Source organism: Tinamus guttatus, unplaced genomic scaffold (assembly GCF_059628265.1).
Source record: "Tinamus guttatus ecotype Peru unplaced genomic scaffold, ASM5962826v1 Tinamus_guttatus_pri_ptg000027l, whole genome shotgun sequence".
NCBI classification, from domain to species: Eukaryota; Metazoa; Chordata; class Aves; order Tinamiformes; family Tinamidae; genus Tinamus; species Tinamus guttatus.
In genome coordinates this window covers 3,168,067-3,283,848 of record NW_028288561.1, presented here as the reverse complement: position 1 = coordinate 3,283,848, position 115,782 = coordinate 3,168,067, and the positions used below count along the sequence as shown (strand labels likewise).

Below are 115,782 nucleotides of genomic sequence, written 5' to 3'. Positions count from 1 at the left end.
CCCCGCACGCAGGAGGGACAGCCGCGGGGGGATGGAAGGCGGGCGCCCCGTTTTCCTGGTCGCTCCAGCGCTGCCTCGAGCGCACAGGCCACGAAGCCGCTGCCTCTCACAGGCCCCGGTGGGGGCAGCACCACCAGGCCCCGGCAGCAGCGACCGCGGCCCTCGTGGCTCTCGTAGCCACCGAGGCCAAGGATGAGACGAGCGGCGGGTGAAGCTTGGCCACGCTCCCTTTATTCTTGCTAAGAGCCTCTTTGCAACACGGCGCCTGCTTCAGCGCCGGTAAAGCCAGCGCGGCCTCACCCCTGGTTTTGAGACGAAGGACAGAGGACACACGCACGTCAGGAACTGAAACGTTTTCTACACGTGGACCCAGAGCGCAGCGCGTGCGATAAGCGCTCAGTCGACCTACCCTTTGTTGTGTGCCAGTTTATCGACATAATTATTGATGCAACAGGTTTTCAAAACGACACAGCAAGGTGTGTACTTAACGCAATTAGCGCACGCCCAAGTGGCCTGGGATCCCAAGCTGGGTGTTAGACCACTGCCACCCACGCTTGTTGCTGCTTTATCTACCACGGTTGTGTTGGCGTAGCAAAAAGAAAACCAAAGGCAAAGGGCTGCTTATTAAGATGGAGCAACTCCAGCAAGGGCTGCAAGGTGCTCCCTGCTGCAGACCTGCTCGCAAAGCAGGCTGCTCTGACAAGGCTGTTGGGCCCCTCACCTAAGTATAGGGGATATCTCATTGCCAGAGCCAACAGCTGGGTCATCCTTCCCAGGAGGGGACAATATCAAAGCAAATACTTCTGCAGAGAGACCTTTCACTTGGAAGGTGCTTGGCATCAGAATAATAGGCTAAAATACGAAACACTGCACTTTTCAAAGGTTAAATTGATTTCTCTGGCTCTCTTTGAGTCAGCCCATCTCTAAATGTTGATGATCTGTCTACATCAAAGACAGCTTCAGTGACCTGAGGATACATAAAATGCCTTGGAGATTTAAATATTTTGGCTGGGGAACGCATCAGATGGTACTTTCCAAAATTTCCCAAGGAAGGAAACTTCAGCAGGCAACAGATAAAAGTATTGTATAATTTGGTGCAAGTACAATTTATCCGGATTTTAAAACATCACTTGACAAACTCTCCCTCAAAAACCTATGACGACAGCCAGGCTAATGCACTGCCAGGAAAACAAAACCATTTGAGAATCAGAAAATAAAGAGGTCATTTGCATCATGCCACTGTGTTAAGCTGGGGATCCCTGGCAACTCTGTTATAGAGCCAGTCTTGTCTGACTTGAAGTGGAGGAGCGGCACGTCTCCAGTCGGGATGTGATTACAAGGAAGTCTGGCAGCGCTGGATGAAAGGGCAGTGCCGCAGGTGAACCCAGGTTCAGCTCCAGGAAGCTGACACAGGTGGAAAAGAAAGATTTGGAATGTTCCCACGCACACAGAGAAGAATGTGGGATGAAATTGTGCCTCCCTGTAGATGTGCTCTTGACTTCAGGATTTGGCACTATATGGAGGTGTCGCTGCCCTCCAGAAAACTGAGGACAAGGACAACCAGGAACAAATTTCAGAGGAAACTGCTTTCCATTAACTCCTTTAATTACATAATGCAGAATTAACTTATGAAGGCCAACACCTTCGCTGGGTTCCCAAAACAGGAAGTCATTTGGTTGGTAAATAAGAAACTTCCATAGCTACATTAAATGAGGTGTTTCAACTACGGACTATAAATTCTTCTGCTGAGTAGCACAAATGAAACATCAGCTTCCACAGCTATAACTGAGGGGATTTTACTTGTTTCTTCTCAAGCACTCACTAGTGACAGACTGGTCAAAAGGGTGGCCATAGAGAAGTGCCAGGACTCCGGGAGCCTCCTTTTGCCTCCAGCCAAGCAGACAAATCCTGCTTAATTCCCATAGCACAGCCAGGTATTTTCACTGGGGGCTCCTAGAAACAGCAGCAGCAAGGCTGGGGATGCTCCAGGAATGTGCGTGTGAGCAGGGATGCGGGCAGGGATGGGGACAGGGATGGAGCGAGCAGCACCAAGAGCTCAGGGAAGAGCAAAGGGCCGGCAGACGTGAGCGCCCAGGACAGGGTTATCCCGAAGGCATCGCCAAGACGAGGGCTGCAAGGCCAGGGCACTCACGGGGGTCTGAAGTTCTGCCGGCACTGCCAGGCCCCGCCAGGGCAGGGGACAATGGGGACACTCGAGGCCCTGTGCTGGGCACGCTGGGGCAATGAGCGCGGTGGGACAACATGGCCGCCCAGCACGCTGGGGCGATGAGCGCAGTGGGACAACATGGCTGCCCGGCACGCTGGGGCGATGAGCGCGGTGGGACAACATGGCCGCCCGGCACGCTCGGGCGATGAGCGCGGTGGGACAACATGGCCTCCCGGCACGCTGGGGCGATGAGCGCGGTGGGACAACATGGCCGCCTGGCACGCTCGGGTGATGAGCGCGGTGGGACAACATGGCCTCCCGGCACGCTGGGGCGATGAGCGCGGTGGGACAACATGGCTGCCCAGCACGCTGGGGCGATGAGCGCGGTAGGACAACGTGGCCTCCCGGCACGCTGGGGCGATGAGCGCGGTAGGACAACATGGCCTCCCGGCACGCTGGGGCAATGAGCGCGGTGGGACAACATGGCCTCCCGGCACGCTCGGGCGATGAGCGCGGTGGGACAACATGGCCGCCCAAGCCGCAGCGAGGCCGAGCACCCGGCGCAGGCCGTGGCGCCGCCATCCGCGGCGGGGACAGGACTCCCGGCGTTCTCCACACGCGCTCACGGGAGCAGGGGGACACGGACCTGCCGCAGCCGCACGTGGCCGGGCACGGGGCTGCAGGCCGGGCAGGCCAGTGCTCCCGCTCCCTTCCAAGAGCAGCGCTCCCGCTTCTCCCGCAGGAGCCTGCGGCGCGGCAGAGCGCGCGGACACGTGCGGGGAGGCCATGGCCCGCAGCAGGGCTTCGGCACGCGCTGCAGGGAGGTCTCGGAAGCGGCTCTCCTGGGGAGAGGGCTCTGCTAGAGCCATCAGCACCGGCCTTCTGGGCCCTCGCCCTCCTAGGCTTAATTACTACCCGCTTTTGGCACCAACGCCATTTGTGTCGCGTGCTTTTATTTTTCCCCAAGGAGCATTTGCAGCGTTGCTGTATTTATTTTATTCTGAGGAAATCCTAATGATTTCCTTTGATGCTTGATTTTGTTCCTGTTTGCAGTGGGATCCCTGCTGTCATTCTATAAATACCAGTTCTGAAGCGTCTGCATGAACAAGCCTGCCGGAGAGCAGGGAAGGTGAAGCCAAGCTGAAGAGACCTTTACAGCTCTAAAAACAGCTGCTGCTATTGCTGCTGCAAATGATTTATACCTCATCTGGAGCACAACGGTTCGGAGCTCAGAGTTGCTGCCTCTGATGGTTTATTCAGCCGTGCTTGAGTTTGGCGACGTGCCGTATAATGCTTTTTTTGCATGGAAGTGTCACTCTGAGGGAGGTTTAATTGCTTTCAACGTGGATGGTGATGAGGACGCCTCGGAAAAGCTATTTGCATGCAATTTCTAGAACACCTAGAAATGTGTAACTTCCTCCGAGCTCTGGCAGCCTGCGACTGCTTCAGTGCATTGCTCAGCTTTGCTGGGCGCCTCTGAAAAATTAACAACCAGAAATTCCCCAATATGGAGCAGAAAGTAAAACTCGGGGCCAATTGCTTTGAATGTAGGATTGTTTGTAACAGATAAAACAGTAGGATTCCGAGTATGTGGCTGCAAAGCATAAACACATGACCGCTCCAGGCCCCGCAGCATTTAAGGCTGGACGGCTGACACCGCGTGCAGCTTTGCCAAACTCCCCGGCAAAGCCCGGGAAAGGACCGGGAAATGCCCGTTCCCAAGGCATTGGCTTGGCTGCCGAGTGCAAGAAAGTCAATCAGCTATTTAGCCAGTGCCAAACAGCTGCTTCACCGGGCCGGGCAGCCCTGCCCCGGGCAACGGCTCCAAGTGGGGACGGAGCCTGCCGAGCGGGACACGCATCCCTTTGCTTCCCTTTGCTTCCCTCTGCACAGAACTCCAGGGCAGAGCGTCTCTCGAGCGGCCTGGGAGATTCCCGCAGCACCAGCCACAACCATCTGCTTGAAACGTTTCTCGCTCCATCAGAGGTGCCGCTCTGCAGGGCCGCTCGGTTTTGTAACTGCGACAGGTTTTGAAGCATCAGATGATGACAGAGGCAGGAGCCTCCCTAGGAGCAGGGCAGGTACTGAGTCGGTGTCTATGAGGGCGAGGGATCCTTCGGCACCCTGGAAGTGACTTATTTCTGAACTGCAGCCATCTCTCCAGGAGAGTTTACTGCACGTCTGCATTTCCCCAGATAGCTGCTCTTTTTCTGCCTAGGATTTTCACCTGGGGAGAACAGGAGAGTTATTTACAGCAGCTGGGGACTTCCAGGCGTGTCACAGTCTGGTTGGCAGCACTGCACAGCAGTCCCTGTCAGCTGCCGATCACAATACGAGCGACAAAGAACAAGAACAGCAGTTACTTTCTGTCCATCACACAGTGAAGGCTCTGCAAGACCAACGCCTTGCGTCAGATGAGTCATGGCGGTGCCGTGCAGTCGCACGCAGAGCTGTCATCAGCCCCTCTCGAGCTCGGTGGCTTTTCTGGGCACGTACAAGCCACGTGCCAAGGACACCCACGCAGAAAGGTGCCCGTCTTTCCGGCCAGCTGGGCCTGGCGAGAGCAGCTGGAGGTGGAAGCTGCTACGTTTGGTTTCAGGGGCTCACACCAACAACATGAACAGGGGTGGCAGCCCCTGCTCAGACCAAGTGTGCTCAGATATGTCCCCTACGCGCATGCCAGCAGGCAGGCTGTAGCTAGCGGGACAGAAACAACCCAGCACTGCACAGTACAGCACAGCAAGAAAGGCTGAGCACCACCAAGAACCCTTAAAAACTGCAGCAGAGCAGAACAAGATCACCTACACTGGAATTTAGCCAAGAGAGCAGGTCCACCGTTTTCTTTTATGAACAACCTGAGTGACTACCAGATGTAAGCACAGTGTGCAGAAACTGCACCTAGGAATATTCTTGTTGGAAACCCAGCAGAATGCTGTGATACTGAAAGTAGAAGAGATAACCAAAGAACGTGGTAGTTTCTCTGTTTCCTGATATCACCCAGCTAAAATAGGATAATTCTCTGGAAGTTATTTCTCAGCCACGCATTTTACCTTTCTCAAACACAAACAACAGGATTTAATGCGAGGTGTTAGAGATGATACAACCACACTTACATATTCAGAGGGAAGAGAAGTATCCCCTGCATTACAGGCATGACCGCCTGTCTCATCCCAGTTCACAGGGTTTCTGTTCTTATGCAACCTCCATTTTTACTTTGCAACAGCCAAATGCGGCTAAGAAGTGAGTTTGCTAAGAGCAGTGCCTAGTTACAGCAACAGACCGGGCTTTGCTTTGCCATGGGCATACTCTTCTCAGATAAATGAAGAATAAAGCTTTATAGCTTGCGACCTGTTGTATATAACCTGGATTTAAGCTGTTTAGTTCATAAGGATATTTTAAACTAAACAAACAGCTTTCTGTTAACATTTCACACTGGCACTGCAGATTTCTATGCCTAAAACAGCTCCAATCACTTCGAGCCAGCACTGCTTGCTTGGGACAGAGGGAAGGACTGTTACACAAAGCAGTCCAAACCCAGAGACCCTGCAAGTGCTTTTCTGGCAATGTCCTTGAAATTAATTGGAGACAGTGAAAGACAAAGGCCTGACCCTCAGGCTTTCCAGTTCTTGCACCCCAGCTCAGCATACCGGCTGGGACAGAGAAAAGGAGGAGCTGGATCCGCTGCAAGAGTCATTGCAGAGGTATAAACGAGGCAATCAGAGCCAAAATCTTCTTGGAAAGAGAAGGAACCAAGGACTTTGGCCTCGCCAAAGGAGGAAATTATTCCCTTTCCCTGGGCTTGCTCCTTTTTTTCACCAAACGCTGCTCCTCATACAAGGACATACGAAGCATACGGAGTGCTCTTCTGTATCAGTTTTCTTCCATTCACCCTACGTGTTTCTCTTGTTATATATCCCATCTTTCCTGTGAGATAGTTACTGTTCTAGCTGGTGCTGAATCTTCATTATTGTTGCTTTTTTTACTTTAACTCCTTTAAAGTTATTGTTACTTTAATTCCTTTAACTCTGCTGCTTCTCGGCTTATCTCTGCCGCAGGCTGCAGTGCTCCCCTATCTAGGACAGGAACGGACATACGGCTACGGGAGGTGATGGCCCTCGGTATCAAATGGGGACAGCGTGTTGCGTGTCCAAACTGATTTCTGGAGGAGGTGTGAACAGAGCTGTGTTGTATCAGCACAAGAACTGCTGTCCTGATGATGGATTGCAGGGGAGGGAAGAAGGTGCCTCAGAGGCAGGCCTGTAAAAACAGCCCCCAACTTCCTCCAGTGCAAGGAGACAGGAAAGGAAGCATGTGAAGTGGTCAGAGCAGAAGTCAGTGTATTTGGTGTAACGTTTTTTTTCTTTGCAGCATTTCAGAGGAATGCTGCATCATTTCACCTGTGAAACCTCTTCCTCAGCAGAGGCATCGTGGCGCAACAGGCAGTGCACCAGAGTACTCCCAAGCTCCAGCTCCTTGGTTTCCCTCTGATCCGCTAAATGGCATGGAGCAAAGTCCTCCCTTTCCTGCCCGCATCCGTGTAGCTGAGCAGAAGCGCCTGGAGGCCAATCCATGGCCACATCCAGAGACCCCCAGGGCCAGTTTGGGAAGAACCAGCTGGTGGGACACCTGGGAGCTCACTGCCATCGAACCGCACGCAGCGGAGCCTTCCTGGTGGCCTCCCAGCGTCCCAGCCACCTCTGCCATGTCCCCATGTTACCAAGGGACACGCAACACGGGCGTCCTTCCTGGAAGGGCCCGTCCACAGGCAAGGGCTTGAGGCCTCGAGAGAAGGCTGTGAATGAGGCAACGAGTCCTGGGAGTCCCCAGATGCTTCCAGGCTACCTCCATGAGCGGGAAAAGCCCTTGTTTGTACAGCTGGACTCTTTTCTCGTTGCTGTTTTGTTGTAGACATGTCACGGCAGGTGTTTTTAACCCGTACAGCAAATTCCTGGACTCGTTTGGGCTGGCACCAGTAACTATAATGGAGCTGACAAGATACTCTGATTAGAGTTGTCACAAGAATTGGCTAATTCCCATTGACAAGAGGGCTTATTTTTTTAACAAGGAATGAGGAAAAACTTTAAAGTTGTATGCCAGGAAGAATGTAACCCACAGAATACCTCAACATCGTCTTCAACAACACAATATTGAGTAGTAAAAATACTAGCACCAACAGGGCAAACAGGAAAGGATTAGTGTAGAGGGAAGGGAGGAGGGCACAGGCAAGGCCCAACTTCCTACAGCTGCTCTTTGGGTTTTGCTGCCTGGATGATGAGTGACTTCTACACGGGGCACAGCTGCCGCGTGGCTGCCGAGGGCAAGCGGTGTTAGTGGTGTTGGTGGGGTTAGCGAGAGCTGTCTGCACTGGTGAACAAAAATCTAATAGGAAATGAGGCTTTCCCCAGTCTTTGGCAGGAGCTGTGGGTCTCAAGACATAGAGTTGTTCGGAGGTAGCTGATAGGAGATGCTGTGACACTGGATTCCTACCTCACCCGTTGACTTGCTGTGGGCTTCAGGGCAGCTTCTCCAGCTGCTCTGTGCCTCAGTTTAGCCTTCTGTGAAGCAGCAACAGTCTCCTGCCAAAGCCTGTCGCTGCATAACCCATTCCCTTCGAGAGGGCCGCATCTTGAGAAAGAAAGCACAGCAAATACTGCTGCTAAAATGGACTCGAGTGAGTCACAGCACACACAGCACAGCACCAGCTCTAGGAACGTATGAAAAGCCTGAATTCTCAGGGAAAAAAAAAATGTTTAAAAGCAAAATTGAGTGAGGACAATTCCACTATGCCCTGTCTCTCCCAGCACTACTTGACATAGTTTGAAGCACTCACCCAGCACAGCTTGTCTCTTGCAAGGACGGTGGGCGAGCTCGGTGTCCTTGGTGCCTGGATCAAGGTCCTTGATGGATGGCAGGGGACAGGTCGGCATGAACAAGCAGCTGGTGCCTGCAGCAGGAGGGGACGGGAGGGCTCGAGGGCTTCCCAGGCGCTTCCCAACAAGCCCTTCCCCAGCCTGTCCCCACATCCAAGGGCAGCAGGAGCTCAGCATCCCTGGCCTTGCCCTCAGCCCCTGACTGACATTACCAGCAGGCGCCTTGGCCATGTCCTTGAGAATATTCCCTCCCTTTGGCTCTCTTTTTCCAAGGCGGGGGGTCCCATTTGTTCACATTTCAGGCTGCTCACAACCTCTGGCGACTGCAGCGCATCGCGGGTGCCGGTCCCGGACACACGATGCTCTTCCCTTCATTACTGCTTCCTCCGGCGTAAACCCCAGCTTAGCATTTCAAAAACAGACAAAACACGAAATGAAAAGCAACCAACACACTGGGCTCTAGCATAAAATAATTTCAAGTAAAAAATACCACAGCAACAGGAGAGACATTAGCTGCTGAGAAATAGTGCCTGGAATTTACCTACATGTATTTATTTATACTTACAGATATAAGTACCTATATATACACATACACGCACAGATCCATAGGCCTGCTACAAATACCTAGAGACCAAGAGAGTAAGACACTACATACATGGATTAAGACACATTAAGAAGATATAAAACCAAATCTATATAGTGAAGGGTTTAAAACAATTTTCAGCATTTCATCAGTCAGCCCAAGAGAATCCTTCCCATCTGCCCAAAAGCAATAAAGCAAGTAAATTACACGGCTGTATCTTTCCCTACCTTCTTAGCGGCGTGCTTAGCCTTTGCCTGTATAAATAAATGTCCTCGCTTTGATAACAGAGATTGCTCATTGCTCCTCTTGAAGTACAATCAGCTTTCTCTTCCTCAATCTCGACTGGAGTGCAGGAATCGAGCGAGAAGGCCGTGGGAGGAGAGGGTATCTCTGCACAGAGGATGTTCTCAGGACGGTGCAGCTCGCCGGGGGAGCCGCGGGGGCTGATCCCGGCCATGCCGGAGCCTCCGGAGAGGCAGCTCCTTTGCAACCAGCACTTTGCTGCCAGGGCCACGGGCATTTCCTCACATGCACATTAGGAATGCTGATTCGTTAAACTTTTGGTATTGCTGTTGATTTTACCAGCGCCTTTGAAATCCCAAACTCCCCTTATTGTTTGGCTCAGGCCATACTCCATGCCAGAAGCAGAACTAAATGCCCTCCACACCTTGCAAAATGTTTTATTTTTACTACAAAGCAATGAAGAATAAGAAGGAGAGCAAGTGTGACTACTTGACCTCCTGCAAGCAGAGTTTGTGGATAATCTGAGAGGCAAACTTAGCTCTCCCCAAGGCCAAAGACTGCGCTAGCTACTAAACCAGCTTTCCTAGAGCAACCTGACATACTCTGCTCTTTAGCATCAGCAGCCTGCACGCACACAAGCGGGTAAGGGAGACACAACTCCCTCGTCTGCAAATCAGCACCTTCGCCTCGAACTTTCCAGGTTACAGATGGCCACTTACTCATCTGTGTCTGCCCTCTGTTCCACAGACTGATCTACTTAGGCTACTCTCATTTAAGAACTAAAACTAAACATTTTATTACCTACAGCCACATCGTCTTAGATGAGCTTAAGTAGCTGCAAAATTTCTGAGATATATTAAAAGAAACATAGAGTGTGCACATTAATTAACAGATGCTCACCAGCCATGCATCAGAAAACCACAAATGAGAAGCAACTGCAAGGTCTCCTGCCAAAAGGATTACTTTCTTTTGTGACCAAGCTCTCACTCCATCAAAAATTATCAGTACAATAGTGCTAAACTGGGGTTTGGCTCAACAGCTGGCTCAGTGTCTGTAAATTTGACTTATCCCTTTCTATTGGAAACAACAGGTCAAGCAACCAGTGATATTTCCTGCTGATGAGTCACAGCGGAGAAATGAAATCACCGTCTTCTAATACCAAACATTTTATACGTTATAATTTGATGAGGTTGGTTTGATAACTGGAAAGAGACACTCCTGAGATCACCTGTGGTTGTTCCACTCGCTGTGTGTGACTTTAAAGGATGACACTTGATCTCAAAGGACATGTGACAGCAGCTGAGCACCCGCATCTCCCTGTGCCTCTCAACAGCGGCCCGAGCCCACCCGGTCTGCTTTGATGCATCTCCCTGCCATGGTGGTGCCTGGCTCCCTTGTCCTCCTTCCAGCTTTTCTATGTTTCCTTCAGATCCTGTTTTTTTTTTTTTTTTAGTCTCAGTCCCAGGCTGGTGTTTCTCTAGGCTCTCATTGCTCTAATTTGATCATTCTCCCTTCCACTTCCCATCCTGAATCCTTCACGTAGCCACCAGCCCTCATCTGTGTTTGACCTCAGCCAGCAAGCAAAGTGAGAGGAAGGGCAGTTTACATCCCAGAGAATTACATTTGCAGCCATCCTCTTTCTACATTAATCTCTCATTATTAAAAGCACATGACAGCTACAAGGCCAGTGAAACAAAAACAAGTATGCAGCTCCCAGACCATGGCAGCTGAAAGATTTAAGGAACAACAACAACAACAGCAGAGAAAGACAGACAGAAAGACAGACAGAAAGAGAGAAAGAGAGAGAGAGAAAGAGAGAGAGAGAAAGAGAGAAAGAGAAAAAGAGAGAGAAAGAAAGAGAGAGAGAGAGAAAGAAAGAGAGAAAGAAGAAAAGAAAACCCAAGGCCAAAATCAAAAAATCCCACACCTAAATAAAAGCAAAGAGAAAGAAAACAGAGCTAAAATTTTTGGCCTTTATTGTTAGGCCAGATGATCTACTCTTCATGCCAAACAAAACTCCAGTGGATGACTAGGAAAGATAGTTTTAAGATTTCTTTATTCTCCACCACCCTCATACGGAGTTGAACACAGCTTTGTTTTGTGACAACTGCTGTCAGTTCACATGAGACTCCAGCCCTGCCCTTTTCCCTGATCTGTGATGACTCTTCCACCATTTTTTGATTTTGCTTTGAAGAAACTTTGCCCTTGGGGACTGATGCTGCTATTCATTTTAACTGAGAGGAGCCCAGGCATTTATAAGCTACAGAAGAAGGGGGCTACACAGGGGGAAGACACTGAGCTGTGCAATGAAAGGATGAGAGGCAAGTTATGAAGTGCAACAAGGAAGCTTCCATGAGGCAAAAAGGGAAAAAGACCCTCAAAGTGGTGCAGCACAGGGACGGGTCTCCCAGGGCCACTGCAGTCTCTTTCCAACCTTGAAAATCATCAAAAAATAACAAGCTCTGAGCAACCAGCTCTGACCTTGAAGTTGGCTCTTCTTTGAGCAGGATGTTGGAGTGGGTTCCACAGAGGTCTCTTCCAAACAAAATTCTTCTCTGTTTGTTCTGTGGATAGGATAAGGGCTGAGAGGGATGGACTGGGCCTCGTAGCAGTGGACCCAGAGCATGAGTCACAAGGTTCCTTCTCTGCTACATTCCCATCTGTTACCCCTCAATACCTCATGATTTTCTTTCTTACATTTTCACTGAATTTCCCAGAAAAGCAAAAAGAAAAACCCTCAAGATCTACACGACCTGGAAAACATGAGAATCTGCAGAAGATCAATTCTTTTTTAGAGATGTTGTCAAAGGAAATGCTGAGAAATTTCCTTTCAGCGAACGACTAGTTTCACCACCTACACAGAGTGACTTGCACCAGTCTCTGCTACTACTGATGCAACACTGGGCGTCTCTGTCGTGTTCGAGCACCCTTTGAACACATTAGGAGCACTTCACAAATACTGTGCTTAGCCAAGAACTGGCAAATTTTGAAATTTATTTCTTATATACATGAAAAGAAAAAGGAAAAAAAGGCCCATGTTTCATCAGCTCAACTGTAATACATTCTGGATCGAGTGTCATTATTTTTGGATAAAGTGGTTTACAGAGTCTCCACCCTGGAACATCCTGGAAACTCGGATGATAATGTCCCTGAGCTTCTGATGTGCTGGAGACACACGCCCTAATTTACAGCAGAAGTAAAATGTAAAAGGATCACATACACATCAGCGTGTCTGTTAAATGAATCCGCCATTATATTTGGATGAGAGTAGGGCCCAGTATCCTACAGGGCCTTCAGAAGGTATTTCCGATTCCTGGTAAATGTTGATTTCACACTGCTTCTTTTTGCTGTAAAGTCACAGTTCTCAGTCTCCGGCTGAGTATGAGTAAGCTGTGCACCTGCTACCAGGCATTTGGTGCAGGTCTGCAGCTACAAGGGGAAACATTTATGGGAGCAATAAACTTAAAAAGGCTGAAAGCGCCTTATTTCAAAATTCTACATCCATCTACTGCATTCGGGCACTACCACGAGTTTGCCATGAGGTGTCTGCACACATTGATGGTCACCACGGCCAGACTCTCAGCTCCCCTTCTGGAGCGATAACCCTCAGGATAGACAAGGTGAATCTGTGTCAGAAGAGGGGGCTCCACATGGGCTGTGGTGGTGGCAGGTGAGGGACAAGGAGCCACTGAGTGACACAAAGCTGCTGGGCAGCGGTGGCCGAGGGAAGAGAAGCCACCAGGTGATGGTGGCAGAGAGACAAGGAGCCGGGGTGACTGGTGGTGGCTGAGGAGAGCAGAGCTAATGGTGACTGGAGGCACAGGGGCTGCGGGGTGACACCGGCTGGGGGACACGGAGCGTGTGGCAGTGCCCACGAGGGGACCGGGCGCCACGGGGCGACGCTGGCTGATGGACACGGAGCGTGTGGAGCTGCCCACGAGGGCACAGGGCCCGCGGGGCGACACCGACTGACGGACACGGAGCGTGGGGAGCTGCCCACGAGGGGACTGGGCCCGTGGGGCGACACCGACTGACGGACACGGAGCGCGGGGAGCTGCCCACGAGGGGACCGGGCGCCGCGGGGTCGCCGCCCGCCCGCGCGCTCCCGTCCGCAGACATGGCGCCGCACCGCGCGGCCGTGACGTCAGAGCCGTCGCTAGGCAACCGCGGGGCAGCTCGCGGCCCGGCACGCGCGCACCCGCCCACGCGGTCACGTGCCACTCCGCATCACGCGGTGCGGCCCGCAGCGCGGCGCGCATGCGCACTCCGCCCCCCCAGGGGCGGCCGCTTATTTATTTATTTGTATTTATTTATTTATAACTCCCGATCATAGAGCTGCCGGGGGAGGTGCAGAGCGCCGCGGGCAGCCCCGGAAGTGCCCGGCGCGAGCGCGGCGGCGGCAAGATGGCGGAGTGAGTGCGGCGGCGGCGCTGAGGGGGGAGGCGGCGACCGGGCCCGGGCCGCGCGGAGGCGGGGAGCGAACCGGCCTGTGGGGCGGAACCGGCCGTGCCGTGCCGTGCCGTGCCGTGCCGTGCCGTGTCCTGCCCTCGGGGCCGTGCCGGGGGTCTGCGGCGCAGCCCGGAGCAGCTCCCCGAGCCTGAGCCCCAGGGCTCCCCAGGCGCTTCCCACCACCCTGAGCAAGGGCCTCTTGTCCTCAAACACCGGGCACGGCTTGGCTGCCCGCTGGTAGCCCCGCTGCTCCTCTCGCCCATCGCCGTGTGTTGCCTTGTCCTGACAGGTCTGCGAACGCCACCCTGGAGGCCGTCAATGCCACCCTCCGCACAACGCTCGCTGCCACTACCAAGCTGGTGCTGCCCACCCCGGCCAAGCCCATCCTGCCGGTGCAGACCGGAGTCCAGGCACAGCAAGAGGAGCAGTCTAGTGGCATGACTATTTTCTTTAGTCTTCTTGTATTAGGTGAACGATGAACTGAAATGTCCTTTGAACGCTGTTAAGTATACTCTGTAACTGAATATATGGGTATTTTATTTCTCCTCAGTTTCTCTGTCTTTGTGGAACAGAGTGTTTCACAGATGCAGGGAGAAGAGTTGGGTATATAACTACCTAAATGCTTCGTGTGGAAAGCTGAGGACTGCTGGAGATCTTACCTTGGTAAGATCCACAAACCACACATTAAACTGGCTTTGCATTCCTTATGTACTGGACAGAACTGCTGGATGTAATGTATTCACTTATGAAAAAGACATTGTTGCAAAACTCCACGATGCTTGCAGCTGTCTTTAGGGTGAATGCCCTAGAGAGAGGTCCTTGCAGCACTTCTGCACTCCAGCATTCAGACTTTTTATTAAAAGAAACTAGAAGAGATTTACGTGCACAATACATAAGTTCGGCATTAGTTCTAACCATTCTATTTACCTAAGAACAATAATAACATGCAGGTTGCCATAATAACACCTATTGTACGTAAATAGATGTTTAAATGGCAGTTATACACCCAACTTTTCTGTAAGTTTATCTCTTGCCATTTACTTTGAACAATTTTATAGTCAAAACTGTACCAATAACAAAAAAAAATAGTCTTTTTTTTCTGGTATGTATATGTGTGCTTGGTTCCTCTAAAGCAAGCTGCACTCAGAGAGCATCTCCTTTGATGTTCTCTCCTTCTAAATGGTTGCTCTTTCCAGTATCATTTGGAGAAAACAATAGGAATGGAGTTGACAGCAATGCAGAAACTTTTGTAAGTCTGTCTGGGTAAGGAAAAAAGATTTAAGTAAGAATTTAATGTCCTGTAAATAACTGTTATTAAATGCAGCAAAAAGTAGAAAGCTTCTGCATATTTCTCAAATAACCATTTGTCTTCAAAGAGAATTGATGTTTTGCCAAGGGTTAATGACATATTCGAATTTGCACTGATGTAAAAGAAAGATCAAAGCAAGATGCAGTAGATCAGAAGACTGAGATTAAAATAAAAATGTTGATTTGAATATGCCTCAGGGTTTTTAAATGGGCAGTTCACGGTAAAGTTGTATTTGTAGGACTTAAGAGCAGGACTAAGATTTCAGGCTGCATTCCAGGTGCTGGTTTTAGCCAGAGTATATGTCAGTCTAATAACTTGATGCAGTTTGAAAGGATCTCTCAGGGAACTGGATTTTTTTTTTTTTTTGTACAAAGTAAAACCAGCATAAAAATGTTAGAAATGTACCCATTCGTAATTCCTGTTTTAAGGCTGCAGGAGGGATGAAAAGTGCTCTGTCTATAATGCTTTTTAATTTGAATGTTTTGAGCTGTAAAATGGCTGCACTAGAATGAGCCCAAAAGCTGATCTGTCCTGAGCTGGGTGTGTCCAAGTCAGGCCTCTATTTTATAATGCCTAAAATATCATGTGTTCTGCAGCCTGTTAAACTATTCAAGCTCTGCTTGAATATATGCACCATTGGGCCAAAAGGGCATGCCTTTATTTTGTTAAATTCATGTGATCCACAATTTCCGTAGTGTTGTGTTGCATGCTTTTAATCTGCCCCCTTATTTATTTTTTTTTTCCCTGTCTGGTTGGTGTGCTTCTGACACATGGCACAGGGATCTGAAATTGATGATATGTTGCCAGATACAAACTGACTGCCCTTACAGGGAAGTATGTTACAAATTAGCTAAAGAGCCTAGTGGGCTCTTATAATGTTTCCTTTGGTGGGAGTTAGTGCTTGGGCTTAAAAAAAAAAAAATAGTGGAAAGGAGCTAGTGTTCAGAAGTGCTGGACAAAAAGCCCATTTGTGGTTGCCTCTGGAGTTCATTTGTTGGATATCTGTAGTGTCCAGGTGCCTTTAGGTATCTCAAAGCACATGAATGCTGTTACCACAGTAATCCTAGATTTCTTGTTGGATTAGTGTTATTTGGGTTTTGCAGGCAGGAAATTGATGCAAAACTTAATGGTACTGGCTGATAAGTAAATAAAAACTTTGCTTGCAATAACGTGAGAAGGCTGTTGTTCCAATAGTCTGTTTGGTGTTGACAGCCTAAAGTCCAAGTCATTTATTAGGAGCTTGTGAGCCACTTCAGGCTCTAATGTGGCATATAAAAGTAATCACCAGTTTATGCACAATACATTAATGCAAACCCAAACGTTGGTGCTTTGAGAACTGAATGCTCAACATCATAAAGACCAGGGGAGTGGAAACGGGCTGAATGTGATGGGGAGGGAGCCCTGCCAGCCTCCCTGAACTGAACTCTCCCTGCTCATCCCTAAGAATGCGTAGTTTTGGCCTTGAGCAAATGACATGCATGTAATTGAGCAGATACTACTGTGTATTTTATGAGTTTTTGCTCTGTTCATAAGTCTTATCATGCCTTTCATGTGTACATAAATGCTAAGTGTATGAGCTGGGTGTATTAGATAACCACGTGGGTGAATGTAGGCACCTTATGGGACAGTAGCATAACAAGAAGTCATATTTGTATTACGAGGCTTGTACTTTGTTTCTGTTAATGCAGATCATGCTGTAGTAATGAACCAAAAAAAAAAAGGTTAATGCTTAGAATTACTTGTGGATCATTTTACACCCTTCGAATTGTAAGTTTAAGGTGCTGCTCTGGATCAGCTACAAAGTAGGTTGTTTGTTTTAGTAATTAGAAGGAACTGCTAAACTAAATCATTTAAGAGCAGTCAGAGAAGCTTGTTCATTCAGAGGTTCAAAGTATGTGCTGCTGCAGTTTAGGTCTGGCACTGCAATGCTCGCCATGTGAACTGGATGAAAGCTGCAGGCACTCTGTTTACACATGGTCTAAAGAGAATGAAGATTCCTGTTGCAACTATGACTAGGTTTGTCAAACGCGCAGTTTAGAACAGTCTGAGTTTAAGAGGCCATAATTTGATTCCCCTCTATAAAATGCTGTAGATGATTCTTGGGCTTCAGTTGCTCTTGGAATAAATATGAGCAGTAATACTATTACTATTCCAGGCCACTGTCAGATGATTTCCTACCACACTGAGTCACACCTATGTGTTACAGGCATTCCAGGCCAGTGTTGTGCCATCCTTCACTTTCCTTGTTCAAGCCTTTGTTGAGCTAGATCAAAATGGAATTTAAATCCAATCTTCTAAACTTCAGCTAAATCTGTTCTGCGTTTTTCTAGAGCAACAGTGCTCCTTTGCCCTTACTGGTTTAATTTTCAGTGATGCAGAGCAATAAAAGTTTCTGCTGATTTGTATAATAATTTGGCTGATCTTTGTTCTGAAAATCTGGATATTTAAAACTTTACCCATTCTGCAAGCTCTTAGTACACTGAATAGGAGTTATAGAGAATATGGAGCAAAACTTTTCTCAGAGGTGCACAAAAGGAACGAGCAGCAGCAGTCGAGTTGCAGCAAGGGAAATGCACTTTGTATAAAGGGAGAAAAATCTTTACCGTTAGGAAACCATTAGGAAAAACTTTGCTATATATACTTTGGAAACACTACTTAGAAAATTTTTATACTCTTCTCACACCCATCTTCTACTGTTGTCTTATTTTCCTTCACAGCTATCTGCATCATATTGGTGCATTTACTGATAAAATACAGACTTCATTTTCTACCAGAGAGTGTGGCAGTTGTTTCCTTAGGTGAGTAACCATGACATATTTATATTGAATTTGTGTATTAATCAACGGGCTGTCAGTAGTCTATTTTTTGCATGAATTTAATGTTCTGTTGTTTGTTAGACATCACTAGAAAGATATATATATATAAACTGAATACAGTTTAAAGAGAAGAAAATAATTGACATTATTTTAATGTAAAATAATGGGGATATAAGTGTATATAATCTGTCATTTAAACTACAGCAGTATGTTGCTTAGTCCTGTTGGCATAAAAACCTGCAAATTATGCTATTATTCTCTTGATTCTGCCCCGAGCCAGGCAGTGCTGACCAGAGGGGCTAGGGCGGCCTGCGTCACTGCCCCTGCTGAGGGTTGCAGAGAGCAGCTCAGGCACAAACACTCTTCTCTTTCTGTTTCTTGTTCTTGGCACCTCAGCAGCAGGGCAAGGATTTTAGCTGGGCCACTGAGGTCTGTGCTTCTGTCCCAACAAAAGACTATTCATGAAATTGCTGAGTTTTCTTGCTGGGGCTGTCTCTGATGTGAAAGTTTGCAGTAAGCAGCAGCAAGGCATATCTGGGATTTTTGCATAGAGGGCATGTAACAGACCTGTTTGGTTCAATTTTCAGTGTGAACCATGGCATAGGTGAAGTTTGTTTCCTTAGCTGAACTGAATGTTATCAGTAAATGCAATTCCAATAAAGTCAAGAGAGTGTTATACCTACTAACAACAGGACCGACAGATGTCTTGTGTCACTTAAGCCTTATTTGTTTAGCTTATTGGCTGAGTCATATTTAAACTACTGTCAGCTCTGTTGGCAGGACGTGGCATCTGTATAATCACTGGAATTGCCAGCTAATTGCTGGTCAGTGAACCTCTGTTACTGGTAATGATGTACACAGCTGCAAGAGCACAGCTTGAGTTTCAGCTATCCAGTTTTGCCAGCAATGCCAGATGAGGTGTGTTCTATTTTGACTTGTCAGCTCAGCAAATGTTCTTAGGAGTTACTGAGGACTAATAAACATGAAAACAGAGCAGATAAGTATGATACTATGACAGTTTCTCCTCCCATTTTCTAAGCTACATGTAAGCCCGTGTTTTACAGTATCTGTGGTATGTCATTTTACTGGCGGAAAGTGCATTCTGTAAAGCTGTATTTTGATCTTAGTCCTTAAGGTTTCTAGAATTCGATTGATGTAAAATATTTCTCAAAAAAAAAAAAAAAAACCTAAGGAAAAATAGAGACTTTATTAGTAAACTTGCTATAAAGTTTTCAAAGGAAAGATGTTTAGATTAACTGTTCCAAACTTAACTTTCCAATTAGTCCCTTGGTAAAAAAAGACTAAACAGATCTTACTGATTTAACAGATGGAAGCAGCTGAAAAGAAATTGCTTTCATTAATCTAGTAATTAAAGGAGAGTAGTTTGCAAAGCCACACAGGAGCGGTTGTACAACTAGGCATCCAGGTTTCACCCTGCTCCCCTGAAGCCCTCTCAGTGATATGTTCTTTAGTGCAGCTCTCCTTCACGGCTGCCCCTAGTCGTGTTGAGCACAGGATGCAGCTGCAGGTAACTTGTGCTGTTGGAAGGAGTGAGTTGTATAACTCTGGCTCATCCTTTCACCCTCTGCTGTTGCTTTGCAAACGTTTATATCATTATTCATTTGACTTTTAATATTGAAAGTAAATTCCTTCTATCAGTCAGATGTAGGCTCATTAAAAGACGCATTCCATCACATTATTTTTTCTTCCTTCACTGCACCGTTAGTGAGTCCCTATTCTGTCCCTGTGTGTGGACTGAATTTTGTATACGTTCTTGGAACCTAACAGTAATGCAGGAATAACTTACTAAATAACTAATTAATTAGTTATCTCATAATAACTAGTGATCTTCGCTCCAGTGAATGATATCAAAAACATTTTCCTAGCAAGCAGTGTGTACCAAGTGGTAGACCTCTGTAAACACACTGCTGTTATCAGTGAAAATGCAAGCATCTTAAAGGATTAGGTATGTTTTCTCTCTATAAAGTTTTCCTATGCTCTATTATTCACTTTTATGCCCTGGAGAGAAGATTGCCTTGACGTAGTGTCACACACATCTGTCTGTGACAGATTCATGTTAGCTCTGTGCATAGTCTAGCCCTCTTGCCTGCAGCTGCCTATATGTGCTGTTTGTTTGTACATATGCCCAATTATATAGTGTCTTTCCTACACAGGTTACAAGCCTTCCTGTATTAATAATGTTAAGAAAAAAATAATACAATGTTTATGCAGAATTACAGCATTTGTAGTTACAGAACAGCTAAGGAAAAAAAAAGTGTCTGAGGCAGAATTCTTAGAGCGAGAACATGAGGGTTTCTCATGTTCTTCCCACTTTGAGTTCCCTTCCAGTAATTGATCATAAATGAGATCCACAAGGTGACTCAGATACCCAGTTCCTAAAGTGTGTAACGTGTGTGTGTTAGTGTTATCTAGGTGCTTGGGCACTTCTGTTAAAGAGAGTTTAGGGGTACTCTCTTCTTTCAAATCCTCCCTAAACATGGTTTTCTGTGAGGTTTCTCAGTACTGATTTATCAGCTACTGAATGTTTGTTTGAAAAGGACAGTATTGGAAGTTTGTGCCTTCAGATGTATGTGCTGCACTTTTTTCCCCCACATAAACCTGTTAGTGATACAAATAGTGTTTGTAACAGTGGAAGATGGTGTTGCTGCTCTTCAGAAATAGGGCTGTTCTGGTCCTTGATTTGGGACGTTGCTTCCATTGCAAAATGGGGAGCCTCTGTGCTCCTACTGAGAGCTGGATTTATCTGGCATGTGAGCGGCTGTCCCTGGATTCCATCCTACATCAAAGAACAGCAGACCTTTGATGTTCCTTCTCTAACGTTTTGTTTTTCTTTTCCCTGTTAACCATTTCACAGGGCAATTATTTCTATCCTCTGGTACCGATGCGTTTGCATAGTTCTGTATGAAAGAAGGCTTAGGCCTCATGCAACACTGTGTGTATGACACATCCATCAGGAGTAATCCATGTGATGCCACTGTAAGACTCTCTTCATGGCCACAGTATGACTGAGTAAAAAATACATGAGTTGCAAGAAAGCAAGATTTAAGCTTCTCAGACACTACTTATCATTCATTCAGTGTATTTTCACTTCTGCATCCCAGCATTTGACTAGTTTTCATTCTGTAAATGATAAAAAGCAGCCATAGAGAAACACAAGATTTGCAATCTGACGTATGCTAAATCCTCATAACTCCTTGAAAGCAGTTAGTGACCAGCTATGAATTTTATTTCTGACTTGCAGAAAAAATCATTAATTTTGAGTTTGCTGTCTTATCTCCTTGAAGATGGATGGAAGGAAAGAGCATTAGGACTTCTAGCCATTGCATTTGCAACACCTTTGATAAATATACTTTATACTCAAATTACTATTTCTAAATGACTTAAAATATATGTAATCCAATTGGGAAATAGTTATGTCATTGTCTTCACCCTGATTGGAATTTATCCTCTACTTCATTGCTGGTGTTATGATTTCATTGAGACAAAATTCACTGCTGTGCAGGAAGTCTGGACCCACTTTAACACACAGTTGCAACACTAACACACTTAAGCTGTGCTAATGTTGCAGATGGCCCCGACATGACGCAAGGGTTTGGCACTGTCACGGGTATCTCCAGCTCATGCTTCTTCAGAAGGAAAGGCAGAAATTAATTTGAATGCAGCCTGGGTGAAGGGCCTTTCTGAGCAGTGAGCAGAGCACTCTCAATACATGTGTTTCAGTGTTTAGATAACCCAAATGACTTTATTGTTGTTGTTTGGCGAAGCTTTTAAATTTTGAAATGTACTGGAAAGTGTCTTCAACACAAAACCACTTCTGTTTTATGGTGATTCAGGAATAGAAAACTTACAACTTCATGTTTTGCCTTTAAAAAAAAAAAAAAAACTTTTGAGAATCTATTGACTGATAGTCTGTAACAGTTTATGGAAAAACTTTAAAAATGTTATCTCATTTTCTCCTAGGTATCCTCATGGGAGCTTTTATAAAAATCATAGAGGCTCAAAAGCTGGCCAACTGGAAGGTATAATTAAAGCAATTCATTGTTCATTGTAGAGCAATCCCTATTTGTTTAAATCCAGACTGTTTATAATATTAAGTTATTTTGACGTCATTTCCAATAGCATATGTACTGTTAGCCAAAGTTTGGAGAGTTTTAATAGTAATGCAACCTGATATTTGGGATCCTAATCCTGCTGAATCTTTTTTATATACTATTTTCCCCCCCAAATCCTTTGGATGGTACTAAATCTGTTCCTGTTAGATTTATGATAGAAGAAGCTACTGGGCATTTTGCATTGTGGGACCAGATACACTAAAAAATGGCATTTCAGTTCTTTGTCTTGTGTACTTCCTGATTATATTAATGTATTTTTTCTTGCTCCTCCTTAGAGAGTTAATTCTATAGGTGTTTTCGTTAGATGTGTTTTGATACAGTTCTAGATTCATGTCTTATCTGGAGATGTTAGCAGAGGTTTCACAGAAGAAAAGAGGAACACTTCTTCAGAATGACTCTGTTAAATACCAAAAGGTTTTTTCTTTTTTTAAATTTTACTTACCATTTTCAGCACAGCTTTAAAACTGTAACAAATTATAGTGCTAAGAACAGATGGTTCACAGACCAATCCATTCAGCCTGGCTTGCTGCTTGGGTACCCCTGATTTTCTTCTGCAAATACTGCAGAAAGGAGTCTGCTTAAAGCAGCCACTGTTTTTTTCACTCTGGCTTGTGCCTCACAGCAAGACACGAGCTTTATATCCATCAGAAGTATCTGTGCAGAAGGTTGTTCTTGTCCAAGTGCCCAGAGCTTTACAGATTTAGATACTTGAAGGAAAAAGTACAGAGTAGGGATGAACATAAACATGGCAACAAGGGCCTCATCCATGAAGATGTTCAAAAATTGGCTGGACAAGATCTCGGACAACCTAAAGTGCACCACATTGTCCCTGCTGTGAACAGGGAATTGGATCAGGGACCTCCAGAGGTTCCTTCCAACCCGAATTACTCTGTGAAGCTGTGAGGTCTCTTGTCTGTAGAAGCTTCGCTGGAGAGGGAGAGTTCTGGCAGAAATGTCTCCAGGAGGTGAACTGTACAATGAAGCAAGGGCTTTGCCTCCTGTAGTTTTATATATAGCACAAAAGCAGTGAACTCTTTGCTATTTCTTCTTTAATTAAAAATCATACAATATTTAAATTGTGTTATTTCATAGAATCAAACAGTATTTACAATTAAATCAGTGAACTGACCAATCACAGTGATTTGAATCACTGTTTTTAAACAAGGTTTGTATTAACAAGCTTAAAATCTTTATCCAAGTAGTGAATTTTAATCCTAGCTTGCAGTTTGCTTCTTCTTGGCAGTTATTTCTATAAAGGAGTTTTTTTTTTTTTTTTTTTTTTTTTTTTTTTTTCATTAGTTGAAATACATTGAAGTGCACAGATTTTCAACAAAACGTAGCTTTTAAATTAAAATTGGGCTATTCTGGTCAAGTAATTCAGTGTGCATTCATTTAAGCCATCGCCTACTTCAGGACACAAGTTGGGCTATTTAGTTTGTACATACACAAACGGGAGAGGGTGGGGCCTGAGTTACTGTTAGATGATGTTTTTGCATTCCTGACCTTTGTGGGCTGGATTTGACTTAGAATTGGAAGTCAGTTAAAAATCCACAAAATTAGCATTTTGGAATAGCTTCTTACTGGTTAAATAACCTGAAGTGGATCAAGTTTGTAGGAAGAAAAGGTTTGTGATATGCTTTGTATTGAGCAGTGATCTTGTAAACGTGGGAAATACTGACACACTGAATTGCCTAATTATTTCTGGCCAGTTATTCAAACCTTGAAAGGCACTGGGTATGATGCCTAGAGTTGCTCATATTATCAGCTTAGATAAAAGGTTCCAGATAAGACATTCTTATTTGATTACTTAAGTTTCTTTTACTGTATTAAAGTTTAGACAGCTACAATTTTAGGTGAAATATTATAATTAACAATGACAATTATGTACTTTCTAAATTGAAACTTGAATCATTTTAAATGTTTTTAAATTTGCCAGAGAGTTTGTATATATCTGATGCAGGAAAAAGAGTATTTGACTGCAGGTTTTATCTATGTGAAAAGCAATTCTTAGATCACATTCCTGCCCTAAGAACTTTGTAACATAATTTCTTGCTGTCCTGTTTTCATAGGTGGTCACTGGACCTTGTACTTGCTGGAGATTCTTGTCGGCTGATATTGCAGGCTTCATATTTTGCTTTTCCAGTGTTTGCTTCTACGTAGCATAAATTCACTCCTTCCTTTTCCTTATTTCCCTTCTGCTTGTCCAAAACCCTGCTTTTCAGATGTAATCAATTAAGAATTTTTTTTTGTCTAATGCAGTTACTGAAATGCCAGGAACTGGGCAGTGCTATCCATGCACTGAATAAGGGCTTATATTGCACTGCTGGGGAAAGCACCTCAGCGTAAGGGATGGGTTTTATTTTCTGAAGCCCCTGAATCCTTTAAGATGATTACCACTGTTGCAGATATGAGCGAGTCTTTGAAGATTAGTGTTTCTGTTTTTGAGTGATGTTTTAACAGAACAGTCTATCAGCTGCTGAACCTCAGTTTCAACAAATTCATCACTGCATGTTCAGGTGACAAGTCCTGCCGTGTCCAGCCCCGTGCGGTGGGAGGGAACGTGGCTGGTAACGGGAGACACTTTGGGCCTGAATTTGCCAACCACGTTGGGTTGCTGAATTTGCCTCCTGGGCAGCAGCAGCAGTAAGAAGGGGGCCAGTTTGGTGGTATGACTTTATAAAGCACTAATGGCCCAGCGATGAGGTAAACACTGGAGAGGAAGATTCCTCCCCCCAGAAATGCAATCTTGCTTTACATTAGGCCTCGTTTATATCTCTCTGCTGGTAAAAAAGGAACCATCAGAAGAATCACACTAAGTTACAGTCATAAATTACATTTGCCAAGAAGAATCAAGCCTCTGAGCCTTATAGTATTATATATGTTGAGCCTGTTCACTTGCAAGTATACTAAGGCGGTGATCTGATTTCTTCTAGTCCACTGATTAGCTGAAACTAATCTTAGTGAAACTGTATTTGATCGCAGTTAAGCTAGATTATATTCAGATCAGTTGCCAGGAGGTCACCTTTCCTTGACAATCCTTATAGGTTTGAGAGTGTGCGGTAAAATGGGAATACCTTTTGTAGGGAAATAAGCTGCACAGAAGTGTTTTTATTTGAGAATAGCAATTTAAAATAAGTAACATTTGGTTTTCTATCACTGAATAAAAAAAAAAGTCTTGAAATGGTTTGCTATTCTGCAGTCTTTTACCATAAAAAGAGAAATATTAATGTAATTTTCATTTTACAATGTAGTTTGTTTTTTTTTTAAAAAAAAAGAAAAAAATTCTCCTTGGGAAGGTTTGATGCTGTCATGATATCCTTCAAATTATACTTTATTTTTGTTTTGCAGGAAGAAGAAATGTTTCGTCCAAATATGTTTTTTCTGCTTTTACTTCCACCTATTATATTTGAATCTGGATATTCATTGCACAAGGTTAGTCTTTGCTATACACTCATTTAACGCGCTGAGGTTTTGTTTGAAACAGAATCTGCTTTCAGTTAGCAGTACTGCAGCTAGCTCACGTGCTGCGGCAGAGGTTATTTTCCCTGGTCAAGCAGTTTGTCACCTCAGCAGAGCTGCATGAGGGCTGATGTGAAACAGGCAAAATGGGAAGGAGCTGGCACACATGGGAAAGTTGGGGTCATTCTGTGCCTAAAGAAGCGGCACGGTGACAATGTGTGCCAGGATTTTCACCTTTTGCCTGAGCAGCTGTGCATACATGGGCTTTTCTTGCAGTGGTAGTCCTGGCTGAAGGGGTTTTGGTCCTCACTAAGCGAGGCCTTTTCATTTGCTGTCCTCAAAAGAGCAATCTCTCTAGGCAGGTGGTGCAGCTATACATATGGGAATACCTGGAACCAAACTAAGGTTTAATTATTTCTGAAACCCAGTTGCGAATCAGAATCTAATTTGGATGGAATTGTACAGATGCAGAGTCTAAACACTGTTCCTCCGTCCATTTGTTTTTACTAATTTACTTTATTTTTGTGTTCCAGGGTAATTTTTTTCAGAACATAGGTTCCATCACTCTATTTTCTGTATTTGGCACAGCAATATCAGCTTTCATTGTAGGTGGAGGAATTTATTTTCTTGGCCAGGTAAGGAAAAACTGCTTAGAAGCACATATGTGTATCCAGCTTGTCCTTGAAAGTCAATTGTTGTTTTAAAGTCCAAGTAGGCAAAACCAGTGAAAATGAGTCCCTGAGTCCTCAAATCCAATTTTCTGCTATTATAGAGGTACCATCGTATAAAGCCCTCCATGGATATATCTTATTCCATGTTAAAAGCAAGTAAAGCTTGAGCTGAATTTGACATTTTTAATTCCCTGGTCTTTCAATCAGAAGGCTGTTCCAGAAGTTGATTTCTCTAAGTGTTAAAAGCCATAATCAGATTCCTAGTATTAAGCTTATTTGTTATTATGCCAGCAGTTTGCTGTAGCACGGTGGTATCCTCTTTGGTATTTCCCCTTTGATTAGTTATAGACTCAGATAATCGTGTCTTCTAGTAGATATCACCTAGGCAGAACAATCCGTGCTTTCCTATTTCCCTGTTTTTCCAGATGTCCATTCCTGTGAAAACCTCTGTTACTCTATTCACCTGTATCTGTTCCAGTTTCATCTGGACTCTCCTGAATCTGGTGACCAGAGTTGTAACAGATCACTGCTAGAGGACAATGTTACATAGGATATACTAAAGCCACTTTTATGATTTTTTCCCCTCACAATAGACCTAGATTTGGTGAAGTATTTAAAAAAAAAAAAAAAGAAGAAGAAGAGAGAGAGAAACACATAGCTGATTTTAATTTATGTTTTGCCTATTCTTTCAGGCTGATGTAATTTATAAACTTAACATGACAGACAGGTAAGCTTCTGGTGAAATGGTGTGGTCTATATCAAATGAAGCACACATCAAAAAGCACTGTAGGTGGGATGTGCACTGCAGCTGGCCAGCTGTTCTGGGTAGTGCTCGAATTGCTTAGGTTTGACGTGGCAGATGAAACTATTAAATGGACCTGACGTTTCTGAGCCTGACACTGACAATCTTACTACCAAGTAGTGTTCTGTGCTAAGTGATTCTCTTCCAGAACGTAAACATGCTTGGTTTTTAATTAACCTCAAAGTTAAAATATGCTAGCTTTAATTAATTGGAATTATTAGACTGTATCATAAAGGGATGACTCACAAATCCAAATCTTCTATGAAAAGATGGACTGTATTTTTAAAACAAACGGTGTAATTTTTCAAGAACTTTGCAAAGTATCTAATCAGTTTTCTAGAAGTACACCAACCTATAGGGAATTGTTTTGTCTGTTTATTGCACAGCCGAGTACAGTGTTTTTCTGTTAAAATTCATAAATAATTTGGGTAACAAGCAAGGAACAGAATAAGTAAAGCATGCGTGAACAGCGAAAGTCTTCATTGCTTGGCTCCAACATTTGGCTTTATGCAGCAGAGAGGTCCCATTGCTTCTGTATTGTCTGTCATAGGATTCCAGAGTAATGAAATTTTAACCGTTTCGTGTAGGTGAAACACTCTAATACTCCTCAGCAGGTGACACTGTGCATGTGTGATACATTGTTTAGGCTTTGTCTATAAAGTTGTTTTTTCTTATTCAGTTGTAACAAGACATTGGTACTGCTGTCGAGAGTTAAGAGATAAATATTTCTCAAACTACTATCCCACTTGGACAATATTTTTTTGATATATCTGTAAATTAAAAAAAAAAAAGTTTGTCACTTCAAGTTCTTAAGAGTGGGAAGAGAACAGAACTTTCAACTAATGTTTATGAACTCAATAATACATACTCTGTGTTAGTAGTTGTTCATGTTGATAATGTAAATTTATTAGGTGCATATTTTTCTGTCCTCTAGTTTTGTGTTTTGTTTTGTGTTCTCCCAGTTTTGCATTCGGCTCTTTAATATCTGCAGTTGATCCAGTGGCTACTATTGCCATTTTCAATGCCCTCAATGTGGATCCAGTACTTAACATGTTGGTTTTTGGAGAAAGCATTCTCAATGATGCAGTCTCTATCGTCTTGACCAAGTAAGTTCATTTAAATACACATGTAGTTCAGATTTTGTCTGCAAAGACACTCTTTTCTGTTAGTTACATTATTCAAATGTTTTTTCAATCTGCAGTTGCAACAAATCATGGGCTTCTGGCTTAAAGCTGAGCTTTGATATTGATCCTTCTTAGTTACAAGCAGAACATTCCTTTCTAACATAAATGGAATAGGCAGAAGACAGTGAATAACTGTCTCTCTGAAACTTTCTCAGTGCCCTATCTTATTGATCCCAAGTTGGAATTGGTTGCTTTGCAGGTTAATAAGTTTGTTAGCTCTTCTTCCATCTGAATAGCCTGACAAGTGAAAACCAAGAAGGTCACTTCAAACTCGCAGAAAAATATTTTCCTAAACAAATAAGCAGGTGTAGTTCCTTCATCATTGCCTTATCCCTAGAATCACACTTCAGTTTGGGGGGATACATTGAAATCTATATGCAATAGGAACTTTCTTAAATATTTATGTTGAGGCCACAGGGAAGAACAACATCCCATATCCTCATCCCTTACCTGTGATAATTCCTCGGGGCTGAAAGAGTGGAAAAAAATGCAGATGTATCTTCATGTTCTTAATGAAGTCTAGACATGTTACTATGTATGTTTACAAGGAGCAGAGCTACTGAATAAGAAGGTAGTGAGGTTGCAGAGTCATTTTTCAAGGAGCCATTTGTTTCTTAAGTAATACAATTTTAGGTCTTTCTATGGAAGACCATGGACAATTTCCCCTTTCCCCTCCAGATCATCTTTCGTTTTATCTAGTGACCTTCCATTCTCTTACCCATACTTAAATATTTGAAGAGAGGTCTTCCTATATGTTTGTCCTGTAAGGATCTCTCTACATTTTCTTGGGCTGACTTTTCATCACCGCAAAACATTCTTTTTTTTTCCTTTTTGAAAGCTTTAAAATGGTTTTGTAATATTGAGAGTTATCATAGCCTGCCTTCACCACTGGAGGTTTCTTCAAATGAGCAATATTTTGGGCAGAATTGGGTTTCCCTTTGGGGATTACACCAGGACTTGATTAACATCATCTGACATTCCTCTCCTGATACGTTTCACAGTAAAACCCATTTAGGATTGTCAGCAACACAGAAATGGGAGTCCTTCTATTTCTCTCGTGAAGGGTATTTGGCTTATATCCAGACTTAGAATTCATAAGTGTTTCTTTTTATTTTTTAAACATTTCCAGCACAGCAGAAGGTTTGACAAGAGAAAATATGTCAGATGTAAGCGGATGGCAAACCTTTCTACAGGCGCTGGGATACTTTCTTAAGATGTTCTTTGGCTCTGCAGCACTTGGCACACTTACTGGCCTTATTTCTGCATTAATATCCTTTTTTAAAATTTTGGTAATGTGGTACACACAAATTGGCAAACTTTGATGTTCTAATAGTGTTTTTTGTTCCCACATTCTCCAGTGTTTCTTAGAGGTTGACTGAGTGTTTTGTCATGCTCATTTTGTTTTTATGTTAGTGCACATGGGTGTATGAACATAATTCAAGTCTGAAATGCTGTACAGCAGTTCCTATTCCTAGAGAAGTTGTTTTCTGAATATGTTAATTTCTTTTCAATATGCTGATCTTAAGTGTGTGGCTCTTCTTTCACATATAGAACACTTTAAAAAAATAAAAATAAAATAAAAATAAAAAAATGCAGTCCTTTGAATCAAGCCTGTATATTTCTGCATATCTGCATACAGATACCACTGATTTGGATTTACAATGAGTTATATCTTTTTGCTTCTGCTTGCATAAATTGGTTGCTAAACAACCCAAAAAGCTTCTGTAATGCGTTAAGGAAGGATATTCAAGTCAGATACCTTTGTTACTCTTGAAAGCTTGCGTTAATGTTAGCACAGAATTCTTTCTAGGTATTTTTTATGCTAGGCTTGTGTAACAGATATTCAAGTGATCTGGAACTTGCTGTTAAGCACGATGTTTGTAAATAAGAGCAACAGTTTATTTAGATAAATGCAGACATGTTCACCCTCTTGGTTCTTTAGAATGAACTTTAGAACTTCTAAACTCTCAACAAGAGAGTGAGTCACTGATATCTGAGTAATATAAAACCAAAGAGAAAGGCAGTTTATTTGCCTTGATTATATATGTTTATTATTTGTGCCTTAGAGTATTAGACTTACCACAACGATGCTAAATTTCTATGAAGAAGAAGAAATCTATAGTAGTTGCAGGCAGATAAATATGATTGAAGTTTGCTGGCTCATGACCAGGTGGAATCTGAACTTCCATGTCACTGGCATCTAATCCTTACAGAGATGTTAGGTTAAGTAGATTAAGAGTTGACATAAGGATGTGATTCAAGGAATATGTGAATGTGCTTCCTCACTGTGAATATTATTGCAGATATGTCTTATCCATTGGAAGTACCTAAAATGTAGTGACTGAAGAGAATAGATTATTTGCATGGTTAGTGTGGCAAATATTTGTCTGAGGCAAAGTTGCCTCCTCCTATTTGGCAGCTGTGCTGCAGTGGCCTGCATAAGATGCAAAGTAATAGAATTTGCAAACCTTGACAAGTGTCTGCACTTGTGAGTACGAACATAAACAGAGTGGATTTAGCTCAGCTCATGGCTGGTATCAAAAGGAAGGTCTGTTGAAGCAGAGGTGAGAGTTATTTCATTTTCAAGTTGCTGTTCCGTAGCTCTCACCTATTTTTAAAAAAGTCTTTGCCATTTAATGACTCTCTGTGGTTTCTCTGCAGCATTCTTTGGTGCAATCAGTTCACTTCTTTATGGACATGGATCCTTATTTGGTCATCTGGCCATTTCAAAGACTGAAAGTATAGGGAAGTGGCCCTTCTAGATGCAAACAAACTTTGGCCTGCTGTTACCAGCATCATATACGTATGCTGGTAACAGAACTCTTCTGTGTCTAGGTCTGCCCTTGCTGATGGACTTCTACCAGAAAAAACATTAATATTAATAAAATATGAATGTTGCCACACCTGATTCATAGGTGAATTTGTAAACTTTTTCAGCTATTCACTAGATAAGTACGTTAAACCTAATGAGAGGTTCATAATAGAATTGTACATATATGTATTTTATATATATATCAAAATATCATATATTTAAATTTTTCTTTGGATGCTTTTTGCTTATATTTTCCATAACGTTTTCGTATGTACGTGCTAAAGCACATTGATTTAAGGAAGACCCCCTCTCTGGAGTTTGGCATGATGATTATCTTTGCTTACCTCCCTTATGGGCTTGCAGAAGGTATCTCACTGTCAGGTGAGTAGCAAAATGAATAGAAAGCTCCTCTCCCCAGCTACCTCTGCCTTTCACAGAAGAAGAATCACAGTTGCACACTGCAGGCCTTGCCACATCTTGGCTAGGTTAGGTAAAACCTGGCCTACTTTCTAGCAGACATTTTTCCGGCCATCCTTCAATGCCACTGGAAAAATTTCATTGAGGCCACGAGGATTTGTAATTATCTCTCTGTACAAGGTAGAAGTTTTGCTGCAGAGGCAGGAGAAGAGGCTTAGGGGTGATTTTTGTCTGACAAATTGTAAAATCAAGTCCAAAAACAGGATCCAGTTCTGCCGGATGCTCATCTCTGACCTCTCTTGACTTAATTGGTTTTTGAAGGCAGTCTACTTCCTGTCTCCTTCCACAGCTGTTCATAAAGGGAAACGGGAAACAATGCAACACTTAGCATGATTTAAACACCTCAGACATCTCTTTGGATCCAGTTTAGGGGGAGGAGGGCTTTTTTAAGTGCATTAAAAGATATTTGCTCTGCAAGTTTATATAATGTTACTGGTTTCTGAGGCATAGTAGCAGAATTAGATTTCTTGTAAATGATCTGCAGGTATGAAATCAACGTTCTAAAATGTGCATGTGCACTAGCAGGGATATTTTGAAATGGATTCTGTAGTTGGGATTATCTATAGTTTGAAGAGTAGGAAGTATCAGCATTCCTCCACTGAAGCCAGTGGAGTCGTATTTTTTTGTATGTATAAAGATGTGTCTTGTAATTACAGTCGTTACCCAATCAGGATGTATAATGCTAATGCAAGCATTCCTTTCTGCCCACCTGCACCCAAGCTATTCCGTTTATGTGTGTAGGCCAACACATATACTGGAAGTGGCAATAATACCTGAAATTGGAGCAAATAGCTTGATGTGTTTTTATATTTGTACATTTACAAAAATGGATTTTGCCTGTAAGAAGATTATTCTAGAGTTGTCAGCATAATACCTGAATGCCTTAGAACATGGCTTTTTTATTTATAGTTTGTATTTCTTGTAAATCTAAAATTATAATGTTATACAATTGCCATGCCATTATACTATACAAGCAACATACTTGCATTTTGATACATAACCAACAAGAATTTGTGGTAAGTTCCCTACCTGGTTACTCTTAGGTAATTCAGGGTCCTTTGTTTTTTAATTTGTAAAGACAAGCTCCCTAATTTGCTCAAATGCCCTCAAGAATGAGTTCTTAAGGAATACAAGCTTTAAAGAACTTTTGTCAAATTACCACTTTATTTTAGAAAAAGGATTTTTCTGAGCGCATCTCAGTTATTTATTCTAATCCTTCTAGCAATTCTCTGGTTGCTTTTAGTCCTCTTTTGATCTCACCTTCCTATCTTGTTAGGAGAATGAAAGACAGAAAGAAACACTCAAGATTTTAGATTATTTTGCCCATTTTTGTGGGAAAACATGACATAACGGGGATTTATTGTAGTATGCACGTGATCTATTTTGGATCTCCTGGTATTTACATGACCAGGAAGATGAGACCAGTACATGGTAAGAAGCCTCACTCAGCTCTTCATAAACTTCTGTGTTGGTAGGGGTTATTAACACCAGGAGTGTTTGCAGGATACAAGGTATTCTTTTGCTGATTACCATGTTGCTTCTACAGGTATCATGGCAATCCTGTTCTCTGGCATCGTGATGTCCCACTACACACATCATAATCTGTCCCCAGTTACACAGATTTTAATGCAGCAGACACTGAGAACTGTTGCTTTCATGTGTGGTAAGTGCTTTGTTTAGCTTTTGTTTAATAGTAGTTTAAAAACAGTTTGCATGAAGTGGTGGTTCTGGTGGCAGCAAGGGAAGTGAATTTTCCTCTAGCAGTTTTTGTCAGTGGTTCATGTCTTCAGCAGAAGACTCCCTGGTGAGGAGCCTGGGAGGCAGTCAGGAGTCACCTTTCCTGCCACACAACATCGAACATACAGTAAATCTTCTCCCTCTTCCATCCTGCAGGCTCCTGCTAAGATTTGCCACAAGATTGATAATCAAATAGATCTCTCTGACTCCTTTCTCCCTCTGGCCTATTTTTAGTGGTAGGAGATGGGATATAGCCATGGTTTTAACTGAGCTGGGATATTAAAATGCCACTTGCAAAAATAATATCTTCAGAAAATGAGAAGATTTTTGTAGAAGTAGTGATAGAAACAGCTCAGGGCCATATAGCTTTTCCACTTCCTTTTATGAACCAAACTTTTAAAAGAAATGACATGAGTTTGTGTTACAAATATATCCTTATTTTCTTAGTGAGTGCCATAAAAGTATTCCACTTTTACAAAAAAAAAAAAAAAAAAAAAAAAAAAAAAAAAGTTGCTTGGGTTTGAAGCGTGGAAAAGAAGTAGCACTGCTGCAGACTAAATTTAACCACTCCTCTGAGCACCAGTAGCTCATCAGGTTTTTACTTTTATGTGTTACAAATACTAAAAAGGCATATTCATTCAAATCACTGTAAAAGAGTTACTCTGTAATTTTTTGTATATCTGCATCAGGCTTTGAGCATGCAAATGTAAGTTAACTAGCACCCAAACCAAGAGCAATAAAGTGTTAAGATGGGGTAACTTGGTTATTCAGTTGTTTGCTACTGTCTATCCAAAAGCTTCCTCTCTGTAACAGTCTTTATAATAAGGAATCTAGCTTGCTAGGACAGCTACCAGTGCGATGGTTTTAGGAAGCATCATCACTGGAAGATTCTGTAATGGCAATAGTAGGTACTCAGTCCTTCAGCTCAAGTGTATTCTGGAGCTTGGCCTATATTCTTCAAGCAAAAAAAAATCCTGTGTATCCAGAACAAGGTTTTGCTTTCTCTGCTCTTACTCATTAGCAATTTAAAACTTAGAAAAAAAAAAAAAAAAAGCCTACATATAAGGTGATGTCCACTGACAGTGAGTATGGGAGAATCTGGCCTGTTGTAAAATACCACTGCTGCTTATTTTGTACATCCAAAAATGAGAAAATATATTTTTTATGCAGTATATTTAGTAATTTATTATAGGAGTAGAAATGGTTTCATTAAATTGCTTATTTAAAATGCTCTCTATTTTTCAGAAACGTGTGTTTTTGCTTTTCTTGGCCTGTCAATTTTTAGTTTTCCTCACAAGTTTGAAATGTCCTTCGTCATCTGGTGCATAGTGAGTATTTACTTCCCTCCAAACTTGTTTAGATACTTTTTTTTTTTTTTTTTTTTTTTGGTATTCATGGGGTAAAAAAATTCTCACACTTAAAATATTTCAGGATGTTTTATAGCGTTGTATGAAAATATTTTTATACTGCTATGAGAAAATACTGAATCTTTCTCACTGAATACTGAACCGATCTTAGTTCATCCTCACTAATAGCAGGAAATCATTGTTCTCTTCTTATTCTCAGCACTTTGGTGTACATATATAGCAGCATTCTTTAAGAAATCAGTGTGCTGTTATTCTGAAGCCTGTGCATAAGATTATTAAAAATAAGAAGACGACCCTTCTTAATTTTGAGCTTATTAGATCTACTACAGTATGAGACCACTTCCAGGCACCTACAGGAACATATAGTTAGCACGTTTCAGTCCATGGTTCAAGAGAAGAATTGTTCCCTACCATTCACAGATTAGTGGTATCAGCATATCAGCATGGGGAACTGCTCTTATTGCATTGCACATATGTACCCAACATCCTTATCTAATATATAGCTAAGGTGTGACACTTCCTTCTATGTAGCATTGCCATTGCAGCCATAATGCAAACAGAATAATTTGGGGGTGATTCCTAGATGAAAATGACACAGCCCTACAAGGATGCTGGTAACCTGTTCTAGGATATTTACCTTTTCAAGGTCTGTTTGTGGTGGAGTTTACAAAGCAATGTCACTGTAAAGAACTCTACCTGCCTGAGTTAGCTTTTGCTGTGCTTGTTATTTTCCTTCCATCAAATCGATAATATTTGACCCAGCCAGAGTTACCTGCATGTTTTGGTGTATTTTATAACCATACCCAGGTACTCATGAGGAGGGACTGCATTCCACATTCCTTGTTTGGCTTCTGGCCTTCTTCTCTGAGGAACTGGTCCATAGGGAGACAATACAAATTCCCTTGGCCACGATGCCAAGAGAATGATTAAAGGAGCTGAACTGAGTAAAACTTGTACCCAGGGTAATTCTTTGTCTCCTTAGAATGCCTCTTGGGTTTTGTTTACTGGTTATAAGTAAAACAGTGTCTGCTCTCTGCCAGTAACATGTCTGGTTTCATTTCAGTTAAGCAGACTAAATGTTTATAACATTCAATTCTACACTGACCTATACTGGGGGATTTATTTGTGTGACTTAGCAGCATGTCTGTGCATGAGGCTTTGTGTGATAAGGGCGTATCCACTTTGCTCTGCACAAGCCAGATGCAGCTGGGGCCTGAATGAAGGTAATGCGTCAAATAACCTTTGCCTTTGGTTTTTGTTTTTCAGGTACTTGTTCTCTTTGGTAGAGCTGTGAACATTTTCCCACTTTCCTACCTACTCAACTTTTTCCGTGATCATAAAATCACTCCCAAGATGATGTTTATTATGTGGTTTAGTGGTGAGTTAAACCTCAAAAGGTTCGTTAAAATGTTTCGTCTTTTTCATTGTGTCAGCTACACTGACAGAGTATAATTTTCCATCTGTGGAGCAAAACTCAGTTCAACATTTGTGCCATTCTCAAACCCAAATGCGACAGATCAGTATTATTTCCCCTTTGCGCTGGAGGGCCATATCATATAGATTCTAATTACAGCTTTTCTGCAACTAAGCTAATTTCTTTATAGATCTAAACACACTGTGGTTTGAAAAGATTAATATTTGAAGAGCTGTGATTCATTTTAGGGTGGTGACCAAACAACACAGAAATGGTTACGGTATAGGACCCTAAATATCCTTAAAGTTAGAGGAATCCTGGTGAGGTAATGGGGTGTGCAGGATCAATGTGGATGTTGCCTGGCTCTTCACTGATTTATTATTCTCCCTGATAAGGTTTACGTGGCGCAATTCCTTATGCCCTCAGCCTCCATTTGGGCTTGGAACCAATAGAGAAGAGGCAGCTCATTGGCACTACAACCATCATCATTGTGTTGTTCACAATCCTGCTGCTGGGGGGAGGAACCATGCCCCTCATCAGACTGATTGACATCGAGGACTCCAAAGCACGCAGGAGGAACAAGAAGGACATTAATCTTAGCAAGACAGAGAAGATGGTTTGTTTCTCTTCTATTCAGTGGATTATTGATGTTATTTCTTTACCTTTTCAAAGAAAAGACCAGTTCATAGTAAAAACTTAGGGTTGTTTCCTACTGGAAAGTAAAGTGAAAGCAGTGGGACCAGAGCAGAGAGAAAATTAAGGGCTGTCATTTTAAAAATCTGCAAAGACAGAGCTTAGTTAGTATTTACACAAGTAGTTGTGTTTAGAACTAAGTGAATGACTCTAAATCAATATATTTATAAATTGATCAGTAGGAATTAGTGTAACTCCTGCAAAAACATAGAGCAGATGATACAGGATAGGTTGAGTCACACATAGAGGGAAGATAGCTCATACATTATGAGTCATGCATTTTTCATAAAGGGCAGGGAAAAAATATTTTGAAAAAGTCAAAAGCCGCAAGGAGGTTTTAACAGCATCCCTCTGAGTTAGACTTTAGTTTAAAGTGGTTCTTGGCTAAGCAGAAGTACTGCAGAAAACAGCCAGTCTGAAACCTCCTGTGCTAAAGGCAGGAGTGCACTCAGAATCCCACCTTCTTTGTCTCTTTTTCTCCAAACCATCAAGCAATATGTGCAGGGCATTGTTCTACAGGGTGTGAAGAACAGCTCCTTTTGGCATGAAAGACCCTCCCAGGTTTTGGAATTAACTTAGGCCTATTGCCCGAGTTAGGGAAACATGCATGGGAAGGCCACAGTGATGTGGCCTGTTTGGATACAGGGCTTGTTTTCAGCATGAGAGTCAGCAGTCACCTGGACAATGCCATGGAAGGGTTGTTGCTTGCTGGGTGAACACATTGTTCAGCTCACAGGAGAGAGAAAACCTACGCACTAGAAATTTCTGCTCTCTGCAGTGCTAACAAATACAAAATAAGGAACATTTGAAGCCTTTTTGGCTTTCAGTGTGAAAAGGGAAGTGCATCTGGGAATCAACAACTGGAAAGATTCATACAGCCAGAAACCTTGGTAGGCTGAGGGGATAATTTCCATTTTATTGCAGTATGGGAATCATTTCTGGGAAGGGAGAGAGCAGAGTGGGTTGAAGCAAACTGAAGGGAACAGCTGCTCTATTTCTGGTAGTTATTCCAGTACTTCTGTGTTTTTATTCTAGGGGAATACCATAGAATCGGAACATTTGTCAGAACTCACGGAGGAGGAGTATGAAGCCCAGTACATAAAACGCCAAGACCTCAAAGGGTTTATGTGGTTTGATGCCAAGTATTTGAATCCTTTCTTCACAAGAAGACTCACACAAGAAGTAAGTAGTGCTTCTCTTCTTGAAGAGAAGACACAGTGTGGATGTCGTTTCACGGCGTCCCGTTCCAGGCTTGTAATGCAGCCATGCAACTTCTGCATTGGGAGCAGCAAGGCATGTAATATTACATGTGGATATGTAAAGTTGTACTGTAAAATTGCAATAGAATTAATTGAACACCTCTCAGGGCTACCACAATTAAATTTTAAAGTGTTTATTGGTGTACTGATTCAGCTTTAATCTTACAGACTACTACCAACCACGTTGCATTATCAGGAGCTTGGCAACTCAGCCTAAAATTGTGCCTCATAGAGCTTCTAAAGCCAAAATTACTAGAAGGATCTCCTGCCATGCAGTTTCAAAGTGCTGTCACACAAACTGTTGCTTCCACTTGCTGTTCAAAGTCCTGTGAATTTTTCAGCTGTTAGTTTTCTGCAGTGTGTACATTTTATCTTGGAAGTTTGCACTAGGATTGCAACCTTTGTTTCCCAGGCTTCCTCACTGGGAGACAGACTTAAAAGCTGTGAATAGAGGGTGATGGCTGGCTGAATATGAAGATAACTTAATGCTCAGGGGTTCTGAGAGGTGAAAATTCTGTGCTGTTTTCAATCCAGGCCTTTAGAAATCTGAGATTACTTAGCCACAGACTTCAATGTTTTCCCAATTCACCATAAATTTCCGCATTTTAGCTGTGGAATTGATCATTTTGTCTAAAGTATGCTCATTCCAGCTTCCTAGCCTGCTCAGACAGACTTCTTTCCAAAACAATTACAGGATGTGCTTTCAGCACTTTCACACAAAAGCCAAAAGGAGTTTTTTTGCAAAACCAAAAAGAAGCAAGAAACCAGAGCAAGCACTGGATTCATACTTGGCTAGTCAGAAACACAGCCTGCCATCCAGATTGCAGCCAAAGGCTAGAAAACTGAGTATGTGACTCACCAGAACAGGCCACAATCTTCCCACTGTCTCCAGAGACGTGTAGAGGGGAGTGAGGTTCAAAGATAGGCCATCCAGACAGTGTTGTGATTGTTGAAACTCACAGAGCATCACTGTCTAGAAAAACACAAGTGAAAATCTCATCTAAATATCACCTCTGGAAAAAAAAAATACTGCTGGATTGAGTATTTAGTATTTCCTGGTAAGAACCAAAATGTTTTGCACGCTCAGGATCAGATTATTTCTTGAGACATATGTTAAACTAGTCTTTCCCTCTTGTTCTCTCCAATATACAAATAGTATTGCAGCTACATAACAAGTGTTCTGGTTTTATTTTGCCCTAGGACTTGCATCATGGGCGCATACAGATGAAAACCCTCACAAACAAATGGTATGAAGAAGTACGACAAGGACCCTCAGGATCTGAAGATGATGAGCAAGAGCTGCTATAGCAAACTGGGGAAGGGAGTTTATCATTAGGACATCGATGACTGGATTTAAGTAACACGAGTTGCACTGCACAAACCTGGAACATTCGGAATGAACCTTCTGATTTCAGACTTGTGCCATGTTTAGATATCAAAAAGATCTGCTGTTCTTGATAGTACTAGTAAGTGACTGAGACCTTCTTAACACTGTCAGAAGCTGGACTGAAGCCAGAATTTTTCAGATTTTACAGCAGAGTGGATTTCATACAGCCTATTAAAAAGCGGAATTACCCACCTTGAACTAAAGACATTGTTTAATGTGGATCTTCCTAGTGTGAAATATGCTGTAATCTATGCTGAAGTACAGAGTTCACTGGGTGACTCTCAAAACAGGATGAATTGCACTTTACCTTTTCTAATGCTCATTCACAGCATGAAGAGTCTTGATGGTCTGTACTGTGAATTTGCTTCAGCACCAGTAAGAGAATGTCAGGAATTAATCTATAATCTATAGATTTTGCACGTTACAAATCCAAAATAGATAATAATTACCTTGACAAGAAGCTGCACATATAAGGAAGCACCTCTTAAAACTAGTGGTTTGGGAATTCAAAAGCTTCTGGGTTTCTGTTCTGTGGGTTTTCTTTTTCATTCTGAAATAGCGTAATCCACAGTACTGACTGGCATGATTTGGGGGGAGGATGTTATATGACAAAGTGCACAACCGCTTTTGTAATATATATTTTTTAAACATTTTCTTTGCTTTCAACTAGTTGTATTTAGGTTTCTATAATTGGTGGTTGCTTCCTGTCTAGCACTTTGGCTTCAAATGTTTTGAAGCAGCTACTTCTGTTATGTGTAAATTCATGAAGGGAATTCTCAGGAATTTCTCAAGAAGTCACAAGCACATTGCTGAAGCATTCATGATTGGGAAAGTGCCAATTTTCATTAAGTTGTCCTGCTCGTTTGTTTTTTTTCCTCCTGCAGTTTCATCAGCCTCATTTCAGTTTTTCTATGTGGCACAGTGAGTTCCCTCAAAACTTCACACACCTAAATACATGTATTTATTTCTTATACATTTGTCTTGGTTACATATGCAGGCGTTTTGTCACACTGCCAGTCTTAATTGTCTCGGTAGCATTTTCACTGTTGAAATTTGATATTGCAATTTCGGGTGTAAATCAAGCATGTGTGTGTACATAATCGTTTCTGAAAATAATATTTTTGGTTTGGTTTTGTTACAAAAGTTTAGTAAAAGGTTAAGAATACGTTTGTGAATCCAAAGTCTGTGTTGTCTGAGCAGTTTTTCAGAACAGTGCCTCTCTCCACAGGGCTCTGCTCTTCCTGGTTCTTTCCTGGTGCTTCAAGGAACGTCTCTGCTAATCCAGCCCAAAACATCTCCTTCCTTGTGTGTGCCAATAGCATGGAACTGTGCAGAGCTGAAACACGTGCTGCAGGGAGTCTGGGTGAGGCATGAACTTGGATTTCTGGTGTTGACCAGAAAAGAATTGCTGCTTCTTTCCTGCTTAGGAAAGAGAATGGATATAAAAATCACACAGACGTTCTTTCTTTCTTGGTAACTATAGATTTAATTACGTTTTTGTTACTCATCAGTCCCGATAGGCTTCTGGATTTGGTCATTTAAGATGCACAAATCCAAACTCTAGTACTATGTGGAATGTGGATGTGTCTAAATTGTGCATTAAAATAACGCTTGTCCAGTGCAAGCAAGGACATTTCTTTGATAGAAGGGCAAATTCCACCCAGCGAGATCAGTCTGTGCTGTCAAGGCCGGAGGCTCCAGGGCCGCAGAGCGTTTTCCCTGGTGTTCCTGCTGTTTATCTGCAGGAGACAAGCAGGCATTGTCCAGCCCTTCCGTCCTTGTCCTGCGCTAGATAAGTCACATGTGCCGGCCGGAACGGGGGCCACTGTGTTGGACCGACCTCCTCTAACCTCGTTTTCTTGTCCAGTCCAGGAGCTGATGGAAGTGGGGAAGGTTTCTCAGAGCTTCTTTGTCCCCACAGGCTCTGTGTGCATTGGCTGGGTGCTCCAGATGTGATTCCAGTGGTTTTAGGGATAGCTGACACATGCTGAGATACAAAATAGCCACTAATTTATTTCGTTATTCTGGTGAAAGCAGTGATTTGTGAACAGGATGAAAAGTCTTACTGAAGAACAACCACGGGGGTAACTTCCTTCAAGATAAATTGATAGTTTCCTGCCCTCTCCTGGCCATTTGAGAAAATACATTGACAGGTATTTTGAGAGTTGTTTGCTGAAATTTATATATATATACACACACATATATATTAAAGTGAAGCAATTAACTGACAAACAGCTAGAATTAATGAAATCACTTTGAAGCAATTATATTGGTCTGGCTTGTTTTATTTAAAAAGTAACTATACTAAAGCTTAAGAAAGTGTGTAATATATTATCAAAATTTGGAGTTAAGACTTATTTGTTGTCCCTCGATAAATTATGCGTTATTTGGATATTTTGGAGACCACAGAAGAAATCCATACTGTAACAGGTCACTGATTTTTACATTCACTTATAAATATCTTGACTTTTCTATGACAGTCATTTCCTATTTTCTTCCCTGAATTTTACTTTCCTAAGCATACTACTTCATCCTTCCCTTTATTGAATTGTCTTGAAATTACTTTAGATCATTTTATACTTCAGCAAAATAAATTTAAACTCAAATCCTCCCTCACAAGCACCAGCAGCCCTGTCCTAGCCTGGTAACGCATGCAAATCTTTGCAACTGTAACATGAACTTCACTTTTCTGCTTTCTTAAATACAGACCCACCAGGAAGCCAAACACAGATGTTATTAATTATGGACAAATGCAGATGTTATTAATGGGCTGCCCAGCTGCAAATCCTGAGGTTTGCTCTCCACAACTACAGAGCTGTGCCAAGGACAGGAAGGGGGAACTTGGGATCCTACCGCTGGCAGCACAAAGCCTCCCACAAATTGTTTTTCCACCTTTTCTGGCCTGTCCCACATTCCCTGCGACAAGGTGCCGTGGCTGCGGATGGCAAAGGCCAGAGGAGAAGGGGAGCAGCTCCTGGAGCTCCAGCTCTGTGGTTTAATCACAACAAAAACGTTACTTTTTTTTAAAGTCACAACCCTACCCCAAGACACAGGTTTATTTTATCCCGTCGCTGAGGCAGGAAGCACCTCGGGGGTAGGAGGCTGCTGGCGGGTGCCCGTGGCCCAGTCTGTCCCCGTCCCTCCACCAGCCTCTCGCCACCGTCACCCAGCGCCCGCTCCGCAGCTGCTGGCCCAAAGCTGGTTTGTACATTAAATCAATGCAATTAATTGATGCAGCTAGAATTAATTAAATCATTTGGAGGCAGTTAAGCCAAAGGGACCTGGGACTGTTTTATTAAAAAGCAGCTACGCTGACACTGCAGAAAGTGTGTAATGTGCTTGCTATATCAGGGAAATAAGGCTGGGCAGTTGTCTCATCCTCACCACCCTCCTGCAGGGGTAAGGTGCTCCTGAAATGCTCTGGTGCTTGCATTTTACATGTCATTTTTGTAGTATGTCAGCCAGTTTGGTGTGAAACGTGAAATTTGATCATTGTTTTGATCATCAGCCCTGTGGCCCAGCTTGGGCTGGGGGTGCTGCGGGGCTGGGGACACCCCGGGGACACCTGCAGCCCCTGCCAGGGCTGCCTGGCAAAGGGCAGGGGCCTCCCTGGCCTCCATCAGCCCCCTGCCACCCTCCAGCCCCTGTATTGCTCCAAATGCTCTCAGCATCACTATTCTTGCATTGAATTAAAAGCAAAAATAGTGATCTAGGGTATCCTAATGGACCAAGGGCACTTGCAGATTCTTCTCTCCTGCCTCTTCTAGGTCTGCTCCATGGCACTGTATCTGTTTAGCTGACAGGAGACAGGGGCTCTGAGCCCCCCGGAGGCTGCCCCGAGCCCGCAGGCCGTGGCCAGGCCACAGGGCACAAGGCCTGGCCGGGCCGGTGACCAGGCCCTGAGGGCACAGAGCCCCCAGGAGATGGCAGCAGCCCTTGGTCCTCCTGCCCCTCGAGCCCTGGGGCAGCCCTGCCCGTGTGGCACCGCTTGGTGCCCACCCAGAGGGAAGGGAACATTCCCCGGGCTGTTTCCTCAGTGCCACGGGGCAGTCGGCCGCGCTGCTCCGGGCCGGAGCGGCTGCCGGGAGAGGGCCTTGGTTGTCAGGAGAGGTTTGCAGGCCCAGGCCGTTCCCCCAGGGTGACCCAGTGTCACTGCCCCGGGGACCCTGCCCGCTCGTCCCCGAGGCCCCGGGGACGGGAGCGCTCCCGGTAGCTCCCGAGCGCAGCTGCTGGGCTAGCACGGAACTGGATTGAGTTCACAGCAAGGTTGGCATGAGTGAATTTATTTCTAAAATGTACCATTTCTGAGGGATGATGAACACTCCACAGCAACACAGAGGCCAGCGGTTTCCTCATGCCACCCTTGGGGCACCTTCCTTCTCCTCGGCTGGGGCAGGATTTCATTCCAAAATGCGCTTTTTCTGTGCATTGAAAAGCATACCTCGCCCCCCACATACTGTTCTCCCTTGCTGCTGTCTGCTCGTCGCTCTGAGAACGAGTCCTGCAAGGTCCCCATGATGTTTTGCAGCGTTGCCACCACTGCCAGCCCGGCCCCAGGAGATTCAGCCACCTCAGCTCATCCTCCCGCTCTGCTTCACGCCCTCGGCATGGTCCACGCTGCCCAGCTGGGCACAGCTCGTGTCCTGGATCTCCCAGCTCGGAACCGATCTTGAAATGACACCTGGAACAGGCTGCCCAGAGAGGTTGTGGAGTCTCCTTCTCTGGAGATCTTCAAACCCGGCTTGGACGCAGCCCTGTGCTACGTGCTCTAGGTGACCCTGCGTGTGCAGGGGGTTGGACTAGATGACCTTGAGAGGTCCCTTCCAGCCTTAAGGATTCTGTGATTCAATGACCTGCAAGTGAACTGCTTGCTGCTCTCCTGGCCCTCGCTCCCTGTGTGCTAGTGTGGGTGCTGCAAGATGTCCCCGGGCTCCCCAGGAGCCACCCCAGGACTGTGGGCCTCTCTCCAGGATGCTGCTCAGCCACAGTTTTGCCACTCCCTGCCTGCAGAGCCATGCTAGGGGGCTGGCATTACTTGCACTGGGATGATTTTAACCTCAGATCCTTGCTCTAAAGACAAGCTCCCGTTTAGATGAATAGGATTGCACTGGGGCTGCACTCCAACCGAGGGAGCGGGGCAATGCAGCCCACACAGAGAGTAGTCTCTTGTGAGGTATATAAAAATACTTCCTAATCCCAAGTGAGGTAGCTGAATGGTGTTATCCCACTCCCAGGTGGGAGAGGAGGTGGTCAGCTGAGGCCATAGGAGTTGGTTTTGGAGCTGGGATTGCCCTGCGGGCTTCCAGGCCCATCTCCCTGCTAGACACCATTCCTGTAGAGGACCAAGCTCGTGCTTGGCCATCAGAGCACCAGGATGGAAAAGCAAAGGCCAAGGGCCTTAAGAGCCAACGGCAGCGAAACTGCAGCCAGGAATTGCGCCCTAGTCAGATTTCAGGCACTGGGGTCTGTTTTTTTGCAAGTGCAAATAATCGGCTCCAAATAGAGAGAGCCGGACTGGAAGGGGAGGCAAAGTTGGTCTTAAATTCTCATGTCAATCTGCAGAAGGTGCTTGGGACCTGTGGGATACATAGATGAGAGAAATGTTGCATTTGGGTTATTTTTCCCCAATATGCCGCTAGGACAGAGCCGGTGCCCAAGGCCCCGGCGCCGCGGGGCTCTCCGGGCGCTCAGAGAAGGTCTCTGGCGATGTCGGAGGGCGGCCCTTTGTGCGCGGCGCTCGTGGCGGCCCGGCCTGGCCTGGGCCTGGTGAGCAGCACCATGAGCTGCACCGAGCGCCTCAGGCCGGGCTGGCAGGCGCCGCCACCAAGGACGGGCCTGCGTGGTGCCGCGGGGCGCCCGCGGAGGTTGTGGCACTTGGGGTAGCTGCTGAAGCAGCCGAAGGCGCCGCAGCGGCCGCCGAGGCACGGGGGGAAGCCCCCCGGCTGCAGCGGGACGTCCCGGCGGGGGCAGCCGCAGCACAGCACGGCCCCGAGCCGCGGGGCGTCCCTGGAGAGGAACCTGTGGAAGCTGGGCTTGAAGAGCAGGTACACGAGCGGGTTGTAGAGCGTGGAGGACTTGGCAAAGGCGGCCGAGAGCACGAAGGCCAGGGCCGGCACCCGGCTGGCGTCTCCCAGGGCCGCCCAGAGGGCCACGATGGCGTAAGGGGTCCAGGCAGCCAGGAAGCCCAGGCACACAGCGACGCTCAGCTGGAAGAGAAGGAGGCAGCGGCGCTGTGAGCATCCCACAGCATCCCGAGCTATCCCACCAGGGCAGATGGCAGCGGCCTAGGGCACCGGGAACCAGTTCTGGGATCAGGACCCTGTGGAATCCTCTCAGCACAACACAGCAGCCAGGACAATGCGCCCGAGGCCTCGCTATGAAACACTTTGGGGAGCCGCCCACGTTGGACACCAGCAGCCTTTGGCACCACCCCAAACCCCATCGTGATCTGCACCCCAAAGCGCAGGCTGAGCCCACCTCCCGACCAGACACAAGCGTCTCCTTCGAGCAAGCGAGGCTTGCAAGCTGTTTTCTTTCTTTTCTTTTTTTCTTTTTTAAAGGGTACCAACTTTTTTGACACATCGTTGGTAAATTATAGCATTAGCTCATAGTCTGGAGAACAGTGAGTCACGAAAGCTCTTTTTATGATCTTTCGCAGTGTAATTTAAAATGAAAACTCCTCCACTGATGGCTTTAGAGGAGAAATGTGTTATTATCGTCGGGACCGACAGAGACACCTGGAGAACTCCTCGAGGGTGCAGGGGGCCCTGTGTGCTCCAGACGGAGCTCGTTGGGGCTCGGTCCCCCCACGCTAGCGCTGGGCCCAGCAGCACCCGCGCGCGGCGCCGAGGGGAACGTGACGGCCATGTTGGACACCCCGTCCCGTCCCATCCGCTCCATCCCCGGGCATCCCCCGCCATGCCGGCCCCGTGCACCCACCTTCACGACCAGGCCGTGCACGGCCTGCGCCGGGCCCCGCGGGGACACGTGCTGCCGCACGGCTCTGCGCGAGCCCTGCACCGTCCACAGGATGAGCGCGTAGGAGACGAGGATGAGGAGGCAGGGCAGGAGGTAGCAGAAGATGAAGAGCGCCAGGATGTAGAGCACGGCCTCCCGGCTGGCCGCGTTCCACGTGATGCAGCACGCGGTCCCGTAGGGCTCGGGCCCGTAGCTGCCCCACTCGGCCAGCGGCGCCGCGGCGAAGAGCAGCGCGTAGGCCCAGACACAGAGCAGCAGGACGCCGGCGTGCGACGGCGAGAACTTGTTCCCTGCAGGAGAGGGAGGACGGCGTGAGGGCGGCCTCCCCGCTCCTGCCACCGCCTCCTCACAGCCTCTGCCCTCAAAGCCAAGCTGCAAAGAGGCCTTTTTGCTCTCTGGCCCATGCACCATCAAATGCAAAATCCTCCAGCCACAAAAAGGCTGCCTATAAAGAGCTAAAACTTCTGGCATCCAGGGGAGCAAACGTTTCTTTCAAACAAAGCAATTACCAGAGAGCCAAAACCACCTGGGGAAAAGCCCTTGGTATCTGGGCTGCTTTTGAAGAGCCAGCGTTGATTTTTATCTTTCCTTCCCTCTTCCTGGTGCTCTGCTGGGGACTGTGTGCAGGTACCTGAGAGGCCTCTGTTCCTTGCGGACGAAGCAGCAGCAGCAGCGGAGTCTGCTGCGCTCTGAGCACACGTCCATCTGCAGAGGGGCCTTCAAAGCCCTGTCATCTGCCTTGTCCTGCTTGAATCATCATCTAATACAGCAGCTGGGACTTCTCTAAAGAGGAAAACAACCGCTTTGACACTATTCTGGGTGGTGTTTCTGAACCCCAGAGCAAAGCTATAGAGTCCTGCCTGTATCCCAGGCTCCTTGGACAGAGCTGGGTCTCCATACGCTCTAGCAGGCGGAGGGGGAGGATCATGCAAGTGATGGGAGGCTCCGAATCTGCTGTCCACTGTGTTAACCAGGAATAGGTGCCCAGGGGCAAAGCTCTCCCAGAAGAGACCTGAGGAGGAGGAGGAGGAAGGGTTACATGAACAGAGGGGCCTGAGCGCAGGTCGGGTAACGGGGCCCAGCACCTACCGTACGCTGGGTAACAGACCTTCAGGCAGCAAACCGTGCTGAGCACCGCCAGGCTGGAGAGGCTGCAGAGGCCGAAGAGCACCCCGCAGAACGCGTAGGCCGTGCACAGCACGTGGTCGAAGAGCCACCTGCAGAGCAAGGGCCCCGGTGAAGCACCGCGATCCCCGCGCCCGGGGCGGGCGCCGGCAGCCCCAGGGCTCTGCGGGGAGCCGAGCAGCAGGTTCCGCTCCAGGAGAACGCAGGGTCCAGCCCCGGCTGCCGCTCGGCCTGGCGGGGAGCAGGCTGCTCTGCACCCGACTGTGCTCCCCGGTTATTCCCCGAGCATCACAGCAACGGACACAGATGGAGCCCCTGGGAGCAGGAGCAGCCCCGATCCATGCAGTGCCTGCACTGAGACCCGGCATCCTGCCCACCGGGGCAACCCACCCAAAGCAGCTGATTCACATGAAACTTGCAGACTGATTTTCCAGCTGCAAGGAAGCCCCAGCTGTGGTTGGTACTTCTGACCTGTTGCTCATCTGCAAAGCTCTTTAACAGGGATGGTAGCAGGGATGGTAGCTAAACTACCCTTAAAGATGGAGCACAGAGGAAGGAAATGACTTTCCCAAAGTCTGACAGGGAGGTGGGACTTCTAGTTGTTCGGTTTCATGCTGCCTCCCTCGACACGATGTGCCAAGACACTGAACACAACAGCAAGGGCTTGTGCTCCCCATCTCTAGACCATCTCCAGGGCCATCACCCAGCACAAGCTACAACCACCTCTCCGCGGGATACCTGTGTGCAAAGAAGGACGACGTGGCCAGGGGGAACAGGGTCACTGTCATGCTCAGGTCGCTGACGGCCAGGTTCACGATGAAGAATTCAGCAGGCTTCAGCATGGATCTCCTCCGATACGCGACCAGCAGGAGCAGCGAGTTCCCGGAGAGCGACACGAGGCCTGCGGAAGGGCAGTGGGAAGCAGTGCCCGTGGGCAGGAGCGCAGCCCCCTGCGCCCCTGCCGGGCCTGGCCATGAGCTGAGACCCCGCTGGAGGAACGGGGTGTCGGGAGGGCACCCCGATTCCCATGGGAACAAGCGTTCCCTCCCCATCCGCTCAGGGACTAGGGCTTGCTGCAGAGCTGGGACGCGGTCTCGCAGGAGAGCTGGCACACGCACGGCTAGGGCTGTTCCTGGGCACCCTCAAGCATGAAGAGGCATCTCCTGGGGCATCTGTAAATGCGAGCATCATGCATGGTCGATAAAGCTCCTCTCTGCTATAACGTGGTGCCTTTTCAACAGGCTGGGGACACCTGGCAGGAAAGCGAGCAGAAAGACAGACCCGGGGCTCTGCTGGCTGCCCGGGGAGGTGGCTTTGCCTGCTAGCCCAGGCTCCCGGTGACACTCCTGGCGATGGACACGCACAGACCACAAGGCACTTTCCTCAGGGCACCCTAATTCCTTCCCCCAGTCACTGCTTGCCTTGTCACACAGTCACGAGGTGCCCGACAACCAGCGCCAGGGCAGGAGCCAGGACCTCCTCGAGCTGTCCCGGGAGCAAACCCCAGAGCTGCTGTGAGTATGGAAAGAGGCTCCAGATTTTGGCATTGCAGAGTTTGCCAAAAGGCACCCCTGGGACCTACGCAGACATCTAAGTGCATCCGGGGCTGCTCTAAATTGGACATGATCCTTTCCTCTCCCTGAGATCCTACAGAGACATTTGGAAAGAGGGTTGTGATGGGATGAAGCTGAAAAATCCTCCAGGTGCAGATCCAGCCAGACCCTTCCAGCTGGAAGGGGTAAGGGGGCCACTTCCTTCCAGCTAGATAAATAACAGGAGCTCTGTGTCATCGTCCCTCTGATGTGAGGCCAGGGAGCTGAGCCTGTCCACGATTTAATTTCTTCCTGGCAATGTCACTAGTGTGAGTCTGTGTTGTCCAGTATCACAGCAAAAAAAATAAACAAGAAGAAAGGCATAATGAAGATCAAGGAAAATCCAGACTAAACAAAGGAAGGCTCTTTGTTTGCTATTAATGTATTTAAAAAAACACTGCTGATTAAAATTTTATAACAAGAGCTTGCTTTCCTTTTTTAATGCAACTGAACTTTCATTGAAAAGAGGTTTCTCTGTCCTCAGAAGAAGAATCTTTGATGTTGATGGGACAGGTTAGGTAGAACTAGAGTTTCTTCCTAACGTATTAGGTTACGAATTAAAAATTGTGGCAGCAATTAGATTCCAAAGCTGCTGAATAGGCAAGTTCCTTTCATAAACGCAGGACCTGGCCCACTGCATGGCTTCAGAGTCGCTGGAGGGCAGAGATCTGAGATGTTCGACCTCATTTCCAGCCTCATGAGAAATTCTCCCACAGAGCTGGTCTGCTTGCTGGTTCACATCTGTATGACATATGTTTTAATAGCTTGATCATCCCCTAGCAGCTGTAGGTGCCTCCAGGACACTGTGAGTGCCAGGAGATGCGGGGCCTCTCGGGGCAGCGCTCGCCTCGGGCTCCTCGCGTGCCCGGCGGCCTCGGGGCGCTCACACATGCAATGAGCTGTGCACCAGCTCTGCTGCCCGTCCGTGCCAGCCCACGGGCTCCTCTGCAGGGCTGCAGCTGCACGGGGAGATGGTCTGCCCTGGGGTTACACACTGAGCACTGCAAAACCACAGCAGGACACCCTTCCCGGCCCTGGCACCCAGAGACAAGGAGTCCTTTGGGTCCTTTCTTTTCCCTGCTAGTCTGGACTGAAAGAATCTCCTGGCATTTGGGACACAATTGCCTGGAGCTTAGAAGGCTTCTCCCTGCCCATCATTTACCTCTGGCCCACATGGACAGCGGTTAGGCCTTCTTAGGCCACTTCCTAAGTCCTCTGTTTTTGCCTGCTGTCTTTCAGATGCCGAAAACTTCAAATCACAGGACAGTCACCAGCATCTTCTGCTGAATGTAAGGGCCAGTGGGACTTTCAAATCATCTTCAGTAGTCATGAAACTGGCAATGCCAACGGAGAGTCCCAGTCTGTCCCACATCAGCTGGCTGCTATGGGGGTTACAGCAGAGTCACTGAAAGCTGTTCTTCACCATTCCAGATTTTAAAAATAGGAATAGCCCTTGCAGTCCCTGTGAGAAGGGGAATGTAGTCACCAACTTTGGCAAGGTGACACTTTCTGCTAATGCAGGGAGGGCTAACATGGGAAAGACCAGTGTGGTTAGTCTGCTAACACTACACACGTGTGTGGAAGCACCAGTGACAGCAAAAGGCTTCTGCCAGGGAGGCTCTCTTTTCTTACCAAAGACTAAATAGAGCGTGCCAAAAATCAGGTCTTCTCTCTCTGATAAGGTGGAGACGAACACTGAGGCGTCGGACGCATTTCCCATCTGCAAAGCAAGGTACAAATACAAGCAAGAGTGAATTTGGGCCACGTGAGGAGCCCTGGGCTTCCCAGGAAGGCCTGTGCGGAGCCAGCGGCGCCTGTCACCACACCACTGTGTTTAATTAATGCTGAGTGTAGCACTGAAATGACTGTCCGTGCAGGGGGCTGGTAACAGGATCAGGCTGGTAATCTCACTTGATTACTGCTTCTTTTATTACAGATTATACTGATTAGCAGCAGCCTTTTTGGATGTAAATTTTCTTTGCGAGTCTTGGCCATATGCTGAGTGCAGCAGGCCCTGCGTGCTCGGCTGTGGGACCGGCTGCTCAGGGCTGAAGGCTCCATTTTCAGCAGTGCCCACTGCCCTCACACACCTCAGCCTCCTTCCTGCATTGGCAGGTGCTGAAGGACACCAAGACATCCTGGAAGGGTTTGATCTGTCACACAGGTAGTACAGAAACGGTGAAAACCTCTTGATGAGCTAGCTATGACTGGGACTGTATGGACATGGGGAGCGTGGGGACAGCCACATTAGCAGATTTTACCCAAGCAGTCCCTGTGATGTGGCCGAGGTTGTTCAGGACTCAGTGAATTATCTCTGCTGTGAGACATGACCTGCATGTGCGAGAGGAGCCGTGCAGACAAGAGGACTTAAATCAAGCTGAGACCCCCGAGACCCCACAGCTGGGGAGGGAAAGGAACCGTCACCGCTTCTGGCTGGCACCTTTTTCCTTTGACTGTAACTAATTCTGATCCATGTGCTGGCAGGGCAGGCAGCAAAGAACTCGAGAGTGATCATGAATATAACAACAACAAAAAAAAGTAAAAAGTCATTCCTTTTCTTGGGGTGCCTGACTAAATCATTGAGTTTTATCAGCCTAATTAGTTTCACTGCTATTTCATGCAGCTGAGCCCAAGGTTCTCAAGTGCTTAGGAAGTTAATAGAGGGTAGTAGAGCAGAACGGCAGGTGCCTTCCAGTATATTCACTGATAACAAATAAATGGAAAAATATTTTGTTCAGGTGAAGAAAAAAGGAGAGGGGGCAAGCGAAAATAATGGTGTAATTATATCTTTCAGGAGCTGCTTCCTCACTTCCCAGGGTGTTTAGTGCATGCATCACTCCTGCTGCTTTCGCTCAGGTCCCTACCTGCACACTATGGGAATAAAGATAATACTCCCTGCACGGCTCCCCCCACATGCCCTTTAACAGCAGGGGACAATGACACAGCTGAGAAACTCGTCCCTTCATTTGGGATTGCTGCCCAGTGCTTGTATGGGAACACCTTGTTTGGAGGAGAAGGGCTAGGAATGAGAAGTGTCACTGCGTCCAAGTCTGCCAGGATGACAGTGGCAGTAAATGAGGAAGAAGGGGACAATATGCAAAGAGTAGAGCAGATCCAGACGTGCATTAACCCCATGGAGGCTTCAAGTACGAATTCCACAGCTCCTTGCTTGGGCTGCACCTCTACTACAGGGCACAACTGCTTCACTAGCTGACTTTTAACCGCTCTGTTTCCACCCGCTCCTACCTAATGCGCTGGCAGCCCTGGGGATGGAGCGTTTCCTTCCGTGAGCACCGCTGGCACTGGATTTCACAAGCAGAGCAACGACAAATTGTCATCTGTACCCAGGCAAAAATGCCCACCTCATCCGAAGCTGCATTCAGACAGATGGAGCTAATTACTTCAAGTAAGAAGTAAATTATCTTCGAGTGTAAAAGGATTTTAAAGCACTAATCGGCGCTAAATTGCCAAGAGATCCTGCCAATAGCTCTTCATCCTCTGTGTTACTGGCCCAAGCAGCCAAACACCGACGGACGGGGGTTTCCCAGCCTGCTTCATGGCTTTCTTGGGTTAGCCTGGCACACAGGCAACGGAGGATTTACAGCTCATGTACGTTCACTGAGCACAAGCAATTGGGACTATGTCTAGTATCTGATGCTAAGCAATCAAATGGTTTTATGATTAGATTATTCCCATTGGACTGGTGCCCGACACCATGAGTTTGACAGAGCTCTTGCTAGGCCAGGTAGGTAGATGCTGGTTAATTTAGTTAATGAGTGCTGCAATGCTCTTTCACATTCTCATTTCACTGTGCTGAACTTCTGGCCTCCCCTTATGGTTCCTCCTGCTCTAGTGAAGAGCAAAGGTGGGGAGCTGGTCCACCAAGCTGTCCAGGACCACGTGCTGCGGATGGAGACGTTACACGTTGAAGGCAGAAGGCTCAACAGCAAGCCAGATTTTGGTGCTGTCTCTACAGCTGACACAGCCAAAGCCTTTGGGCTGCTGGCAAACTCCCACATCCTTGAGATGCATTTTGCCCGGGTTACTAGCTAGGCAGCCTGATGAAATTTTGATCTCAAACTAAGCTCCATTTACACCATCCTACTAAATCAAAAAGGCTCTAAGGGACATGTAAATTTTCCTCCTTTCACCAATGATTTATTGCTTTTTCTTAATGTGAAAGAAATACTGCACTATCTCGAATCGGCCCATCCTCCTGCCCGGGGCTGGAGTCTGTCTGTAGGACCACACAGTCATCGCCAGGACAAACAGGCACAGCCAGATGATGCAACCACTTCTGTCGGGGTTTTCCAGCACAAAAGAGCTTCATGGCCACAACCTTTCACATCAGTAAAGTGACCACCACGGCTGATTATCTTAGGGATTTTTCCAGCCTTGTTATGCAAAACGAGACAGGGTCTGCTTCACAGGGAACTGAAACTCCAGCTATTTACAGCCAGGGCAGAAGATGCTGCTAGCCCTCAGGATTTGATATGGAAGCACATATGAGAAAAGGTGTTAATCGGTGTAATTCTCCAGTATAAAGCAACATCACATACATCATTATGACCATCACTAGCAAAATAACTGGGACTTGTATCCCATTAGGATCTAAGGCTTAGACAGAAGTACACAAGTGGACCTGAATTGATGGAAAATTGCTCAAACTGTTAAAAATACACTAAAAACAAATGCTCTTAGCAATCTTCCCCCTAAAAATCTCTCCTTAATAACCATTCCATCCTTTCTTCATTCATTCTTTCATCCTTTCTCATTCCTGCAATGCCAGTTTGTTTCTGAACTTTCATTCTTAAGAACCAAGGCCTTTTACACTGAGATTATCAGAAAAGTTTTCTCATATTTCTCCATCACAAGGAAGGAAAAAGAGTTTGAGCTTAATTTCCTCCTTTTTGAGGCCACTGTCTGCACGGTTTCTGGAGGAATGGCCAAAACATAGATGGATTGAGAATACAGAGCCTACTGAGAAAGGAAGAGAAATGAGAGGGAGTCGGTCACACAGCTGCACTGGGGACAAGCAGACAAGACAAGGTCCAGTGTAAACAGCCTGGAATTAACTGTTCCTGCTCCTCAGAGTGAATGCATGCGCAGCAAAGGAGGAGGGAACTGGCAAGCCCTGCAGGACTGTATTTCCCTCAGATCCCTGGCGGGTCTCCATCCCGCAATACATCAGGGCAGCTACAAGTGTCCTGTGAAATCAAGCTGGCAAAGAATAACGGCAATCTGGAGGAGAGGAACTTGAATTTCTGATATATCACTTGGTGGAGGCCTTAGTTTTATGGTTGGGCGATTTGTAAAACACACATCTCTCATTGTAATGGAGAAAATGATAAAAATGCATCTCACTGACAGATATGGTGATGTCACTGACACACGGGCTATAAATCAGTTTTACAGAAATATGAGGAGCTACCATTTTTATGTCTGAAAGCAAACCGTAAAGTACATCTTGTAAACTTACCTTAGCTGGACACAGTCTGCATGGGCAAGTGAAACTAGAATCAGTTCAAAAACCATTGCGTAAATATCAAAGACTTTCCCGTGTTGTTCTGGGGCTCATAAAGCCCTTCCTCTGCAGATAACTTAGAAGGTGGTGCACTTATGTGAGCCCCAGGATCTGGAGGGTGCTGGACCTTTCCACACAGGGCCTCAGGTTATGTGTGTGGGTCTTGACCCTTGATGTGTGGTCTCTGTTGGAGAAGACAGTATATCACTGACTACTTTGTAGAAGCCCTCACAAGGGTATAAACCTGTTCCTGTTCCCCTTGTCTGCTGGACCCCAGCACAAAGGGCCCCTGTCTCTGTGAGATACTCCCTCGGGTGAGTGTGACGGTGAGTGGGAGCCTGCATATCCCTTCATTAGCACTGTGAAGGGCAGCGGAGAGACTTACAAGCTGCAGAACCATCCGTGCAGACATCAAACACCTTCACTGGCGTTCCTCACCAGAATGGCTGGTAGAGTTTTGTTGCATCTCAAAAACTTTCAGGAAACTTGACCATATTCAGTCAAGACTAAGTGCTCTTTACCTCCTCTGGGAGGGAGTTCAGAGGAGAACGTCTCACCGGCAGAACGCAGCCCTTTGGGATCAAACTGCTTGGCCACGTAGTCTTTGGGCATATATAGCTGCTGCTGAATTTGATTTAAGCTCCATTGCTCAGGCTCTGTTCTGAGAAGAGACAGACTGTGAAAGCTCCTTTCCCCTCAATTTAATCAGGCTTCAAAATGAGATGAAGTTTCCCAAGCAGCGGCTGCCAGAGGAACACTACCAGGAACTCTCCTATTCTGCACCTCAGAGCCTTTGCTCACGATCACAGCAAGAATCAAACCTGAACTTACATTTGGAACAGAGGGAGCCGCATCCGCTCTCCGTGTCTGGCATCTGTGCATGTGGGAGGAGGCTGACACAGATGGACCGGCCTGATCAGATACCAGCTATTGTCTACCTGAACCAGCTTGCATTTTATCGCATGCGGTTGTTGGGTTTTGCCCTTTTCCTCTAAAGATTCAGGCAGTCGCTTTTCTCCAGCCAACGTGCTACGAGCCCAGAGTCTGTCTTGGAGAGGGAGAGGAAATCTGATGAGCCTGGAAACTTGAATGACCTCCAGTCTCTTTCAACAGCAAATACCAGGCATTGATTTCTGTGACTCCCAGCACAGGAGAAGCTCAGACACTGACAAGCCAGGGAGCCTGTTCACCTACCTAACAAATTAAGCAAAGCATGCAAAGACACAGAGGAGCAGAAGAGTGGAGCTGAGTGACTGCTCAGCAGCTGGACAGATTGCAGAGTGTGAGGAGAGGCAGCCCTCAGTCTCTCACCTCTAAATCACTTTGCAGAGTTCAGAGTTTTGGGGCTGCCCATCCCCATATGTTAAGTACTAAGCAAGTCTTCTTTCTATCTCTACCCAGCTAGAAGAGTCCTAGCCACCTAGGCCTCTTGCAAGCCCCTTTCAGAGGGGATACAAGGGCACTTGTCCCCTCACAAGTGCACACACACACACATACACCAAAGCTCTCAGTGAGATGAATCACTTAAACATTTTCATTAGTACCTATGGATGCCCACATAGGGACCAGGGACACACGTGCAGGGCTGGGACTGCTGATCCCCCAAACCCACCCCAAGGTACGTGCTGCCCCTCCGGGGGAGAGCTAGCAGTGCACGTCCCACACTCAGCCGGGGATGCTCATGGGGACCGTGTCCTCCCGTGCCCTGTGCTGGGGCTGCGCAGGGGGACTGCGTGTCCCCACACCCGGGGCTGGGACTACCTGGGACTTGCTCCCGGGTGCGGAGAGGCTGAGGGGCAGGACATCCCTCCCAGGGCTAGGGCTGCTCGGGGCAGCATCCCCGCTGTGCCCGGAGATGCTGGGGACATGCGGCCGGGGCAGCGCGTGTCCCCTCGGGGCAGCGCGTGTCCCCCCGGCCGGGCCCCGTTACCTTTCCCGGAGGGAGCCCGGTCCCTCAGCCCGGCCGCTCCGCTCTCCGCCGCCGCCGCCGCGAGCGCCCCGGGGCTCCCATGGCAGCTGCGCGGGGCGGCGGCGACTTCAGCACCGGCCGCCGCGGACAGCTCCGCTCCGCGCCCGCCGGGGCCGCGAGCCGAGAGCGGCGGGGCCGGGCGCGGAGCCTCCTCCGGGCACCCTCCTCCGGGCACCCTCCTCCTGGCTCCATCCCCTCCCGGTACCCTCCTCCTGGCTCCATCCCCTCCCGGTACCCTCCTCCTGGCTCCATCCCCTCCCGGTACCCTCCTCCGGGCACCTTCTCCTCCGGGCACCCTCCTCTTGGCACCTTCCCCTCCCGGCACCTTCCCCTCCGCGCCCCCTCGGCGCAGACCCCTCTTTCCCATGCACCTTCCTTTCCGCGCAGCCCTCGTGCCAGGGCACTCGCTTCCCCACCGCGACACCTCCTGCAACCTCAGCCCCGGCGCCCTCCTCCGTGTCACCCTGCTGCTGGGCATCGTCCTGCCCAGTCACATCTCAGCCCGTTCACCTCCCCGTCGCCCCATGGGCTGGCTTTGAAGCTGCTATTTTTTGTTGCAAGGGAAACTGAGGCAGGGAGAGGCTGGCACCCCCAGCACCCCCAGTCCCTCCCGTCAGCCCTGCCGAGGGCAGCAGCCTGGCAGCTCACTCACCTCTTCCTGCAGAACCGACTGGCCACCCAGCGCGGCCCCATCCTGCGCTGTGAGGTGCTCCGAGGACATACTCGGAGTGACAGCGGAGACGAGGAGGCGGGAATCGCCGTGGCAAGTTTTTGCCAATCGGAGCTGGGTTTTGCTTTCCAGCTAAATCATTTGACCTGTCTCTGCTTGGCAAAGCACAAGTCACGACCATCACTTAACCATACATCTTGTTCACTCTCTCTACAATCTCTACCTTTCCCTTGGTTGCTGGCTAGAAAATGCTTATTTTTAGAACTCCAAATACTTCCAGGACTGCTGGTTAGCTTGGATTTGAGAGTTTAAATTTGCTTCAGAAAGGAATCCCAAAGCTGGAGAAATGCATAGCAATTGCCTGATGTACTCAACATATTTTGGAAAGCGCCTTCATGAGAAACGTTTGTGGACTAAACAGCTATGTAAATAGATACACACTGAGATTATTGCAAACTGCGAGTTACGGGTTGTTTGTGTTCCAGAAACAAAAAGGCCTCAGCCAAGTTGGGGGCCCTGCTGCACAGTCCTCTCCACATGCCGGTAGTTAACCCCAGGAGCCTGAGAGCCACCAGAGAAAATGCCCAGAAAGAAAGAGAGAAAAATGAAACAAAAAGAGAGAGAGAGACAGAGACTATTTGAGGACTCAGCCCTTGGAGTCCTCAAAGACTCCAAAGGAGCAATATCCAGCTGACAGAGAACTACCATGGCTGCTGACACCGTTACAAAGACAACAAAGAGCTGTGTCTAACCTACACAATGCAACTTGTCCCAAAATTAGGATTTTTGGTTGCCAGCCAGGAGAATTTAAAGCGGAAAACACTTGTTGAACAGGTTACAACCTGTGACTAGACAAGCAATTCCAAGACCCCTGTTCCTCTTTAATCACCAGTTTTGAGACTTTCCTCTTGTCTTTTCTGCCCCATGTGCTGCAGATGAAGGCTAAGCAGCCTTTTTATTTTATTTCTCCCACATTCCCTTTTTATTAAATCTTGGGAATATAAGTTTTGCTCCTAACTCTTTCCAGCCCATTTGCACCAGCTATAAAGGCCTTGCACAGCAGATCCTGTTGATCTAGGATGTCGGTTGTAGCTGTGTCTCGAAAAGAGACCTAGGTTTAACACCCTATATGCCTGATAACTCCTATTCTACAAAGAACCAACAGCTCCTCTGCTAGAAGACATCTCCATGCACTTGTGTAAGTTTCTATTAATCAAGACAAATAAGTCTTTTTGTGTAATTAGGCACTTGTGGTTTGGAACATATAAATGCAGAATTTGCAGCAGAATTGCAAAACAGAGAGGAATGACAAAGGCAGGGACCAAGGCTCTCCTGTGTCCAAAGTAGTGGTGAGCCAGGTGGACAGGACAGGCATTTGTATGACTTCCCTTCAGAACCCTCTGGACCCAGGAGGAAGCACTCCAGCTCCTGCCTTTGAAAGAAATAAAGCTGACGGGCCCTTTTTCTTCTAACAAACTTGAAAATGGAACAATTTGATTTCAACAAATGCGCACGAAACTACTGCAGCTCTTTGAAATGAGCATGCAGGTTCTCCACGAACCAAGGGAAGCTGGTGCTAAGATGCCAGAAAAGTGGTGCAACTGTGAGATACGTATGTACAAACACACATACACACCACTTTGCCCATCTAGAGGACCCCCAGAAGATTGTGTTATAGCTAAAGAACATGCTAAAGAAGAAATTATAGCTAAAGAACACCACCTAAAGCTATCTACCAGCTCTGTGAATGGTGACCAAAGCTACAAATGTTTTCGTGTTTTGCAGATGCACCAACCTTCTAGAGACCTTCTAGCGACCTTCTAGTCACCGCTGCTCGCGCAGACGTGCAGCCCTTCTTGGCCAGGTTGCTGCCTCCTCAGCGCGCTGTGCTCGCGCGGCAGGCCGGCTCTGCGAGGACGCGGGTATCGCTTTCACACCACGTCAAGAGGACACTGCAGCCCAGCTGGTGCTCATCAGAGGTGCTTTGCAGCCCCGTGTCCTTGCCCAGCCTCAGCTTAGCATTTCTGCAGTCCAGATGGTGGGAAGCAACCCGACACTCGTCTCCTTCCCTTGTGTAAGAACTCCCAGCTCACCGCAAGGTGCGGGATCCTTCCCTGGGAACACCACATTAAAATGCCAGCAGCACAGGGCTCGTGCTGTCGGAGATAAGAAGGTGATGGGACTCCAGGAGCCACTAGTTTGTCTGCTCTTCGACTTACTTGTGGTTTTGTGCCTGAGTTGTAAGACTGCAAGAGCTGGTAAATGTACCAGCACATGCTTTAAATGACCATATAATTGTGCTGCTAACTTGTACAGGCAAAAACTTTGCATGCAAAACAGGCAGACACTGACTGAGGATATGGCCTATGCCCCGTTCAGGCAGTGGAAGTTCCTCAATGACACTAAAGTAATCCAAAGGGAAAAAAAGATGGAAGAAACAGGTTGGTATGATGGAGAGTTAATAGCGACACTAGCTCTGTTGAGGGGCAGGTGTCTGAGAGACATGCCAACTACAAAGTCATGAGGAAAAGAATACAGTGTAATGGATGATATTCTAATTGATTCATCTAATTATGAAGAGTAAACCACCACAAAGAAAAAGGATCCTGTCAGAGGATAAACACATAGTTGACAACCAAGCTGAGAGCTGTCATGCGTCTTCACAGGCTGTGGGTATATATATAAAAAGACACTACTTGAATTTATGAAGCAGAAAAGTGCTCCTGGAGTTACAGCAAATTTCTATCACTCCAATTAAAAAAAATAATTAAAAATTAAATCATTAAAAATTAAATATTAAACTATACTTGATCCAAAATCAAAACTTTGTCAGATATATTTCCTCAAAATGAAGACCAGTAGGACTTTGCATCATCAAACTAGATTTTGCTAAGGCAATTGGACAGATGTTTATAATAACACTTTGTGAAAATAAACATCTGGTACTAGTCTAACTAAAGAATTTTAATTATCTCTTCTTACCCAGCTTCCTCAATGACACAGAAGCCCAGCCCTCTTGCCATGACCATGGACAGCTCTAACCAAACGAGGTCCCTAAGGAGATGCCATGAACTTTTAACCTTGCTGCTAACGCTGAAATTTTCATCTTCTCATTCGTGTCTCCCTCTTCCAAGCAGGTGAAGTAAAACCAGGGCATGAGCTCCCCATTTTGACTAAGGGCACTCAGAATATGCTCCTTGTTTCTCTGCGGGACGTGCCTGCTCACTAGGACATTGCTACGTCTCCAAAGGGGTGGACACTTTCAACCAGACCTGACCTGGTGCCTTCCCCAAGAAGTGGCCCTTGGGCTCTACCCCAGTGTGGCTGATGACACTTCTCTAATTAAATCGCTCCCCAAAATTTCCTCTACATTTTTAGAGGGAAGCTCAAAGTGAAGTCTGGACCAGGCTCAAGAGGCCAGTGTGGGTTTCCTGGACCAATCCCCCTGGAGAACACGTGCCCTGCATTCCCTGAGCCCTTCTCCCATCTCTGCTCCTTAACGAAATGGTTGTGTTGGCAGCAGACCATAACCAAACGGGTTCCTCTACAGGCTCCGCTGCTCGGAGAGTGAATTAAACAGCCCTTTCAGTCCATGATGGCTGTTCTAATGACTGAGGCAGTTTTTGGCTCCTGCCCTTTAGCAGGGAGCTCTGTGGAGGTGCTATACAACCTGCAAGCTGCTCCGCAACATAAAAATGCTATTACACTTCTCCGTGTTACAGATCCATCTCCGAGGCAGCAAGTGCCAGTTTTATTACACAGCCCTCCTGCCTCCCCAAACAGTTCTTGGTCCTTTCCATGTATCTATCTATTTTATTTTTAAGAAGGAAAGGGGTGACAGAGTTCAGATTTCCATTTAGGGTTTTAACAGCACTATGCCTGGGAGGTAATTTGTGAATTTATTGGATTTCGGTGCTTAGGTGGGACAAATGTTTTATTTTTAAATTAAATGAGGTTATGCAGTACTCCTCTGTGAGCACTTTAGTCATTGTTAAAAGCACTGATTAACTAAGAAGCAGAACGGATGGTATTTTGTTGCAGGCAGTCATTAGGCTGATACTATTTTGGAACCCACGGATTTCCCCATGTCTGAGGAGTTTTAATCACTCACTAGTGATTAGCAAGGACACGTGATTCAACACTAATGATCTCCCTGGTCCCTGAAGTGAGTGCTGAGGTCCAGTGGCTCTGGCTGCCTGAGTAACCCGCAGGGTCACTGGAACCTGCACCGGCTGCTGGGCACAAATCACCTTTATGGCCTTCCTGGAGGAGCTGCCACCACGCAGCTGGCAAGAGGAGTGAAAATGCAGGAATTCTGGCTTCCCCGAGCATCAGGCTGTAGCTCTATTTCCAATCTATATACTAGCTTTATGGCAGTTTTGTTAACTGTAGGCAAACACTTTGCTCTCTGCTGTTACTTAAACCTACGTGCAAAACTGTTTACAAAACGGTCAGGTAGGACCATCTGATCCATCTAAATGGGATAGTGTAGAGGACAGAAGCTGTACGGCTGCCGAGGTAGAGGCACAGCCATCACAACACTAAGAGCCATTGCCCTGTCTAGGGACTCAGGGTTTCTCCACATAGAATATTTGCATGTATACATATAGGTATAGAGCATGGTGCTTCTGCATAAACATGATGATTAGGTAAAACTCGCAAATTATCTATTATAAATATCTTTGACCTGCTTACTCGTCTTTGAATATTTTGTAGATGATAAAACAGTTTTGGCCCTTCGTACCAAGCTGTACAAGCAATGTCCCTCCAAGGTAGAAACCATCCCATTCTGCCTCCAGATAAGATTTTACAAGAGCTGGCAGGGCATTCAGGCAAATGTCCATGAATCTTGTATTTTTTGCAGATAATGTTGCTTACAAAGAGCTATTCCTAGTAACATGAGTGACCTTTACAGGCAGTGAAAGGCACAGTCTATCCTCTGAACTCACAAAATCATACAATTCATCTTATCAAACATTTCAGTTTTAAAAAGGGAAAAACATTTCTATTAGAAAACTGTCAAGAGACAACACACTGGTGAGTGCAAGAGATCTTGGAATTAACTCCTAGATTGCCTGTCATCTTCCAGGGATATCTGAAGGATGAAGCGGGGACTTGCCTCTGTGTGCTTTTTCTGCATTATTAGTCTCCAAATGTCTAATTAATAAATAAACCTAAAATGCAGCAGTTACTACATATAGTAAAAATGGCTTTGAATGAATCAGTGTGCATTGAAGAGCCAGAAATTCATGAGATCCCATCTTGCTGTACCAGCCTGCCTGTTTCACCTCGCCCTGTTTAAATACAATATTTTCTAATATCCAGGCTCATTAGCAACTCGGCTTTGGGGCAGTGCTTAAATATCATTCTTCACATCCTCTCTTTCAGCACAATACTCTTCAGTTAGAACATTAACATCTTTTTAATACACTGATCGTCGAGGTCAGGAGGTGATAACTGCACATACACAACATTTGCACATACCAGTTTAGCAGGGACTCATTGAGGTGTCCCATGCAACATTTCATTTCCATTCCAATAACTTTTAAGAACAAAGTCTTGAAGAAACCTGGCAAATGAGAGGACCCTCACCACAAAGCCAAGAGAAAAGAAATCATAACGCACTCAAACCATTTCGCTGCAAAGTCCAGTGTTTAACTAAGGGAACGTTTGTAGTGAAATGCCAGGTTTTGCCCTGAAGCCGCTCACGTAGGGGAATATGTTTTTTTCTGCAGTCTCTGCTGCAGTGACGCTCATTTTGGCAGGGGGGCCGGGACTGGCAGCAGGGAGAGACACAGCAGATTTGCTTCTATCACCAAGATTATTTTCCTTGGTCACCTCTAGTTGCCCCAGTTTCCCTCCCAGTGGAAGAGGGCTGCAAGGGTGTTGTGAGCCCTAACTTAAAGCTTGCAAAGTGTGGTTAACATCAGTAGCTAGGTTGCTGCTCTGAATATTTAATATTTATCATAACCTACATAAAATATCAGTCTGCAATACACAAGTTAAAACTGAACCATGAGGGAAGCCTGCAAGAGAAGCAATGTTTAGGTTTTTTTACTAAATCACAGTGACAGATACAGATTGGGACCATGCTCATAGCATGAACATGAAGCCCAGCTGCAGCCCGAGGTGGTGGCAAGGCCTGGAAGGAGCAGGGTTGTTTGCATGCAAACGACAGAGCTGCCTGCAGAAACACGAATCAAGGACACCACACGTGTGCAGAGATTTGGAAGCACATTGCTCAGTCTCGGAAAATGGGACAGGGAATACTTCCCCTGCTGTACACCTAGTTTGTTCCCACTGAATAAAGCAGCACATGCTACAAATTGCTGTCATCAATAATCAAGCTGGGAGAGGCAAAATAAAGTGACAGGGTGTATGGATCCAGGGCTCGAGTGGCAAAATAGCCCAGAGGATACTGTGCTCAAAGAACATGATCTCAGAACTATTCACTTGAAAGATCATTTTGTGTTGGTCAGGGAAGAAGATGCAGACTTGAGGGGTAGACCTGGCCCTTCACGGTGTTTTAGACTTGAGTCCCATCGTCTCCCAGGCAGGAGAGTGGGCAGGGAATGGGATGGGGAGAGGAGAAAGCAGAGGTTTCTTCCACACAGTCACTCACCATTGGGGCAGGAGGCTCAGGGAGACAGAGCGAGGCAGAGGGAATGGGCACAAGAGCAGGCAGTCCAGGGGGCCACTACAGCACGTGGCCAGGAAATGGAAATTCAGACTCCTGTGCAAAAGAGGACACGGTCACGAATCTGTGAGTAACTAGAAATAGCATGAAAGGGTCTTGGAGCCAGGACACGGGCGGTCACGAGCAGTACGAGTCAGCCAGCCGCGCTGCTCGCGCAGGCCAGCGCTACCGTGTTCTGCAGCGATAGGGCCTGAAAGGAGCCTCATCCTTCAGGAGAATGAAAAATTACCCAGTGGATTCATTCACGGGACAAGAGAGCACAGAGGCAACCGGGAGGAAACCATCTCCACCCTCACCAGGATTAATGACTCGGAGACCTGTCCAAACAGCTGTGGCTGATACTGAGGATATCTACAAGCAGCAAAAGGCTCCACAGCAGATGCAAACACTATCTCCACCTCGCAGACCAGCGCTGGTAGCCGGAGGAAGAGGAGCTCCCCAAGAGATGGTGCTATCTTGAGTGTGAAGGATGTAACCCCGTGGCCGCCGGTGGGGTAGAAAGGCCTTGGTGAGCACAGACATGAGATGCCCTTCGCTGCTTTGCCAGTCCCCTCTACAGCGCATCACTGCACGGCGTCACAGCTTTCTATACGGAAAGGTCTACAAACATAAGCAGGGGTGGGTTAAAAAGGATCATTTGTGAAAGAATAGAGCCCATGAATGACAACCTAGGGATTACTTCAACTAAAAACAGGGACCTACAAGTGCATTAATAGTAAATATAATGGAAAATATAGAATTGATCCACTAAAAAAATATGGACTTGAAGGCATGACATAGAGATGTGCCTGTTTTATGTCCCTTTACAGAGAGACATAAAAGACATAAACAGAGTAGATCCTTTGTGATCCCTTCCCACCTCTGCTGCTGTTGCGGTCTCGCTACCCCTCCTCAGCAGGCAGGTGACTTTGCAAAGCCCAGCTGGGGGTCTCTGAGCTCGTCGGCTGCAGCTAGGGCATTGCAAACTACCACCCGACCTCTCCGGCCTCCAGACCATCTCATTTTAGGGAGCAAACAGAGAGCAGAAAGAAACAGCGCTGATTTTGATTGTGCCCATGAAGCAGATGAGTGCTCTAAGCTTAGAAAAGCAGAGATGCAATATAATCAGCAAGGTCAAAAGACATTTCCCTAAAAGCTTGTTCCTAGTATTTTGGATTGCAGTAACAGCAGGTTTAAAGCTAACTTCTCTTTCAATATAGGTTAGATCAGATTCATAAGGACAAAGAAAATCATCATAAATAGGCTCAGAAGAAAATAGTGAAACAAAAATGCCTGAATGAGAAGATATTTGAGGCCTCCTGAGGTTCTTTGTAAAGCCTCATTCCCTCTCAAGATAACACAACTATTTTGCTAGAGCAGGGATGCACCAGCTCATAATGCAGCATACTAGTGAAATGAATCTTAAAAAAAAAATCAATTTTGTTCTTCTCACTTTTTGTGAATTGTCATCTCATTGGGCCTCTGTTTCCCCCTCTGCAAACAGCATTGATCCTATTTATTTTGTGCACAGTATGGTATGAGATTTCACTAATTACCTGCCAGTACAAGGCTCTAAACTCTTCATGTGATGAGTTTTTTCAGTATGTCAGTTGTGTCTTTTACCTTGCTATCTCCCAGGTACATTTTGTGCCTGCTTATCTTACATATCAGTCTGTTTTGCCTCACTATGTCAAATGTCTTACAGACATCTGTGTCCACTGCTTCCTGTGCGTGTGTGTCTGCTCACTGCATCACCTTACAAAAAGGGAGGGTGAAAAGCCCTATTACATTTGTCTGATAAGGTTTAGCTATGCTGGCTGATTTTTATCAGCTCTTATTCCTTCTATCGTTTGGTGATTTCATCTCTTATTACTATCACTAGACTCTTACCTAGCTTTATTGCAGTCAGACTCACTGGCCTATGATTTCCTGAATATAGCTACTGATGGAGCAACTCAGCATCTCTGGAAGTGGGATATAGGAGGATTTGAAGGATAACACTGTGTGAAAAACAATGCCAGGTGACGACATTCGTTCAAGACAGATCTATGCTACAAGCTGCACATGCTCTTACCCAACTACCTACCATCTGTACACTAAACTTCTAGCTTTTTGTTAAATAGACATTAATCTTATGCTTGTATACTTAGAGGCATGAGATAACACATATGTTGCACTCGAGATGTGCTCCTCCCTCCCCGCTTGGCGCTTGTGACTGTAATTAAATACATATTATAATATACGCTTCTGCTCTTGTATCTGGCTCTTCAATGCCACCCACAATTCCCGGTGCCTGCAAGTTCTGGCTTCTCACATCCCACTTGTCCCTGTGCTTTGGATGCTGCCTGCTTCCTTAAGGTTCAGCCGGTCAGAGTTTAACTCTTGATTTCCAAGCCTCTCTCCCAGTTTCTTTCTAAACCAGCCCGGTCCTGCTCTACAGCCCCAGGGCCAGGCGTGCACAGGGTGGACGGGTGTCCCCTCTGGGGTCTGATGCCAGCAGAAATCAGCCAGCACGTCTCCCTCCCTGCCTTCCCCGCTCACAGCGCTCCACCTCAGCCCTTGCCATAGGTTTCTGAGCAAACCTCAGTGGTGGGACTGCAGCAGAGGAGAACCAGGCACCCAGCTGGTGAGCAGCAGGTCCCGGAGCAGCCCCTGGTGTGGCGAGTCAAGGGTTAGTACAGGCCTGGGCTACTGCCTTAGGGTCAGGCAAAGCCTGGAAAGTAAAGGGCAAAAAACCCCAATGTGACAAGTAGTGCTCAAGCCTGCCTAGAACCATCAGCAGGGACTGTAACTGTGCAGGTCACAGCGGGGGACACGCAGGGGTCTCCTTTAATGTCATTGCTGAGAAAACTCTTCCACCTCGTGGCTGCTTCATACAAACGATAAGGGCTGAGCCGTGCAGACGGTGTCAAGGGTCTGCGTGTTTCATGCAGTCATCTAAAAGGGAACAGACCTGCTGGGATCAAACAGCATTTACAAGTTCAGCGATCCTTTATGTCCTTTATGTGGCATCTCCTTTATGCCCCTACCTGCCTGCTTTTCCCAACTGAACTGTGGAAAGACTGTCCCAATTTTAGTCTCCTATGATTTATTGAAGGCATTAGGCCTACAAGTCCCATTCTCTGCAAAGGAGCATTAACACTCACAATGCTTCACACTCGCCCTGCAAAGGGGAGCTGGTGCACGTAGATCAGTTCATGCCTCATGGCCTTCAGCACACGCACACACGAGCAGGATCCTATTGGTGCAGAGAGTTTTCTTTTTGGTCCAGGAAAGGAAAATAATAATATCTTAAAATGCTCTGTCACTGTCAATTCAGCAAGGCTCCCTGCTTTATTAACAACTCTACTTTGTTTTTCTGGTCAAATCTGATTTTCTTAGTACTTTAAGCTCTTCCAGAGGTCACCTGGTGAGCATGATTCTCAGTCACACCAGGACGCTGTATAGTTTCTCCTTCAGTCTGTAAAGACCATACAACAAATCACGTATATACCCTACATATCCCAAAAGTGCATGGAGGTGAGCATGCTGTGACGTTGTAAAAGTAGTTGTTATGGACTAGATTCAACTGGTGTAAATCAAAACGAGCTCCAGGTGACCTAAGCAGAGCAACACAGTGGCTGACAAAGCACTGGAACGTGAAATCAAAGCAAGAGGCAAAAAATGTAACCAGAAAAAAAAGTGTCTCACCTCCATCTTTCCCAACCACGGGTCACACACAGGTGCCCCAAATATCATCCCCCTCTTCCCTGAAAGCAACTTTCTTGTGTTCTTCCCGGCAGCCTTGTCTGCGTATGTCGCAAGGGTGAACATCAGCTCCCAGCTTTGCAAAAACAAGGCAAGGCCGGACCCTCCTCGGTGTGCAGCTTGGGACAGGTCCCAGCCCAACCAGCCGCAAAAGAATCAGTGTCTTGTTGCTGAAAACGTGCTGGAAAGATGAGAGAACTCACACTAACCTCTCCTGGCAAACGCTCGGTATGTTTTCTAGCCCTGACAGCAGCACTAACCAACCAGCTCCCCAGCAGCTCGCAGTATACACTGGATATTTCACACCCTAGAAGGTCTTTGATTTACTTTTTTTTTTCTTTTTTTTTTTTTAATGTTCAAAGTCTACTTTGAACACAAGCAGATTTGGTGTCTTACCAACTTCCAAGTTGTTTCAAGAAAACACATGACTGATTTCCATTAGAAATATATCACTTTAAATAAATCTTTGCTTGCACTTTCAAGTTGTTTCTAATTAATATTCCCTTTGAAATCTATAAATTCCTTTTGTTATTACCTTGCTCCTCCGAGTTAGAATATAAAACTATAATATTTCAAGGAAGACTCACTTTTGCTTGTAGAGTCATTAGATACCGCCTTGTTATCTAGCTCATTTTTTAAACCAATTTTTCCTTCTCCTCTTTGAAGGACTGTCAGGTCAATAACTTTCTCCTCTTATCTTCCTATTCGTACTGCTGTTTGGCATAGGTATTATTTCTCTTCCATGTTTCTTTTACTCTGTGGCATGATAGTTTTTAATGAGCATTTCACACTTATGGCTTTATCTAGCATTAATTCTGTATCCTCAGTTCCCGCTCTTGTTGTGTGAATCGGGTTTAACTCAATCAGTGGCGTTCCACTTGCAGGAAGCCAGCGCAGATATTACTGTGCTAGGCCTTTTCTTTTCCAATATAAGAGAAAGTCATGATCAGAAGACAGCAGCCTCGTGATCAGTGAATAAGTTTGGTATCTCGGCCAGGTTTCTAGCAGACAATTTTCCCTAATCACAAAACCACTTAAAAATATGCTCTTTTTTCTTTTTCTTTCTTTTTTTCTTAACTGAATGATGGGAAAACCCGTAGATAGAACAGAGTTGAATAGAATAGAGTTTGCTTCAGGGAGCAACCTCTCTGAAGTTGCTTCTGGGGCAGAGCTGCCAGATTTCATGACACTAGTGAATCTGGTAAAACATTTCAGCTACAGGGGGAGGTGGATGGAGTCTGGACACGAAGCCTGGACGTGCCCAGGAGCTCAGCCGGTGCTTTGGGGAAGCACCACATTTCACAGTGTGCGAGAGGAAGAACTGGGACATGACTTCCAGTTTGACAGGGAAGGTGGCTGCTCACAGTGGATGAACCTTCCTTTGGATTTAAGCTATGCTGCAGAAAAAAAAAAAAAGATGAATTTTAATTTCTGTGGAAATAAAAATACCCTGTCACTTCACCCTGTCACTCTGAGCAAATATGATTCTTGTTCTTCAAGACTACTTTTCAGATGGCCATATGACTTGTGAACAAAAACCCCACAGTGCCAAGCACTGACAGAAAAATCACTGCCTCTAGCTATTATCTAGTCGTATGGAAATGATTTGACTGAGGAAATAAAGTTATTCATTGGAGAGCTTGAGTGATAAGCTGCAGGCAGCAAAACAGAATCAAATCAGCGTCAAAGCAACATTCGCTCCCAGGACATGTGGGCAGCCTTGTCCTACTTGAGCCCAGTAAAAGTCATTTTGCCAAGATGCTTTGGGCCCATTGAAAAGGATTAAGAAGTACAAGAAGAAAGCAAAAAGAATTATCATAAATCAAGCACTAAAAGGTATCAAAAGATACCTACGCCTTCTCTGAGACTACAAAGTCGGGAACAGACGAGAAGAAAAACACAGTAATTATGCCCTATGCTCAGACTGAAATGAGGAATATTTAGCTTGGGTCATTCCTAACAGTCAGATTTGCTAGTGGCAGAGTCTTATACATGGTGTATTTCTGCAGCTACACATGTTCTAGGATCTCTCATCTTTTTTTTTTTTTTTTTTTTCCTGTGGAATGGAAATTCATGCCCTTGATGCATTTCACTCAGAGTTTTCAGATGGTTTAAGTGATTCTAAGGCCAGCTATAAGATAAGTACAATCAATTTCCCTTAGCACAAGGTCACCATGGGGACAGGATTTCACCAAGGCAGTTGTCGTAAAGCAGCAGCAAACTTGGAAGGGAAAAAAAAAACCCACCAACCACTTCCTAAATAGACTTTACTTGCAGGGACATGGGATGCAAAGAAGCCTCTGAGAAACTTTTGGGAAATGTTTTCTTCCTCAGCCCTTCCCCAGGATTGCAAAGCAGCTCTACCCTAGTAGAGTGATGGCTGCAAGACCAGCCAGATGCTGGATGTTGAACGCAGTGGACCATTGCAACATTTAACAGTATTTTAAGCTGTGGGCTTTGGACACAGCTTAAAGCGAGAATTTAATTCCAGTTGCAGGTAGTGGAATTAGGTGCAACCTATTAGTATCCGCATACTGCATCTTCTCTCTTTCATTGTGAGATGAGGTTCTTGGGCAGGAGTGTCATCTTATTAAGCAGCACATAATGCTCACTCTGGTACATATGGCAGTGTGCTTGTCATGCTCTATTTCACAGTATTAAAATTAACTCATCTCTGAACAGGAGAAAACTTCATATCAAAGAATAAAACACTGCAGGCAGGCTCCAGTGCTGCCAGAAGAGGTGTTTTTTTTTTTTTTTTTTTGGATATGTCTCTAAATAGTCTAAGATTCTACGAGTAGCAATGGAAAGTAGTGGATTTTTGCATGCTTCAGAAATCAAAGTCTAAGGGTCCAAGTGAAAAACAATTTTAAAAATTGCAGCACCCAAAATGCCAGATCTTCTAATGTGAAGCAATGCCCACAAGATTCAGCATTCCTGCAGCACGGAGCTGACGCTCTCCTGCCTGAAGCTTTATCCTATCCCTTCCATTTCATTTCTGCCCTTCCTCCCCTTTCGCGCAGGCTGGACACAAAGAAGTGGCCCAGGCTGATGTGGCTCCCTCAGGCCAGACTCTCCCAGTGCTCCGGGCACGAGCGGTACCTGATGCCAGAGTGCCACCTATAGCCACTTCCCACCGCTCTGCAGCGAAGCACAGGAGAAAATGCCACACGCGCCACCTCGTCCCCTCCCGCCATTAGGAACACTTCCCCGAGAAACTTGCGGCATTAAGGCCTGGGGAATAAGTAAATTGAATCATAGTGATGCAACAGCAGCTGCCCAAAGAGGCTGTTTCTCATCCCAGAGCGAGAGGCCATGAGGATGAAAGGCCCTTCCCTGCTCTCCCCGAGGCCGAGCATACGCATGCGGCCCGCTGGTTTCTGCTGCGGTGGCCCAAAGCCAGCTTATTAAGCAGGCTTCTTGAAACTATAGGAATACATCTTCTCATCCACTGCTGCGTGGAAAAGATGCTGGAACAGCTTTGCCTTTTTAGGTGCAGGAATGAAGCAGAAAGGGAGCTGGGAACGGGCTCCTCTCCTCAGCGCATCTCCCTGGGCTGAGAGGAGCTGCTTCCCGACGGCAGCTCCCGGAGGGAACAGGCGCTCGGAGAGGGGGTTCACGGCAGCACCGAACCGACGCTTGGGACAGAAGGGGTTACGGCTTCCTCCAGGGATGCAGCCAGAGAAAACGGGTCTGGAACAGGTGACATGGCAGATGGCAGCCTTGTCCTCTGCTTGTCACTGAGTCAACCCGTGCTGGCTGCAGCCACTAGAGCCCTCTCCTGCTCACGCAGCCCAAGCGCTGGTTCTGCTGGGCTCGTGGTAGGTTCCCCCTTTCCTCACAAGCCATAACTGCAGCCTGTGGGAGAGAACACCTCCGAAAACGCCAGCCCGAAACCTCCAGAGCACCCAAGCACGCGGGCCAAGCGCCTCAGGGCCTGCCGGCTGCCAGCGCCACACGCTGCCGAGGAAGAGCCGCACACGGCCGATCCCAGCGCCGCCTGTCGCCTTCCCACCCAGCTCCACCTCAGGAAGCAGAGGGAATCTCCAAGCGGGACTCAGCCCAACGCCGACATGTCCTGCTGCCCTACAGGGATACAGGCAGGTTTCCAGCTCCCCGACCCTGCGCTAATGGGGGCATCTGGCAGATTCCTCAAGAGGCCACACGGATTCTTATTTCCAGACAGCAGGATCTGCAAATATCAGTTCTCCGAGGTGGAAGGCAACCAGCAAAGCAGATTTACACGCATGGTGTGAGTGAAAAACCCACACTGTTAGTACTTTAGCAACAAGCTACTGGTTGTGGAAATTTTGGGTAAGGCAGCTAATGATACACAGGCAGCGCTACAAAACCCATCTTCCTTATTCCAGGAGAAGCCACATTTTTCGTTCACCAAGGACTTGCTGAGGAGTTGCGGGTTGTTTCTTTTAAAGCAGGTTGAGGATAAAAAAAAAAAAAAGAAATCTCAGAACAGCATGACTATCATGAGAATGATTTCTAAAGCAGGAAACATGACAGCCCCACACCCACAGGAGCAGGAGCAGCTGCCACGCTCGAGCTGTCAGCCTCGCACTGCAGGTCTCATCCTGCACCGCTCAAGCTAACGGGAGCTTCGGCATCGTCTTCCATGAGCAAGTACGGGATGCAAAAAAGGCCAGAACAAGGGAGGACAAACACCCAAACGGCATCACCCAGGTGCAAAAGAATTCACACCCTCACCTCGGAGCAGGAGCTGCAGCGGTAGCGCCTTACCTGAACAACAGTGTCACGGCCATCACTGCCCCTCAAAATTCGGGAGCTGGAGCATCAGGAAAGGACCCCACCAGCAAGGAATATTAGTGATTAAAACCACCTCTGACCTCACCTGAAGTCACCTACAACATGACTTCAGTGCCTCCCAGGCTTTGAAAGCTAGAAGAGACATCTCTGCTTGATGATGTTAAAAGGAGGAAGAAGAAAAAAAAAAAAAAAAGAAAGAAATCAGAGCAAGTTGTTTCACTTTTAACTGGAACATTTCCACCTGCCCACCTCTTTTCTGCTCAAAGCTTTGCCAGATTCAGTGGCAGTCTGTGCCTGGCTTTAGGCACAGGCAGCACAGGGAGCTGCTTGGTGTCAGCAAGAAAGTCGCAGCCCCTTGGCCACCGCAGCGGGAGGCCCAGGGTCGGGGCGGGTGGTTGCTGCAGGGTGTCCTCGGGGACCGCTGCTGTTCCTCGGGGTCAGAACCAGCTCTTCGGGCAGGTCCCTGCGGCAGCATGGCCGGCACGAGCCCTTCATCCTGCATCTGAGAAAGCTGGGAGCAAGTGGGTCTCACTGAGGTGCAGGAAGCAAGCAGCAGCACCACGAGCAGGGCAGCCTCTGCCCTGCTTGCAAGGACTGCCCAGGAGCCGCGTGCCAGGCAGGAAAACAGCTATTCCCAACAGGAGGTCAGGGCAGGAAGGCAGATCCCAATAAAGCAACAACTCAGCAAGGCCAGAGTTCCCATAGCCCATCTCACACTGCAACAGCAAAAAGAAGGTACTCTTAGAGGTGAAAAAGAATGAAAATATATGCATATTATATATATATATATATATATATGAAAATACACATATATATAAATACAAACACATATATATATGAAATATATATAAATACAAATACATATATATATGAAAAACACGCAGCTGCTCCCAGCTCTCCTACTCCCCTCCTCAGATGGAGGAACTCGCGCTACGCAGCGAGCCCACAGGATCTGAGAGTTGAAAGAGCTGCTGCTGCATCAACCTTTTTTGACCTTTTGCCTTCCTCCAGGCGCCATGTAAGATCTGATGCACTGGTTTGTTCATTTTCATATCGTGGCTCGATGCAAAAGGTCACCCTCAGAGTCGGTTATTCACAGCCAGGATGTAGGAGTGCAAAACCAGAAAGCTACTATAATTACTGTTTCCCTACCCGTGTATTTTCAAGTTGGCAAGATACGTTGTAGAAAATATTTTCTGGAGGGATGCAATCAACCATAGAAAAATAAAAGTAATAATAAAAAAAACCTACAATGTTTGATTTTATTTAATTTCATGCAAGAGCTCCAAGGCACAACCACATGCCATCATTTCCAGAAGGGAGCATGGAATGTCTTTCACAAACAACAGCCAGGAATATTTGTAGTCCAACTTGCAGCTTAGATATGACAGCAATGGCCATAGTGAAAGGCCTAATTAACTCCCACTGGCTTCAGAAAAGTTCCCAAATTAGAGACAAAATAGATGCATCATTGTATTACCTTAATTTGTAGTCACCTCCCGCCTTCCCGTCTCAGTCACTCTGGCAACATTACAATCATCACAGCACTCACAGCAGCCCCTCTGTCTAAACAAACACTGGAAAGGTGAATCTCTTCCCCTGAAAAAGATACTGCAGCATAATTAGCAACATGTACTAAATGTTTGTAATCCAGAATCATTCGCCACAAAAAAATAAGCTTAAGGAGCATCAGGTCTACAGGACTCGACGGCGTACGGCTGTCAGGCTTCTGCTCAGAGCAAAGACAAAGCAGACGAGCAAATAGGCTGCAATCAGAAATGTCAGACAGTAAGTCAGCATCAAGTCATGTTTTATATGCACCAGAAATACATTAGCACAAGAAGCACAGAGTGTAAGATAAGATTCCCTGCAAGAATATTCTACAGTTTATTTCTTGAGCTTGATCTTTACAGCACAGATATGCTCAGTACTTTCAGTAGCCTCAGACTGGAAGATTAGAGGACTTGTGGAAAGGGATCATAGGGGCCTAGGCACTCACCTGAGGCGCTCTAAACCAACACACATGCACACACAACACACCCTTCCAGCTTGGAGCCTGGCAAATCATCCTGCTCCAAAGCTAGTAGGATGAAAAAGAAGCCAAAAGGCTTAACTCAAAGTGCCAAAAAAAAACGCTCAGGGGTATTATACAACTTCTGCAAGATACAGCTTACATCCGGCAGCTGGTTAGAAAAGCTGCTTACGACATGAAGACTCAAGACTGGAGATGAATTTAGGTTAGCTCCACAGCTAACCTGCCTCTGCAGGCTGCTCGCATGTTGGCTTACATGCCCTCACGGAACAGAGCCAGGCTGCTGAGACCTGGGGAGGAGGAGGAGGGAGAAGAGAGACAGACAGACAGACAGACTTTTTTCTCTTTTTTTTAAGCAGCTCTGCATTCTCCAGGCAGCACAGCCAGCTTCAGAAAGTGGAGGCTCATGATACAAACACAGTTGCCCATTTCCCCCCATCCCCTCTGCACATCGATTCATTTCCACATGCAAAACACAGCTGGGGAACAGACAGCGACATGCACTCAGCTTTAAGAAAAGAGTTAAGCCTTTTCTTAAAGGCCTCTTTATTTTTGAATTCCTTCAAAACATAAGTTAATTTTAACAAATCAGATGCAAAACACCTGCATTTTAAATTAGCATATATTTTACTGTATCAATCACAGCAACCTCATACAGTAAGATACACAAAAATAGAGCATGGTATCACTTAAATTCAACACAGTTTTGTACTACAGTATTCCAAGACATATATACACAGGACTTTTCTTTTTCAAAGCAAGTAGAGTCCCTGCTATGTTCACCGTATAAATTACGTGGCATCACAGTTTTAGTTATTTACTGTAGTGTGAATAGCCATATGGAAATTGAACTAGAAGATACATCCTATAGCAGCCAAACAGGCATGACACCTCAAAAGATGAACAGAAACAGAGTAACCACCAAAATGAAAACCACCCTTAGACTGTATTTTAAAACTTTTCAAATTCATTATATACATAATGTATCTACATTTGTGATATATTTATATATATATTTATATATTTATAAAAAAACATACAAGATTTTGAAAACCTTAAAATCATTCACGCAAACAATATTCAGCCCAACCTTCAGGGTCAGCAAGGTAATACTTGCCAGGAACATCAGTCACTTGATTCGGAGTTGTCCCTGATTGCTAAACGTGTGTCGTCGCTCACTGTGTTTCTTAGTGCAAACTGTACAGTAACGTATTGTTCTCAGCCCTCTGTGAGACTCAGGTTTCACCTATTTCCATACTGCTTCTGACACCCAATTATGGCTAATTTTTTCTAGCTATTTTACATCATTAGCCTATATAGTTTCCCCCTTTATCTACCTCAATCCCTCCCCCCTACACCCAAAAAAAAATTAAAAAAAAAAAAAGCAATCATTCATGCATGTTTCTGTCACACAGGATCAATGGACATTTAAGTTTAGAAGCCTAGACTCTAACAGTGCTTAAAAGAAAAAAGTGATTAATTTTAGTGCAAAGTAGACTACATAGTTTACACTTCAGCTAGATTTCTTTACATACATTTTTAAACACATTTAGTTCTGCACATCCAATTAGGTTGCCTGATGTTTTGTTCTAACTAGCTAGTCTGAATAGAGAAGCTGGAAGGATTAAGGATTCTTGGGGATTTCCTTTTAATAGGAAGTGAAAATAGGTGGGACGGGGTCGTACTGTACAAGATGAGCACAGCGGAGTCCTGGCTCCAGCTAGGCTTCCTCTGTGCTACAGCAATACAGGGAAATATTACCTAATCCACATCCAAAACTGATGGATCTACTTTAATAAGAGTCACAAATGAGCCCTGATTTTTAACCAGGCTGGTGCTTTACTTGGACTACGCTACAGCCTTCGCAATGAAGCTTGAAGCAAGCGTAACATTTATACTTACAAGTCCCATAACCATAAAGAAAAGCGTGCACTGAGAACCAAAATCCTAAGGGTCTTAGACAAGACTCCAGCTGGTTTAGAGGGAGCCTTATCAGCAGTGGTGGGGAAGAACTGCATAAAAAAAATAATAATCTGAGCCAATAATATCAGTCTGCCACAGTGACTATAATAAGCTATGAAATACAGTACACGGAAAAACAAAGTCACCTGAACAAATAACCCAGAGAGACTTCATAGTTATAATGATTTTTACCACTTTTAAGAACTCAACATATTAAATATTTATTAAAAATAAAGTGTTTCCAAATCACCTATTTACAGTACAAACAGCAGTATTCAATACTTGTGCAACAGAAAGGAAATAAAATCAGTACTCATCTGGAAAGACAACACTCCAGGCATAATTTAAGTGACATGAAACAGGTTCACCCTTTTAAAATACCATACAGTAAAAACCAGTAGGATGATATTGGCAACACTAGAAAATAAAGCACATACTGTTCCGATTCAGATTATATAAGCTTGAGAGAAACAACTGGGTGATAACGGGAGAAGGAAGAAACAAAGATGAAAAGAAGAGATGCTGTGGTGTTTGCATTTTGGAGATCAAGAAATGCATACACACTGCAAAAATGAGTCCTTGTTGGCAAAACAAGCCATTCACGTATTTCTTGCATGTTTTAAAAGTCATACTCTATCAAAAACTGGCAGTAGTTTCATAATCAATAGAAAATGATTTTTTTTTAATCTATGTTTTAAAGACTTGCATGGTTTTATTTGGGCAAGGAGATGACTACTGTAATAGAAAGGTGTAATGTCACTTTTCTAAAATACAAGAGCTGCCAAGTTTTAAAGAAAAATCTGTTCTTCTCTCCAATTTAAATTGAAAAGTAGCGATCAGCTAGAAGGTACCTAAATTATAGCAGCATGAACTCTAATGCATCTGCAGCATCTGTGAAGCCACAAAAAAAACAAGAACTGGCACCTGGTCACTGAATCATGGTTCCAAATATCTGGGCATATCAATTGCCTATGAGGTCAGTGTATTTTCTTATCAGTGGAGTCAGAACACGAGTTGTGCTAGCCCTTTCCCTTCCCCTTTGCCTTCCCCGCCAGAACAGACTCCTCAGGTCTATCTATAAACTACGTGGGACAGCTGGGCCGATTTGTAGTTTAGCTGGTTGTTGGGCATGAACCTGTGAAGCTCGCTTTTTCTACAGCACGGATCATAATAGTAAGCATTGAGGCAAGTGTCACATGAGACTTTTGAACAGAACGTGCAAGTGTTTGCAGCTCCAGAGCGGTTGCAAAAGCCACAGCGTGAGGAGCCCGAGGGTTTGGATTTGGAACCGAATTGAGCAGCTCTCTCTTGACTCTGAGTCTGTGATGTGTACTGAGATTTCTCTCTTAAAGCAGATGCAGGAGACAAGCCATCGTTTGGAAGGGGTTTGATTGAATAGGTGCTCTGTTTCACTGCTGGATATTCCTGCCTGCAGTTAAAGAGATTGTCACACTTTTGGCAAACAGAAGTGCCACAAGGTATGCCACAGTTCTGGCACTTGAGGGAGGCTGTCTCTTTGGCTAGATGCGTGCGTTTGTGGTAAACAGGGTTGGCATCACTTTTTAACACCCATACATCAGGCTTAATAGCTTCTTGTCTTTTAAAATTTAGCATACTTCTAGAATCAGGATCGGTATATAAATCTAAGTCGTCTTGAGCAGAAAAATAGGAGCTATAGGGGACATTTGTTCTTAACATGCCATTGTGATGAGATGAAGTTGGCAAAAACTCATCTGAACAACCATGTGGGGAGCTTGACATTGTCAGAAGTGAGGGTGAAGGACGGATAATTTCATCTTTAATGTCATCTTCTGCATCAACTAGAATTGGTTCTTTCCTGAGACTCAGTGAACTCATCAAAGGTGGTTTCTTACTTTCCCAATAATTATCGTATGTGTCCACTGATTTAGAAGGCTTGCTCACTTTGGGCTTGAAATAATCTTTAGAAGCCCTCTCACTTGCTGATTTCTGAAGTACCATGCGTGCCATGGAAGTATTTAAGTTTTCTTTACACTCTGCACGTCGTTTCATGGCTTCTGAGCAACCTCGAACATCTTCGCTGCTATTTTTTCGTTCGTTTATGACATCAATCTCTGAATAGCCTTTATCCTTCACTTGCAAGTGAATTTCAAGAAGCTGCTCACACTCCACTTTGGCCAAAAAGAGTTCAAACGAAATCATTTTCACTTGAATGGCATCGACCTGCTCTTTGAGCTTATACATTGTTCCCAGTTCTTGTACATAACCCATGTAGTTCAGAATCTGCCTTACATCATCTTCAGTTAAAGTAGATTTTACATAATAAACAAAGGGTCCTGTATAGGTCTGAGGAGGGGGGGGGGAAAAATAGAGGAAGACTAGGTTACCAATTCTGTGGCAAACAGATGTTCACATAATTCATCGATGGATACTATATAATCAAACAGAAATAATAACCACAGTGAACACATGCAACTTTGGTGGCAAGATGAATCCCATTTCTGCATCCCTCCTGCTCAACAGATGGAAATTCTGCATGAAGCGAATTCAAAGTGGGAGAGTTTTCATTCAAACTGAAATCCTGATCAGCATAATGGCCTCCCTGTTGATTTAGATCAGTAAGCTATACACCGGCATTTACAGGCAATTCGAGGGAATTCTGCAACTTTGGCATGATTTGTTGACTAAATCTAGAGCTCTAACGAGATTTACTTAGCTCATATGTACTGCAGGTAATATTGCAGGCATGCATATGATAAGAACTGCTGTGAATAGTAAATTATGAAAGACAGAAGTTATCTAAGAATAGAAATAATTCTCTGGAACATGTTAGCCGTGCATATCATAATGCACTTATAGAAACATTCTGGGTCGATTTTAAACGGGGCTACTAGGTTATAAATTCATTTACCCCAATAAACTGAATTTCCCAATCTGAGGAATTCAACATTAGCAAACATGCTGATCACGCCTTTGAAATATCAGCACCGTCTGACTGCAGATCAGTCCTTAAAACATTTTATTTTCAGTTTTGGGCCCTCTTTGAATTATTCCAGACTAGATGCTTGCTTATGCAAAGCACTTGAGAGGAAGTTCTGAGGAGATTGTAAAAGCAGCTAAGACTAGTTTTAAGTTCAGAGGCACATGCCAAACCACAAGCAAAGCTTAAGTCCCTTACTTGAAATAGCAAAATGCCAATTTCACTGCAAAACTGGGATATTTCAGAATATCTGGATAGACTTAGCTACCTTCAGCATTAAGTACAATAACAACTTTTACCACTTTAGTATATACATAGTTTTGAACAATTGTTTTCTTTAATCTTAAACTAAGACAAGAATTTGCAGAGACAGAAAAAAGAAAAATAAAAAATGCACATAGATACACCAATTTGTACAAGTTGGTTCCCTTAGCACCTGGCATAGCTGAGCTATGCTCTCACCACTGCTCAAACTGTTTTTGATTACAAGCAGGAATAGTTTGGCCATTGCATCCTTGGGTGGAACAAACATTAGATTGACAGTGCACAATCAAAGTCAACATCAGCAGCACATCGAGAGATATTCCAAACAGACCAGCCAGCGTTTCAAAAGCCTGAACTTAAGCTTAATGATGAAGCAGACATATGCAGCGATCTTGAGAAATAGAAGTTTCCCCTTAAGAGAAACAGAGAACTCTCAAAAAATATTCCTTTCATGTTCAAATGAATTGCTAACTGTGAAACGGCATCTTTTCAGAAAGAAAAAAATGCGTTTTAGACACCTCTGCCAGAAATGTTTTTAATCCAGCATAGGTTTCAAAATATTTCTTTCAAGTCACTTGTAGCATTTATTATTGAAATGCTGCAGCAGCTTTAAACAAGCACATGAGGATCAGCAAAAGAAACATCGAAAATTGACAGCAGGTCACTAGCTGCCCTCCAGCATCCAAACCAAGCAATACGGGGATTCCTACATTTTCATTTGAGATCCTGGCATAGGTAAACAACCTAAAAGTACGTTATAGTTAAAGCTTCATGTGTTGAGAACTCACAAGCAAGTGAGAGAGATTCTTGAAGCTTTATTTCAGAGATATTTGCTCATTGTCGTTATACAACTTCTGGGAACCCCAGCAATGCATCTAATTAAAAGCAAGGATCGACTGTTAGTATTTGTTAATATAAATTAATAGCAGATAGACTATAAGGAACAAACTTGGAGCGAGCTTACAGGCCACCTGATCACTCTCCCTTGGAAATGCATCTCCAAGCAGAAAAGAAGGCATAGCAGAAGGACAGTCTGAACAAAACCATGAGGCAAGTTCTTCCCCTGTTTTACGGTTAATCTATGAACACAGACAGGACTGACTTATACTGTGGCTACTCTCACCAATATAAAATCCACGTCACCTTTTGAACCAACCTAACCTTTCCTACAACTTCTGTTTACAACTGTGTACAGTTGGCAAATGTAAATATATATACACACACACATTACATTGTCTTAAGAGATGGAAAGAAAATTTTTAAAGGAATTGCATGAAACATGTTCTAAAAAATCATATTCTTACTATTCCACATATAAGATGTCTTACCTTGATATTTTTGAACTCCTTTTTCCAGGGGTAAAGGAAGAGATTAATTCCAACTGTTTCAAGCATGCTGAATGCATTATGGAGAAAATGTAAACTTGAGGTTTTCAGAGATCTCAGGGAGTTTTCAGCCATCTCATAGAATTTTATCAACCGGAATCTATAAAAGGGATCAATTTTGGGAAGGCAAAGTAAGGCCGACGCCGCCACTCGCAAATATTCATCATTAATAGGACGCTGCTTGCTGTCAGGAGCATTCAGTTTGCACTCATGGAACTGTACATACTTCCTAAATAAATCGTCTTTATATTTTGTATCCATTGAAATCAGATTTTGTCTCACACTTGGCAGCTACCTCGTCGCTTTCATGGTTCTTCCGCAGGAGGTTGATTATCTGGCATTACGAATCTTCGGCAATGGCAACTCTGCTGGAACAAAAAATTGAAAAAAAAGGACAAGTCAATACGGCTGCAAAAATCCCAGGTGTTGATAGCACCCATTTGCCTCACAGGGCCCTATAAAATGGTTCACACTGCAGCAGCTCCCAGTAGAGACTCTTTAGGGTTCTGGGCAAGCACTAAGTTGCTCTACACAAACTTGGTATCCTCCTTTCCCTACCACTCTCTACTTCTGTCCTTGAGCACTTGTCACAGGAGAGTGAAATCGGGCACGGTACTGACAACCTGCTACTAGAGAACTGGTGGAGACTCAACTCCAGATTGAGGATTGTTTGGCCAAGAGAACAAAAGCAAAGGTATCTCACAGCATAAGGCTGACAGCAAGAACAGGCATTTTTAGGGTGTGTGTTTGTTTGCAACACTGCTATCTTTTACATACTGCTGACTGCGTTTTCATCTCAGTGAATTCTTGTCTCCTACCCAGTAAAGGGCCAGTAAAAAAAAAGAAGGTTCCTAACGCCACCAAAGCCAAGGCAACCAGCAGGTCAACAGACTCCATAGAGACTGCTTGAGGAATTGTGATCAGAAAGCAGATCACAGGCCTTTTTTTTTAAAAAATAGTATTTTTACTTAAATGAAGGCACAATCCTAGTCTTGACTATTCCCAGCTCCAAACCAACGCAGAAAAAAAAAATCAGGTACAGTTAGTCTGAAACAGCCTTTTAGGAAGACTTCCCACCCGATATACATTTCAACAACTATAAAATTACTGTTTATTTTAACAGAAGCCTGTAAAGACATTGAAAAACACTCTTAAGCGCAACATGAATGAGGGGAGCCATAGGACACATGCATGGCAAGGGGGAAAAGGACAGAAACCACAAAATGAACAGCCAGCGACTAGCCCTGCTTGCTGAAGGGATGAGCTCAGTGACAGCACTGCCCAGGGCAGCTAAACAGCAGCCCAACTCCTGCCCTGGGGCCCACGGGCAGGACCGCGCCAGCGCCAGGGCAGGAGCTGCGAATCCCAGGAAACCTGGAGCCCAAAATTAGCATCTTAGCACAAGAAGCAGAACTGCAGTTCGGCCCTCTCTGCAGACAGATCACTTCTCTTTCCTCACAGATCTCCCTCTCCTGATTTGTTTACGGCGAGGCCCGCGGACAACAGGTTCTGTCAGGCAGCAAGAAGAGCGCCGAGGCGCTGTGAGGCGATTCCCCGCGCGAGAGGGGGGCCGAGGAACGCCGCGGTGTTAAGTGGCGCTTCTCCCGCCCCTGCCGGCGCACGGGAGGGGGCGGGAATCCCCGCGAGGCCCTGCGCGGAGGCCGCAGGAACCGCCGCGCTCCAAGGCACCGCCGGGCGCGCGGGGGAAACCGAGGGCCGAAGCCGGCAGCCCCGGGACCGCCCCCGCCAGGAGAGATGACAGAAAGACCCAACGCTCCCCGCGCCGAGCCCGGGGCTGCCCGCGCGGCCGCGCCGGAGCCGGGAGGGCCCGCGCGGGGCCGCCCCCTCCCGCCGCACCGCGGGCCCCGCCGCCTCCCGCACTCACCGCGCCCCGGCCCCCCGCGCCGCCGGCAGGAAGCGCCCGCTAACCCGGATGCAGACGACAACCCCGGCCTCCGTCACGCGCAGCCCGCGCCGGAAGTGGAGCCGCCCCCGGCGGGCCCCGCCCCCGCCGCCCCTCCCCGCGAGCGGCGCCCCGGCAACGCCCCGGAAGCGGAAGGAGAGGAACGGAGAGGGTCGGAAGCGGCGCCTCCTCCTGCGGCGGAGGGGGCGGTGCCTCTGCGGCATGACGTCGGGGGGGGGGGCCGCGCCGAGGGACCCCCGGGTAGGGGGGGCTGCGGCCGCGGGGGGGGTCTCCAGGCCCCGCCCCCTCTGTGCCAACCCACGCCCCCTACGCGCCACGCCCCGCCCCGCTGCCGCCGACCACGCCCTCCCCGCTTTAGACTCCTCCCCTGTATCCTCGGCCACGCCCCCTGCGCAGGAGGGCGGTGTCGGCGGTTCTGCGGCTGCGCGCGCGCCGCCTCGCGGTTGGCTGGCGGGCGGGGGCGGGGCGGGGGCGGGGCGGACGCCCGAAGATGGCGGTGGCGGGCGGCGCGTCGCGCTCCCCGGAGCGGGCGGCGGCGGCAGCAGCGCGGCGGCACGACCCGCTCTCGCGCTTCACCTGCCCCGTGTGCCTCGAGGTGTACGAGAGCCCGGTGCGCGTGCCCTGCGGACATGTGTGAGCGGCTGGCGGCGGCGCGGGGGCCTTGGCGGCGGCTCCGGGCCTTGGGTTCCTTCCTTAGGCAGAGGGGCGGGGGCGGCCCCAGGATGAGCTGGGAGAGGCGGCCTTGCTCGGGGGGGCCGCAGGCAGCTCGGCGCTTGGGGCCAAACCTGCCAGTTCCGCCCGTACCGGGCCCCGCGTCCCGGGCGCCGGCGGGACGCGGTGTGGCCGCGCGGAGCCGGGCTCACGGCGCTCTGCCCCGGCAGGTTCTGCACGCCGTGCCTCCAGGAGTGCCTCAAGGCCAAGAAGCCGCTCTGCGGCGTCTGCCGCGGCAGCCTGGGCCCCGGCAGCAGGGCCCTGGACCTCGAGAAGCAGATCGAGATGACGGAGACCACATGCAACGGCTGCCATAAAAAGGTAGGGCAGCCTCGAGGAACCCTTGCGGCTTGGAGGGAGTGAGGTGCTTCCTTCTGTGTGGCAACAGGCCAAGTGCTTGTCTGGGTAGCTGTTACAGGCTCGTTTTTGTAGGTACTGCCCCAACACTCATGTTCTTTCCGCAGTGTTTGTTGTCAGCCCCCTAGGAAGTGAGTTCCGAGTGCCAGGAGCTGTGTTGTTTAAAAATGAACATTACAATGTCTCTGTAGGTGTAATGCTATAAAGAAGGTGTAATGCTTTAAGGAAGTGGCAAATGCAAATTAAAATGCTGGCAGCATTTGAACAGAAGGACTTTGCTTCATCAGAAACAGATGCGAGATAGAGCTCTCCTATGTGACCAGTGTATTCCGTGCATATCACTATTATGCAAAAATCCTGCATGTTAAATCCTTACAGGACACCTTCCTGCCATTATTCCCACTCCTTGTAAGTTTAGACTTCTTAGCATTATTTGAATGTGTGAGAAAATATCTTGACAGATGGGAAAAACAGTAAGAAAAGGTTAATTAGATGCATATTACAGCAGAACTGCAGCTTCATAGTTCATGTGTGCCTGTATCTAATTCTCAGATTAATTGGCTCGCTGTGAAGCTAAAATTTTTAATTAAAAACTTATTAAAGAACATCACTGTGTTAATGAAAAGCTTTTATAGCTGTCTTGTGACTAAAACAAAATTCTTTATCTGCTGCACTGCTGCATATTCTTAGGTATTTCTCATAACCAAGGTAAGGTATCTGTTCAGTTGGTTTCACTTTGGGCTTCTAAATAGTATCGCTTTCTGATTCTATTGATAGAAAATGGCAGTGCCTTGAAATGGAGATCTCCTTACTGAGAAATGGAGGTTTTGGTGGTGGATAATGCTTGGAACAGCATTGTCAGATTTACAGGTGGTTTCTGATGGAGCCTGATTCATTATTTATGTTTTTAGCTCACATATGCTGCTAGTTGGTGTCTAAACCATCTTGGTTATTACCTGTGTTTGTACCCCTTACTCCTCTTATACCACCATTCCTCCTGGCTTGTATAGGGTTATTAAGATTCAGAACTAATTAAAAGCATGTTTTGAAAACAATCGTTAGCCTTACTTCAAGCATAGAAAGGATTTTTTTCCCAGGGAAAAAAAAAAACTCAAACTTTTGTAAGTAAAAAAGTGTGGAAATAGATTCATTTCAGTTCCTTTGTTGTACATTCTGTGTATCTGACAATATTCTGCAGCACAGATCTTGGTGTCACTGGGTTGCTAAAAGCGAGGTTATTATCCATATTGACTCTTCAGCAACTTGATAAACTTGCTTTATATGAAACTTGTTTATTATAGCTTACAAAAAGTGAGCTGTCCTGAACAGCTTGTTACTTGTAACTTACTACAGGCAACAAAGTGACAGGTTAACTAGTCCCTAGCCTTTGGAGCTTTCTGTCTCATCAGCCCACATGTTTTTCTCTGTTCAGTGTTTTCTTTTTAGAAAGCCTATTTCTTTTAAGTATTATTTACTTCTGTTAAAAAGCTTGAAAGTCATTCCAAGTAGTTTAAGTAAACTTTGCTGTTTAATTGTTGCCTGTCCAGATGTATCTCTCAAAGATGCGGAGCCACGCAGCTTCTTGTTCAAAGTACCAGAATTATATAATGGAGGGTGTGAAAGCAGTAACTAAAGAACCACTTCACAACACCAGGTAACTAGTGATTCTCTTGACACACTCCTTTTTTTGAGCTGGCTGTGAATGTTTAATCCTTATGAAACCTCAAAATTGATTCTCATTGAGAGCAATCCTTTTATCTTGTTTTAAAAAGTTAACAGTGTTACAAAGCATTGTGCAAACTGTTAAATATTGGAATAAAAACAGACTCTACCTCTTCTCTCAGTTTGCATGTTAATTAGTTTAATAGTATGAAAAGATTAAATTAAACCCTAATCCCACACCAGAATGTGCACAGACAAGCTATTCTACTCTCCAGTGTTGATCATGCAAGTTTTAGTTCAAGATTAGGGGGCTTAGTAAAGGGCGTGTGTATGTGTGGAGGGAGAATATTAAATAATAGTTTTATCTTTGTGTCTTGAACCTAGTAATTTATAATGAAGGGAAGTTGGAAATGATTGCAGTGATCTGTATTGTAGCGTGCTGGGTGTTTAATTGTCCCTTGTTTTTTTTTTAAAAAAAAAAAAGTAAAAGAAGGCAAATGGATAAATAGCATTTGTAACATTTGTAAGAGAACTACTTTTGTATCAATATGGATGATATTAAGATATAATAATAGGAATTAAAAATCTGATTCTTACAATTAGCTTGCCATAACTGCATAGAATGAGATTGTTTTCATAATCTGTATAAGTGGAAAGATAAGTAGCTATTCCCAATGCTCCTAAAATGATAAATGGTCTCTTTTTCTTCCTCCTCCACCCCAACCAGGAATTTTCCAAATCGCTTTACCTTTCCTTGTCCATACTGCAGTGAGAAAAACTTTGATCAAGAAGGACTAGTAGAACACTGCAAAACACTGCACAGCATGGATGCAAAACAAGTGGTAATGAATCCTGTGATTCAAGAACTGCAGTTATGTCTAGTCTTAAATCCCTTTGAGGCAGTGAGTTAGAGAATTGCTGCTTGAAATTCAGTACATAGTTGTAATTGCTTCTTTCAAAGTGGGTATGCTATTCACACGTTTAAGTTTTACTTAACTTTGGTTTTAGAAACATTCTCTAGGGGTAACCAGTCTCCAGTCCTATTGCATGTAGTTCACATCCTTTTCTACTTAAAAATGACAGGGATTTGAAATAAATTGTGCACAGTAATAAAGATAACACCATTAATTTAAAAAAATCATAAATGTTTAAGATCTGTCTATGTGGTCCTCAGCAAGAGGATACCACTATAAACATGTGTGAAAAATACTTGGAAAAAAAATGCATCTCCTCTTGTAATCTTTAGCTGCACTGTTCTCTCACATACCAGGGGAATTGCAAAACTTGGAACTAACTTGGAATCTTTCATTTGTCTTGAAAGTGTTCTTTGGAATTCAAAATTATTAAATTAGGGGGAAAAGATCTTTCACTGAGAGAAGTGATCTTTGCAAAAGAGTACAAGGAAACTTTTCTCTTATTGAGAAATGAGAGGTGGAATCTTCCAAAGCAAACAGCTGTACTTCATAATCCTAATTTTCAGTATGTAAGGAGAAGACTTAACCATTCCAGCTCGGAGGACTAAAAATCAGATAAAAATTCAGGCTTATCTGATTTTTGTTATTAAAAGCCCTAGTAAAATAATCTAAAATCTTTTTGCATATAGAGTAGTAATTGTCACAAGTCTCAGACTTTAATCTTCCATATCGTCACTGTCCTTTTTCTTCCTTGTAGGTCTGCCCAATTTGTGCCTCAATGCCATGGGGAGATCCAAACTACAGGAGTGCTAACTTCATGGAGCACCTTCAAAGGCGACATCGCTTTTCGTATGATACTTTTGTGGTATGTGTTTCCTTGCCTTTGGAATACAGGGTGATGACTCTTAAATTCCAGCTTTTTTACATAGATGCTACTGTGAAGTCTGATCCATGTAGATGATATCTCAATAGTCAGTTTATTCATTATTTTAGAGAAAATGGGTAATTAGTAAATGCAAGGATGAGGTGGCTGTTTTTTGAATTTACTTGATGTTGTATTAACTAATATGACTGCTGCAGTAAGAGTTCCTGTATCATCTGTTTGTAGGATTATGATGCTGATGAAGATGATATGATGGCACAGGTTCTGATCCGTTCTTTGCGTGATAAATGAACCAAGTAGAAGATTAACTGTAAAACCAAGCTCCCGTGATGGGGGGAAGTGCCCAACTTCCTTGCATTTCTTCCTTTACATCCCAAGATGAACTCAGGCATCCAGAAATATGGAAGACTTTAATATCTATCTCTTGGTTTGGTCTTTCTGTATCATTTGGTCTCTTGTTAGCATGTTGTATGCTGGTTAACCACATCAGCCTAATTTTCTTACTAGCTTCACATAAAGCTTAATGACAGGTCCTTTTTCTGCAGTTCATTTGACTTTTTAAACATTCCAAAAGGAATGGCCTGAACTAGTAGATAAATAAGTCTCCCCAGTCTCTGATTTACATTTCTTAGATGATGCTATCAGAGGTGTATGCACAGCTCTGGTTTGTTCAGCAAGAGCTGTAGGTGTCAGATCAGTTCCCAAGTGACCTATAATAACTGTGACTCCATAATATTTGCTAGTGTTTGAATTCTCAGTCAGCCTCTCAACTATATAAATCTTCAAACTTCCCAAGCAAATCTGTTCAACTATATAACAAACTAGTTCAAAATACTTAAATTTCACACCTACTGTTTTCTTCCATACTGTAACAAAAATAGCTTCTAACCTAAAATCAAAATGTCTTAGTGTGTTTTTTTAAGATGAAATTTAAGTAATATAGCAAATAATATTAATATTTGTTGGCTTTGATTCCTGATTTTGGTATTAGTTTTCTCTCAATTTGTTTTAAGCCTTATGTTAACAGAGGAATTCAGAAGTTTTTTTGAAATGATGCTGCTTCTTATTTAAACTAAAATTTTCATTTATGTATTTAATTTTTACATCCCTCAGGGCAAGTTGGTTTAAAGTATATGTATATATAAACACAATCCATAGGGCTCACATGGTACTACTTTTCTGCCTTTCAATTTTAGCAAATATTTTGATTTCCTGAACTTCATTTGAATGTCACTAAAGTAGCTGAACCTGTACATAGATTGTTTTCCATATAATGTGTGTATGATAGAGTGAAAAGGAAAAAATAAAATAGAAACCAGAAGGTAGGATGACTATTCCAATACATGGTAAATGGATTTATTCCATTATTTAATGTTGCTCTGTTAATTACAGAGCTTCCTTTTCTTAGTTCAGCACTTCGTTAATTAAACAATCAAGATACTGTGATCCAGCCAGCTGAGGCACCTCGTGAGACCGTGTAAATCAGCGCAGGACTGAGATCTCAGTACAGAGTGACTTGGCATTGGGATGCTTAGCGTGGTCGACCTGCACAACCACAGAACTCGCTACTAATCAATTTGACCAACAGATTCCACTTTGCACTCTGCAGATGGCAGCACAGCCTTACCTTAAACCAGGAGGTAAAGTGATATAATCCAGCTCAAACTGCTTTATTGAACTCTGTGTCCAGACAGACCTCTCATGTATTTAATTTGAATTTGGGTTTGGAACATTTTCGCAAGACTAGTATAGACTCATGCTTGGTGACAGGGCATTTAGTCCCAGAAAAAAAAAATCTCATGGTACTCTGGAGAACATTCTGCATCTGGGGTTTTTAATGCTTAATCTGCAAAGAGATTATGATGCATTAGTGGCTGGGTGGGGACTTCTAGGTTCTGGTGAGAACCAAGTTTTGTGATGCTGATTGACCTGAAACTAGATTTCTGCTATTATTCTAAGTGCACTTCCATGAAATTCTGATAAAATGTTTCAGGAGCAGTTAGATGCTTCCGAGCAATTACTTTGTCGTGTTTTTGACTTTTGAAGACAAGTTATAAATAAAGTTCATATAATTTATAAAATGCTATCTTCATGTGAACTTTTGTCATTTCCTTCTCATGGTCTATACACTTCATTACAGCACCACCATAAAAATTCTTGTTGGCTGTGTAATGGTGTAAGGAACACATTAGAAATCGAGGAATGCAGATGCTACAGCTCTTTTTTTTTTTTTTTTTTGTATTTTGACCTGATTTATTGTTATGTGCAATGTCAGTTCTTCAAACAATGGACTAGACAGGTTACAAAAAGCAGTTTGAATAGCATGGCTCTAACCAAAATAATGTGAATCAGAGGAATAAACTCAGAGGTGTTCTTGGGTAAATTAAGAAGATTTTATTGTCTTGTAGTTTTTTTAACCAACCTCTAGAACCCTCAGCTTTAGCTCTTCTAGAGGTAGATTTTGTTATATAGTGGTATCTGTGTTATCCTCAGTTTGAGTAGCTGCAAATGAGGGGGTGCAAATTAGAGTGGCTCATAGTGGCAGTTGGTCAGAAGTCAAATTTGGAAACCAAATCTCAGTTGCAAAAACTTATTATCTGAGCATTATTCCCTATTTTGTACACACCTAAATACTGGGAGGAAACAAGTTGCCTGGAAAATGCACACAAAATCTACTTTTAATTTTGATTAGATTTCTGTGTGAATAAGAGGCAATGTCTTGGCACCTGCTAGTCTGATAGCAGTGGAATTTACGACGTGGACGTGACGAGCATCCTTGCAACCATTCAGAGATAAACTGAGCAGTAGATTCGTACTTATTATTCCAGCTACTGAAGAGCTTTGTGTCTCTGTGCTGACCTCATCAAACTAACAAATATAAACGTGTTTACACAGCCTGTCAGATGTCTTGCTGATACTTGCTGGTTGGTTTAAAAATGGAGGGGCATGTTTGCTGTTCTGCATATAATCTTGGTTCATAAAGTTTGTGTGCAAAAAATCAGGATTTTTTTTAAAAAAGAGAACTGATTATGCAATAAGGCAGTTTGGGCTTTTAAACCCAGTGTCATGTTCCTGCTGGGGAGGGAAGTGCTCTGCCAGAGCTGCTCTCACCTCGTTGTCAGCAGCTGATCGCGGAGCCCCAGCAAATCCCAGATGCCCATTGTTGGTGGTAATTTAATCGGGCTACCTTGGGCCTGTGACATTCCTGTGTCTAGCACCAGGCGACAGCCTTAGAGGGACGACTGGCACCAAAGCAGAGGGACAGAAGGGGAAGGGACAAGAAGGCAGCTGAGCTGCTGGTTTTTTGGAACGAATCTGGCTCCAGTTAAAGGCTGACCTTAATAGGTCTGATAAATTGATGTCAACATTCATTGCTCAACACAACAGGCATTGCTTTGGCTGGAATTACAGCAGTAAATCCCCTGATCTCCTTATGCTGGGGGGATGAGATCTTTTAAAGGACCTTGTCTATAATAAAGCACTGGCCAAATAGTCTGGCTTCTAAGGCCACCTGATTAACAAAGTCACAACAAACTTGCTTCAGGCAGATTGCCTTTGGTGAGATACACAGGATGGTCACAGGTGAGATTAACATAAGAAGGATAAAGCTCTTGTGGTCAGGATTTTTACTAACATTTGTAGTATCTTTTAGCATCTTTTTTTTTAGCCACACCTGCAGCACAGCTTGAAGTCTTCATCTGCTTTAGGCTATGGTTTTCAAGGCAGTTTTGATGCTCGCAGCAGAAGCTATCAGAAGAGGAAAGGATTTGGAAAAGAGAAGCCACGTACACCACGTACATCACGGTATGTTCTGGGAGGAGAAGTTATGTTCTCTGGCTCTGTCTGGTAATATCACTAATATGTTTGCTGGTGCTGTCACATGAGTAGTACCAAGAATACATTAAGTAATAGAAAAGCAAATGAGGGTTATGCTTGCAGGCCTAAAGCTTTTCTACAGTTTAAATATAGTAAGAATGGCAACAGGGTGTTTAGCTGAGGGTCCTGGAGGATTTGTGTGTGTTTTTAGACTCGGAGCTTCGCATTGCACTTCCATGGATCTGGGATGATTTTTTTAAAAGCAACTCTTTTTTTAGGGGCATCCTAGTTACTTTCCAGGTGATGAGCATGGGGGAAGTTAAAACCACTATGAAAACATTTTCCTTGTTCTCACTTCCTCCCTAAAACTCCAGAAAATATTCACAGCTAAGTGAAAATACGTATTGCTATTGCAGGGCTTAGGTGGTCTTGTTTAGTTCTTCTCATGTCTGTTTTGTTCTTACCTCATATTCAGCTACTAGTCTGTAAAGAAACCTTCCATAATCAAGCACAAAGTGAATAAAAATGTATTGGTTCCAAAATTACCCAGTTCTGAAGCTGTATGACAAATGGCTGCAGTTAAAACACAGGACACCACCTTCTACTGTAGGACAGTGTCAATTTTTATTTTTAAAGCTGGAAAAGGCCCACACTTCGCTGCAGTCATTAGATAGTTCAGTAGCGGTTATGTCTAGAGACCGAGCCCTGTGCATCCGACTGGTCTCATGTCCAGTGGGTTCATCAAGCTCCTTGATGGCATTTTGGTCTAAGGCACTGAAGGAGCTATAATGGCCTTTAGACAGCAGAGGGAGTTCTTGGATTTTACAAAGTGCAGGAGCTGTTTACAGGCAGCACGGCCGGAGGCTGCTCGTGCTTTTCCCCTTAGTTTGTCATCAGTTCCTGGGTTTGGTTTGGTTGTATAGCTGTGTGTTTCCTAGACCTACCCCACCATCGCTGTGGCAGGGCAGTATCAGTGCGTAACTTGATTCATGAGTCTGAATTAAAAGGCGAGAACAGGCTTGGATGTTGACAGCCTCGCCAAGACACCCAGTTCCTTTTTTCATAACTGAAAGTTCCACTTGTGCCTTTACGTCCTGCCACCACAGGAGTTTTGCAGCAGGAAACCTGAAATGCTCTGCAGAGCTGCGGGACCCAAGGAGGATAAATTAAGAAACTCACAATACATTTTCTGCTCTGGGTGTGGGTGAGAGCTTTTGAGCTCTTAAAGCCAACCCCTGTGGGTGTCAGGCTGGAGCTTTGCCACAACCTGTAGCAGGGCTGCTCTGAGCACCCCCAGGCTCAGCCCACGCTGCAGCGAACGGGCGGCACGTCTGAAAACCACCCACTTCCAGCCCGTGAATCATCCCAGAGTTTCCCCTCTCTTCTCCCTGTTCTCTGTCCTCCAGCCTTCTGGCCCGGTCACAGACAGGTCACCCTCCTCCCTTCGCCCAGATTTTTCCCTAACAAACACAATTTTTGTTCTTCGCACACTGGCCGTGGTTGGAACCGATCTTATTAATAACATTTCAATGAGAGCCGAAGCAGTGCCTTTGCCTCTTAAAAGAAAACCACTTAGTTGGGTACCTTGTGCAACCCTGTGCACGTAACCACATCCGCAGCAGGTGTAACGAGCACGTGGGGCATCTGCAAGCAGCCCAGAGAGCGACCTGGAGCCACGAGTCGCTGCGGGACGTGGCCCTCCACGAGGGCTCCTGCTCGTCCACGGGAAGCGCAGGGGGTCTGGCCTGCACCGTTTGCATTCCCAGTGCCTTCAGGGATGAGTTTTCCCTGACAGCATCTGCCTTCCAGGAAGGTGATCCGGGGCTGAGCCAGGCCGATGAGCAGCCCCGTGCTGTGCCTGTCCTCCTGCGGGGAAAACTCCGAGCTGAGAGCAGCCAAGGAGGATCAGGGACCGCTCCAGAGCCTGTGCGCGCAGGGAAGAGTTGGCAAACATGCCTCCTCTTCGCACAGTTGTGTGTCACTGGCAACAGCAGCAGCTTTCCGAGCTGTTCCCACCGCGAGGAAAGGCCGTCAGCTGGAATCCCTGCCAGGGGAAAGCTCTGCTTTCCACCTCTGCATCTTGCACGGACTACGGCTGAGCGGTAACGTGGGGCTGGGGACGAGCCCCGGCGAGAGGAGCGCTGTGATCGTGAGCGCTGGCACCCCCAGCCTGTCCCCAGGGCAGGAGGCTGGAGCTGGATGGGAGCTGCACAGCGCTCCCAGCAGGTCCCGCTTCTCCCTCCCTCGGCAGCTGTCCTGGAAGCGGCGCCCGCCGCAGCCCCACGCAGCAGGTGCCTGGCCCCGAGCCCTGAGCGCTTCCAGGGGGAAATCTGAACGCGAGAGGGAGGAACAGGATGAGCTGAGAGCTCGGGCTCTGCTCTTCCCTTTCCCAGGACCTGCTGGCCGAGGCTTGGGCACCCGCCCTCGCACAGCAGTACCCTGGGGGAGGAAAGCTAAAAGAAGGGCTGTTTCTCCCTGTTTTACACCCAGGTGCTGCCTAACCCAGTGGGGAAGGAGCCAAGGGAAGGCAGGTGGGGGCGGGAGGGAAGGAAAAGCCTGAGACTGCCTTGCTGGGGAGGCTGCACTGCCGCAAACCCGCGCAGCCCTGCGCAAGAGCACGGCAGGTCTGGGCTTGTGCTCCCGACCATGACCTGGCCTGGGGGAGTCACTCCTGGCTCAGAGCCAGGTAGGGGTAAGCTGCCTGCAAGGGCAGGGCTGCGCGAAGCCTTCATCTTCCGCAATCATTTCCTCTCTTCACGGAGGATTCATGGCCTGCGGCAAAGCACCTTCCCCTCCCAGCTGCACCCTGCAGGGTCGGGACAGCAGGACAGGGCAGAGGCCAGTCCAGGCTGCAGCCAGCGCCACCAGCTCCGAGCAGTGCCCACGCAGCAGGGCCTGGCACTTTCCGCTGGTGTCACCTGGTCCCCCAGGGGAGCCCAACCCGTGCACGACATGTTGAGGGTGCTTTGTACAGAATGAATGACTTTGTCCTGCACAGCAGCTAGCGGGGACCGACCTAACCCCCCGCCAAGGGACACGTTTCCCCCAGGATAACCCTATCCCCCAAGGCAGCGTCGCATGCCCCTTCATTCCAGCCTCTCGCCCAGGCTCGATGCCCCGCGGAGGGGCTGGACGGGGCCCTGCCCGGGCATGGGGTCCCCCCCAGCCGCAGGTCCCTTCCCGCGACCCCGGCAGCTCCGTCCCCGTGGCCGAGCCCTGCAGCCCTGGGCCGGGGACTCGGTGCGGCCCCAGCCCTGGTCCTGGTCCCTGTCCCGGTCGCGGTCCCGCCCCGGGGCCGGCACCTGCCGCCCGCCCTCCCCGCCCGCCCCATTGGCCCGGCCGCCCCGCGCCGCCCCCCGCGCCGGGCCCATATTAGCGGGCGCGGCGGCCGCGCGCTGGTAGCGGCGTGGAGGAAGGCGGGGGCGCCGGGCTGCAAGATGCCGCGCTCCTTCCTGGTGAAGAAGCACTTCTCGGCCAGCAAGAAGCCCAACTACAGCGAGCTCGAGAGCCAGAGCGGTGCGTGCCGCGCCGCGCGCCTGGGGCCGGGCGGGAGCTTTGCAAACTTTGCTTTTCACCCCACTTCATGCATGTGTCGCGCAGGGGTGAGAGGCGCCGAGGGTGTGGGTGTTTGGCTTTTGTTTCTGCTTTTCTAAAAGAAAAGTCTTTAAACGGGTGCGGCGAGGGAAGCTTTTCTTTTTATCATCTTTGCATGGGGCGGGCGCGGAGCCCCGTTACCGGGAGGGCACGGGGCGCGTTCCCCACGTTGTCCCCCGCTGTCCTGGGTGCTCTGGGCCCCCCATTTGCGGACCGGGAGGGCTGAAGCCCCCCGCCTTGGGGAGGGCTGGGTCCCCTCTCCCTTCGACCCGACACGTCGCGAGTCCCCCCCGTCGCCCGGCGGGTCGGGCGCCCCGCTGAGCGCCGCGTCCTGCCGCCCGCAGTGCTGGTGTCGCCGCTGCTCTACGAGCCGTGCCCGCTGTCCGTGATGCCGCCGGGCGAGGTGCTGGGCGGCACTGCCTACTACCCGCCGCTCGTGTGGGACGCGGGGCTGCTCTCGAGCCTCTTCCCGGCGGGCGGCGAGGCGGCGGGCAGCCCAGCACCCGGCCTCGACCTCGCCGCGCTCTCCAGCGAGGAGGACGAGGGCAAGAGCTCGGGGCCGCCCAGCCCGGCCTCGGCGCCCGCCGCCGCCGAGCGCTTCCGCTGCGCCCAGTGCGCCAAGGCCTACTCCACGTTCGCCGGGCTCTCCAAGCACAAGCAACTGCACTGCGACGCCCAGGCCAGGAAGTGCTTCAGCTGCAAGTACTGCGAGAAGGAGTACGTGAGCCTGGGGGCTCTCAAGATGCACATCCGGAGCCACACGCTGCCCTGCGTCTGCAAGATGTGCGGCAAGGCCTTCTCCCGGCCCTGGCTGCTGCAGGGCCACATCCGCACGCACACCGGTAAAGCTGCCCCTCGCCCCTGCGCCCTCCCGCCCTTATCGCCACCCGCTTCCCAGCTTGGCCGCCCGAAGCGAATCAGCGCTTTGGGTGTTATCGGGGGAGATAAGGGCTTCCCAAACCCCCTTGGCACATCCTTCTGCGGCCACAGCCTTTAAATATCCTCCTGGCCGCAATCGAGCCGGGGGTCAGGGCTCTGCTCGTAACTGCTGTGCACAGTGATGAGGACACGGAGCCGGCCCCGCTCAGGGCCACTTCCCCGTGAACGTGAAGGCCGGGCGCCCGTGGGCCGCGTGCGGGGCAGGTGCTGGAGCGCTGCCCCGGCCCCATGCACCTGTTGGAGCGTGGGGCGGCCGCAGCTGCTCCCGTGCAGCCTCCCGCTCCCCCAGTGCCCGCCACAAAGTGCCCCGAGCCGCCTTTGTGCCTGCCGGGCCCGTGTCATTGTTACTTGGCACCGATTTCACACCCTCTTAGGGGACCAAAGCCGAGGTCTGGAGGAAGCTGGAAGGACTTAATTGTGCTTTCCAAATTGAGCATACGCATTTGTTTCCTCCCAAAGAGCCTTTCTGACAGGAATTCACCCTGCCCGGGCTTTTCAATGCCAGCCGGGAGGGAGGGAGAAGGGGGAGGAAATAGCTCCAGTGGCCCCGTGGCGCCCGGGCCCTGCTCGCTATGATCCGATGAGCGCGGCGTGCTGCATGCGCTGGCCGCTCCGCAAACAGCTCCCCTAGCTCAGGAGCTCCGTGTTGTCCCCATCTCTATCACAAACTGATCCTGTGGCTGCTTCTAGCAGCACCGGGAGGAAACTCCCAAGGGAGGCTTTTCCCGAGGGAATGGCCATGTACCTCCCCTTGCTCCTGCCCTCCCCGAATAGTAAGAATAATAACCCCAGCCCTGCTTTTCACAGCGCTCCTCACCAACTTTAGCTAATGAATGGCCCCTTCTTTGATATTCTCGCCGTGTTGATGCACTGCTTAATTGGGCCCTTTGGCTTTGTCTCGCAGGTGAAAAGCCCTTTTCCTGCACACACTGCAACCGGGCCTTCGCCGACCGCTCTAATCTCCGCGCCCACCTGCAGACCCATTCAGATGTAAAGAAGTATCAGTGCAAAACCTGCTCCCGGACTTTCTCCCGTATGTCCCTGCTTCACAAACATGAGGAAACGGGGTGCTCTGGAACGCGCTAAGGACTCGGACCTGCTGCCTCCCTCCATGCCCATATGTATGTTGTAACTAGTTTCTGTAGGAGTTAGTTTCCATGGTGTTGCCGTATGTGTCCGACCTGCAGACACAGCTACTTGGGGCCTTAAGAGACTTCACACTCCTCGTTTCGTGCCTCCTGTGCAATTTTTAAGGCCTGATCCTTCTCCCAGCGGAGGCGGTAGCACCGGCCCCTGCGGATGCGGGACTGGATGTTCCCGCTGAGCTCGGGCATGAGCCGAATCCCACAGGTGCTGCCGCAAGGGGTTTGCCGGAGACCTGCGCCCGGTGCCTACTGGTTGCTGGAGGCACTCAGCACCTTGCAGGGTGGGACCTGCACCCTGACCACACCGCTGGTATGAAACATTGCAATTGTGTAGCTTTGGGGTTTGCTTTTGTTTTGGTTTTTTGTTTGTTTTACCATAACCACTTGGTAACTCTTTAAGAACTGGTATTTCGTTTTTTTGATGAAGGACAAAGTGTTAAGCCAAACCCCGTCCCCCTGCCCTGACTGTACATATGCCGCCTGTAGAAGGTGTAACTATGCAATAATACAGTGTCACATTAGTTGTGAAGCAGCTGCTTCTCCCCAGCACAATGACAATTTGCAATGCCTCCCAGATTAACAGTGTCCATGAAAGGCATGGGTAGCCATTTCAAACAAGAATCCTGTTTACAGAGCAGCTATGCACTCAAGCACCTGTTAATATGACTCTTAACAACTGCTTTTCAAGAGAACTGTGACTAATAGCGGGCACTTGTCAGCTGATACAATGGTGGCCTGTGTGGCTGCCGACAGGTGTGTGCCCAGTGCTATTTATGGGTGTTGACAGGTGCCTCCTCAATGCATCTTTCTTTGGACATTGTTTTTGCAGCATCATAGCAAAGAGGATGTTTACATTTCAAAGGTACACTGGTATTTATATATATATTTTTTGTGCCACAATTTTGTACTGATGAAACTTTTTATATAATTATATACAGTTTATTGATATTCAATAAAATGGTTAATTTATAATAGGGCTTCGGGGGCGCTGGGAGCGGGAAGGCGGCCGTGCTGGGGTGGCAGGTGGCTGCACGTGGTCCCTGCCGCTGCTACGTGCCCCGTGACGCCTCTTGCGGGAGCAGCGCTGGGCTGACTCAGTTCCTGCCCGTGCTGCGGGCGGCATCGCAGCGGGGAAAAGGGGAACTGGGCCACGGGCTCCCAGTTTTCGCTCACTTCACCAGCCGGTTGCTCTGGGTCCCAACCTGCCTCCCAGGGGAGGCTGAGGTTCAGCTGGGTCCTGGGGTGGTGACTGGGTGCAGGTTGGTTCTGGAGCACTTGAGCCTTGGCTGGGGTCTCTCGAGCAGGATGTGTCCCCTGTGCTGAGCCGGGGTGGGTGAGCGGTGTTGGCTGCCTGTCCTGCCTTGGTGGTGGTGACATGTCACCATGTCACAGCTCAGGGAGGCTGCTGCAGGGCTGTCCCTGCACTGACACCAGCCTGAAGGCACCAAGCTCCAGCCCAAGGGATCCAGGCAAAATCTGCAGGAGCCTCGATAGCCCCGTGTACCCCAAGCCCTTCAGGATGGAGTGGAGCAGGGTGCCTGGATGCTCCTGGGCTGCTCTCTGGCCAGTGTCCCAGATCCCTGCCAGGTGCCTGCAGCACCACAGCTGCTTCAGGCTGTTCCAGGTGCCCACTGGACTCCCTCAGCACTGGGATCTCATCCTTGTCCCACGTGTCCCCTTGCATTTCCACGGTGCCATCCTGGGCACAAACGCAGGCGGCCGCTCGCAGCCCCGCTGCCGCCGCGGCGCAGCAGGAAGACGCGTGGCCATAAAACGGAGCAGACCTGCTGCCCGGCCCCTCTTTAATTAAGCCCCAGCCCCATGTAAGGCAACTTTCCCAGCGAGCTGGACTCATTACTTTGTCATTAGGCGGCAGGAAGGTTTGGGGCTTGCTCTGCTGTGTGCTGGGCTCTTCCTTTTCCCAGCAGGAAGTGGGGGAGGGAAGCAGCCGCTAATTGCTTGCAGCTTTCCAGCCATAAACTGCAGGATTTGCAGGGGTAACGAAATAGTTAAAGAAAAAAGCCTGGTTTGGAGGAAGGACCACCTGCAGGAGCCGGAGAGGAAGGTCGAGGAGCTGATAAAGGGAAGCAGTGGCTGCCCACGTTGGGTGCTTCGAGATCCTTACTTTCAGGGCACCGAGCTTACCCATTTTCCAGGCTTTTGAGCCCCACTCTTGCAGCATGCAGATGTTGGGGCCTGCAGCGTGGGTCTGCCCCTCGCTGCCGTCCCAGAGCGTCACTGCTGTTGCTGGCACCAAGGCAGCCGAGGGTTTTCTGCACCCCGGTGCTGGTGAAGAGCGGGATGGATGGAGCCGTCCCAGCAGGCCTGGGTTCAGCCCTGGGAAATCCTTCCTCCCTTGCTTAAGCTGCTGCCTTCTCCCCATGCTGGCACCTGCAAGGGAAAAATCCGCCCAGCGCCGTTTCCCTGGGCTCAGCTGCTTCATAGCAGTAGGACGGCAATGAGAGTGGTGAAAACCCTTCTTTTTAGCAACCTTTGCTGGACTCTCTGGGCATTGGCCAGCACGTCTGACATGGGTGGGGGACCTCCTGGGACAAATCCGCCCGCATTCAAACACAAATACAGCCTTAAGACAGCAGGGAAAAGAATTGCGGCCTGCTCTGAATCACAAAGGAGCGGCCCACGGGTGCTTGTGCTGCATCTGCTCCCTGCGCAGCCCATGTCCCTCCGTCCGTCCATCCTGCTGTCCCTCCAGCGCATCCCTGACCTGGCTGGCTACAGAGCCCAAGGGCTCGTGGTGAAGCCTCGCTGCTTTTTACATTCCTGCTCCTTTTTTTTTTCCTTTTATTGCTACAGGAAATAAACACGCTGTAACTCCGCGGAGCCCGGCTCTTTCGTCCAGGTAGAGCAGGCTGCAGTGGGGGGAGCCGCTGGTGGCCACCTCGGTGACATCTGCAACCCATTACCCGCGGCGCTGGCGAGCGCGGGCGCCGCAGGTGGGGCGGGCGCCGGGCGCGGGGCGGGCAGGATGCGCCGCCCGCGGCGAGGTGCTGACAAAGCCAAGCGTTTGAACTCCCCGTTTTTAATTTCCACGGCCCTGACGGGACCTTGGGGCGAGCACGTCCGTCCCCCCGGCTCCTGGAGCCCATTCAAAGCGCGGGGGGAAGCACGAAGCGCAGCTCCTCCTCCTTGGCGGGATGGGGACGGAGGGAGATTCCCGCACGAGTCCCCGCTCCCGCAGCCCCGTTGCCGCCGGCTCCCTGCGGGCTTTTCCCTGCAGCACGTGTTGTGCGTGTGGGATGCCCAGGGCCGGGACACGTGTGCGGATGAGGCAGCCCTGGGGCAGAACCGCCAGGGATGCGGCTCCCCACATCATCTATGGGCTCCGCGCCATTGCCGCCGGCTGTGATCCCAAATTAATCTTTAATGGCTGTAATCCCAAATTAATCTTTAATCGGGTGTTAAAGCGGTGAGAGGGGGCCAGGGAGGTGCGGACAGCAAGTGTGGCACTCAAATCAAGCCACCCCGAGCCCGCCTTGCCTGCATGGACCCCTGTCCCATGCCAATGGGCACGACGAGATGGAGCCACGGGAGAAGCCCCGTGTGGGTCCCCAGTGCTGCACAGCAGGGCAGAAAGGGAAAGACGAAAACCGTTAAGCAGTTATATTTAATTTCTTCATCTGAGGATTAACAGCTTGGCGCAAGGGGGTGGGAGGGGAAGAAAAAGAACATGTACAACCAAAATCCTTATCCTCCCTATAGAAATCAGCACAGGTTTCACCAGCCCGGCTTTACAATAGCAATGCTGTGCTGTAACGTATTGGAGAGCTGCCTAGAAAATCATCAGAAAGTATTTTAAATCCAGCATAACATGCATATTTATGGATCACCTTCTGTTTTACTGGGCTCCCTGAAAGCAAAGCGAGGCCTGTTTGACTTCTCCCCATAAAACGGCTCGCGTTTCACAGGCAGGGAGAGTGGCGTCTCCTGGGCTAATTAGCGCGGGTCCCCCTCCACCTCCACATTTTCCACGCGGGGTTACGCTGGCGACGCGCTGTCTGTCGAGGCCGCGGCCCGGCACGGAGCCGGGGCCCGCGCGGCTCCAACAGGTACCAGCGCGGAGCCGCATGCGGCCCTTGCAGCGACGCCGGCTTTTTTGGGTTTTAATGTTTTTTTTTTTTTTTTTTCTTTTTCCTCCCCTTTTTTGGCCCTGCGAAGCAAATCGCGGTGGCGGTAGGAAGTGGCACGACCGCTGCCGCAGGAAGCCGATGTGTGTCAAGGAGGCCGGCGGCGCGAGGGGAACCGGCCGCGGGAGCTCCCCGGCGGCTGCCCCGCGGGGCGCAGGAAGGCGCCCGGCCTCCCCTTGCGCCCTGCAGCACGTGCCCTGCGTTGGGATGAGCCGTCGGGACCCTCGCGGGGCTTTTCCCTCGCTGGAGGCTGCCCAAAATGCGGCACGGCAGTGAGTGCAACATGCAGGGCGAGCACGGTCGGGGCTTTTGTATTCCGGCCCCTTAAAAACTAACCATAACTCGATGCTTCAGAAAGAGGCCCCCCTGAGCCCGTCGTGGTTTAGGTCACAAGAAGCAGCGGCGTAGGAAAGTTTGCTGCCCTGGTTTAGGGCTACTGCTGCAACGTCACCTGAATCTGCAAAAAAACTCCCCGTTTGCAGCAACCGCCTCCAGCATCCCCAAGCTGGAGGCAGCAGCATGGGCCCTTTACCTGCGCAGAGCATCAACAGTCATTAATGCCCCTTCTCCAGCACAGGCGCCACGGGATGCTCCTAGTCCAGTTTCTGCCCCAGGCACCGGTGAACATCCCCAGAGCGGCTGGTCCTGCATCCTGCTTGTACCCAGTTCCTGCACCGGGGGATGGAGATAGCCCGACAGGTCGCGGACATGCGGCCCGGGTTTGCAATGTGCAGGATTGCCGAGATCCCGGTGGGACCACGTGCCGCACGGAAGGCGCGATGCCCACGGCTGCGTGCGGGCAGCTCCGCCGGGAGCCGCAGCCAGCCCAGGGCAGGGAGGGCGGCAGCCTCGGCAATGCCGTGTCCGGAGCCGCACGGCAGCTGAGCGGGTGGGAGCAGAGCAGCAAATTGCAGCCCATGCCGGGAGAACCCCCTCGGCTCCCAGTGCTGCACCTGGCAGCCGCCTCTGCTTCCCTCTGCAAGGTGCCAGCAGTGGCCATGCTCCCAGGCCCGTGCCAGGGCCGAGGCAGTTGCACCTGGGGTGATGATTCACCCTCTTACCGATAGCCCACGCAGGAGCATTGATTCACTGCATCGGAGGAAAACACCTGGGATTCACTCAAGCCTTTTGGCCATTTGGCAATCCTGCTGCTTCCCTGCAAAGGGCTGGCATGGCCTGTGGACAGGGGCACTGGCCCATGTCCCTGTGGGTGCCACAAGAGCGGCCAGGAGCCAGTGGCCCCGTGCGCCTGCAAGGTCAGGTCTGCTGGGTCTGGTTTCTCACCAAGCCACGGCGCAGAGTCATTAATAACGAGCTCCAGTTGTGTCTATCCAGCCCCGCAGCCCCTATTTTCTCTTAAAACTGCACCAGGATGGAAATGAATTATCTCTCTTCATTTTCCTTCTCCCCCTGTCTGTGCTGCTGGCAAATTAACAGCTCCCCTCCATGCCAAGTGGTCTGCAGTTCATCTCCCGGAGCCCAGGCTTCACTCCCAATCTGCGCCGAGGAAACTTCAAGTAATTGCAGAAAACTATTCTGAAAGGGATCCAGCAGCAAAGAAGGCAGATAAATAGGGACCAGATGCCCCGCGAGCGGCGGGCCCGCCACGCAGCGATGCGCCCGGCGAGGCGGCGCCGAGGGACCCAGCGCGAGCCGGGGCCCTGCTGCGGGGGCACTTTCTGACGGGAAAACACCCTCCTTCGCCTGTGTTTCGGGATCAGATGCCCACCATTTTCACCGGCTTCGTTTTCATGCACATTTTTGCTAAGGGCTTTTGGTGGGAGAGGGAAAGCAGAGCTCGCGTTGACCCCTGGGGCTTCCCGCAGCTCAAAGCCCAAGGTCCAGTTTGTCCCCAAGGGCTCCTCAAAAGGTTCCTCTTCACTGTTATGTGGTGCAGGATTTTGCCTAATCTGCTCTGACAGCCACTTGGACATCCTCAGCTGCCCTGGTTCACTGCCAGTGCCTTGCGCCCATCCTGATCTGTTTTCCCCGTGGTGAAAGGGGGCAAGCGCCCTGCATTCCTCCATCCATGGCTAGCACTTGCCACTCCGGGTGCGGATAACACTGCGCAGAGGGGAGTGGGCTCTGGCTCCGCTCCTGAGAGAGACCTGCGCTCTGCAACCAGCATCGACAGCTTTGGAGAGGAGGCAGTGATGGATGCAAAGGAAAAAAAAAAAAAAATCCCCAAAGTAAACACCCTGGGGCTTTTGCATCCCAGGCGAGCCCCACGGGCTGTGCTGGGAAGCGGCGCTGCGGGAGCAGAGAGCCCCGTGTCCCCTGCGGGGGCGGCAGGACAAGCCCGCGGCTCCGGTGCCGCTACCTGCTGAGCAGCCCGGCGCCGCCGCGCAGATCAAAGCGCCCGGAGGTTTCCCCCGCAGCCCGATCTCCGGCTCCTTCCAGGGTCCCGGGACAAGCGTCCCGCTCTCCTTGAGGCCCTGAAACCTGCGGAAAGGCGGAGGCAGCTCCTCGTGGTGCTGCACCCAGAGCCCCCCCATCACTGCCCTCCTGGACACCAGCTCCACAAAAACAAGCGCGGGAGAGTCCTCCCAGCACCAGCTTCGCTACTTAGAGCCACCTACGCGCTCCAGTGTTTGCAAAACTGGGGAACAGGGTGGATCTGGTCATGCTGTCAGGAAAGTACCCAGCTGCAGAGACCTTTCCCAGGCAGAACTGCTCCTCTGGCCCGAAGGACATGGGTATTCCCGGCCTCCTGCTTCCTGGCAAGCAGCTTGCATGGAGCTCTGCCAGCTGGAGCACTGATCTGAACTGCTCCCGCCTGCCTTGATAAGAGGCTCCTGGTTCTCCTCCAGCTCCATGTGCCCCACGCGGGTCTGCACTGATGCAGCAGGTTGCACAGCGGCCCTTGGGCCACAGGGCTTGTTGACTTGTCACCTGGTGGCCCTGTGTAAGAAATGCATCCTGGCAAGAAAACCTGCAGTCCCCAGGAGAGGCCCTGCAGCCTATTTAATCAGAGGGGAGACAGGGGACCATGCTGGACCCCGCGCACCCATTGCACAGGCATCAGGAGTGACCGTGGGGACGTGTCCCGCGGCACCGCTGACCATGGGGACTTCCTCCCAGTGCCACATCAAGCAGCTCCTTGGTGGCAGCGCCCTGGCAACCTCTCCTTCTGCCCGGGCCTTGTGGCTGGCCACAAGCAGCCCCCATAGCACTCCAGGGCAGGTGGGCTTTGGGCGCTGCCCTCCCTGCAGCAGGATGGTGGAAGGGACTTGAGTCCCCGGTCTTCAAGTTCAGACTGACCCTCAAGGCTTATGGTGGGCACTGAGGCCATCCTGTGCCCCCTGTATCCTCCTCGCAGCCCTGAGGAGCAGCTCAGTGCAGTGTGATGAGGGTCCCCATGTTGCTCATGCTGTCGCTGCCACCATCTCCTCCCCCTCTGCAGAGCAGCACATCCCTCACACCAGCTCGATGCCTTCTCCTGACAGTGGTGCAGGAGCCAAACACCTTCCCTTGACCTTTCTATACTTGAATGTTATCCCTCAGCGGGGAAAAACTGCTGTGCAAGGGAAGATCTTCCTCCCATCTTGGCAGAAACCAAAAGTTTCCTGCAGGAGAACCGTGAGAAGCTCTTCACTTCGAGCTTGGGAAGCCCGCGGCTGCCAGAGAGCTCTTCGGATGTCCCCATGGGGATGCGGTCCCTCTTGGAGGAGCTGCCAGCTCCCGCGGTTCCTCCATGACACAAAATATCATTACTGAGCGCCAGGGAAAAGGGAACGATGATTAGAAAGAGAGAAAATAATAATGGCTAGTGCTTCCAAGAGTAACTGGGGGAGCCTCAGTTTGGAAAGCCAAAATTGCAATCCCTTGAAGAGGCCTGTTTTCCAGTGGTTTTTGCAGAAAAGGCCGTCTCGCTTTTCTCCCTTCCAGCCCCATCCTGAGGAGTTATCTGCATTCTGACACCAGGATTTTTTGCCATTTCTGCAAACCGTGGGCAGCAACTACTACTTAAGAGGCTTGTCTGGCCAGCACAGGGCCGGGGAGCGAGCGGCGATGGTGGCATGGCAAGGAGCCGGTCACCAAACCAGCTCCCCGTGTGGCTCGCCTGCTTGTGTCATCAATAACGGGGTAGCGTCACCCGCGCTGGGGACGTTGCCACGAGCGAGGCTGCTGAAAACAGCCCCTGGCCCGTGTCCACGCTGCCTGGCCTGGCCAAAAGGCTTCTGGACTCACTTGCAGCTTCTTGCATAACCCCCGGTGGCGAAAGGAGTTTCGCACCCTCCCTCGTTCCTCCTCTTCACCTCCTTCGTCTTCCTCGGCCTCGTGGCTCTCCCCGCGCAGGAACCCGGCGGCCCTGGCCCCCATATATAAAATTAGCGCCCTAGCAGGAGGCTGCAGGAGGAAACCTGCTCGGAGCGCTGCAATGCGAAGCAGATGCTCTCTGATTGAGCCCACGTGCGAAGGGCAGCGCGGCCCAGCGAGCCCGGCCTCGGCACAGAGGGCTCCTTCCACACTCGCCTCCTGTCCCGGGAGCACCGACGCACGCGGGAGCCGGGACCGCTCCGGCTGGGAGCCGGCGGAGCTGCAGGTGCCGGTGCAGAGGCACCGTTCGGATCCGGAGCAGCAATGTGCAGCGGGCACGTGCATCCGGAGCGGCAGGGTGAGGCGCTCCGGGTGCCGCTCGCATTCCCAGCACTGCATTGCACCCGGAGCAGCAAGCGCGCGGCCTCGGAGCGGCTCGCGGCCCCCGACGCGCTGCGTGTCCGTGCGCTGCCGCCCTGCACGAGGCTGCAGCAAAGTATCAAAGTCCGGGGGCCGGTGACCCCGGGCCGCGGGAGCTTCGCCCTCTGGAATCACCTCTCGCATCGTCCGGGCGGTTAAAAGCCCCGCGCCGAGCGGCCGTGTAACTTGAGAGCGATTTTCTCGATAAGATCTAGGCGCAGGGGGTGAGTTTGGGCAGGTCAGGTCGCGCGGGGCGCGCTCCCCCCGCGCCATCTGGGCCGGGGAAGGGTCTCCGCGGGGCTGCTGCCTTCGGTTCGCCTCGGTTTCTCCCCGTTGATGGTTCTGCCTTTGAAGGGGGGGAGTCCTCGCTTATCTCCTGCCCTCTGCATCCCTGCTTCTCCCGCTTGGCGAGAAGGGATGGCCATTTCTGCTTCTTCTCAAGGCGTTTTTCCACCCACCCTCCCTGGCCCTGGTGGGAATTGTCAGCTCGGAGATAACGAGAAGGATGAATTGTTAGCACAGGATGTTGCACGAAGCCCAAGTGCTATTTGCAGGCAATTTTAATAAGTAATAATAAGGAGAGAGAACTCCAAAGGAAGTAACCTGGTACACCAGACAAGGCAGATTTATCAAGGCAGAGAGGAAATACTCCCCAGAAATGAATCTGGCATGAGTTCCTGCACACCAGTCCCACGATCCTGTCTGCCACCACAGGCAACTCTTATCTGAAACAGTCCAGTGTTTAAAATAGACTGGAAAATAAATAGTCTTCCAGTGCGACTGATCCTCCAGAGCCTGCAGTTCATCCCAGCAGCATTTACAGTTTTCTCTGGAGTGTTTCCGACATATACTTCAAGGCCTTCCAACTCCTTTCTCCTCCCCTGCTTGTGACATTAATGAACCTTAAGGGATTCTTAAAGCACATTTTATGTGGATGCATTTTGAGGCAGGAGCAGGAGAGCGTCATTCCCAGCGCTCCGTGCCTCGGTGGACAGAGAGCCGCTTTGCAAGGCATATCCCAAACAGGAATCAATCAAACGTCGGCCCTAAGTGTTGCTGCGGCAGCTCTGCTAGCCGTGAAGTTGTTTAATGTTCATTGTTCACAGCTGTGTCACACTAATAGAGTATTTTATTGTTTTTCCAGTTGTACTTAAAACTATCATTCGTTATCCTGCCCGGCCGGCGAGCGCCTCACCTTTAATTGATGACACGAGACAAAACGCCTGGTAAAAGTTTCCAGTGGCTTTACCGCAACTGGAGCTGGCGGGCTGCCCGGGCCGGCTGCCGCGGGCTATCCCGGGGCGTCCGTCTGTCCGGCCCCTCCGGCAGGGTTGGATGCAGCATCGCATGGGCATCCCCATAACTGCGCTCTGCAGCCCCACGCGCACAGACCCCCGGGCCGGCTGGTGCTGGCGAGCGGTGCTAACATTAAGGTGCCACCACCAGGCCCTGCGTGCATCGCTCATGGTTCCCAACCCGAGTTCCCGAGCCATCCCGAACGGCCATCCCGAGTGCCCGTGGACCGCAGTGACACAAGCGCCGCGGTGCCGGCGCCGGGATCCGCACGGCCCTGGGGCAGGAGCTCTCCCCATTCCCGTGCGCGCCGACAGGCTGCCGGCAGCAGTTGAAAGGGGCGGCATGAAAGAGAAAGAACTCAAACAACCCCGAAGTGAAGGGCCTGTAATTTATTTACTCCCCCCCAATGAATGCGGGTTGCAAATCACTCTGTATAAAAATAACTCCTTTCTCCAACTTTTGATCTCTGATATTCCTGTGCTTCCCTGGGGAAAATGTAAATCTATGAACTTATTACTAATGTTTCCTGTCCCTGACAGTGGAGCCAGTTGATATTTTACTTGAGAAGCCAGAGAGAGAAGAAAAAAAAAAAAAAACACGCAGCATAAACTTAATGACTGCAGACTGTTTCCAATCTTAGTTTCACTTTTCAGATGGAGAGTTTCCATCTTACAACAGGGAGAGGGAGATTTTTAAATAAAACATGATTTAACTTTAGCCAAACTTCCTCCTAGTGTTTATGCTTTTGGCTTGGGGCTTGATCCATTTAGAGCTGGTTGCTTTTGAAGCAGCCCCGGCCCGTTGGTGTGCACCCGCACGCTGCCTCGTAACCCCTCCCCGACGCCTTCGAACCGTGATTCCCTTGGCCTCTGTCCACTCCGCTTTCCCCTGGCTCCTCAGCCCCTTTTCCAAAGCTGGAGAGTGGCTCTGGGCATGGCACTTGCTGGCACTGGAGGGGGACGATGGCAAAGCCCATGGGTGAGTGCTGGGAGCCCCAAGGCTGAGCCGGAGCTGTGGCTGCCTCGGGCACCTGCACCTGCCGGGGCTGCGCGAGACACAGCCTTGTTCCAAAGGAAAAACACTTTGGAAAGCTCCAAGCTGTCTCGTTTTGGTGTGTCCCTCCCCAAGCGAAGCAGCTGGTGCTCAGGAAGCCTCCTCCATGCCCAGGAAGCCCTGGTGCCCCATCCCACGTTCTGCAGTGGTGCGGAGGTGCCGTCGGGTGCAGGATGCAGCTCGGTGCATGGGCTGCCCCTGGCTGCACCGCTCTTCTCCTGCAGCTGAACAGGAAGAAAAGAGACTCCCCAGGCAAATCTCAGCAGGAGGAAGGTCATTTCCTGCCGTGCTGCTCGGCCGGCCCCTGCGCCCGTTTCCTCTGCTCCGGCTCTGGCTCCTTGGCCGCGAGGGCTCCCGGCGGCAGCAGCTCTCCTTGACGCGCTCCTGCTTCTCCTTCCCCTCCGTCCGCATGCGGCCGGGATGCCCCCGCTCCCTCCTCCTTGGCACATCCCGGCCGGCTCCGGGAACAGGTCCCTGTGCCCGCAGTGATGCTTCCTGCAGCGGGGGAGCCCATCCGAGCTCGGTTCCCTCCCTGCGAGCGGGACGTTCCCGCGCTGTCCCCAGCCACGCGCGGGGGCAAGAGGGGCTCCCCGCACGGGCTGTGGCTCCCAGCTTCCCATCAGCTTCAGTCGTGCTGGAAATCCCACGCTTTTATTTTCATTTCCCTTCTCTGTAGCTGCAAAACGGCCGGGATGTTGCTCCAGTGCTGGTCCCAGCCCACAGGACAGGGACCAGGTGCTGCTGCTGCATCCCCAGCTCAAGAGGCTAAAGGTGCCCTGAGGCTCCGGAGGCTGCTTTGAGCACAGATATTCACTACGCAGCCAAAACCAAGATCCTGGGCAAGCAGTTGGGCCGTAGGAGCGAAGCCTGGGGGGTGGAGGGGCCGTGGTGCCCACGGCCGCTGCATCCAGGCCTGCTCGCCAGGCTGAGTCTGGGCCTTCGGCCCCATCCTCCTCCTCCTCCTCCTGCCGAGTGTTTCCACCAGGGCCTTCTACCTGCCAAGACAGGGCAGAGGAAGAGAAGGGAAAAACCCCCGGGAGGAAGCGGCCGGTCGCCAGCAGCCTCGGCACGCGCTTCCTCTGCCGAGAACCTGCGGAGAGCCGGGCTGGAAGCGGGAGCTGCTCCCCAGGCCCAGCTCAGCACAGGGAGCTGCCCCCGCGCGCCCGGAGAAGCCGCTGGCAGCCGCCCCAGGCTGCCTCGTCCCGACGGATCCGCAGCAGGAATAACTGCCAGCCCCCCCCAACAAGGGCCCGGCGCCGTGACGCAACCCCGTGCAAGCTCATTCCCTGGCTCTCTGTAGTCTGAAGTCTCCTTTAAAGCCCTAAAGTAAGCTAGCAGCAGGATTGCATCAGTCTGGGGTTGTTTTGCCCTTGTTGGCAGTCTTGTCCCTGCCAGCACTCCCAGCACTTCGTGGCCATGGCCTGAAGCTGCTAAATACTCAAAAATTGTTCTTGTGCAGGTGTAAAACCCTTTTTTCCTGCATGCGTGGTGATTGCTGCCTTCCTTATAAATCCAAAGCATCCCTCAGCCTGGGATGATGAGTCCCGCAGTGCTGGGCAAAGCGCTGGGCTTGGGAGCTCGGGGACGTCTGTCACCATCTCCGAGCACGGAGCAGGGCGACGAGAGCCCCCGCGGCTTGTGCCCATCGCATCCCATCCGCTCCGCAGGGAAGCGGCCGCAGTACCCGGCGGTACAGCCGTGACTCGGCCGTTAGTCAGCGAGCTGGAAAGTTTTCGACATACCAGCCCGAGCAGGAATGTTATTTACTGAGCATGGGAGAGGCTTGCACAAGGAGAAAGCCTCCGGCCCGGCTCTTCCCCATGTATGGATGTGAAGCTGGTGTTACTCAGCAGGATACAGCCCAGACGGGATCCGGCGGGGCCGATTCACGCCGGCATCTCGCTCCGTGGAGGAAACGGCCCCCGAGGCGCCGAGAAGCAGCCAGGCACTCGGAAACCCGGGGAAAGAGGGATGCGGGTGGAGGGAACGCACCCTCAGCAAGCAAGCGAGAAAAAAGCATAAGAACAAGAAGGATGGAATCAAGAGGCACTTTCTGCTGGTAGCTCAGCCCAGCACGGGGGTCGCTGCTCGCTGGCTCCGCCGGCGCCGGCCGGGCGTTCGCCCCGTCCCGGTGCCGCGTGCGTTCCCGGCGGAGCAGCGAGCCGGCGCACAAGGAGCCCGTCCTTGGCGGCGCACGGCGCACGGGGACAGGAAGTCCCCGTGCAGACAGCGAGTCTGCAGCACCGGCGCCGCCGCCGCGGCCGGCCGGGCAGGACGCAGGCACGGCCAGGGGACGAGGCCGGGGAGGTGCAGCCCGATGCGGGGTCAGTGAGCGCTGCAAACCAGCGCAAACCCCCCCCCGGGGGAAGCGTCTCCATGACATTTCCAGGCCTGGGGCAGCCTCGGCTGGGGCTGCCCCTTTGCAGCTGGGTGACTGCACTTGCAGCGGTGCCGAGGAGGCATCGGTGACACGAGGCCCCTGCCATCCCGCGCCATGGGGCAGCAGCCCCGCTGGGAGCAGGGTTCTGCCCGTATCACACGGACGCTTTGCAGCCACTGCATCTTTTCTGTCCATGCTTCCTGCTGGAAGCAGATCCGTGCGGGGCCGTGCGCTCCCGCCGGGAGCGGGCAGGGAAGCGGCATGGAGAGCCGGCCGGGCTGCCCCTCGCCCCGGCACCTGCCGCATAAAGGCTGGATTGAGACTCGCGCGCCGGCGGCGGGCGCAACCTGTCAAGGTTTGCAGGCGGCTGAAGGGCCATCTGTGAAATCCATCGGCAGCTTTTCCGGGAGGTTTAACCCCTTCGAGCCCTGCACTGCCTGGTCTTTCCCATGGCTCCGGCCCGACTCCCAGCACATGTTGACTCCCTATGTGCATCCACATGCAGAGACGGTCTCCCAAGCAGGGAGACCGCAGAAAAGGTCCCGGGGGATTTGCGCTGTGGCTCCTAAGCCCCTGCAAGTGATTCCCCATGGAGGCTGTTCTGGGGCTGCATTTTCAGCTGTGCCCGGGGCTGGTCTCTGCCTCCAGGGCAGTTCGAGCTGAGGTACAAAGGTACCTGTTGAAAGCAGCTCACAGCAGGGGACGGGTCCGTGTGTGCAGTAGCTCTGCCCCCATGGAAAGCTTGGCCCTGCCTTGGCTCCTCTCTGCCGAGCGGCTGGATGGAGTGGGAGGGAAGCACATGACGGCGTCTTGCCACCAACTGTGGAAAATCTTGCGAATCTTGCACAGAGCCGATGGCATCTCCTCTCTGCACACCGCATGCACGGGAGGGTCCGGCACTCGCCTCCCCCGGGAGCTGGGCCCACTGCTGTGCCCTGGACCCCGACACCGGCGTCCAGCTGGAGCGAGCGCAGCCGGAGGTCACAAGAGCAGCTGGCAGGAGGCAGCTCTTAGTTTTCCAGGTCTTCTCCTCTGCATATTCCCCCCTCAGAGAGCGCTGGCCGCCTCGCAGGGGGAGGTTTGCAGGGCCCTGCGACGCTCTGGGTCGTGGCCTGCAGGACAGGCTGTGCAGGGGCAGGAGCCCCGGGCACGAGCTCACGTCTGCTGCGAGCCCGGCCCGGGAGGTGCCGAAAGCCGGGGCTGCTCCGGCACTGCCAGCCCCAGCGCAGGCCAGAGCGCGGCCACAATGCCCGTCCCGCGCGAGGCCAAGGAAGGGCAACCGCGCGTGCGTGCCGGGCAAGGAGCAGGGAATCGCTGCAGGATTACGCACCGGCCACAACCAAAACGCCTGTTTGCCCTGACGCCGGGAATGGTGCAGCGAGGCAAAGCGCCTCCAGTGCTGCCCCAACGTGCCGGAGCTGTGAGCGCTTACGAGCTCAACGCGAGCCCTCAGGGCTGCCGTGAGCCCCAGGGTATGCGGAAAGTGGCTGCTTGTGCAAGATGCTGCCGCGGTGCCCAAGCTGCAGCACCCACCGCCAGTCCCGTCCTCAAGCACATCCTGGCCATGGCTGGGCACCCGCTGAGCTGGCCGGAAGAAATACCCTTAGCTGGCACCTATCGATGAGCTGAAAACAGCCTTTCGTGGGAAATCCTGCAGGCAGGCCTGGGTGGGAGACGGTGGTGAGCGCAGCGCAGGCTTGACGCTGTTCACAGCTCATTTCATTGCAACGTGTCTACGGCGTTGACACGTCGGTGTCTGCTCCTGCACGGCCCCTTCTTGTCCCCTTCCAACAGCCCCCAGCAGTGCAGCCCCCGCAGGATCAGGGCCACCCGTGCCCACAGGAACATCCCAACGGAGGGGCCCGGTGTGTGGAGCCAGCGGGGGGCAGCGACCCGGCCCCCGGCGGGCCCTGCTGCGCAATATCCAAAGTGGCTGTGAGAAGAAGCAGTCGCTGGGGCCGCAGGTGGGAAGGTGTCAAGTCGTACGCGCGGGGCTATAAACAGTGCGTGCCCATAAAGGAGATCAAAGGCGCCCGGGTTTATTTTCAGAGGGGCTGTTTCCTCTACGGGGACAAAGAGCCGGGGAAGGGGGGAGCGGAGGGGCGAGAGCGGAGCCAGGAGCCGCCTCTCCCGCGCGTCCCGTCCGCAGGTTGCAAACTGCCCCCATCCCGGCTGCTCCGGCCTCAGCACCGCAGCCCGCCGGTACAGCGGGAGCCTGCCACCCCCATGGGCCAAAACATGGGCTGGGACATGGGACGAGCTGTCGTGGTCCCGGTGGCCCCGCACGCCCTGCGAGCGGGATCGCTGCTTCCCAGCGCGGGAGGAAGTCCAGGGGGGAGGCGAGCGGGGCCGGTTTGCCGGCAGCGGAGCTCCGGGGTCAGAGAGCAGATGTCCCTGCTGTAACGAGGACATGTTGGCTCCGAGCCGCCGGTATCCTGTGCAGCCGGGGCTCTGCGGCCCGGCTGCGGGCACAGAAACATCCCTGTGCTTTCCCAACGCTCTGGATTGAGCCTCGTGGAGCTATCTGGGGTCTCGAGTTAGGGAGTTTGCACATAACCATGCAGCAGCAGAAACTGGGGTCCTGGCTAGGGGCTCCTAAGCCACCTCTTCTATTTCTCCGAGCAGTAACTCTGTCCCCCAATGCGTTTCATCCCCATGAATATGCCCCTGCACATTTCCCAAATGCATTTTCCAACACTGCTTTCCCCAGTGCTTTTCCCTCAATGCTTTTCCCCCCAATGTATATCCCCTATGCATCCCCCCAGCACATTCTCCACCAAGTTTCCTAGTGTTTGCACTGATGGGCCCCGTGGGTCCAGCCCTGACACCCGTTCTCCAGGCAAACACCCCCGGGCAGGCGCTCCGAGGTCTGCACGGATCCTGCCAAGGGCTTCGCTGCCCAAGGCTGTGTAATCCTCACGGTCTCACTCGCCTTCCTCGCGCCACGCGGGCAGGCGCCCGGCCCGCCAGCTGCCCCCATCCAGCCCCGCGCACGCACAAGTGTCAGCGCTAACGTTTGCATGGAAATGTCCCGCGGCAGGAAATCGGGAACATCTGTCCCGGAATTGGCAGCACCTGCTTCCTTGGCCGGAGTGTGCTGCAGCCCCGGTGCCGGCGGGCCATGGAGCCTGCACTGCCGCCACGGGGATGGCCCCGAGCATTGTGCCCATGGTGGCATGGAAATTGTCCCCGGAGCTTTGGCCTTATAAAAACTGGGAAATGGGGGCTCCTTTCTCCAGAAATGGTGCAGAATGGGCTTCGCACCAGCCCTGCAGTGCGCCCCACACTTGATGCATCGGCCCTCCCTGCCGTGCAGGACTGGACCTGAAACCGCCTGTCTCCAGTGCTCCCCAGGGCCTTGCTGCTGACTCCTCACTTTTCCAGGCTTTTGCAGGCTTTTCCAGGCTGCTTTATGAGCCAAAGGAAGAGCACAGCATTCACTTTCCCTCGGAAAGGGGAGGCCCGGCTCCCACGCCGCCTCTGCAGCACCTGCCGCCGCTCGGGCCGTTACCTTCCCATGCACAGGCACCGCGAGGGAAACACATTGCGCACTCTTCAAGGGAAATTTCACTCTGTTTTGAACAAATATTTATCCCACCTGTTTCCTGCCTGGGACGGTTGGGAGCCCAACAGGAGGCCGGCGGGTCAGCGGGCAGAGGAAGCGTTGGGGAACCTGCTGCTCCTCGCGCTCAGACCTTGGTGTCCTCTCTGCACCACTCGCGGTGGTTCACTTCCCGCTGAGGGTTTTTGGCCAGCAAGGGGTTGAGGATGCAGTAGCTGGTGCAGAGTGTCCGTGTTTTTAGGGGAAAGGAGAGGGTTGGGGTGCTGGATTTGGTGTCTCTCTGGTGAGCACCTGGACCACTGCCTTGTCCTGCTTTCCTGCGCCTCCTCCATCCTGCAGCCCAATGTGCCCATAAATCCCTCTTGGTGAAGGCCTCATGGCCACTGGAACCATGGCCTCGTGATGGCAGGGAGACCTTAGCACATGCTGGAGTCAATGGGAACAAAAGTCTGCAGCATTTGCACCATTTCCACACTGAAATGTTCCCCCTTCCTCCTCGGGTACCTGGCACTGCGAAGGCCTTGATGTCGCTCAGAGTATTTCAGTGACAGGGGAGCTCTCTGCCCTCCCCGGATCCGGGCTTTGCAGCAATATTGGACCAGGTTCATGCTCAGCTGCAGCTCCTGTGAGCATCCCCAGACCTGCAAGCCTGAGGGTTTCCTTACAAACCTGAACCACACAACGCATTGAACTTCTGGCAACCTCCAGCCAAGCTGAGCGGAAACCTGGATCCCATTACGGACTCACCTGGCCTGAGTTTCCAGCGAGCACGTGCTGTTTCTGGAGCAAACGTGTCTTGCCTTGCACTTGGTGTGGGACTAGGTATTTTTTATAGCTTAGTTTCCAAGCTCATCCCAAGCTTTGGGATGAAGGGAATATTGCATTTTATTCCCTGTGCTGCCACGGCTTTCCTTGAAGTCACGCACATCACAAGCACACGGATACTCAGGTCTGTCCCGCAGAGCCAGGCAGCATTTTGGGGTAGTTACAGCAGTTTATGGCGCAGAGGAGACTGCACCATGCCCAAAGCAAATGCGCTGCAGCCAGTGGCACCGGGGCAGGTTATTCCCTCCCAGGCCCCTCGTGTCCCAGACGGCTGCCGGGCTTGCTCGGATCCCCGCCACGCCGCCGGGCACACGCAGCCCGCAGATGTTCGCAGCGGCATCGGCTCTTTCAAGCCCCAAGCACGGCCGCTTCCTGCTGAGGCAGCACATTCCCGGCAGGAGGGGAAGGTCGCATCCGAGAGGCTGGGGCTGCCTCCTGCTTCCTTTCCCTGCTCCTGGGGATGGCTTTATCAGCGGCCACGGCTTCCTTCGGTTCCTGCAAGGTGCAACCCCAAACCTGGTGTCAGCGCCCGGCCCCACTCACCTGCTCCCCTCGCGCCAGAGCTTCCTTCCTCCTTGCTACACAGCAGCCTCGCTGGAGGTGCCCAGGTCCCATCGACAGGAGCGACGTGCGGGGTGGGACATGCCCCTTGTGTGTGTCCCCCTGTCCTGCCTGGCATCAGGAGCAGCAGAACATGGATCATCACCCCACAGGACAGACCCATAGGCATGTGCGCTCCCGCTCTGGGCTGGCGGGAGCCACTCGAACATCGCACGGAAGTTTTTGTGCCCAGGGAGCTCCCCAATGCCTGCCCGCCCTCCATCACCCCCACGTCCCACATCGCTGCTTGCTGCACCTCTGCTTGTCCGTCTGGAAGCGGGCACAGCATTCCCGAACAGCGGGAGCCTGGGGTGATGCTGGGCACCCAAAGCAGGGCAGCACCAACATCTCTGCTCTCTCTTGCCCGTGGTTGGGTTTCCCAGCCGCTCGCACCACACTGGGCACCACCGGGGCGAGAGGAGCCCACGCGGTGCCGGTGCCATCCCCCGCGGGTGCACGCTGCCCGTGCACCGTGGCGTCACACGGACGACTTTTCCTGTTTATATCCTGCCTTGAGGCTTCGTCCCGGTTGGAATTCAATTCCTGGCAACAGGAGAGCAGAGATAATTCCTGCAGGAAGCGGGAGCCGCGGGCCGGTGCGAGTGGGGCAGCGCCGGCCGCTCGCTGGGCCCGGACGTGAATGGCTTCCCTCCTTCCTTTGCAAAATAAAGTGCAGTGTTGATATAAATGGAGTCACTTTCCTTCTCCTCCCCCTCCGCCGCTGTCATTAATGAATCACCAGGGCCACCACCTTCTTTTTTTGCAGCTATTTGCTCTGCTGGGGGAAGCGCTGAGCGCTGCA

At 48.6% G+C, this 115,782-nt stretch overlaps 5 protein-coding genes across 6 annotated transcripts; 3 read left to right on the top strand and 2 right to left on the bottom strand.

The window, feature by feature from the left end:
• Positions 1 to 13,265: 13,265 nt before the first annotated feature.
• Positions 13,266 to 38,979, top strand: SLC9A8 (solute carrier family 9 member A8). The gene is made up of 16 exons (XM_088528572.1): positions 13,266 to 13,275; positions 13,602 to 13,780; positions 17,339 to 17,419; positions 21,419 to 21,477; positions 24,919 to 25,002; positions 25,563 to 25,664; positions 26,393 to 26,427; positions 27,465 to 27,608; positions 28,816 to 28,954; positions 30,774 to 30,879; positions 32,522 to 32,638; positions 33,958 to 34,040; positions 35,346 to 35,457; positions 35,889 to 36,109; positions 37,222 to 37,368; positions 38,646 to 38,979. The coding sequence occupies exons 1-16, from the start codon at positions 13,268 to 13,270 to the stop codon at positions 38,751 to 38,753; spliced, it is 1,725 nt and encodes a 574-aa protein (XP_088384698.1). The 5' UTR covers positions 13,266 to 13,267; the 3' UTR covers positions 38,754 to 38,979.
• Positions 38,980 to 44,519: 5,540 nt separating this feature from the next.
• LOC104570625 (opsin-5-like) lies at positions 44,520 to 56,741 on the bottom strand. Its single transcript, XM_010217653.2, has 6 exons — positions 56,673 to 56,741; positions 50,160 to 50,247; positions 47,674 to 47,836; positions 46,900 to 47,027; positions 45,772 to 46,100; positions 44,520 to 45,038 (listed from the first exon to the last, which is right to left on the bottom strand). The coding sequence occupies exons 1-6, from the start codon at positions 56,739 to 56,741 to the stop codon at positions 44,520 to 44,522; spliced, it is 1,296 nt and encodes a 431-aa protein (XP_010215955.2).
• An 18,958-nt stretch (positions 56,742 to 75,699) lies between these two features.
• On the bottom strand, positions 75,700 to 80,880 carry SPATA2 (spermatogenesis associated 2). Its single transcript, XM_010217652.2, has 2 exons — positions 80,438 to 80,880; positions 75,700 to 78,211 (listed from the first exon to the last, which is right to left on the bottom strand). The coding sequence occupies exons 1-2, from the start codon at positions 80,753 to 80,755 to the stop codon at positions 76,958 to 76,960; spliced, it is 1,572 nt and encodes a 523-aa protein (XP_010215954.2). The 5' UTR covers positions 80,756 to 80,880; the 3' UTR covers positions 75,700 to 76,957.
• A 2,021-nt stretch (positions 80,881 to 82,901) lies between these two features.
• On the top strand, positions 82,902 to 87,478 carry RNF114 (ring finger protein 114). 2 transcript variants are annotated; one of them, XM_088528536.1, is made up of 6 exons: positions 82,902 to 83,051; positions 83,300 to 83,450; positions 85,034 to 85,140; positions 85,876 to 85,990; positions 86,820 to 86,927; positions 87,171 to 87,478. In XM_088528536.1, exons 1-6 carry the CDS (start codon positions 82,909 to 82,911, stop codon positions 87,234 to 87,236), a joined length of 690 nt encoding a protein of 229 aa, XP_088384662.1. In that variant the 5' UTR covers positions 82,902 to 82,908; the 3' UTR covers positions 87,237 to 87,478. The 2 variants fall into 2 exon arrangements, with proteins under 2 accessions (XP_088384662.1, XP_088384671.1); XM_088528545.1 differs by having other exon boundaries at positions 82,906 to 83,015.
• A 6,718-nt stretch (positions 87,479 to 94,196) lies between these two features.
• Positions 94,197 to 96,385, top strand: SNAI1 (snail family transcriptional repressor 1). Its single transcript, XM_010217650.2, has 3 exons — positions 94,197 to 94,277; positions 94,700 to 95,197; positions 96,199 to 96,385. Exons 1-3 carry the CDS (start codon positions 94,199 to 94,201, stop codon positions 96,378 to 96,380), a joined length of 759 nt encoding a protein of 252 aa, XP_010215952.2. The 5' UTR covers positions 94,197 to 94,198; the 3' UTR covers positions 96,381 to 96,385.
• Positions 96,386 to 115,782: the final 19,397 nt, after the last annotated feature.

What these genes read in the sequence shown, in the direction of transcription:
- SLC9A8 (XM_088528572.1), top strand. An exon ending in GTCTCTATCGTCTTGACCAA is followed by an intron (nt 27,609 to 28,815) that starts GTAAGTTCATTT and finishes AAACATTTCCAG; the next exon opens with CACAGCAGAAGGTTTGACAA. An exon ending in CAAGAAGACTCACACAAGAA is followed by an intron (nt 37,369 to 38,645) that starts GTAAGTAGTGCT and finishes ATTTTGCCCTAG; the next exon opens with GACTTGCATCATGGGCGCAT.
- LOC104570625 (XM_010217653.2), bottom strand. Translation starts at nt 56,741, where the DNA reads ATGTCCTCGGAGCACCTCACAGCGCAGGATGGGGCCGCGCTGGGTGGC. An exon ending in AGTCGGTTCTGCAGGAAGAG is followed by an intron (nt 50,248 to 56,672) that starts GTGAGTGAGCTG and finishes CTTGCTTTGCAG; the next exon opens with ATGGGAAATGCGTCCGACGC. An exon ending in TGCACGGCCTGGTCGTGAAG is followed by an intron (nt 45,039 to 45,771) that starts GTGGGTGCACGG and finishes CTTCTCTTCCAG; the next exon opens with CTGAGCGTCGCTGTGTGCCT.
- SPATA2 (XM_010217652.2), bottom strand. Translation starts at nt 80,755, where the DNA reads ATGGATACAAAATATAAAGACGATTTATTTAGGAAGTATGTACAGTTC. An exon ending in AGGAGTTCAAAAATATCAAG is followed by an intron (nt 78,212 to 80,437) that starts GTAAGACATCTT and finishes CCCCCTCCTCAG; the next exon opens with ACCTATACAGGACCCTTTGT.
- RNF114 (XM_088528536.1), top strand. Translation starts at nt 82,909, where the DNA reads ATGGCGGTGGCGGGCGGCGCGTCGCGCTCCCCGGAGCGGGCGGCGGCG. An exon ending in GCAACGGCTGCCATAAAAAG is followed by an intron (nt 83,451 to 85,033) that starts GTAGGGCAGCCT and finishes TTGCCTGTCCAG; the next exon opens with ATGTATCTCTCAAAGATGCG. An exon ending in TTTCGTATGATACTTTTGTG is followed by an intron (nt 86,928 to 87,170) that starts GTATGTGTTTCC and finishes ATCTGTTTGTAG; the next exon opens with GATTATGATGCTGATGAAGA.
- SNAI1 (XM_010217650.2), top strand. Translation starts at nt 94,199, where the DNA reads ATGCCGCGCTCCTTCCTGGTGAAGAAGCACTTCTCGGCCAGCAAGAAG. An exon ending in CGAGCTCGAGAGCCAGAGCG is followed by an intron (nt 94,278 to 94,699) that starts GTGCGTGCCGCG and finishes TGCCGCCCGCAG; the next exon opens with TGCTGGTGTCGCCGCTGCTC. An exon ending in CCACATCCGCACGCACACCG is followed by an intron (nt 95,198 to 96,198) that starts GTAAAGCTGCCC and finishes TTTGTCTCGCAG; the next exon opens with GTGAAAAGCCCTTTTCCTGC.